This window comes from Mustela erminea, chromosome 11 (genome assembly GCF_009829155.1).
Source record: "Mustela erminea isolate mMusErm1 chromosome 11, mMusErm1.Pri, whole genome shotgun sequence".
NCBI classification, from domain to species: Eukaryota; Metazoa; Chordata; class Mammalia; order Carnivora; family Mustelidae; genus Mustela; species Mustela erminea.
The window spans coordinates 5436697-5560692 of NC_045624.1; the positions used below are offsets into that span (position 1 = coordinate 5436697).

Sequence of the window (123996 nt, forward strand, 5' to 3'; positions counted from 1 at the left end):
TTTGCAGCTCACATAAATAAAAATTACAAAATCCCATTACAAATTTAAATTACTCTGATGGAATTTTGCTCAAGCTAGATTGGCCAGCCCCTTACCCCTCTCTGGACCACCACGTCCCCACCACGTCCCCACCATGCCGCTGACAGCCCGGTGCCTTTGCCCCAACTGCTCATCACCTTGCCGCACACCCAGTGGGTTCTCCCGATTGGTTGCTTGGCATTTCAGCAGCATCGCACATGGCTGGTGATGGCACGCCGCCTCCCTGCTTCCACGAAACCATGTTCGCGGGGTCTCCCCCAGCGCGCTGTGGTGTGAGTCTCCTTTGCTGTTTCTTTCTCTGCCAGACCTCAGTGGGCCCTCGTCTGGCCTGCACCCTGGTCCCTGGTTTCCCGAGTCACAGTTTTTACTACCGCCTGGTTTCCCAAGTCACAGCTTTTACTACCACCTTTCCCAAAGGCTTCAAAGCTCACACCTCCCCCCCCCCCACAACCCTGACTTCTGTGGGCTTTTCTTCGATGTTTCTAAGACCTCTCAGATGTGTTACGTCAAAATTGCATACTTGATTTTTCTCAGCAACCTGGGCCTCCCCTAGACCCCAATTCAGGAAATGACACCATTGTCCACTAGGTACTGGAGCTAGGAAGGGGGGCCGTCCTCTCTCTCCCCGCCCCGCGGCGACCTCCGGTGCATCCCGGTGCGCTCCAAACCCATCAGGCCACGGACCGAGTCAACTTGCTTAAAACAAATTGTTTTATGTCCCTCCCCAAAATTATCTAATAATAATCGTGCGAAAATCCAAACTTCCAGCGCTTGCAACCTTGCATGATCGTCCTCATCTGCCTCCATGCTCTGGTCCCTCTGGCCTCAGTGGTTCCCAGACAGCTCCCCTCCCTTGAGACCTCTGTGCTCGTCTTCCCTCGGCCCAGAACGCCCTTCCCCAGCCCCCACCTCCACGTGGGGCTCTCCTGCACGAGTCTGTCCCAAGCCCTCTGGCTTTATCACACAGTACAGCACCTGTCGCCATCCAGCCCTGTGGCGTCCTGTGTGCACCGCACGTTGGCTGGCAGACTAGATCCACTCACAGGGGACACAGTGATCGATCTGTCCCCGGCACCTTGACTCCCCAGTGCCCCCGAGCACGGGATCCGCTGAAAACGATTGCCTGGTGCACTGGTTTACTTTGCCATGTCTGTCACAACATGTATTCTCTTTGTGGTTTTCTTAGTGGTTGTCCTAGGAATTATAATGAACATCCTTAATTCATAACTATCTAGTTTGGATCAGTGCCAGTTTCAGTAGTGGACAAAAACTTGGCTCCTACATAGCTCATGCCCACCTCCCCGTTTGGGCTATTGTCCTACGGATTCCACTTTTATATGTTGTATAACACGAACAGATTGGTTACTGCTTTATGATGTCATCTTTTAAATCAAATAGAAAGAAATTACAAGAAATACATTTATCCTGTCTTGTGTACTTGCCTGTGTGGAGAACTTTCCTGCTGCTCTGTAGTTATCCGCTGACCTTGGAACTCTGTACCCCTGACCTTGTTTCCAGCCGAGACTCCCTCCCATTTCTCACAAGCAGGTTTGTCAGCCCTGAGTTCTCTGGGGGTTTTGTTGCTCTTCATCTTTGCAGGAAGGCTTTGTTGGAAGGAGGGTTCTGGGTGGAGCGAGTTTCTCCTTTGGTCCTTTGCCGCCCTGTCTGGTTGAGATTTTTCGTGAGCAGGTGTAGCCGGGTGTGTGCCCTGTTTTAGGCTCCCAGGAACATGCTGCCTGCCAACATTTTTTTTTCTTTCTTTTTTCTTTTTTTTTTTTTTTTTTTTTAATTAGCTTGCTCTTTGCCCCAGTGTCCAGTAATGGCTGCAGCCTGTTTTTGACAGACATCCTGGGAAACAGTGGTCAGGTCAAACAAGGCTGAAACTTGCAGAGGGGGTTTTCCAGGGAACCTCTTTGGATGTGACAAATGAGCAGAGTTTTCTGAATGTGGCCTTTGAAAGAGCTCCAACCCTCCAACCCCCTCTTGACTCTTCGCGGCTGCCCTAGTGCTGGTTTTTCCCAATTGCGGAGGCTGCTTTGCAAGGCACCTCGGAGCTGGGGTTCGGGGGCTGGCAAGAGGGCAAGTGAGGATGCCCCAAGCCTCACGTGTGCTGAGAAGCGGTTGCTTTTCTTAAATAAACACCCCCTGGTTGCTGCAAGCCCTCAGGTCATGTTCCGAGTTCTGAAGAAGTCGATTTTGGGGGCAGGGGACAGTTTTTACCCGTGTTTTCTCTGGGTTCTCAGAGGTCCTTAGGGCAGTGTTCCCAAGGATCTCCCTGCAGGGCCTGTGCAGCGGAATGGTTGATTGGGTGAGCCCTTCTGGGGGGCTGCCTTCTAGACCGGTTCCTTTGAATTTGGCCCACGTCCATTGCGGTGTGATCGAAACTCCCCACCATTCACACAGGACACTGGGATAGCCTCCAGCACCTCCTGAGCCTCTGCCTTATGGGCTCCTAACAAGGAGGGCTGGCGCCATCCGCCAAGGTCAGTGCAAATGGTCTGGGGCTCTGATGGCGGCAATACCTGGTCCTCAGGAAGTCATTTGGGTGACCCAGAATATGCCAGTGGCCTTTTCACTTACCGAGGATGGGGAAGCACAGGGGCACGCGCGCAGGACAGGGTTCTTGGAGAGCCCTGGGCTCCAGGAAGGCCTCTCTGGCTCCGTGGGTCATGGTGGCCTGAGCAGAGCTCATCAGCCCTGCCTGTGGCATTTCCAGAGCTCGTGCCTGCCCGATGCCTCTGGCCCAAGAATCTGGCCACCCTGGTGACACCAGGGTCCCAAGACCTCGGTGCATATCAATAGGGGCTTCTGGGAGGGCTGGACAGCGGGAAAACAGGATGCCTTCCAACACATTCCTTTGGAGATTCCAGAACCATTTCCTATCTCCTCCCCCTTTCCCAAGAGGACAAGCTTCTGCATTACCCATCCTGATCTTTCTGGGCCATTGATGACGTCCAGCGTGGCGGGCCGTCTGCTGCGAAGTTAACTGGAAAGTCAAGTGGACTCACACCCTTATTTCCAGAGCAGGACCCGAGGCCCGGAGATCGCTCCCAACCCTTAGTCCATTCGTTTGCGCTACACCCCAAAACCCACCGGGAACCCCACATAAATGGAGCCTCAGACTCAGACTCAGAACAAAGCTGTTCTGGTCCCAGCTCTGCAGCTAATGCATGTCCAGGCAACTCCCCCACCCCTGGTCTTGATTCCTTTATCTAAAAAACTTCCCTTGGCCAGGGACTGTCGTCATGCCACAAATAGGAAAACCTTGGCTGTCCCCAAAGCCCTAATGGATGTGGTGTCACAGTCTTGAGGATCCCGCGCCTCCCCCATGCCAGCTTGAGACCTGTACCCACTGCCTGGGTCCCTCTGTTTCGAGAAGTTCTGCGAGCTTCCACCCCATGTGGCCAGCTGCACTGGGTATCGTGGGGGACTCCGGGATTCCCGTAGGCCTGTACACCCAGAAAGACACAGAGAATCACCAGCAACCTCGCAAGCATGTTTACCAAATCCGAAAAAAAGATTTCCACCCAGTCCAGCCCAAGGTGTCTAGAACACCTGGGTCTCCTGCCGTGCGCGTGAGGGAAGGGCAGGCCCGCCACTGAAGGCCCCTGTCCGGACCCACGGAGCTCAGCCTCCGTCAGACCCCGTCGCGGCGCCGTGGAGAGGGCCCTGGACTGCAGGCAGGCCGCTCCCGCCGGGCCGGGACCTCCGTTCACCCTCCAAGCAGAAGGCTGCGCGCGCAGGACACGGGCTCCAAAGGCCCCTCCAGCTCCCACATTCTGTTACAGCCCAGGAGGCGGCCTTGGCTTAGATCTCTAAGGCATGAAGTGTCTCAGGAAATAGCAAAAGATTCTGGAATTATTATGGCCTCAGCAATCAAGACCTTTCACCCAGTTCTTCCTGCTGCCCAAGACGGGCCCAGGCCTCTCCGCATAGAACAAGAACAAAACGGCCCGCTCGGCCCCTGCTCCCAGGCGAGCGTGTCCTGCCGGACTCGCTGGCTTCCTTGGGTTCAGGTCTACCCTGTATTCCCCCTTCCAGCCCCCATCCCTGTAGGGGAGCAGAGCAGCCGAGTAAATTCAACACCGTCATCCCTGGCGCTTCCACGTGGCCCAGCTGTGGGTTGTGCTGTCCTGAACTTTGCCCTAAAAGGCCGACGAAGAGGACAGGCCGGGGTGGACAGCTGGACGGCTGGAAAGGTTACATTCCTCAGCTCTGACCTGGGCAGCTTTAGGATCCCATAACCGAAATCATCCCGAGGCACAACCTTTTCTGTGCCTGGAACTGGGGCATTTACGTGAGGTTGTAAAGTGCTCAGAACAGTTTGAAGCTGGAGGCGGGGGGGGGGGGGGGGGGGGGGGTGTGTGCAGGGGCAGTTCTCCAACGCGGGCCCACCTCGGAGTCATCTGAAGGGCCGGCTGAATCGGGGGCCTCACCCCAGAGCTGCTCATTCTGGGGGGGTCCAAGCTGGAGCCCGAGACATCCTCATTTCTACCCAGTACCCAGGGCTCCTGCTGCTGCTGGTTCAGGAACTGACTTAGGCCATGATACCTACATAAAGGGTTGGGGGGGGCAGGAGTCCCGTGTCTGCAGGATCTCGGGGGGCGGGGGGTGACCAATGCCCAGTCCGCCGGGGACTGTGGAACTGTGTCCTCTGAAAAGCTATATTGGAGTCTGGCGCCCGGGTACCTGTGAACATGGCCTTACTCAGAAATAATGTCTTTGCAGATGTCATCAAGTTAAATGAGGTCTTATCAGACGAAGGTGGGTCCCAGAGCAGGGGCTGCTCTCCTTCTAAGGAGAAACTTGGACCCAGAGAGCCAGGTCACGCGGGGAAGAAGGCCGTGCGGTGACGGAGGCGGGGGGCGGGAGGGGGTGGCTGAGACACACCAGAAAGCAGAAGCATGGAACAGACTTGCCCTCAGAGCCCAAAAAGGAACCAAGGCTGTCCACACCTGGATTTTGGACTTCTGCCCTCCAGGACAGGAGAGGACAAATGTCTGTTATTTTAAGCACCGCCCGCCCTCCTCCCCCCACCGCCGCGACCGTGGCATTGTGCAGGGGCTGCCCGAGGAAACGCGTGCACGTCTGGCAATGAGCCAGTTGGCCATCCCAAACGACACAGGGCCAGAGCTCTCCCACTGACAAGGGAGGAAACTCAAGGCCAGAGCTGTGGTCTGCTGTCTAGTCTGTTGGGGCCACACGACAGAACGCCACAGCCGAGCGGGATTGGAGCAAGATGTTATTCCTCATGCCCGCAGGCCGGACATCCAAGATCAAGGCGCAGGCAGGTGTCCAGTCCTGGTCCGCCAACAGCCGTCTTCTTGCTGCATCCTCTCCCCGCGGGGAGAGCCTGGGAGCTCTTTCCTCAGGGCGCTCTGGTCCCATTCCTCGAAGCTCCGCCCTCATGAGCCTAGCACCTCCCAACACCGGCGCCTGGTAGATCAGCTCTCAGTACAGGATTGGAGGGGGATACGTCCGTTCAGTGCACCGCGCCTGATGGGTCACCTAGCAAATTCCTGAGACCCAAGCCTAGAACCCATTTTCTCAGCGCTGACCATGATCCCCAGGTGTTCCATACACACGAATGCATGACACATAGCCCCATGTGGGGACGTATGGACGGCCGTCCCACCAGGCCATCGGCGCTGGGGGCAGGCCTGCCCGCCCTCGTGGGCGCTACCGTCAGGGTAGAGCTCTAACAAGTGCAAAGTCATGCTGCCACCCTTGAGCCGGAGGCCGCACTGGCTCGGTTAGACTCCCCCTCAGGAGGGTGCAGCCCCTGGGATAAAGATCTCGCACTGCTGGCCTGGGGACGAGGACCCACGTTCTCCCCTTGCTCTGCCACCAGGGGGACAGTCCACATTCCGGGATCTACCTCTCTTTTCCCATCTGCAAAATGAAGAAGCATTTGAACCGAATTGGTTGTTCCCAATTATGCGCGGTTCTTGAGCTGGGTTAAGATGTTCTGCGGCAAGAATCTAAATTTCCCAACTTGAAGCCAAGAAAAATTTTGTTTTCAATGTTAAGGCATTCCCACCCCCCTACAATTTTTCTTTAACAGGTAGCAGGTGCAGCCACTTGCCAATGTGACCGAACCTCGGATTACCCGGATTGTACATGCTGTGTCCGTGGGTCCTGCAGTGGATGGGTCCTGAGGCCAGCCCCCCGCCCGCTGGGTGTGTCAGCAATGCAGGCCACTCGCGGGTGCTGGCTCTGACGGTGCTCGCAGGCCTGGTGCCAGTGACCGAAGACACTTTCCAGGTCTTCTCCCCTGAGTTTCCAAGGTCCCTTCTCAGGGTTTTCTGGGTTCAGTGTGGAGTGAGATCTGGAAGCAGGTCTGCCCAGGAAAGGGGGAGAGGCTGACACCACTGGGTGCCTCTCTGCCCTGGGCTCTGCGTGTCGGCCGTGTCAAGGGAGGAGGGAGGGACCGAGATGGCATAGTGTGCCCTGGTCACCCAGGTGTCCTGGCCCCCAAGCCCAGCATGCACGTCCCACGCTCTCAGAAGGGGGAGCTCCGTGGGATTTGAGTCCCCGATGTAGGGAGTCCCTTCCTCTGTTTCCACAGATGCAACCTTGAGTGGGGCTGCGGGGCTGTGTCCTTCAGGCTTCCCAGACCCTCTGGCCACCCCCGAGAGAGAGTCCGCAGCCCTCCTGGATTTGAACAGGAAGACCTAGCGCCCCTCATCAGCTTTCCCCCACCCTGGGGGGGGCTCCTGTGGCAGATAGTTTTGACCCAAAAGCAAAACCCCTTTCCCAGTGTGAACTCCACAGACTCCCCCTCCCCATCCTAACCGTGACGCTGCTGTGGCAATCGTGACCCTCACTGTGCCCTCATAACCCACCCCCCTCCCTCCTGTCCTGCTTCTGCCCCCAACTGACCAGCTCACCCTCCCCAGTTCTCAGCCGCCATCACGAATCACGCCATGTGGGGGCGCCTGGATGGCTCAGTCAGTAAGTGTCTGCCTTCGGCTCAGATCATGATCCTCATGATCCCCGGGCTCTCTGCTCTGTAGGGAGTCTGCTTCTCCCTCTCCCTGCAGCTCCCCCTGCTTGCACTCTGTCTGTCAAATAAATAAATAAAATCTGGGGGGGAAAAGAGAGAAAGAGAGACTCAGACCAGGTGAAAGGAGCACAGGCCTGAAGCCAGGACGCAGGCCTCTGCCCCTCGCTGCTCTTCGCACCACCCAGCACCCCTCCCCCAGCCCATAGCTGTGTTTGTGGTTTATGCTCTGTGACCTGCTGGAGGGGGCCGGGACCTCACTGCGCCCCACGCGAACCGGACTGGGTCCCTTTGTTCAGGAGTTGGGTTGGAAACACTGAAGAAGCCAGTCCGCTGGCCCTGGGAGGCCAGGGGGTGCACGGGCCCCACTACAGTTGCCGTGAAGGAGAGTGAGCGGGAATCCTCGGCCCGCGAGCGTGAGGAAGCTCCCGGGCTGAGGATTCAAACCATCACTGACCCGTGCCTGGGCCCCCCAAGCTTGGTGCCATGGCACTGATTTCAGGGGTCTCAGATTATATGTAGACGGGGGCCCTGAAAAAAATGTTTGCCTAAGACTGGGTGTGGGACTCCACTTGCTCAGCTGTGAAGTGGAGTAACTACAGAACTAGCGGGCATGCAGGTGCGTCAGGAGTGGCCCTGAATGAACAGTGAGCATGCACTGAATATCAAAGGAAAAAGGAAAGAAACAAATCACAGTCGTGGTCTCCCCGCCTCCCTCAATGCACTGCTCACTCTGACCTGCCTACTTCTCTGCAGGAGGGACTTGATTTGCCTCTTTCCCAGATTAGGCGACTGAGGCTCAGGCCCAGCGGCCAATCCAACGGCTACGTGGCTCGTGGCTCGGTGGGGCCGTCCGTTATGGGTCCCTGCAGGCTGGAGCTTGTGGAATCTCAGGACACCTGAGGTCCTGCCCTGGGGCACAGGGAGAGTGACACCAGTCTTCTCTCTTCAAAGATCTGCCCTTTGCTGTGCTATCTCAGAGCTCTGCCACAAGGTGTCCAGATGTGCTAGCTGGTTATTTCTACGTATCTGGCTCAGAACTCAGTATTCCCTGCGCGCTCTCAGAGCCCAGGACCGCCTTCAAGGTTTGAGAGTGCAGAGACCCACCACCTCCTCTTTTGTTTTCTAAAGATGTGTTTGTTTGAGAGAAAGGTGCAGGGGAAGAGTGGGCAGGGGCAGAGGGAGGGAGAGAATCCCAAGCAGATTCCAAGCCGAGCAGGGAGCCGGACTCTGAGATCTTCACCTGAGCCGAAACCAATTTCAAGATTTTATTTATTTACTTACTTATTTGATACAGAGAGCGCACAGCAGGGGGAGCAGGAGGGAGAGGGAGAACCGGACTCCCGTTGAGCAGGGAGCAGGATGCAGGACTGGATCCCAGGGCACTGAGATCATTACCTGAGCCGATGGCAGGCGCTGAACCAACTGCTGCTCTTGCTGGCTCTTTTCTGGAATGTGTTTTAGTATACGTTGGAATTCTCAGCTTTCCATTCATGTCACTGAAATGTGTTTTCATAATTCTTTATTTCCTCTCTATTGATTGCTTGGGTGGATTTCTCCAAGTGGGCACATTTTCAGCGTTTGAGTCAGGAGATGAGGAAATGCTGAAGACCTGGGTGAAGGAGGGAGCTGGAGGAGGACGCCTGACTCAAGGACGGGAGCAGACACACTAGACTGTAAAACGGCAACACGCGAGGAGAATGTACCAACTGTAATGTCTTTAGGGGTAAAAGCACGGATTTGGCCTTAAAATCGCAGCGCACGAGGTCTATGACCTCGGGCCAGTTACTTACCCTGTGCCTCACTTCCCGCATCTACAAAGTGGGGGTGATCACAACACCTGCCTCTGAAGACTGCCGAGGGAATTAAAGGGCGGGATGCAGGTTGTGTCAGCGGGTCCCCGGCTGCGTAAACGCGGAGCTTACGGTCCCTGCGGTTGGCGGTCCTGCAATCCCAAGCCCCGCCCCCACACACCGCTGCCCCGCCCCCACGCACCGCTGCCCCGCCCCCAGCAACTGCGCTGTAGTTATTGTCAGCACCACTAGAGGTCAGGCTTCCGCGCCTCTCACTTAGGCGAGCGCGCTTGTGCTCGGGGAGGGAGATGGGGCCAAGGCGATGCCTCCCAGACCCCAAACGCTCAGCTTTGGCACTCCCACCCTCTCCTTCCCTACCCTAATCCGATTCGCGCCTCCTGCACTGGAGACCTCCGGCCCCGTCTTCCAGGAGAGAGTCGTGTTCTCTCTCCTAGAAGTACACCTGAAACAGGGCAGAGCCGGGACCCCAGGGGCTGGGGCTTGGCACCCAGGAAACCCCAGGAAGTTTTCACCCCTCCTCCCAAGGAGGTTCAGGGCCCCCCGCCCCCGCTGGTTCACAGACAGCAACGCTACCCCCCTTAGAAGGGCGCAGATTCTGGCTAAGAGAGCTCCCTCCCGCCGTGTCCAAGAGAGGCCAGTGTGTCCAGAGGACCGAGTTCCCAAGGTGCCCAGTGCACTTTCTGGGCACACACTGACCCAGGCCGAGCCAAACCTCCTGAAGGCTTACACTGCGCCCTTCGTGTGCTTGCCCTCATTCGCTCATGGATTCGTGCAGCCTTGCCTCCATCCAGGGGCGGTGAGATCACGTTTCACTGCGCAATTTCACACACAGGTATGGCCCCCAAAGGTGGTGGGCTTGGCCCCTGAGGACATTTGGACATCTGAGGGGGTTTCCATTTGTCAGAATGATAGAGGAGGGACAGGCCTTTGGGCTCCCAGTATCTTGCAGCAAGATATCTTGCAACAAGATACTGATACCTTGCAACAAGCCATGAGAAACGGGTCGCACAATTTCACCCAAATACATTGTACTCTTTGCTTGCTTTTAATAGACACTGAATTTTCCCGGCATGCAATGTACTAGATCAATAGATGGAAGATTTTACTTAGTTTTCTGAGGAAATCACTAAGAGTTATCCATTCACTATTTCAGAAACTGGGATCCCAAACAAGAAGGTAACAGTTGCAGAAGGGGGCTCCTGGGTGGCTCAGATAGTTAAGCATCTGCCTTTGGCTCCAGTCTGCCTTCCGCTCAGGTCATGATCACAAGGTCCTGGGATTGAGCCCCACATTGGGCTCCCAGCTCCTCGGGGAGCCTGCTTCTCCCTCTCCTTCTGTCGCCCCCCACCCTCTGCTGTGCTCTCTTGCTCTGTTGAATAAATAAAATCTTTTTTTTTTTAATTGCAGAAGGATACCTGTACAATGTTAGTCCACTGTAAAATGTATGTTATTTCCACGTACACAAATAGTAAAGGTGTGAAAACATTCAAAGAAATAATAAAAATCAGTATAGTGGTCATTTCTGGAGAAGGAAGGCTTTTGATGACTTCTTTTTTTTTTCCCCTTAAGATTTATTTATTTATTTTAGGGAGACAGAGAATGAGGAGGGGCAGAGAGAGAGGGAGAGGGAAACTTCGTCAGACTCCTCACTGAGCCCGGAGTCTGCCGTGATCCGCCCCACCCCACCCTCAAGATCAAGACCAAAGCTTAAACCAAGACTCAAAACTCTGGCTTACCCGACTGCACCACCCAGGGGCCCCGATGACTTTCTTCTTTAAAGACAAAAAACTCAACCTGACATAAAAATGCCAAAATGTTAAGATTTAACAAAGCTGGGTAATGGGTGTGTTCTTAGTCCTTCCACTACCTTCTAGACTCCTCTATGCTTTAACTTACCCAAAAAAGGAAGAGTCTCGACAAAAACCCAAGCGGGCAGATGGGTGCTAGACAGGCCGTGCTTTAGCCACTTTCCACGCTGAGCAGCTGCTCACAGCTTTTAAGATCACACGTTGTTGGGATTTTCTTAAAATCGAGACAGCATCCTGAGCCCTGCTCCCTCCACTGTCATCGTTTTACTCTGAGCCATTCCCCTAGCATTTTGTCGCCAGCTAGCAGTCATAGTTCTTTTAACAGTGCGCTATTGAAGATCGCTCACGGACCAGGCTCTGCAGGAGAGAAGTTTTGCCAGCCTGGGGTTTGCGCCGGGAGATGGCTGCTCAGGGCAGGGATTCTTCTTGGGCACAAATACATCACTCCAGGGCGCCTGGGTGGCTCAGTGGGTTAAGCTGCTGCCTTCGGCTCCGGTCATGATCTCAGGGTCCTGGGATCGAGCCCCGCATCGCATCGGGCTTTCTGCTCAGCAGGGAGCCTGCTTCCTACTCTCTCTTTCTCTGCCTGCCTCTCTGCCTACTTGTGATCGCTCTCTGTCAAATAAATAAATAAAATCTTTAAAAAAAAAAAAAAATACATCACTCGAACAACGGCAGACCTGACCTCCTTATAATGAAGATCCTGGGTGAGAACTGCGACATGGCCCTGGGACAGGGGAATAGAGGTGAAGGTTGAAGAAACCCCATCCACGTGTTCATTTTTACCAGTTCTTTCCGTGAGGCTGTAGCTTATTGTTGTTTTCATGTAGACTCTGCCGAAAACACCTGAAATCTCTGCTTGTGTTTTCAATCTCCCCACATCACCTGGGCGCTTTGTCTCTGGGCTCTGGCCCTGGTGCTAAAAGGGCAAATACAAGTTAAACTGTGGACTTCAGGTGATCATGATGTGCCAGTGTTTATTCGTAGTTGTAACAAATACGCCACGGGGGCCTGGGTGGGGGGTTGCTGATGGTGGGGGGCTGAGGTGGGCAGGGTTATATGGGAATTTTCTGTACTTGGAGCTCAATCTTGCTATGAACCTAAAATTGCTCTAGAAAATAAAGCTTATATTTAAAAAAAAAAAAAAAAAGAGGCTGAATTTTCCTAGTTGAAAATAAGGGAAGACGGGGCACCTGGGTGGCTCAATGGGTTAAGCCTCTGCCTTTGGCTCAGGTCATGATCCCAGGGTCCTGGGATCCAGCCCAGCATCAGGCTCTCTGCTTGGCAGGGAGCCTGCTTCCCCCTCTATCTCTGCCTGTTTCTCTGCCTACTTGTGATCTCTCTGTGTGTCAAATAAAAAATAAATAAATAAAAATAAAAAATATCTTAAAAGAAATAAATAAGGGAAGAGACATCCTGTCCCTCCTTTTTCTTCTAGAATTTCTTTCTTGGTTTTCCTTTTTTTTTTTTTTTTTAAGATTTTATTTATTTATTTGACACTGAGAGAGACCACAAGCAGGGGGAGCAGGAGAGGGGAAAAGCAGATTTTTCACTGAGCAGGGAGCCTGCTGTGGGGCTCGACCTGGAATTCCAGGCTCATGACCTGAGCCAAAGGCAGATGCTTAACCCACTGGGCCACCCAGTCCCCACTTTCTTGGTTCTTCCTACATGAGTGCTCATCTTTTAACAGCTAAACAAGCTGCTTGCCAGTCTGAATACTCAGCAGCATTTCCTCCAGGAGCTGGGAGCCACCTTTTTGAAAGGGAATCATCAAGGAACACATCTCCTCACCCCCTCATCCCTACACCCCCCCCCCAGTTTCCTGGGAGGAACGGCCTGGCTTAGCCCCAGCTATCACTTACTTTGAATTGCAAAATCTATCTCCACCACAAAGAGACAAAAAAATCGGCAATTTCTCCCTCTCCCTCTCTCTCTCTCTCTCTTTCATATTTTTTCTCTCTACTACTACCTTTCATTGAAGACACCTTTTTTTTTTTTTTTTTCAGAGTTTCCCCCTGGGCCCCTTTTAAGCAAGTGCTGCAGGATTTTTGCATCGTGAATGCCCGCGGTTCTCGGTCACCTGCTCCAAAGACTGAAGAGGTAGACCTGATAAAGAGGTGGGCCGCTAAGTGGTTCAGTAAGCGATAGTAGGAAACTCCCAAAGAGGGAGGGAGTCACACCTGCCTATCTAGATAAAAAGGCTAGATTTCCTTGTCTTTGAAATCCCTTTGGAGGATGGCCTGCGATGCACATCACTTTCAGGCTTAATGCTTTTTTATTCGATAATACAACGGTTTTCTTCCTCTTCTACCTTTAGGGACAGGCTTTTGGGGAGATTTTGTCTTTAATTCTATTTCCCAGGCAAGGCCTGAGTCAGGAGGCAAATGTTGGAATGAGTGGCTTGGCCCGTGTGGATGCCTGTGGGGGCAACAGCTCGGCCAGGCCCACTGAAGGGCTAACCTTGGACAGTCTCTGAGAACAGAGGCAAGGTCAGCCCTGTGCCCCAGGAACTGCATGACCTCCCCTTCTGAGTCTGCAGCGTCTCATCTGTGAAATGGCACTCAAAATTCTTTCCTGAAAGTGGAGAAACAATTCAGACTGTTTCCCACAGCATCCCCCCTCTGCCCTCATGAAGCCCCCTGGGGTCACCCTGGGCAGATGAGCTCTCTCTCGTGAACTCAGAGCTGGCCCCCAGCCCCAGTTAACCACCACAGTCATAGTTTTATGGATACACATCTCATCCCTCCAGCCTAATCTGGGGGTTGCACATCTTGTGCGCTTAGTGTTGACTCTGCTCACAATCTTGGAGCCTTTGTTGAGTGCCAAGAACTTCTGTGCCTCGAGAAAGCCTCACTCTGCAATGGGTCTGCCTGTTTCTGTAAACCCATCTTTGTCCAGCGGGTGGGGTGGGTGGGGGGGTCTGGCTATGGGGGCAGGGCAGGTCCCACGGAAAGGGACAGAGGTGGGGGACAGCACTCAGGGACCAAGAACGCAGGAGGGGAAAAGGAAGGGGAGGCCAACCTGGGATAAGAGATGCAGGGGCGGGTGGGCACCCACCGCTGTGTGCTTTGGCGAGCAGATTGTCAGGTGGGCCTGGGAGCTCAGAGCAGAGCAGCAGGCACGGTGGGTGGGAGGGGGCAGTCCAGGAGCTGGGCTCCACCCTTGGTCCAGAGAAAAACGTCAGTAACTTCTCTTACTGGGCGGGAGGTCCGGGATGGCTTGGTGCCCAAGGAGGGTAGGGGGAGGCACTGCTGGAGAACCCCCGAGGCAGAGGGGAGGCAGCAGGGCCCAGCGTGTGGGTGTGCGCGCGCACGTGTGTGCGTGTGTGTGCCCCTGACTCAGCAGGGACGGCGGGCGGGCGGGGGTCAGAGACAGATGGGGCGGTGGTGGGGCCGGCGAGGGGCTCGCGGGGCCGCCGTGACCCCGCAGGCACCCGGCTGACCCCGGACAGGGCTCGCGGCGCCGGGGGTTCGGTGCTGCGGCCGGGGCGGGGCGGCCCCTTGCGGGCTTAGGGCGCCGGACCAGCACTAACGCGCCCGCCAGCAAATCTTTTGTCCCGGGCGGCGCTGAGCCAGCAGGGCTGCCGCCGGCTATATAGGGGCTGGCCGCCGGCGGGGCGGGCACACCATGGCGCAGCGCTCGGGAAAGGTGAGTGGGGCCCTCCCGGCCGGACGGACGGTAACGGACGCCGCCCGCGCGCGGCCCGACACCCGCCGCCTGGCGCTGCCCGGGGGCCTCAGGAGGCAGGGGCCGGACTGTTACTGGAGGCCCCTGTGCCTCTGACAGACCCCAGCAGAACTGGCAAAACTGCCTGCCCACCCCGGGCGGCCTGGCCTCTGTGGCGTGGGGGTGGCACGGTCCCCGTCTCCACCGCCTCCAGCACTGGCTCAGGGCGGCCTGAGGGATCTTGGAATCCCGGGGCGACCCGTTCCCCCTGAATTTCTCTGGGTCATCACCCAGGAGTGGTGCGGGAAGGTGGCAAATTCAGACCTCCGCCCCCCATTCTCTGCTCCCTCTCCTAGCAGATTTGTTGCAACCTTTGGTGGCCAGGGGCCAAGTTCAGGGTCGGTGGGGAAAGCATTACTCAGTCTGCACTGGCTTGGTCGGGCTTCAGTAACCAACAACCCCAAGAGCCCATCATGCCCCTGTGCACCCTCCCCGCGGGACCCAGAGGGACCCTGGGAGCTGGGAAGTCATGTCCTGGCTCTCAGAGCTTCTGGGGGGCGGGAGGGTGAGGATGTAGAAGGGTAGTCATCCAAGACCGTGACCGTGACCTGGACTGTGAGGGTGACCTGGCCAGCGATGGCAGCAGTTACCAGCCACCAGGCACCGTTATTTGTACTTTGCCAGGGCCCTTCTAGGAGGAATTCTAGAAACCCCAAGAGTTATTGTGTGGTTGAATTTCACACTCCGTGGCAGAAAGTGAACTTCGGGGCCCGGGAGGTCGTGTTGTGTAGTTTAGGGACAAGGGGAACCTGTCAGCGCCATACTGCCGTAGGACACTGGACCGAACACTGAGCTGGCGATGCTCCAGCTGTGACGCAAGCCCGACACTGGGGGAGGAGCCCAGCCAACAACAGGATGAGTTACCTTGAAAATGCCCCCATGTAGCCATGAAGCCCTGCACCTCGCCCTGACTTGTCTCTGTTGCACTTGCTCAGACTTTCCCACTAAGGGGCCCCGTCCCTGGAACCTTTCTGAAAATTCAGTGTTTGGTTATGATGGTGGAGTTGTGGGTGAAATGCTTTCTTCTAAAAACACTTCCTTGGATGTTATGATTTAACAACAAACAAAGACTAAGTTGAAAAAATGCAGTGGGGGAGGTGCCTGGGGGCCTCAGTCGGTGAAGTGTCTGCCTCCGGCTCAGCCTGGGCTCAAGCCCTCCACATCAGACTCCCTGCTCAGGTGGGAACCTGCTTCTCCCTCTGCCCCTCCCCCTGCTCCTGCATTCTCTCTCTCTCTCTCTTTCAAATAAATAAATCTTTTTTAAAAAAATACAGTTGGGGGGGGCACCTGGGTGGCTCAGTGGATGGAGCCTCTGCCTTCAACTCAGGTCATGATCTCAGGGTCCTGCAATTGAGCCCCGGCATCATCGGGCTTTCTGCTCAGCAGGGAGCCTGCTTCCCCTCTCTCTCTCTGCCCTCTCTCTGCCTACTTGTGATCTCTGTCTCTCTGTCAAATAAATAAATAAAAATCTTTTTTAAAAAAATGCAGTGGGCGTTTGAAAAGAGCCTGTTTTCACATGGGCCCAGGGACGAAGGGGAGTCCCTACCCCCAGATAGCCACTGAAATTTCTCTGCTCAACCATGACCCCCCCTCCCGGAGTGGGGAGGGCCAGGTCCTGGGTCTGACCTCGACCCGCCTTCCCTTCATTCCTTCACCCTGCTTACGGGGTTGAGCACCTGCCGTCCGTGGCGAGCCTGGGAATCAGGGTTTAGTTGAGGGTGTTGGACGCCAGGTGTTTGCTCCCAAGCCTGAAAGGACAGAACGCTCTGACCTCGAGCCCTCTAACCTGGCCTTTCTAGATCATCCTCTATGAGGGCAAGCACTTCACCGGGAGGAAGCTGGAGGTCTACGGGGACTGTGACAACTTCCAGGACCGAGGCTTTATGAACCGGGTGAACTCCATCCGGGTGGAGAGCGGTGCCTGGGTCTGCTTCGATCACCCCGACTTCCGGGGCCAGCAGTTCATCCTGGAGCACGGGGACTACCCCGACTTCCTCCGCTGGAACGGCCACAACGACCACATGGGCTCCTGCCGCCCCATTGGGATGGTGAGTCGGTCTCCGGCCAGGGGCTTCCTGCCAGAGGGACTGAGGGTCTGTGCTGCTCAGACGTGGGACAAAAAAAATCTGGGAGCACGGCCTTCCCAACTGTAAGATCTGACGAGGCCATTGGATGTTTAAGATGGAGAGATGCCCCCATGCAGACCTGCCTCCCCCCCACACACACACCCGAGTGTGGGAAGGCATGAAACAGAACCATATTAGAAGTTTGGATTTGCAACCAGATGGGGAGAATTTAGCTAAAGCCAGGCTGATCTGGGCCCGTTATCTACTCGTGCGGGTCATCCTGGAGCACTTTCCAAGAGACTTTGGACGTGAGGGGTGTCCCTACCCGTGGTGAAGGAATGTTCGTGTCTAGCTGCCCTTACGGGGTCGGGGGGTAAGGTTCGAGGACCCAGCATTCCCATTCTTTTGGATTCTCCCAAGTTACAAGTGCCTGCTGAGCCGCTGGGAGGCCCACATGATCAGGGAGATGGCTGCTTCCCGAACCAGACTCTCAGCGTCTCAGCCGTGTGTCTGGGGAAAGATCTTTCCCTGGACATAGGGGCCAGGCGGTGCCAGTGAACATCCAAGGAAGCCCGGGAAGGGTGCCTCATGGGCGTGGGGGGAGGGGTTGCTCTTCTACCGAGTTATAAAACCAGCTGGGCTTTGGCATCTCAAATTGTTAAGAATGCTTTCTTAGTATTTCCACCAGGCTGTAGACATTTGGAAACAGGAATTAACAGGGCTGGCTCTGGGTCTTGCAGAATGCGATTTCTGTGAAAACTATCCTGCGTATTTTTCGAATGCTCTTCTAAGAGCTATCCTTGGGGCCGGCTGTGATGTGGCTCCATCCCCGGCCACACCCAGAGCTGGTTGAGAGCTGGCCCTCCTCTGACTTTTGGAAATGCAAAGAATCTTCGAGGGCCCTATATACCGTCATCACAGTGAGCCCGCAGGGATTTCAGCAAATGAGATTTCTGTTATTTGTTTTAGATTTTTGGCTTCATGTTTTAATAAAAGGTTCTATTACAGTTTGTAAAATATTATCATTTAAAGGCTTGCCCCTGGGGGCGCTTGGGTGGCTCACTGGGTTCAAGCATCTGCCTTCGGCTCAGGTTGTGATCCCAGGGTCCTGGGATTGAGCCCCGCATCGGGCTCTCTGCTCAGCGGGGAACCTGCTTCCTTTCCTCTCTCTCTGCCTACTTGTGATCTCTCTCTGTCAAATAAATAAATAAAATCTTTAAAAATAAAAAAATAAAAAAATAAAGGCTTGCCCCTGGCCTGAAGCCCCAGGGTGGAAATGAAGGGCAGAGGAATGCGTTGGGGTAGCTGGGGCAGGGGTTGCCCAGTGCCAGCACCAGAAGGAAACCCAGTGGTCTGGGTCCTGGTCAGAGCACGGCCACTATCTCCCAGGCATCCATCTGGCCCTCTCTAACCCTTGGATTCTTGAGTTGACTTAAGAGGAGCTTGGACTGGTTCAGGGGCTTGGAAAACTTTGTAAAGTAGTAGACCCTTTTCATCCACGCACCAGAAAAAGCGCTGGTGCCGGGGTGGCGGGCTCTCACTGCCCGCCCCCGCCCAGGGCTTCTTGGGTCCCTGGCTGCGTGGGTGTCCGTGTAGGGAGGGAGACTCAGTGCCTTTTGCCTTCTTTCCTCCCTCCGCTCCCGCGGGGCTCACAGCATGGGGAGAACTTCCGCCTGGAAATCTTCGAAGGCTGCAACTTCACCGGCCAGTGCCTGGAGTTCCAGGAAGACTGCCCCTTCCTGCAGAGCCAGGGCTGGTCCAAGAACTGCGTCAACGCCATCAAGGTGTACGGGGACGGAGCGTGAGTACCGGCTGGCGGGGCCCTGCACAAGCCGAGTGTGGGCAGCGCCCCCCCCTCCCCAGGCCCATTCCCTCCCTCAGCTGCCTCCTCTACCCCAGGCGAGCACAGAGGGCAGAGCCCCACCCCGCAGGCCTCCTAGGGAGATGGACATCATGGTGGCACTCACTCCTGGTAGACAGACTGTGGCCAGGAGGTGGGGGAGGCTTGGCCCAGGCATAGAGGAAGGTCATCTTGTCTGCCCTCCTGCAGGAAGGTCATCAAAACCCAGGGCTAGCCTGGCTTCTGTTGGCCCCTGCTCGCATGCTTCCTTCCATCAGCTGGGCGTGGGCGGCCTGTGTACCCACCGTGCTCAGCCATGCCGGGCCCCGAGCTGAGGCTAGAGGGTGACCTTGCCCCGCTTGTGAGTGGCGCGGCTGGGACTGCAGCCAGGCGTTTGGCTTCAGGTTGGTGCCCCTGGTCTAGAGCAGAGAGGCCCCGAGACCTCAGCCCCATCCTGTCTGCGGAAGAGCCCCGCTCGGCCCCCAGGATCACGGCTCCCGTCTTGGCAGCTTAGGGATCCAGCTGCTGCCTGTGTGTCTGAGGTTAGGGTCAGGGAAGGCCACAACAGGTTCAAGAGGGTGGTCACGGGAGGGGCTGAATGAAGAGAGTGGCTGAGCCCGAGGAAGAACCGGACCCCCTGTCCCTGGGGCAGCCTGACCCAGAGCCCCGGGCGGCCCTGCTCCTCTCCTACCATTCTGGTTCCATCAGGATTCATTCGGTCACGTCTGCCTTTCTCCGCCTCTCGGAAACCCCGTTTGCCCTAAGTTGACAGTAGTTGGGGATCTGTGGGGTCGAATTCCAGAACCACCATTTGCCTGGAAAACTGCCGGCCAGCTTGTGTCTCAGGAGGCCAAAATCCACCTTTGCATCCTGAGACCGTCGCTGTCACCCCGCACCCACCGGGGAACCCCCGGGGCCTCTTGAGAAAAAACAGTGGGAAGGCAGGAGCTAAGAGTTACAACCACAGGGGCACGGGGTCTCCTACAGGCCTCGATTTGCCCAAGAGGAGATGGAGCCTCAGCGGCTGCATGTGCCCAGCCCCTCGTTCGGACCCAGGCTCTGCTCTTCTCCGCCTCTGCCTCCTGTGACTTTAATTAGTTAAAGAGAGAGAGAGAGAGAGAAAAAAGAGTAAGCCTTTGGCAAGGAGGAACTGCCAGAAGGTCTGGATGTGACCTCCTCCAGGGCCTTCCTAGGGTGTGCTGGGGCCCTCTGGGCGGTGTCCCTACTGCCTCCCAGACTCAGGAGTTCACTCTGCTCGGTCAGCCCAGGATTGACCTGTCCCCACACACAGAGGGTCCCAGAGGGTCCCAGAGGGTACTTCCTGCCGCCTAAGGGCACAGTCTCTGCGCTGTGGGTGGGCTTTGCCCCCACCTCCCCCCACCCCCACCCCACGGCTCCCTTCCTCCTCCTGCCCATTCCTGCCCCAAAGTCACAGAAGGAAGGCCAGGAGGAGAAGCTTACTGAGGAGGCCCAGCCCGTGGGTGTGGGGAGATTGGGGGCACGGGAGGGGGGCAGTTGGGGTCCAGCGGAGGTCAGGGCGCAGGGAGGCCAGGGGGTGTGGGAAGGCCAGGATAAACCAGGTCGGCCCTGCAGGACCCTGGAGCTCACACACCCGGGCCTCTCCTGCCCTTCCTGACTCCTGACCTCCTGTAGAGGCACCAGGCACGGGAGGTGGAGTCCGGATGGAGAAGACAGACGGCCCCACGGTGACAGGAGAGGGGGTGACAGGAGAGGCGATTGCTGGGCAAGCTGTCCCAAGCAGACCACTCACTCACTCACTCTCTCAGGGGGCTGTGTGGCCTCGGGCCGGATGCGCTGTAATTTCTGAGCGTGTCTCAGTGGAGAGAACGTTCCTTCAACCGCAGAGAGCTTTGGGGTGGGAGGGGAAGAACTCTCAGGGCCACGGTAGGGGTTAGCTGCTAAGTCAGAGCAGCCCACGGCCTGGGCCCCGAGGGACCCCAGCAGCCAGATCCGAGGCCTGTAGCCCCGCTTTGCTTCCCACGGTGGAGAAGCAGAAAGGGAGCCTCAGAAGTGAGGAGGAGAGGCCTGGCTGAGGAAAGGCGGGTGTGACAAGTGGGCTGGGAGTCCCTGTGGGGGGGGGGGCAGCTGTGATTTCTCCCTGCCCCCCTCTGCACCTCTCTGGCGCCAGACCCTGGGGGCGGGCAGGTCTCCTCTCCGGGCCAGGAAGGGAGGGATCCTGCGCTCAGCCGGCCCGCGGTCACCGGCCTCCCTCTGACACCAGGTGGGTCCTGTACGAGGAGCCCAACTACCGGGGCCGCATGTACCTAGTGGAGCGGGGGGACTTCCGCAGCTGCTCCGACTGGGAGGCCCACAACGCCCGCATCCAGTCCCTCCGCAGAGTGGTCAACTACTTCTAACTACTTCCAGCCCGAGGGCCCCGGGCGTGCCTGGGCGCAGCCCCTTCCAGCCCCCCTGGGGCTCAGACCCTAGGGAATAAAAATCAGAGAAACCAGAGCTGAGCTGGCCTGAGTGATTTCCCGCCCCTCCCTGCCACCGGGCAGCCGATGGGGCCCCCCCTCCCCCGAGGCCCTGGGCAAGAGGCAGACACAACACAGCGTGGGGGGCCTGGGGGGCCCAGAAGGACAGCAGCTGGGTTGGGGGCGCTGTGAGGCACCCCCTGGGGAACGTGGGAGCTGGAAGGCATCTAAACGTTATGGAGTCGAACACTTTCCTTTCACTGTGAAAAGCCCATGCTCTGAATGGGGAAGGGGGAGCCTGTGGTCCCCAAGCAAGCTTCAGGGGGTCCTCTGGCCCGGAGCCTGGACCAGCCAGGGTGAAGGGGAGAGAAATGGGGGGGGGTGGGGGAAGGGCCCGCCGCTCCCTCCTGGCTCTGCCTCACCCTGACTCAGCAACTCGGGGCTGCCAGGCCATGTGGTCTACTCCGCAGCCAAGAGCCTGACCCAGGGTTCACGAGTCTGCCTCTCTGGCTGATCTTGGCTTAGGGGTTTCCTGGGAAGGCCCCTCTGGAAGGATGGGCCGGACCTGAGAGACACATTGCCCTTTGCGTCCTGTACCGGGGGCTTGGAAGAAGCTCGAACACGTGGACTCGGATCGGAATGGAGGAGGAGACGTGGAAGGAGCCAGAATGTGGAGCATCACTCCAGTCCCCAGCCTGCTCCCGGGGCTGGGCAGACCCAGGGGCTGGGCTCCTTTCTCCCCTCTGGGTGAATGCATGGAAACACTATGTGGCCTGGGCCCTCTCCAGGACATCGGGTCCATCCTGTTGGGGGGTGAGTTCAATGGAAGGAAGCACTGCCCCGGAGGGGGGGTCAGGGAGGAGCCTGTCCTGGAAGGTAGGGGGGTTTCCGGGAACAAGAGGGTCCTTACTCAAGACACTTCCCCACCCACACTTCAGTGTCCGGCCTCCCCTCCCCCGTGGGAGGATGGGAACCTGCTGGACACTAGAAGTGGGACAGGTAACTCCTTCCCCCTTCCTGCAGCCCCCACCCCCGCCGCCCCACCTGCACACCAGAATGGTGTGCAGCCTGGACTGACTCTGGCTGTTCAAACGGAGATGGAGATGCTCCTTCCACATGAGTCCTCTCCTGTGGCCTGGGCTTCCGGGGACTCAGGGCCACTGGGCTCTTGGACACTTTTATGGAGATGGGTGCCAAAGACGCCTGTCTATTCCCCACGGCACCTGGACCGAGGCCCCTGGAGGAGGGATCGGGGACCGCAGCAGTATGAATTGTTCCCAAGAATTCTGACCATTGGCTCAAGCCCCCGGTCCTGCTTTCCAAACCCCCCACACTCTGTGATCCTGGGGTCCCCTGCCCACCCCCAGTTTGCCTCTTGACCGGCCATGCAGGCTCCCATCCCCTCCTTACCACACATCTTGCGTGTCCTTTTCCCCGTAGAGGAAAGGGGTCCCCACCAGGAAGGGCCCCTTCAGGCTGGCCACTTCCTCAGGATTCCTGTGGAAGAGAACTTGAACCCCACAGTCCAAGTGGACTGTGAGGGTGGAGTTGCTCCGTTTGCCATGCCCCGCCCCGAGCCCCAGGTCCCCCGCTGAGACCAGTGGAGAAGGTGAGTCATCGAGAGCTCCCGCTGTTCACCCTGGGTAACACCTGCCAAGATCTGGGTGGCAAAGGCGTAGGGACCCCACGAGTCTGCTGTGGGGTCTGAGCAGAGTTTATACTGTGGGCAATCGCGCACCTGCCCAGGATGGGGCGGAGGGTGGGGCGGAGGCTGTCATCCTGCCATTTGTACTGGGGTCTACGGAGAGTGCGCTCTGCACCCCGCATGCCCCAGTCCACCTCCTGCAGCCCGGAGAGTGGAACCCCAGAGTCCCAGGCACTGTGGGACCGAGGTACACCACGTGCAGACCCTCCATGCACACCCTCCCTCCTGAAAAGGCTCAGATCATGAACTTGAAGAAACCACCGCAAACCGACAGCAAACCATTTCCCCTGTTCAAGCCCCAAACAAATGAACATTTAAACACACAGTCACCAGGTCTGAGCCGGCAGGAGCCTTTGTAGGAAATGATGCTCTTGTTGTTTTCATTTCTCTGCCAGTTTGTTCTGGGAGGTAGAACTTTCCTGTGTGAAGTCCTCCACACTGGTCTCTGCTCTTATGGGCCCTGCCTACGGCTAGGACCCCGTCCCTGCTCAGCCAGTCCCTCAAACCTGCCCCCAGGTCTGGGACAGGAGGGTCTAGGGTTCCAGCTGGCCCCAGGCTTCTAGGGTCCCACACCCCTCTACCTGCTGATGGTGATGATGGCCAGTGAGCGTTCGTCGTGCTCTGCAAGGTGCAAGGTTCCTCATTACGAACACTGATCCCAGGATGATAATAGTCCTGTCATCACCGCTGCGAGCAGGGGGACAGTCTAAGCAACCTTCCCGAGGTCACAGACCGGATTCAAATCCAGAGCTGGCTGACCTCCCTGTCCCCAGCCAGCCTGCTACCCCGCTCCACAGGTTTGCGGGTTGAGGCCGGGTTTACCATCCTTAAAGTAAGCGTCACCGGACCCAGTGGCAATCACATGCTCCAAGCACAGTCCTCTGCCCTCATCCACACTCCCTGTGACGGGGAGGAGGGGAAGCGGGCATCCTCACCCTGGAGCGGGGCATGTCGGGTGAAGCAGGACCGGCCTTCTGCCCCCGCGGCGTGAACGGGGAGTGAAGCGGCCCAGCGGCTCAGGCTGCCCTCACGAACACCACCGCTGCGGGCTCCTCACCGTCCAGAGGCTGGAAGTCCACGGTCAAGGGGCCATGGGGAGGATTTCTCCGGAGGCCTGTCTCCTTGGCCATCTTCCCCGCGTATCTTCACAGGGCCCTCCCTCTGCGTGCTGCTGTGCATGGGGACACTAGACATTTTGGATTCGGTGCACCTGAACTACCTCATTTTAACTTAATTACACCAAATAGTCACCTTCTGAGGTTCTGACAGTCAGGACCTAGGAATCTGGGGGGCACACATTTGAGCCCATAACGCAAACCAAGCAGCCTCAGGCCTTGGTGTCCTGCCCTGTGAAGTGAGTGCAAACCTATCGGTTGTTCCAACTGTATACAGTTGTAAAAACCAAGCAAGTAAGCCATGAGAAGGCGCTGTATGAATACGGGTCCTTGGAAGTAAGCCTCGTGTGCAAGGTCACCCAGTACACTGGGACGCAGGGAGAAGGAGCTCCATCGCCGGGGAACCCTAAGAGCCGGTACTCCCTATGATGTGACCCCAGACAGGTCACTGCCCCATGCCTCAGTTTCCCCTGCTGTGCGATGGGGAGGGCCACAGCACCCCTTTCCCAGGGATTACGTGAGAACTGATTGAGGAAGCCCTCCCACGGGTCCAGTCCTCCAGAAGCCTGGGGTGGGGGAGGGGCAGGCCTAGCAGCCCTTCCAGGCCTTCCAGAGGTTTCCTGAGCTTGTCCCCTCTCCCCAACACTGAGGAATATCGGCACCTCATTAACGGGTGATTTAACGCTTCACCCCAAGGGCTTGTGCTCCTGGGTGACCTCCCCTCACCCCAGCCCCCTGCTCCCTAATCTGTCAGCAAATCTGCTTTCTGTAGGAAAGAGGAAAAACAAGATTCCCACCAAAGTGCTTGTGGGCAGGCCTGTAATTTGTCTGAAGTCGGTCCAGGGGGCTGGTAGATGGAGGCCCGCTGCCTTCTGAGGAGAGTCACACATGCCTCACATACCTCTGTCCCCACGCTGCGGTTTGGGGGGCAGGGACTTTCTCCGAGCCAGCCCTCCGCCCCGCAGCCCGGGCCCGCCCCCGCCCCCCACGGGACCGCGGTTCAACAGGCCCAGTCAGACCACAGGAGAAAAGCTTTCCCTTTGAAGATGCAGATGTTCCCGGCCTGCAGGGACCTGCCCAGGGGTGTTCTCTGGGCCCCCTTCCCCCACCCCCTGCAGGTGGCCCGGCTGTCCCCTGCATCCTTGGGGACTCACCGGAGGGACACGGTCTCTGCTGAAGGCCTCCCGTCTCTGTCCTTTCTCCAACAATATACATACGTTGGTTCCCCCCCAGAAACCCTATGGGGTTTCCATGAAAACCTGCGGAATGAGAGACTTTTCCAAACTCCGTCTGGAGCTCCAGTTTGGGAAGATGGGAGTGTTCCGGGGAGGATGGCCCCGTGAACGCACTCCGAGCCTCGGAACCGAACACGGAGAAGTGGTTTGGGCGGGAAGTCTTGGGTTCTCTATGTTTTGCCACAACAAACACAAAGGTCTAGCTCCTCGTCCCTGGGGTGGTGGTTTGGATAGGAAGGACCCTCCCCGGATTCTAGAGCACCCTGGGGTGCTCCCTGCCCCCACCGCCCCCACCTGGAGAGCTGTCCCCTTGTTTTCCATCACCTGTGGCTCCCGAATGCTGAGGGACTGGAAAGTGCACGAGGCGACATTCCTTCCGACACAGGAGGGAGGGACTTGCACTGCAGTCTGTGAACCCTGGACATGGAAAGTAAGCATTTCTGTAAACAGGCTCTTGGCTCCCCTGCTGCCTGAGGCTAAGCCCCTCTTTGGAATCAGTGATTGAAAACGCCCCAAGAGTCCTTGGCAGCGGCTCCATGGGGGGCCGGGGTCCCTAGAAACTGAGACCAGCCCCTTGCTCAGGGTGGGAGGGGGGAGCAGGCTGAGCTGTCAGGGCTGAGCACCCTGGCCTCCGTCCATGTGAGCCCCAGCATCCCCCAGGACCACCTGGCCACTCTGGGTGGAGCGGAGGGCAGGGACCCGGAACAGTGAGCCATCAACTGGGAAAGAGGGTCCCAGTTCAACCAGATTGGGTTTGGCCTTGTGTAGGACTGCTCTCTTTGGGGATCAGAGTTCACTGGGCAGGAAAACACACCCACACCCGCTCTTCACCCATCCAGTCGGGCCCCCAACATTCAGAGCAGGGAGCCCAACCACTTGGGGCTGAGAAAGTTGTCTCCAGTGTCCATTTCCCATAGAAGATTTGGGAGGCTGCCCTGGGTTCCAGACATGGGGAGCATGGGGGTCACAGCTGGGCCCAGTCCGCCCAGGACCCTGGAGATTCCTGAACCTCATGGACAGAAAGGGCAGCAGGAAGAGGCACCCCTGCCCCCACCACCACCAGCAAATGGGGCTGCTGGGCGGAAATCCTTTCCCAAGGCTGGTCACCATGAAGGGCACCTCCAGAGAGAGCAGCCCCCCTCCCCAAACCAAGCGAGCATGCAAATGCCTCTTTACACATGAGGGGGCTGCACACCAAAGCCAGGGGGTATTCGACCTATTCAAAAAATAAGACAGAAAAAGTCTGTGAAGACATCTTTGGGATTTTGAAAAAGGTAGAAGAAAAACATGTGAGGCCAGGATAACGTTAGCATCCACAATGTGACGTGGGGTACATGGTCCTGATTCTTTGCTAGGGCAGGCCTCCCAACTGGGCCCCAAGCAAGCAGGGAACAGTGTCGGTGCCATGATGCAGGGTCCAAAAGATAAAAAGAAACCACTTTCCCAGGAGGAGCCCAGCCGTTCCTGGGACTCGGGCCAAGGGGAAATTTCTTCCATGGGTCCTCAGGACCTTTGCTGCAACCCACAGGCAGCATCCTCCACACATCCCCCTTGCAAAGAAAACAAGTTCCCTAGGACTTCGACTAATAATGCCCCATAGGGCTGGGCTGATGGGATCAAGCCAAAGTAAACTTTCTGTGGGGGCGAATGTTTTCGCATCACTTGTTTACAGAGGGACGTTTGGCTCATTCTCAGTGAATCTAGTTGGGCCCTTAAATCTAGTTGGGCCCTTCATTGTCAGTATCCACGAATCGCAACAACGCAGCTAATATTTATTGAGCAATTACTATTTATTTATTTGTTGAGCAACTACTAAATATTATTGAGCGATTACTATGCCCCAAACACTGTGCTAAACCATGTGTACATGTGATGAGCTGGGTATGTTATTCTCGCTCTTTTATCGTTGAAGAAATAGATTTTAAAAATTATCATAACTTCCGAAAGTTGCACCATGGTTGCAAAGGAAGTGCCCCCAACCGTGTGATCCCAGAGCACGCTCCTGACTCCTGCCTCTGGCCCCACCACAGTGACCTTCCGTCTTTCCAATGAAACCTGTATGTGGGTCATTATATACAACTGAAATGGCTGTGTGGAGCTGAATGTCAATATTTTCCTTTAAAACAGTGCTGGTCAGAGACCCATATGACCCCAATGGGTCATATTTCTCTAGTTTGAAAAACACGAGTCAGGAAAGACCTAAGGAGATGTGACAGACAATGGAGACTAGCTAACAGTCCCTGTCCGCTTGCCTGGCCTGTTCTCACTAACGCATCTGGGAAAGCCAGCTACTCTTTCCCCTGACTCCGTTCCACAGACACAGCCCCAGGACACAGCCATGGGAAAAAGCTCTGGGCAAAGAGATGAAAGTCAAAGACTGTTAAAATGACTTCCAAAAAGCTTTTTGCTGCCTTGATAAAATGTCTCTTTTCCCTGGCTTCCTGTCTGGAATGAAGATGTGATGCCAGGAGCATAGGCAGCCTTCTTGTAATTATGAGAGCAAAGTAGAGAGACTCTGGTTCCAACCTCATTAAGCTGCTAAGCAAGCTGCTAAGCAAGGTTAGAGAAATTAAGCCCTATTTATTTTGCCAGGATTAATTTTACCTTTCTTTCTTTCTTTTTTTTTTTTAAGATTTTATTTATTTATTTGACAGACAGAGATTACAAATAAGCAGAGAGGCAGTCAGAGAGAGGAGGAAGCAGGATCCCTGCTGAGCAGAGAGCCCGATGTGGGGCTCGATCCCAGGACCCTGGGATCATGACCTGAGCTGAAGGCAGAGGCTTTAACTCACTGAGCCACCCGGGCGCCCCTTGCCTTTCTTTCTTTCTTTCTTCCTTCCTTCAAGATTTTTTAAAAGATTTTATTTATTTATTTATTTATTTAGAGAAAGCACAAGCAGAGGGAGGGGCAAAGGGAGAGGGAGAGAGAGAATCTCCCTGCTGAGCAGGGAGCCCCGACACAGGACTCCATCCCAGGACCCTGGGATCCTGACCTGAGCCATAGGCAGATGCTTAACCGACTGAACCACCCAGGCGCCCCAGGGTTCTATAACTCTTGAGAATATCTTCTCTGCCCTGCAGCCAGTGGGCTAATAGTGTGATATCTGTATTCAGAGGAGGGAAAATACGTGACTTAGATGTATCTGTGGCCTCCTCGCCTTGTTGGTTGCTCTCCAATCTGCTAACCTTCTTGTCGTCTAAGCCACTGAGTTTGGGGTACTTCCTGACGGCAGCCACAGGCAACAGATCCAGGAGGAAAAAGCCGCCCATGGTAGAGAGTGGGAAACGGTCAAGTTCCAGCCGTGGCCAACGGGAATGAGGTGTCCACTGAGGCGGAGTCTTGAAGGACTGTACCGTCGCTGTCATAAACAATTTTAAAGTGATGCAGAATGCAAATGTCACTGGAGAGAGTTGTTTCTAGAGCATTGGGCATTTGGATACACACGAAGATTAAATCTCAAAGTGCTTGGTGGAACCCAGGACTTTCTGTGAACAGACTAAAGATCTCACTGGAAACAAAGTTTAGAGACCGATTTTGTCGATTGCTACATGAAAACATCAGTTGAATCCACAAATGGTCCAGGTCTTTCATGTGAAATTTCAAGTATATTTCAAGTACTAATGAGAAAAGAATGAGAGCATGAGACCCCAAACTCTTGGGATGCATAAGGTTGGGGGATTTGGAGGACTTGGAAAACCCCCAAATCCATCGAATCTTTAGAAACCCTCCCTACTCACCTGAGAAAAATTTTCCCTTGGAGCGCCTGGGTGGCTCAGTCAGTTAAGCGTCTGCCTTCAGCTCAGGTCATGATCCCAGCGTTCTGGAATCAAGCCTCACATCAGGCTCCCTGCTCAGCAGGGAGTCTGCTTCTCCCTCTGCCCCTCCCTCATGACCCTTCATGCTCTTTCTCTGTCTCTGAAATAAAGAAAATCTTAAAAAAAAAAAAAAAAGAAGAAGAAGAAGAAGAAGAAGAAGAAGGTGCTTTTCCCTTGAAGGAGAAGTGAACGGTGTTCTTGCTGAACCCCTCACGGCTGCCTGCCCAGTGATGGGGTTTCAGCTCGTATGCCTCGGACTAGAGGCAGAGATGCAGAAACAAAGCAAGGAGAGAGACACCAGAGAAATTGCAGGATTTCACAAATTTCCATCATCAGATGTCTGGAGAAGGTGGGAATGGATTTTGAGGATGCTTGACCAAGAAGGAGGAACACAGTTCTAGATCCAATTGAGGGTACAGAGAAGACAATCCCGTGTTTCACACACTGACTTGGGGACTGTGTCTGTGCTCTAACAGCTTAGTGGACTGGTTGATGCCAACTGACGGCAATGACATGACCCAGAAAGACTGGCTAGGAGCCCTTGCATTAACACAGAGAACAGGGTTCTAAGACTGTGGGAGACAGGAATGCTGAGTTGCACCCACCCCCCCACCCACCCCTCACAGGCACCCTGAGGGCACCCATTTGACTCCAACCACCCCATCTTGCCACAAGGAATAAACTGGTGACGGATGTTCCAGAATTGAAAAGGCTGTCTCTATGGGCTGCTGGGGAATGCTAATAGGAGGCGCTGTGATGGAATGGTCTGGTTTCTGGAGGGGTGGAGGAGCATCTGCTGGGAGCTACGGTGGGTAGGTCGGTGGGTAGGTCATTTCTCAGAGTGTAAGGCAGGCGCGGAGGAGCTTGGTTCTCTGGGAGCCCGGTCACCTTCCAAGATCTCAGGCTCAGGGTCATTAACAGGGATCTCCTGGCGTTACATCCGTAAGCAATCCTCTGAAGTCGCCCTTAATCTGCAGGGTCAGGAAGGTGAAGAGATGCCTGTTTGGGGCCAGCATGTGAGAGAATCGCACAATTCCCAGACCTGGTACTTTGTGGAGTGGGAGGACCACTCACCTGGAGGAAGACGCCTGCCACAACTTCTTGCTAGTTTTTTAAAAGTTGGACCTTCGGTCATTTCCTCAAATAAAGATGCAGGGGGAAGGTAAATAAATAAACTTCTTTTTTTTTTTTTTAAAGATTTTATTTATTTATTTGACAGGCAGAGATCACAAGTAGGCAGAGAGGCAGGCAGAGAGAGGAGGAAGCAGGCTCCCTGCTGAGCCAAGAGCCCGATGCGGGACTCGATCCCAGGACCCTGAGATCGTGACCTGAGCCGAAGGCAGAGGCTTCAACCCACTGAGCCACCCAGGCACCCCTAAACTTCTTTTAAAAAAATATTTTATTTATTTGAGAGAGACAGACAGCAGGAGCTGGGGGAGGGGCAGAGGGCGAAGCAGACTCTCTGCTGAGCAGGGGACCTGAGCCCAAAGAAGACACTTAACCAACAGAGGCCTGGGCTCCAGTCCAGCCTCTGCTCTGCTAGCTGGGGGAGCCTGGGAGAGTTTCCTACTCCACTTGTCTGTGATAAGAGGGGATGTAAGTAGGACGTCTTCAAGAGGTTATTAGGAAGGGGCGCCTGACTGGCTTGTTGGTAGAACCTGCAACTCTTGAGCTCAGAGTTGTGAGTTCAAACCCTACTTTAAAAAAAAAAAAAAAAAATGCGGGCGCCTGGGTGGCTCAGTGGGTTAAGCCGCTGCCTTCGGCTCAGGTCATGATCTCAGGGTCCTGGGATCGAGTCCCACATCGGGCTCTCTGCTCAGCAGGGAGCCTGCTTCCTCCTCTCTCTCTGCCTGCCTCTCTGCCTACTTGTGATCTCTCTCTGTCAAATAAATAAAATCTTTAAAAAAAAAAATTTAAAAAAATTAAAAAAAAAAGTTATTCTGAGGATAATGAAATAAGACCTATAAAGCACTTGTAACATGTTCCAGCATATTCTAAGTGCTCAGTATATATTACTTAATGGGAATAAAGTTTAGGGTGTCCACAATCTCACCTGGCAGAGATAGGACCCAGAAACTAGGGGACCAGCAATGAGTCATGGGGACAGATGACACATATGTCAGTTCTAGAAACAAGAATGGCAGCCTCTGTCCTTTCTTTTTGCTTGCTGGGTCACATACATCTTTAAAACGTTCTTCTGTTTATAGGTGATATAGGCTTTGGTGTTTGATTTTATTTCGTCCACAGGTTGGAGGATATTAAGACAGTATGTGGTTGAGACGTGAATGTACTCAGAGTTCTTGGACTCAGAGACCGGCCACCCTATCATGTCACTTCAGAGCCGGGTGCATTGTCCCGCGTCGGAAAATGGGGCAGTGCGTGCGTGGTTCACATGGGGCGGTCACTGGAAAGCAGGGCGTCTGGGGACCGTGACCGTGGAAAGAAGGGTGTTTGTGTGTGAGCGCTGGGCAGCCAAAAGGAAGACTGCGGTGACCTGAGGAGCCATGGCTAGTGCGGCTGAGGCAGAGGTCAAGGGGCGCTGCTCACAGCGGAATTAAGCTCAGTGTAGGCAGTTAACTTTTCTCTCCTTGAAAGTGAAATCTGGTGCCAAATCACACCAGGAAAAAAGCTGGAGCCAAGGTCAACTCGTAACAGCATCCCACGGACCCATTCCATGAGTTCCAGCTGCTGAGAGCCCCGCATGTCCCTGGTTCTTTCCTCTAATCTGGATACTCATCTCTTCCTTCGCTTGAGACCCTTCTGATAAATCCCCTTCTCCTGCAAGTTTGCTGACTTCAGTTTCTTGTGCCATGAAGAATCCCGACTGACACCGGCTTGCTCCCCGTCTCCGCTCCCAGCAAAAGAAAGGCGCGCAGTCAGTGGCACAGCCGGCCCTGGCTTTCACTCCGAAACACACAAAATTCATGTACAATACCCATAGTAGGATTAACAACTCCAGTACGAATTAAACTTGGCTTCAGAACCCTTGCAGAGGACAAGCAAATGCATCATTTTGTGGGCAGCTAGAAATCTTCTGGAATGAGTGAAAGCAGATGCTGCTAAACCAGCCTCCCTGGTTGTCCCTCCTAGTCGCTCTCTCTCTCTCTCTCTCTCTCTCTCTCTCACACACACACACACACACACACTCTTGCACACACTCCAACCAGGATGCCTTGCTGGGTCCGATGAGAATAAAAGTCACTGGCGAGAGGGTGCCCACAAGCCAGCATGTCTGAGACCTCTGTAGGGAGCAAGAGACGGGGTGCCGGCTCGCTTGCCTCCATCCACAGAGAAATGCACTTAGCAAGGTCCCACAGATCATCATGACATTCAGGGAAAAGCCCTCTTGTGAGACCTTTGCCTGAGATTCCTTTCCAGGAAAATTTAGTGAGATTAGAGGGAAAGAACTGCCACAAGCCTTCTGTGTCTTAGGTGCAGAGGGATGGCCCCTGCTCCTCTCAAGCTACTGATTTGCTTGCATTTGTGCAGACGGATCATTTAGACCTGAATGTCCCACACACTGAGCGACTGTCCACTTACCCTCCCTAGGCCTCATTGTCCTCCTCAGCAAGATCAAAAAGAGAGTATTTAATATGAGAAGTTGCCGTGGAAGTTAAATGTTATTACACAATGTGTAATTGTGCCTGTCTTATCGCTGTCCCTGGATTATAATGAAATAACATAAAGATTCCGATAGCGTAGGATTTCTTGTTTAGTATTTGGGGAGGAGAAAATATGTAGGAAAGATTTCTGCCAGCCCTATAAGTCGTTGCTTTCTGTTAGGACAGGGCTGGCGGAAACAGAGACCAGGTTTTACCTCTTCATTATCGGATGCAGGCAAGAAGCTGGGGAGCAGTGGGCATGGGTGGGTTAGTTTCAGGGAGTGATTTGCTGAGAGCTGTTAGCAGAGCTGGCCTGAAACCACAAGCCGGACAGGGTTGTTGCCTTCACGATCAAAGGGCCGGAGGCTTGGGAAGGTCTCTTGGTTCCAAACAGTCCTCTGTATGCCTTGTAAAGGCTGAAACCTGGAATGGAGGGGAAAACATGTTTCCCTTTCTTTTTTTCAACAGCAAATGGTAGCTCAGAAATTCCCCTTCATGAATTGCGTGGACTTCCTGTGTCAGGTCTGGATGGACCCCGTCCTGGGGGCGGAGAGGGTAAAAGGGATCAGACCAGGACCCCCAGGGAAGGAGCCACCAGACACCCCTGGAGCAAGGGTCTTTTGTCTCCTTTGGATTTTCTTCTGAGCACCTGTATGGCCCAACTGCCCATGGGTCTCATACCTAGATGTTGCCATGGCACCTTCAAGTTCGCAGGTCCTAAAAAGAACTCGGGATCAGCCTGTAGGTGCATCTCTGGACACATGTCACCAGCCTCCCTCTACTCTGTCTTAGCATAGTGCAGACTCCCAGAGTCCATTCCTGCCCGCACGCTCCCAGTTTCCGAAGAGAACACCTCTAGAATACTTCACCAGTTTCCGACTTCCTCTCTCCGGCATGATCACACCCGCCTCCTGCCTCCTTTCAGGCCACCTCCACAATCCAAATCCCACTGCATCAGGGCCCCCTTCCTTCCACCCTTCACCGGGTGCCTTCTTCAACTTAACTGCAAGCTGATTCCCAGGATTAGGGAAAGAGTGCATTTCTCTGGTTTAGACTCTGGGAGAATAAATTGTCCCATGTACTTTGGGACCCCATCATGGGGTTTTCTTTGCGAGTCTGGACATAGCCACTGGGAGAGGGTCTGTTGTGGCGATGAGGGCTGGCTTTCCAAAGCGACCTTGTTCCCTGGCCTCCCCTCCACCCCGCCCCTCGGGAAACCCTGCTCCCTTTAGGACCTGGAGGAACCAGTGTGGGGGGTGTTACCCCTCCCCGCCCCCCGCGAAGCAGGCACCGGAACAGCTCTAATGGGAACCAGCAGACATTCCGGGAGGGCTCACGACCCGGGGTGTGGGATTCCTGTAGAGACCTCAGTGGACCTTGAGAGGCGCTGGGATGCGATGGGGGTGGGAGAGGTTGTCGAAAGACGGATCAGTGGGTGGGGGCCCCAAACCCCCAGCACGAGGAAGCGGGAGCGGGTCGCCTAGGACCCCGCGGCCGCTCACAACCCTGAACCTGACCTCTCCGGGAAGCCCCATCGCGCCGCTCTTCCCTCGCTCGCCCGCCGCCACCCGACTTGCGAATCGGGGCGTATGTGTAATTTCCCAGCGAGAGCGGACTAGGAGCGCTCTGCAACAAGGGGGCCGCCCCAAAGTCCCCCGAGAACCTCTCTGGCAGCGTCCTTAGGGCTGGGAGCCTGGAGCGGCACAGACTCGCCGGGTCTAGGAGCGCAGCCGCCAGCCCGAGTCAGCTCCGGGGCGTGCGCGTCTCGCCCCACCGGACCCTGCGTCCACCTCCCCCGCCTCGTCCCGGCCTTCGGTCGCCGCACGGGGCAGCGGGGACAGCCGCACGTGCGCGGGTTCCCGGCGTCCCCGGGGAGGGCGCTGTGCCCGCGCGCCGAGGAGGGTCCGGAGCGCCCGGTGCCGGGGTGGGGCAGCGGGGTGGGGGCTGGGGCGCCGGCCGGAGAAGTGGGAGGGGACAGGTTGGGGGGTGGTCTCTGAGGAGGAGCCAGGCTGGCCTGTATTGTTCCACACTCGCCGCCCCCAGCGCGCGGCGCCCGGCCGCAGGGCGCTCTGCTTGCCGGGGTCCCCCCGCCGCCGGACCCCGCGACGAGGCCTGAGCCTTCCAGCGCGCGGGGAGACGCCTCTGCCCGGGGGTCCCGGCTCCGAGCACGGGCCCGCTCAGGTGGGGCGTGGGGAAGGGAGGAAGCCGGCGGCGACGGGGCCGGGTCTCTTCCACTGCGGGAGCGGGAGGTCCCCGCGGGCCGCCCCCCGCAGCGCCTCCCCCTACCCCCCGCTCGGTCCGCGGGTGCGGAGGCGGTGCGGGCGGCGCGGGAGCGAGGGCCCCCGCCTCACCTCCGCCGCACCCCGTGCCCCGCAGGGTCATGGCCGCGGGACGCCGCTGCCGAGAGCTGCCGCGCGGATGCCGGGGCGCCCCTCCGTAGCGGGGCGCAGCCTCCTCGTCTCCCGCCCGGCCGGCCGCATGGGGGGCGGAGGGTCGGCCCTGAGGGTCTGCGCCGACCACCGCGGGGGCATCAACTGGCTCAGCCTGAGCCCGGACGGGCAGCGCCTGCTGACGGGCAGCGAGGACGGCACGGCCCGGCTCTGGAGCACCGCGGACGGCCAGTGCTGCGCGCTCCTGCAAGGTACACCCTCCCGCCGTCCCCGCCGTCCGCTCGGCCGCCGCACACCTCAGCCTTGCGGCCCGCCGGCCCCTGCCCTAGAGCCCAACCCCGCCCACGGCGGGGCCCTCGTGGGGGAGCGCTCGTGGGGGCCCAGCGTGCGAGCGGCCGAGCGCGCGCGGGGTGGGGTGCGGAGCCCGCGGGGTCGGGGTGCCCCGGCTGCAGGGGTCTCCCCTCACCTGTCCGCCCGGTGCAGAAAATCACTGCAGTCACAGCGGCCTTAAGAGTCCCCCGGAACCGCATCTCCGCGCACTCCCCGCGCTAGGCAGCGCCTTCCCCCGTCTCTCGCTGCCCGAGTGGCCTTTGGCCAGACATTTCCTCCAGGAGCCATTGTCACCACCGGCGCTTGCGAGGTGCGGGCGGCACCGAGAACGGCCGGCCGTGCCCGGTCCTCACACTGCTGTTAGCCCAGTCGTGCAGACAGGGAAACTGAGGCAGGAAGTAAGTTGTCACACTGTGGGGGGTTGAGTTGAAATCTGAACGCCCCCTTCCCCATTGAAAAGCAGAGCCTTTCTGCTCTGCTCTCTCGTGCCTGCCTGTTTCTTCTGCTGGAAAATGAAGAGGCTTGGGGTGGGGGTGGATCAAAGTTTCTCAAAAAGGGGTTGTTAAACCGATTTAGCATATCTGGAAACGATGCATGGCAGGAGGCACACACAGTAGGAGTACATACTGTCTGGGGTTTGTTTGTTTGTTTGTTTTAGATTTTATTTATTTATTTGATAGACAGCCAGAGAGGGAACACAAGCAGGGGGAGCGGGAGAGGGAGAAGCAGGCTTCCCAGCCGAGCAGGGAGCCGGATGTGGGGCTCCATCCCAGGACTCTGGGATCATGACCTGAGCCAAAGGCAGGCTGAACCACCCAGGCCATCCGACATACATACCGTTTTATGAAAGTTTCACAAGTGCCTACATACGGGTTTATATTTGTGTATCGTCACTGGAGGTGGACGGCTTTCATACCCTGGGCCCCTGTCACATGTCTGCAGGCCAGGGCTGTGAGTCCCTGCTCCAGCTCAACCCCTGGTGTCCCCTGAGCAGCGGGTACAGCCCCTTGGAGCACAAGGTTCTGCACATGGTTATTTATCACCGCCTGGTTTTTTTCCACCACAATCAGCAAATCCTGGGTGGCCTCCCCAGGCCTTCCAAGTCCTGTAGGCAGGCACAGGGAGTACAAATCAGCTTCACTATTGGCTGATACGGACTCGATTGGTTTTATTTTTTATTTTTTAAAAATATTTTATTTACTTGTTTGACAGAAAGAGAGCACAAGCAAGGGGAGGAGAAGAGAAGCAGGCTCCCCACTGAGCAGGGAGTCTGGGATTATGACCTGGGCCAAGGCAGACACTGGAGCCACCAGGCACCCCGACCCTATTGCTTTTAAATAAAAGCAGTTATGGTGGATATCTCACAGCCCAGAGATGAATTTGGATTGGCCGTTACTTGCGGCCGGGGGTGATAAAGGAGAGTCAGTTACAAACTAACACATATTCCTCTGGCCACCCCCAGAGTCACCCCCAATGTCACACAGATTGACAGGCACTGAAGTGAGGCTGGGAGATCTAAGATCTGTCCAAAATTTATAATCCAGTTGTAGTGCTTTTCCAAACATAAGACTCATCTGGCGGGCTTTCAGAAACATAAATTCCCAGGTCCCAGTTCCAGTGAGGGCCCTGGTGTACGACTCCAGAATTTGCGTTTCTAACAAGCTTTTGGCTGGATCTGATGCACCCTGACCCCGGGGAGCTCCCGGGCCTGGTGTCCAGTGTGGAGCCTAGTTCGAAGGTGGGTGACCCCCCCAGTCAAGCTCCCCGCTCTTCCAGGGTGGTTCCAGGTGGGCATGGGACTCTGTACCCAGGGTCTCTCCAGAGCCCACCCTCCTGTCCAGCCCTGCTCCACCATCACCTCCCAGCTCATGCCTGGCAACTCCCCCTCCCACCCATTTTGGTGGCCCTCACAGTGGCTTGTCCCCTCAGGACACCAACCCCCATGTCCTGGTGAGGCGGTGCCTGCCCCTCTGGTGGCCTGCTTGAGAGCCATCCCACTCCAAGGAAAACTATCAGATGAATCCCTGCCGCTCGTGTCTGTCAGAATTGATTCTGCGGCTGTAAGGGTTGACAGGAGTTATCTTTCCTTATCCGGAAATCGCACTATTACACTCAACTTGAAAAAGAGTCTTTTGGGGCACGAGATACTCCTTGCGTGGCCCCCAAGGAAAGCAAGGTCTTGCCAGCTCTGCCCCCAATAAGATTTGTTTGTATTAGTGAAATAATAACCAGTGTCTTAGCATTTGTTTAATATCCTGTATTTTATTAATATCCCTCAATACACTTACTTCTTTATCCATTATAATTAATGCTCAAAACTGTGATGTGGGTAGAGCCGACACGGGTCTATAGACGGGACTAGGCAGGCACAGATCTCTTTACTGGCACACGGAGTGTTCGAAGTGTTTTCTAGATAACCTGGCCTGTGAGGTAGGTTCTATTGTCTGCATGCCCTGAGACGGGAGCTGTTATGGGACTTGGCTGAGGTCACACTGAGGGATTGCATGGACAGCTTTGCCCCCTCTGTGTGGCTCCGGCTTGCATCAGGACAACCTACAGATCTGTGGGGCTCTCCTGACCCCCCACTCCAGGCTCTTTCTACTCCTGTTGTGGAAACTGCCAGATTGGGGTGAGTGCCAGCGCCTGCTGCAGCTTTGGGCCCCTAAGAAGGTTCTGGAGAAGAGCCTGTTGGCAGGGGGCCAAGCCTGGATTTCTGGGGCAGCGTGGCCGGTGTGCGCAGCTCCTGCTGGGCATTCTCCTTCTGCCCTGGAGCTTCTTGCTCTGCTCAGCTCCCCCAGGGGGCCAGAGGCAGTTGAGGGAACCCAAGGCTTTTCTGTGAATCTTGCAGCATTTTTGAAAATTTACGCCAAGGGATGTGCAGGAAAGGAAGAATAGGACAGTCCCTTGTGGGTGGGGTCTTGGTGGGCAAGTTGTCACCCTTGGTCCTGGGGAGCAGGCTGAGTCACCAGGGCCCCCCAGCTTCCCTCCTTCGGGGGCTTTCTTTTTTCAGTCCGTGGGACTGGCTTTCACGTGTAGGCTTACGGCCCAATTACTCTGTAAAGGGAAGAGTCGCATTTAATGTAGTTACCCCTCCCCCTTTTTTCCTTATTCCTTGGGTACCAGTCATTCAGGGCACTCCGTTGGCTCAGTGAGATAAGCAGCATGTCCCAAGATGACCGTCCCCAACCTGAGCTGTTCCCATGTCGTAAGGCACCGGCCTGAAGGTTCCAGCCCACCGCGGCTGTGCCACAAGCGTCCTTGTCTTCTAGCAGCGTCTCCCGGCATGGTGGGGAGCTGTTTGTTTTCAGTTCCGTGTGAACAACCGGCACCTCCTGTTTGCTGGAAGCCTGCTGGTGCCTGCCCGTCCCGATGACCCCTGACCCCTACCCGCCACGGGGAGGGGGCAGGGAGGCAGGACAGGCCGTTACTAGTCGTGAGCCCAGGCTCTGGAGCTGGGTGGCTTGGGCTCAAATCTCATTACTTAACTTCTCATGCCTTAGTTTCTTTATCTGTGAATTGGGATGATAAAATAGTCATCCAGTCTTACGAGGTTATGAGGGGGTGGGAAAACCGGTCAGTAAAGAGCTCCTGGCTCCTGTTAGTGACCTTGTCCTCCAGGCTCACATCCACAAGCCCAGCCTGAGCCAGAGCATCTCCTTGACGCGGCGCCCGGCCAGCCCCAAACTCTTCATCCTTTGCTCCTGAGGCCCGATTCCACCATTCAAGGCTGGGAAGGGCTAACGAGTCCTCCCGTGTTCCCGCAGGCAGAGAGGCTCTGGAGGCTCTGAGCTCCTCCCTCTTGCTCCAGGACGATATTAACTCTCATAGACAACATGTAGCATCCAATTGGCCATCTTAACCAGTTTTAAGTGTACTGTTTGAAGACAGTAAATATTGATGACCTTCTGCCATTACCAGGACCCATCTCTAGAACTTGTCCATCCTGGAAAACTGAGACGGTGTCCACTTCGAACAATAACCCCCTTTCTCCCACCCCAGGCTTTGGCGCCCACCATCCCGCGTTCTGCCTCTGAATCTGACCGCTCTGGGGACCTCGTACAGGCTCACGTCACTTAGCAGGATGTCCTCAAGGTTCATCCCAGCTGTCGTGGCTGTCAGGATTTCCTTCCTTGGGAAGGCCGCCTACTGGTCTGCTGTCTGCCTCTTTTTGCCCATTCATCTGTCCGCAGATACTTGGGTTTCTTCCACATGATGTGGTGAGAAGTGCCGCCTTGAGCTTGGGTGTGCAAATACCTCTTCCAGGCCTGTTTTCCGTTTCGTTTGTAGAGACACAGAAGTGGGCTTGCTGAGTCATCTCCTACGTTTTTTGTTTTTTTTTTCCAAAGATTTTATTTATTTATTTGAGAGAGAGAGAGAGAATGCACATAAGCCAGGGAAGAGACAGAGGGAAAGAAAGGGGCAAGCAGATTTCCTGGTTAACAGGGAGCCTGACATGGGACTCGATCCCAGGATCCTGGAATCATGACCTGAGCCAAAGGCAATCGCTTAACCGACTGAGCCCCCTAGGCACTCCAAAATGCAGTTTGTTGTAAGCATGGATGTGGCTGACGGAAGCACAGGTCAGAAATTTATTCTTCAGCTCTCCAGCGGCCAGCATCCGCAGGTAGTGAGCTCCCCGTGGGTGCCCACTGAGGAGGTCACAGAAGGAGGCCGGAGAGCTGCCTGGTGGAGGGTGTGGGCTGAGAGGAGCGGGACTGGAAAGACAGGCCCTGCGGTTGCACCAGCCACAGGAGCACCCGCCTGTCCTGGCTGGGAGCTCGGGGCAGGAGGCTGAGTCTCCCATGGCTTTGTCAGACACAATTTCAGCCACACCTTCCACGCCAGGGACATGTAGCCTTCGCTGCTGTGGCTTGCTGACGTCACACACCCAGATGCACGTCCATCAGGCAGGAAACAAAAATGGCACCTCAACACAGTAGCTAAAGGCCAGTTCGATAAAAAAAAAAAAAAAAAGACCCTTTCCAAAGGTGGGCACGGTGTAGGGGATCCCCCGGATCCGTGGCTGGTACCCACAGGGCTCTCAGGGCTCCCAGACCTGGAGGAGCCGGGCCCGGAGCCTTCCCGGCAGCCCGGAAATGGCTGTGGAGACGCCTCCCTCCAGGGAAGTGTGACCGAGGTTTGAGGTTTTAATGGCTGTGGGCCAGCAGATCCTGACCCAGGTCTCCTGCGGGGCTCCCAGCTGTCTGAACCCTGCAGGCGGGGTGGGGGGGTGTCAGGGAGCCCCAGGGAGTGGGGGCGCCGCAGGGAGCAGGCCGGAGGAGAGGAGAGAGGCGGCAGAGGGAGGGGAGGCCCCGCTCTTCATGCCAAGGTAGTGGAACGAGTGTTCCAGCGTGGCCGGTGCCCACGGCAGCCCCCCTCTGCGGCCGCAGACCCCAGGAGGCCCGTGGCCCAGTGGCTCCTCCGGCACGTGGAGGGGCGCTTCGACCCCCAGCTTCTAGCGAGTCCCAGGCTGTGCGGCCGGGGAGGCGGGGAGGGCCGACTTGGCAGAAAACCTTGAGCCTCAGCATGTCCTTTTGAACATAGTAACTGCATCTTATCTGCATTCTTTCTCCCTTCAAAAATGTTTATTTTTAGTTGGGCTTTTTTGCTTATTCTACCCAATTCCAACAGCTCATGGTGGTGGTGCTGTGGTCCCTGGAGACGGGGTGGGCCCCCCCTTGTCCCCAGCCTCCCTCATCCGTCCCTCCCCGGGGGACCCTGTCGGCTGTGTGCAGTGGACCCTGTCGCACGGTCTGCGGACTGCGGTCAGGGACACGCTCTGCAGCCTCTGCGGGCTGGGCTCTGAGCTGGGGCTCGTTCAGCGTGGGTTTTCAGACGCGGAGTCGCTGCCCGGCATGCAGAGGAAGGGGCCTGTCCCTGGGAGGCCCTTGACCGCTGCACAGAATCTCAACCAGCTCTGAGCTGGCCCCCGAGGGGCAGAGGGTCAGCCTGGCCCAGCTTCAGAGATGGGATTTTTTTTTTTACATTTTAAAAATTCTTTTCATTATTGACTCTTCAAGTCTTTGTTTATAGGTATTTATAGACATGTCTCTGTGTATGTATATATATTTAAAGTTTTGTTTATTTTAGAGAGGGGTGGGGGAGGGGCGGGGGAGAGAGAATCCCAAGCAGACTCCATGCTCAGCACCGAGCCCGACGTGAGGCTCGATCTCTCGACCCTGAAATCACAGCGTGAGCTGAAACCGAGTCACCCCTTAACCCACTGCGCCCCCCAGGTGCCCCTGCAGGTATTTATATTTGTATCGTATACATCGTTCCCCCTACTTGCATGGGTCATGCAGTTGGTCCACATCCCTGGGCTAGTGGCTGTGGCTTCGCTGAGGACGGGTGCCACGGCTTACTGGCCACGCGGCTTTCCAGCACTTTTCTTGGCCTTATATACGCACACAGCAGGGCGCCTTCCTGCTGTCGGACTGTTGAGACGGGACAGAATCAGCCAGGAGGCGGCCCATGCCCCTGCGGATGCCTCTCCTGGCTTGGCTGATCCCTGACGGTGCAGCCCCGCCCCCGGAGGATGACTGCAGGGTGGTTGGGGGGGCTGTGGGCAGGGCCGGCTCTGCTGCACCCCACTGCCCTCGGGGTGCCGGGCCACCTTCCAACCCTGGAAGCCAGGGGCGTCCTCAGACACCGCTGGGCACCCCCATGGCAGCTCTGGTTTCAGGGTAGTTTGTTGACAATCTTAAAATATTTCATAAACATTTGGGGATTGGCAAAAAGCTGGGCTGTGTTTTGCCAAACATTTTGCCCTCGACTTTTCAACTGACGTGTATTTTAAGGAAACCTGATCTGCATCATCTCCCAGTGTTTACTTACTTCGCACAAACGTTGTTTTCTTAGAGGCCTGGTACATGCTCTCCAAGAAGACTGGAAAACATGTCTTCCTTCCTTCCTTTTTTATTTATTTTTTTTATTTTTATTTTTTCCTTCCTTCCTTTTTAAAAAAAATTCTCTTTCTTAGAACACAGGGAGTTGGGTTCTTCCAAGAGTAACTGAGCTAAAACCCCAGGGCCAAAAAGTGCCCATCAGCCGGAAAATCCCTGTCTGGGGGTGCCTGGGTGGCTCAGCCAGTTAAGCGTCTGCTTTCAGCTCTTCGTGATCCTGGGGTCCTTGGATCGAGCCCCACATCGGGCTCCCTGCTTGGTGGGGACCCTGCTTCCCCCTCTCCCTCTGCTGCCCACTCTGCTTATGCAATCTTTCCCTCTGTTAAATAAATAAATAAAAGCTTTCAAAAAAAAAAAAAAAATCCTTGTCTGATACCAGACATCTAGACAGAATTTTAAAATTCAGTCGCAATCTTTAACGTAATTAATATATCCCACACATGTAGATATTTGAATTAATCAATTTCTTCATCTGTGAAATGGATCTTACGTATAACATTCCTTTGATTCTATTGATTTTCTGGTTGCTGGATCCTTTTTTTTTTTTTTTTTAAAGATTTTATTTATTTATTTGAGAGAGAGAGCATGAGAGGAGAGAAGGTCAGAGGGAGAAGCAGACCTGCTGTGGAGCTGGGAGCCCGATGCGGGACTCCCTGGGATCCTGGGACTCCAGCACCATGACCAGAGCCGAAGGCAGTTGCTTAACCGACTGAGCCTCCCAGGCACTTCTGGTTTCTGGATTCTTTTCAAATATACTCAGCTTCAGTTTGCTATCAGGACTCGTTATCAGGGGGAATAAAAGGTTGTTATCGGGGTGTCTGGGTGGCTCAGTCAGTTAACCATCCGCCTTCAGCTCAGGTCATTATCCTAAGGTCCCGGGATCGAGTCCTGCATTAGGCTCCCTGCTCAGTGGAAGCTTACTTCCCCTGTCTCTCTGCCTGCCTCTCTGCTTGTGCTCTCTCTCTCTCTGTCAAATGAATAAATAAAATTAAAAAAAAAAAAGAGTTGGGGCGCCTGGGTGGCTCAGTGGGTTAAAGCCTCTGCCTTCGGCTCAGGTCATGATCCCAGGGTTCTGGGATCGAGCCCCACATCGGGCTCTCTGCTCAGCAGGGAGCCTGCTTCCTCCTCTCTGCCTGCCTCTCTGCCTACCTGTGATCTCTGTCTGTCAAATAAATAAATAAAATCTTAAAAAAAAAAGTTATCTGAGGTGGAAACATGTTTTTTTAACATACATAGGCGTTCGTGCAGGTATAGAACTAGTCCAGGCATAGAGAATCTTTGCATATATGGGCCTGTCTGACCCATAAATGCTGATTTTATATTCTAAACAGATTGAGATTTTATCATGCAGGACTTTAAGGGATTTTGTTGTTGTTTTTTAAGTAAACTCTATAGCCAACATGGGGCTCCAGCTCACAACCCCAAGATCAAAGTCACAGGCTCCGCTGAGCGGGCCAGCCGGCCGGCCCTGAGACGGAGCCGGGCGCACGAGGACAGGCCCTGCTCTGACTGGGAGCTGAGTCCTTCCGGGGCTGCTTTATAAGCCAGGCCGGAAGTCAAACCACCGATCATCGCCCCGACAAGGTGGGCGAGCAGGTGCCTTTGGCCGAGCCGCGGCTCCGTGTGGCCCTCAGTCTGTCCCTAGACCTCCACCCTCCCTCTGCCTGAGCCTTCTCCACCGTTTCTGCCAAACACCTGAATTCCGGCCTGCGGGGCCCTCTCCTGCTTTGGCGTGGGCCGTCTCCTCCCCTGGCTCTTCTCCCCTCCCCTCCCCTCACAGGCCCCGCTTGGACCCTGCATCACCGGGCCGCAAACAGCCACCGTCCGGCATTCACCCAATCTGCGCGCCGGCCCCACGAGGCGGGGACCAGGAGATGGGGGTGTGCAGAGGTGACTCAGTGGCAGCACCAAGACCTAGGCCAGGCCTCTGGCCCCGAAGGCCAAGGCCCTGGGCCTCTATACTTCTTGCCTCGGTGACAGTGACAGTGGCTTTGTTCAACCACTGAGTGAACACAAACAGCGGAGTCTGGAGACAGACTGCTGAAGAAGGGCAAAGGAGGAAGAGGAAGGAGAGAGAGTGGGAAAAGAGAGAACAAAAGGATCTGGGGGGCAGAGAGAGGGGCCCCCTGAATTTCTCCCGGCAGCCCGCAGCTCCTGAGCCTCCCAGACCAAGTCGCCCCCCAAAGGGCTGATGACCCTGAGCTCGTCTCAAACACGCCCCAGCCCTGCTTTCTTCGCAGAAGGGAGACAAAAGCTGCCATGCCCTGCGCTCACGTGTCCCCCCCACCCCGTCCACAGGGCACGAGAGCTACGTGACCTTCTGCCAGCTGGAGGACGAGGCTGCCTTCACATGCAGCGCTGACCGCACCATCAGAAAGTGGGACGTGCGCACCGGGCAGTGTCTGCAGGTCTTCCGAGGACACACGTCCATCGTGAACAGGTCAGTGTGGTGGGGGGAGGTGCTCCGGGGACAGAGAGGGAGGCCGTGCGGCCCCTGCCGCTGGAGGAACTTAGGTTCTCTGGGGAAGCCTACATGCAGACGCGTCCGAGGTCATCAGGAGCACAGAGGATGGGGGTCCCCGGACGCTTGTGTTTCAGGCATGACATGGGCTGCATGTGGGGGGTCTGCAGGCAGAGGTTGGGGAAGGGAGGCCCCACCAACACATTGATTGTGCTTGGACGCCCCCCTTGGGGACCCGGGCAGCGCACTGCCCACTGCGAGGCCCAGGGAAAAGCGACCGAGGCCACAGCTCCTACTGATGGGAACAGATTCCAGAGGAAGTGGCCTAATTAGTACCTGATGGTCAACCAGAGGGGGTTGTTGTGAAGACGGAGTGCAGGGTATTTTTAAACCTCCCCTTTCCATGTTGTCATTGAAATTTCCCACCCCCTCCTTCTCAAAAACATTTGAATTTTTCCTTTCCTTATTGAATTTGGGTTTGAGCTGAGCCATGAAAATTCCTTTGCTAATCAGATCAATTTGACACCATTTATGTAACTTGCGGTGGCCGTTTTAGACTCCCGAGGGAGTGTCCGGTATGACCAGGGGTCTGGGCGCCTGCCCACCTGCAGTCAGAGCTGTGCACCCACAGGGCAGGAGCGAGGTACCGACCCTCCGCAGAGACGCAAGTGTTGTGCTGGCTCGGGACGCCTGTGAGGGGACAAGTCACCTTCCCACAGCCGAGCTTTTCCCCGGCCTCTTTAGCTGGAGCCCGCAGGGTCCCACCCGCCACCAGGGGCGAGCCCACGAGGTGGTGCAGGACGTCCCACCTCCTGCTGGTCGCTTCCCGACACCCTTCCTTGAGAAAGCGTGGGACTGGGGGAAGGTGTGGGTATGTGGGAGTCTCGTGCCATGAGACAGGGCGGCGGGGAGAGGCCACATCTCAGGGGACAGGCGTGTGCCCAGCTTGTAACCGGAAACTCTCAGCTGCTCCTCAAAAGCAAACCTGGGTAATTGAGGCCAGAAATTATGCTCCGCGGGGTTGCGACTCTCCTGGGCACACACGCCCCATACACACACGTCCACGCGCCCCATGTCTGAGGGGTCGGGGTCCCAAATGGACCATGCTGGGTAGACACTAAGTCTTGCTTAGCCGCTGGATTGCGTTACTGAGTAGCCTGTGCCCAGGGAATCAACTGCTCTGTCCCCACACTTGTGACACATGCCCCGTGCAGCTGCCCCCCCACTTTGTGGGCTCCAGGGGGTGCGGAGGGCGGGGGCCTCAGGGCTTCTTAACACGGGTGTGTGAACAGAGTCTTTGATGTTAAGCAAAGTTCTATAGTGAAGACAAACATGTATTTCCTGGGAAGAAGTTCTTAGTGTTCACCGAAGTGAGACTGAAAGTCCTGAGTATTTGCTGCCCGGGAGCCTCTCCTCTCCCCATGGGTGCGAACAGAGCTCCGCTCCACCCACACGAGGTTCTCCCAGCTCACTGAACACAGAGGACACCAGACAAAGGGCCCTCCTGACGGCCTGTTAGGCACCCCTGTGTGGTCTGACCCCTGCCCTACCCCTACGAAGTTTGACCCCTGCCCCTTAGCCCTGCATGCTCTGACCCCTGCCCCTTAGCCCTGCATGCTCTGACCCCTGCCCCTTAGCCCTGCATGCTCTGACCCCTGCCCCTTAGCCCTGCATGCTCTGACCTCTGCCCTCTCCCTCTTCCCACCAGGATCCTGGTCGCCAACAACCAGCTCTTCAGCAGCTCCTACGACCGCACAGCTCGAGCCTGGAGCGTGGACAAGGGACAGGTGGCTCAGGAGTTCCGAGGCCACCGCAACTGCGTGCTGACCCTAGCCTACTCCGCGCCCTGGGACCTGCCCGGGGCTCCCTGCGCCGAGGAGGTTGGGGGGCTCCTGGTGACGGGCAGCACGGATGGCACGGCCAAGGTGTGGCAGGTGGCCAGTGGCTGCTGCCACCAGACGCTGCGGGGCCACACGGGAGCCGTGCTCTGCCTTGTGCTGGACACGCCCAGTCACACCGCCTTCACCGGCAGCACCGACGCCACAATCCGCGCCTGGGACATCCTGAGCGGGGAGCAGCTGAGGGTGTTCAGGGAGCACCAGGGCTCTGTCATCTGTCTGGAGGTGAGATCCGCCTGGCCCTCGCCTGTCTTATGAGGGAGGCCCCCGGGTGGCCTTCTGAGCCACCACCCTCCCCCGAGTCCTAGTTAGCTTGGGCCGAGGAACAGAGTACTGCAGTCAGGGACAGTGGACATGACAGAGACAGATGGTCTCACCGCTCTGGGGCTGCAAGCCTGAGATCCGGGGGTCGGCGTGTAGCTGGGCGGCGTCTGCTCATGGCGTCGTCCCTGTCGACCCTCTGCATCCAGGTGTCCTCTTCCTATAAGGACTCCAGTCCTATGGATTAGGTCCCACCCCTGTGACCTCATTTTAACTTAACTACGTCCTTAAAGACCCTGTCTCCAAACACACCCGCCCTCACGGATACGAGGGTCACAGCTGTTGTCAACATAGGAATTCTGGTTTCTTTACATGTTAGGGAAGGTTATGTCTACCCAGAAACGCTGGTCCCTCATTCCTCCATCCAAAAGTTCTACAACATGAAATTGGGTTTTTTTTAAAGGCTTGGCACAAAAACGTCCTTGGCGGCGAAGCCTGGCCCGCACAGATAGGAAGCTCACTGGAGCTCACTTGATCCCATTTCCTGGGACTAGGCATTCCTTTGCTGTAGAAACACGAGGGTGTTGCTCAAATCCCAAAACTCCTGAAATACATCTGGCTCCAGGGTTTTGGATCAGGGATTCTGAGCGTGAAATCGGGCCCACCCCTGGTGGTTGTGAGGGCTCCACGGACTAGCAGTGGGTATGACCCAGACGGGAGCCCCTCGGGTGCCTGGTAGCTTGCGCTGTGGTTGGCCATCCAGCCAATGCTGCCTGTGCTTATAGGTGCTCATTGTACACGCGAGAGGCTCAGAGGGGGTGAGCAACTTGTCCACGGCCTCACAGCTGCTGAGGGGCAGCATAGAAAGGTGTGATGGGGCCTGCACCCTGCTGGGCTGGGGGAACCCCCTCCCGCAGTCTCTCCCCTGAGGCGGGATGTCTGGAGCCCACCTGTGCTCGGCAGCCTGGCCCGGCAGCTTCATCCCCTGCCCCGAGAGCATCCGCGGCCGGGAGCTGAGCAGGGAGAGGCCTGCGCCCCAGGGGCCTCCACAGCAGAGGCCCAGGCCTGCTTGGATGGATTGCACAGCAGGGAGATGGCCCCTGAGCCCCGGCCCCCCAGAGCTGTCTTGGCTGAGGGAAGTCTTGCAGGTCCTGCCCTCTGTGACATGCCCCCGTCAGGGTCTGTGTGCTTCCTCATGTGCCTCGGGCCTCCTCTGGCCTCCCCAAGCTGCCCGGCTGTTCCCCATGGACGTCCTCACAGGAAAGCAGCCAAAGTGAACAGTGAGGTCTGAGGCAGCCAAGGACAACATGCTTGGAGCTTATCCTGGGCCTCTGGACTCGTGATTTGTACTTTGAAATGGAGCTTCTTGGTCACTTGTAAACACAGTGCGACAGGCCCCGCGTTCTTGGGACGCACTGTGTGGTGAGCAGGAGGCATCTTCCCGTTGCCACAGCCGCCATGGAAGCTTAGGGCCCCCCTTGCGGGGACTCAGTGGCACAGAGAGGCCCAGGGGCCCATATGGGGACCTCCAGCCCACAGGCCACACTCACCAGCTCCCTTAATTTCAGGTCTGTGAGTCTCAGTGGGAAGTTGGGGAAGCGTGGTCCCTGGAGGCTTTGAGGCTGCCTCTGAAGTGATGGTTATTGGGGACGGTCAGGACACACAGGGGGCAGGAGGCCATACGTGTTACCGAAGATCCCACCGCCTCTGCCCTAGTGAATGGCCTAAAGCCAAGTCTGACCTGGGCTGTGGCTGGGGTGGAAATATAATCTGGACTGGTCAGAGCCCTGTCCTCCAGGAACTCATAGGGGGAAACTGGGGCAGCCGCGGGCCCTGGAGTGGAAAGGGGCCCAGAGTGTGGCTGTCATTGGGCTGGTGTGTGCTCAAGGTAGGAAGGCAGGGGCCATGGTAAGGATGCCGGGGGCCAGTCTGTGCTGCCTCCAGGCCTGCCGCCTGGTGCCCCAGCTGAAGGGCCTCCTCTTTCCTAAGCCTGGGCCCCAGCACCGGCACAAATGGCTGGGCCCCAGCACCGGCACAAATGGCTCTCCAGGGCTCCCAGCCGCCCTCCTTGCCCGGCTTCCAGTTCTCCTCTGCTTCGCTGCTAACCAGAGGGGCTGGGTGGGGACTGTCTTGGCTGCCGGGATTTGGTCTAGATGAACCTGCAGAATTATTTTAGTAGTCTTAGCCCTTCCCTTGGGCTCCGACCGGTCTGCCTCGGCCAGGGCAGCTCCTGCAAAGGGCCTCCGACACCGCATCCCTTCTCTCCCAGACCCTTGCCCTGTCTGCTGTGACACCCAGCAGGGGTGTGAAAGCCACCCTGGTCAGCTGGGGCAGGCGGGACGTGGGGGAGCCTGTCTCCAGGGCTCCTTCCTCCCCACCAGGGCAGCCCCCGGAGCCCTTTCCTCCGCCGGGATGATGGAGGGAACCGCTGGTGCAGCCGGGCCATAGCTACAGGCGGATTCCCAGGAAACTTTCAGGCACGGATGGTTCTGCCCCAGCAGCTGCGGACAAGAGACGCTGCCGACAGTAACGACACGCAGGAACATTCTGTGGCGCTTGCTCCTAGCGCGCCGAGCGCCCCCAGGCCTTCTCCCGCCGGCCACGGGAAGCCTCTGACGCGATGCTTCTCTCTCGGTGCCGGGGAGCCGTCGGGCCGTGGCCAAGGGAAAAGCGGCAGGATTGTCGGGTGCTAGAATGGGCCGTTGGGTGGGTCCCCCCGGCAGGGTCTTCCCCGCTCGTCCACGGTTCCCAGTGAGACGGGCACGCGCCCCTCCCCCCACCACACGGAGCGGTCTGGGGGATCCGAGTCACCTGCTGCGGCAGCAGCCCGGGCCAGCGCCGCCCTCCTCCTCCTCCCCCAGCTGGTGAACCGGCACGTGTACTCGGGCAGCGCCGACAGGACGGTCAAGTGCTGGCTGGCAGACACCGGGGAGTGCGTGCGCACGTTTGCGGCGCACCGGCACAGCGTGAGCGCCCTCAGATACCACGCGGGCACCTGTAAGTGACTCCGGCCCGGCCGGCCCCACGCTGCTCCCACCCGCCTGCGCTGCCTCCGCCCTTCACGCCTCGCCCCCACCAGATCCTCCCACCCTCGGGGCTTCTGCGCCCTACTTCTTACTTCTTCCCTCCTGAGCCTCAGCGGCCCTTTGGGGTGGTCAGCAGCGAGAGAGCACAAGCAGGGGGAGCAGCAGGGGGAGAGGGAGAAGCAGGCGCCCCTGAGCAGAGAGGACCCTGGGATCCTGACCTGAGCCAAGGACAGACCAACCCAGTCATCCAGGCGGCCCCCGCCCCAGGGTTATTTACAAATTACAGCCCAAATGCTTAGGAGCCCCAGGGATAAGCCCATCTCAGGGACACATTCTCCTTATTCAAATGAGACCCTGACACCACTTAACTCTGGCCAGACTGAAGGGCCACGTGGGTTTGGCTTCACCTGGCATTACATTTGGCTACAGATAGCAGAGAGCCCAGATAACAGTGCCTTGAATGAAACAGTGGTTTATTTTTCTCAGATAGAATTTCTGAGGCTGGCGGTACAGGCAGGAATGGATGGTTCCACAAAGTTACCAGGCACCGAGTTTCCTTTGATCACTTTGCTTTATAGCTCTTAGTATACGTCTTCTTTTAGGGGGCCTCATAGTTTAATGTAGCTGCTGAAGCTCCAGCCATCATATCACGTTTTAGGCAGACAAGAAGAAGGAAAGGTAAAACGATGTGTCTCTTAGTTGAGTGGGTCTCTTTAAAGATCTTTCTTGGAAGCTCTACCCAAAGACTTGGCATACATCTCTTTGCTGCCTGAAAGAGAGACTGAATAATAAAATCTCTTATCTAGGGATATTGCTGCCAACTTTAATCAGGTTATTTTGGAAAGAAAGAAGGGCAGAATGGCATATTGGATAGGCAACAAGCTCTTTGTCCCACAGTTCTCAAACTGACACACCTGAGCTTTGCCGGCTCTTCCCTGAGGCCTGGCTCATGTGCACACCCCAGACACACCCAGAAGACAGACACTGCTCCAGGAAGCACTCCCCCCACCCCCACACACCTCACCATACCTACATGAGAGTGGGGCTTCCAGGTTCCTGAACATCTCTTTCCCAAAACAATGCCCAGCATTACGTTTTGCTATTGCCCCCCCCCCCCGTTCCCTGCTCTGTTCTCTCTCTCTCTCTCTCTCACACACACACACACACACTCACACTGAAGGAGCAGATGGGTGTGGGGGAGATGAAGCACAAAATTCAAGTTGACTTCACAGCACGGGTGTTAAATGAAGATAGAATGTGGATCTCTGAAAATAGAGCTTGAGATACCCTCGGGATTTAGGTGTCTGACACGGGAAAATTATTTTTTCCTTCTTCCTGGGTCCAAGCCTGTTAAGTGTGATTCTGGCTCTGCTCCCAAGTCAGGACCTCTGGTTTAAAAAGATTAAAGTCGCCCAGAGCGCCACCCCTTGGCAGCAGCTGGGAGGGACCCCACCTGCTGCCCACTATAAAGGAAACTGGTCCCTGGCCATTGCCAACAGGCTGTGGGGGTGATAGGACTTAATTCCTGACCCTCTTCCCCTCCACTGGACACCCAGAAGCCACACTGGGTTGGGGTAGGGGAAGCAGGAAAGGAACAGAAGAGACCCAGGAAGGAAACTCCCCCTCTAGAGACACATTCACCAGTAGCTTCAGCAGCAAGGCTGGGAATAGGCAGGTGAAGCAGTAATCCGGGTAAAGAAGACATCCCTGAGGCTAGGGATCCCCCATAGCTTGCTCAGGCTGCTGGGTGGGTGCGGCAGATGCTGTGGGGACCACACCAGGGGCGCTTCTCTCTGCCGCCCCTCAGGTTCTCTGCCCTAGAGTGTTTTCCTGTGAGGAGCAGGTTGGAGGAGCTGACACCCCAAAGAGAGGCCCTCAACCGATGACCTGCCCCCCTCTCCCAGGGCTCCGGCTCTGAGACGTGGTCTGCACTTTCTCCGAGGGGTCCCCCTGCAGTCACCTGCTCACTAATTCGCCTGTATGGACTTCCTTCCTGTTTCTCTCCCCACTTGGTGGAATGCTAGGCCAGATGAAGTACTTGAACTCCAATCCTAGCGTCAGGGTCATTTCTGGGAGAGCGCAGGCTGGGACCATGAGTAGACAACGGAGTTCTTGTGGTCAGCACTCAGTGTGCTCCCTGACCCGCAGAATCAGCGGCAGCTGGAACTGGTTAGGCAAGCGGGCTCGCAGGCCCCGCCCCAGACCTCCTAAGACCGAAACTCAGGTGGGCTCAGCAATCTGCCGTAACCGCCATCCAGGTGACTCAGGTGCTCATGGAGTCTGAGAACTCTTGAACTAAGCTCTAACGTAGGAAAAGGCGCAAGGAAGGCCAAATCCTGGCCCTTGCCGGGGAGAGGTTGGGCAGGGGCGCTCTAGCGAACGCCAGAGGGTCTAGGCTCTGTTTGGAGGGCCAAGTTCATTACTGAGGAGGGGAAGGAACAAATTTCTAGTTGGTCCTTGTCCCAGTAGGCAGCTCAGATGTTGGGGGGGGGGGTAGATGACTCCCCCCCCCCCGACCCCACCCCAAGGCAGTGGCTTTAGAGCAGGGAAGCAGGCCTCACCAAAGGCTTCCACCAAACAGTCTGAGCGAGGGCACCTGGGCGGAGGTGGTACTCAGGAGGGACAGGAGCCCGGGCGGGAGAGGGCAGCCGCGGTCCTGCAGAGCACGGGGAGGCGGGTGGTCCCCTGAGTTCCCAGGCCGGTAGCAGCAGAATGAAGGTGCCGCCTCCTTCCTTGCAAGGGGCTCCCGCTAGTTCCCGTTTGAACCTTATGACCTCCCGGTGAGGCGGGCGGAGGGGCCCGGGCCCGCCCCGCCGCACCCCTGCCCAGGCCCAGCGGCGCCCTGTGTTCACAGTGTTCACGGGCAGCGGGGACGCCCGCGCGCGCGCCTTCGACGCCCAGTCCGGAGCGCTGCAGAGGGTGTTCCGCGGCCACGCCTTCGTCATCAACTGCATCCAGGTAGGCGCTCGCGCCGCCCCCGGGCTCTGCCTCGGCGGGGAGGGAAGGCCGCCCGCCGCACCCCGAGGCCCCCGGCGGAGAGGCCGCCGGCCCTCGGCTTAGGTAGGTGCCGTTCGCGCCCGCGAGCGAAGCTGCGGGCCCTGCGGAGGGGAGGGCGGCCCGGGCGCCCCCGCAGCGCCGCCCCACGCGCCGCCCCGCGCCCGCAGGTGCACGAACAGGTGCTGTACACGGCGTCGCACGACGGCGCGCTGCGCCTCTGGGATGTGCGCGGCCTCCCGTGCGCGCCGCCGCCGCGCCCCGCCGCCCCCGCGCGCAGCCGCTCCCGCCTCTTCAGCAACAAGGTGGGCTGCGCCGCCGCGCCCCTGCAGCCCGCCTGAGCGCCCCGACTCTGCCCCGCCTCGGTGTCCGTGGATTCTGAAGCCCCGTCCCGTCCCGTGGACGGCGACCGTGCTCGCCCTCGGCGACCACGTCTCCGTCCCCGCCGCCCCCAGACCGGGCCCCACCCCCAGCAGAGCGGCCCCGCACTCGGGTCTGCACCTGGCCCAGCGGGACCCTCCCGACCCAGGGTCTGCGGCCCCACAACCCCCAGGGCCTGAGGTCCCCAGAAGCTAAACCCGTCCTGGGGGGAAACGGGACTTCAAAGAGCCCAGCAGCAGCTGTCATTAAGTTTGGCAGATTGTCCTGAGGACGCTGGTGAAGAACCGAAATACACGTCCTTCCACGCGCTCTGGAATATGTCTTTTGTTCTGCAAACTCAGCGGCCCGTCGGAGGGAGGAGGGGTTCCCGGAACCGGGGCTTCGCACACCCGCCCGGGCCTGCCTCTCCTCGAGGGGGCAATGAGGGGCTGCGGCCCGATGACCCTTGGTGTCACTCGTATGGGGAGTGGCCACGGGAGAGGCGCTTCGTCCTGTGACAGTGACTCGGGGAGCCGTCACCCCTGCTCTGAAGCCCCCAAGTCGGCCGGAGCCGAGGAGGGCTTCCCGCCGCCCCGTCTGGGTCTGGAGTTCAAAGGCCCCGGCAGTCTCCGGTCGCGTGCGCAGCGCGGGCGGCCGACGCGGGACGCGGGGAAGGGGTGGGCCATCCCTCAGCGGAGAAGCTGGAGGGGCTTCCTGGGGGAGGTGGGGCCGGGGCTCCGGAGAGGCCCCGAGGGGAGCCGCCCCCAACTGCCCCCTCGTCACCTGAAGGGGGCGCGCTGCCAGCCCTCGGCTGGGGCGGGAGGAGAAGCCGCGGGGCGGTGTCTGCGGTCGAGGGCTCGGCATCTGGCCGAGGCCGGGAGCCTCTGGTGCGGAGGAGCGGACCGTGCACTGCGCTCACCGAGAGCTAGTGCGTCCGCGTGGCGCGCTGGGGGTGGGGGGTGCAGGTCCAGGCCTGACGGGTGGGGCCCTCCCCCTCAGGCCCGAATAGGTACGGGATGGGCACCTGGGCGGGTAGGAAGTGACGCCTACCTTCGTGACTGCGGGCTAGGCCACACCCCGGGAACGCGGGGGCCTCGCCAGGAAGGGAGGCTGGCGGGGGAGAAGCAGGCGCGGCAGCGTCCTGGGGCTGGGCCTCGCGCGGGTCTGCGGCGCCCACAGCTGCGGCTGCAGGGCCATGGCCACCGGCGGGGCTGCCCGGGAGCCGAGTGCAGCCCAGGGAGCGCCGGCACCGGGACCACCTCGAGTACTGGTGCCCGGATTTGCGCTGAGCCCGCAGAGGGGCGGCTGGAGTAACCCGGACGCACGCAGGCGCTGAGCTTTCCTGCCTCTCCTGTCACCCTCCGCCACCTCTGATACCCCGTCAGAGACAGACACAGGGGCTAGGACACACCCGGGAAAGAGCCCCGGGGCGGATCGGGACACAGGAGCTGCTAGACATCTGTTCTCCCGCCTGCCTCCCCTGGACAGAGTAGGAAATGGAAACCTGGTGGGTTTTTTGTTTTTGTTTTTGTTTTTTAAAGATTTTATTTATTTGACAGAGATCACAAGTAGGCAGAGAGGCAGGCAGAGAGAGAGGGAAGCAGGCTCCCAGCTGAGCAGAGAGCCTGATGGGGGACTGGATCCCAGAACCCTGAGATCATGACCTGAGCCAAAGGCAGAGGCTTTAACCCACTGAGCCACCCAGGTGCCCCTGGGGGTTGGGGTTGGGTTTTTTATTTGTCTTTTGGGTAGTTAGCAGAGTGCATTTGGGTAATTTTTATTTCTCCAGCACACAAGGCTCTGTTAGATGTTGATGATGTTAAGACCAGATGACCAGGTATTCTTTGCCTTTGATAAATAGGGCCGAATTGAGGTGGGGTGGGGAGGGAGGACATATGGGCAGGGACAGGCAGGAGAGGGTCACCAAAGCCCAGAGCTCCCGGAATTTCATGAGAGGGATCGACATCGGATGTGAAGAGACGCCAGCGTCTCACTCGTGCTCGGAGTCCTGTGAGGGCCTGCGTGTCCGGCCACTGCAGTCCAGACCCCTGCCTGCCTTTCAGGGCGCTCTGCAGTTGGACTGGCGGTCCTTCCTGCCTCATCCTCTGCCCCACCCCACCGTCTGGTGGGCCTAGAACAGCCCTGACCTCATGCATACAGCACACTTGGCCTGTCCTATACCAACTATTACATCCTCATTGGTCCCAGGTCTGGAATGTTTTCCTTTCTTCTTGGACTCTCCAAGGAGAGGCCCTCCAAGGCCCATGTCCTCTGGGACTCTTCCAGCCTCAGCACAGTCCCATTTACATGGGGACATTTTCATCACGAATGCCCTTTGCTGCTGCTTCTGCCCTCCGGAGCCGGGAATGGCACTCCGTCACTGCCCACTTTCACACAGCAGCTGGAGGCAAAGCCAGGACCAGAACCTGCCTCCCGACGTGGGACGGGCAGCCCTCCTTACGTGAGAGCTGGCCTCTCGGTGTTTCTTCGGGCGCCCACGAAGCGAGGTCAGAGCCCTGCTGGGGAGCTTCTGCATTCTAGCCTTTCCAGGATCACTAAGAACGCATCTGGGAGCTCGAAGCCATGCCTGGCCCAAGGCCAGGACAGTAACTGCTTAGCCAGAAGCTGCGATTCAGGCCTGAAATCCGAGGATGACACAGTCCGGGAGAGACCCCGTCATCACCTCAATCGTCAGCCACTTCAACACCAAGGGCGCAAAACCCCGTCCCCTCCTGCGCGGGCTCCTTCCCCACCACCAGCTCCAGCTCTGCTTTCCACGTTCGTCTTTCTTGAGAGCCAGCTGTGATTTCTTCACGGAACTCCGTGCAGCAAACACCTTGGATCTCAACAAGGCTCGAGACGGCCCCGGCGCGCTCCCTACTTAGAACACTTGAGGAGTGTGAGCAACTTACTGCAAAGTCAGGCTGATGATTTTTGAGTATGTTTTCCACCTTTCATTTCCATGTGGATCCTTCATTGTAAACGTCAACAGAAAAGATTCTCACCCACTGAAACTGGGCTGCCTGTTAAGGCTTTATGAAAAGCATCAGTGGAAAAGTCACAGCATTTCAGCCGGCCCTGGGCACCGGCAACAGGGCCACCTACCCTCCATCGCAGGAGCTTCCGGCGACCTCTGGAGGACAGGAGGAGGATCAGGGACATATCTGGCACCTGATCCAGCACACTGCTGCTGCCAGCTGTGTCCTGGGGCTGGACCCGGCTCTCATGTCACTCCCATCTCCAGAGTGACGTTTGGCACAGTTGGAGTGCTTACTTGGGCCATTAAGAGGCTAACTACGTCTTCAGAAATTAGTAATGTGACACAGGTATACCCAAAACCCCCCACAAACCTGGAGAAAATAGATCTTAATCTCAGATAGCTATCTCAGTGAGCAGTGAGCTTCATATGACAGTACAGCGTCTGGAAATGCTGATTAAAAATTAATTGCTTTGGTTAGCATTTAAGATTTCCCCATTTAATGAAAGATTTTATTTTTGTAAAGAATTTTGAAAAGATATAAATTCTTCACTTCAACCTTGAATTTCAAATACACGTTACTAAACTAAGCGTGTAGAACATGGACATCCAGCCTGCCACTGTCTGGTACAGCTACTGTAGCTGATCCCTCACCCTCAGCTCCCAGAGAGCTTGGAATGGTTGAAGATTTAAAGGACATGTCAGGGAGGGGCCGGCGAGGCCAAAGCAGGCAGGCAGAGCGGCAGCGCAGGAGGCAGGGAAGCCAGCAGTGAGCTCGGTGGGGCAGGAGGGCCGGCAAAGTGAGGAGACGGATGGGTGCCCCCCCCATTAGCGCCTCCCGGAGACCCTCCCCAGGGGCCACCTACACTCCAGAAGTAACTGCCCTTCCCATTCCTTGGTCAAAAGAAACCCGGTTAGGGCTGCAGCATCTGCAGCATCTGAAGGCCAGAAGGCTGCCGGGAGGAGGAGGACCAGGCCAGAGGCAGCGACTTCCCCAGGCTCAGCATTAGGAACCCGCACCTGTCCCTCCCCGGCCCGCCTCACCCCCACAGCAGCCCCTGCTCCCCGCTGCCCCTCCTACACCCAGGGAGGAAGCATCCCTGCAGCAAAATCAGATACAAGAAGGAAAAAAGGACCTGTGTTCGACTTTTCACAATGATAGACTTTATAAGCAGAAACAGTACGTATTTCTGCTCATTATTCAGTTTTTCCTTGTTGCCGACTTTATGTTTTCTACATAGGATAAGTACTCTGCAATAATTATTTCTTCGTCTTCCAGAGTTGAGTCAAGGTAATCTTCTTCGTGTTCCGGAATATCTTCCAATATTTCATTGACGGCTTCTGTCTCCATATCTTCATCTGTTGAGGCACTAGAGGTACCTGCAACGCAGTAGTGTGGTCACAGCTGACGGGGGAGAACAGAGGGAGGACATGCCACAGAACAACGGAGCTGACCCCCGTCCCCAGGGCCCTGGCCACACCTGTGGCCGCCCCCCCGCTTAGCATGCGGCCTGCCAATCTCCCAGCTCTGAGAGCCAGACCTACCTGCAGAGTCGGAAGGGGACGTGGACGGCGTGGAGGAAGCGTCTTCGGCCGCGAGCTGCAGGTCCGGAGGAAGACTCCCCCCGTTGTGGGCCAGGGTCTGGGCCGCCAGCTGCACGTTCCCCCTGAACACTCTCAGGGCGGCGTCAGCCGCCACCGCATCAAAGCCCATGTACACCAGCTAGGGGAGAACACGGGCTGGGCTACACCGCGCCGACCCCCGTCCAGCGCTCCTGCCCAACCCCGGGCCACGGAGAACAGCCTTCCAGGGAATATGCGTCTAACCCCCGGCGTGCGCACGGCACCGGCCTCCTGCCCCACCGCCCTGCAGCACAGTGTGTGCCCACGCCGCCCGGGAGGTATCGAGGAAGCCTGTGCCCAAAACGCCCCAGCCTGGTCCTCGCAGAAAGGCAGCGGGCTTGTGGGCCGGCGGGACGTGCTCCTTCCGGTGACCGGGGCCTTCAGAGAGGTGGTCCCTACACACTTGGTGCGCTGGTCAGGGAGGGAAGTGGGGACAGAGCGCCACGGTGACATCCTTTGAGGTCACTGGCAGGGACGCGCGCTGAAAGCAGCAGCAGTCGTGTCACGTCCCGGGACACACGAGAGGAGGCAAGTCTACAGAGAACTTCCAGCGGCTCTATCTCCTGCTCTCGAAGGGGAGCCCGCCCACTCTCCTCCCGTCCATCACCACGGCTGCGAGCCTGGCTGGCCTGTAGGAGGGCCCGAGTCGCTCCTGGAGCCCCGTCCTGCCGCCAGCCTTGTCACCCTGGCCACCCCGCCGCAAGCTGCGGTGGAGGCCGCAGGTACATCCTCGCTTACCTGCTCGATGTTTTCCTGGGAAGGACTTTCTTGATGGCTGCTGGTTTCAGGATCTGAATCATTTAACCACCACATCTGAGGATTACTGAGAAGAATCTGGAAACACACAGGAATTTACTCATCGCTCCCACCTGCTCACCGACTCTGTGCTGGGCGGACACGGCCACAGACACACCAGCAAGTCGAGGGCAGGACACTGTGGGGCACCGGGCAAAGGACGCAAAGGAAGCAGAGGAAAGGGACCCCCGAGCCCAGGTGGCAGGGGCTGCTGGCGTTCGAAGAAGGCTCCCTGTGAAGAGAGCATGTGAGTTGAGGTCTGGGGAGGGACAAGACGACCAGGATAAAGGTCCCTTCTGAGGAGGCAGGAAGGGACCAGAGCCGGTGGGGGGCGATGGGGGAAGGCCACCAAGAAAACAGCCCTTGTGTCAGAGCTCAGCCCCTGGGCCGACAGGTCGCGCAGGGCGATGAAGGTTTCTCGGACCCTGCAGGGCTGACCCGTGTCGTTTCTCTTTGGAGAGGGTCACGAGCTAGATTTAAAATGTCGAGGACAGCAGAGCTTTTTGACCGCGGATTTTCATACCACACAACACCTACTCTCAACCTTACAAGCCCTCTGGAGAACGTCCCTTTAAATACTTCTAGACTGGTGGCATGTGTCACAGTGCGACTCGTGTAGTCAAGCCTAGGGCGCAGCCGCATCAGCCCCGCCCCCAGTCAGAACTTCCTGCCTTTATATTGTTCCAACACAGGAGGCCACACTAGATACTCAAATCTAATTATAAATTATACATTTAGATGTGATGTGTGTGCTTATATACACACAAATCCATAAACATAAACATTTACTTGTGGAAAGTTCTGAGGAATGGACCGGCGGTCTTGAGAATAAAAGGCCAAGGCAGGGCAGGCTCCTCGCTGCAGGCAGGGTCCAGAGCAAACTCCTCAGCAGGGCAGACAAGGGCACCCCTGCCCGCCTGGCCCCAGCCCTAGCAGGCACAGCCCCGGCGGCTCCCCCCAGCTCCCAGCTTCCTTGCGCCAACCGCCCCCCACACTGCCCTGTGTCTGCCCGGAGAGGCACCCCGTGTGCCCGGCCCACGCGTGTCCTCCTCCACAGCTCCGCGTCCCCTCTGCCCCCGACGTGCCGACCCCACGGTGGTCTGTCCTGCTCTGCATTCTGTCTCCCAGTACTGTGTGTGCTCCCTGAGGCCAGCATGTGCAGAATGAACCAATAAATAAAGCGATATTCAAACAGAACATTAATTAAAAGAAAACCATCCTACAACTTTCCGCACTATTCTCCACATCACTGCTAAACTCTCGGGGTTGCAAACGGAAACCTTACACACAGTTCTGCCCCCCGGCCTCCGCCACTCTGGCTCTGTCACTGGGTTCGAGAACGGGAGCCTGACCCTTAGATCCAAACTGGGACAGAGCAGAAAGGCCCGGGAAGCGGGACTGCACGCACCACGGAAGGACACTGGAGAGGAGTGTAAGCGGAGGAGGGGCCCCCCGACCCGCAAGCAGGGGCGCTGGGGGCAGGCCAGGGCTGGGGGGGCTACCTTCAGGGCTTCATCCAGGTTCCCGGCGGCCTGATACAGGGCCTGCTTGGCCGCGTGCGTGGAGTAGCCCATTCCTTTCAAAGAGTTGATACTCTCCAGCCGGCGTCTTTTCTTCTCTTTTTCCTCTTTCCTTATTTGGGCCAATTCCTTTAGGAAAACAGCAAAGTCACGGAACTGGAAACTGAGACTTTGTAAGAAGCCTGCTCGATCCACACTCAGTAGGATTCTGGGGGTTGCCAGGCAAAGTGGAAAACAAAAGAAGGGGCTGAACTTCCCTCCGCACGGCTCCCCGAATCACCAGCAAGAGGGCTGCGAGGGCAGGGGGCCCGGCACTGCTCTCGGGGCAGGCCAGTGCGAGCCAGAGACCACCATCCCGGCTGGAGGGGAGCGCCTCCTGGTTGCCACCACCCAGCACCACAGCAGGCCACTGAGAAGGGAGCTTATCGCTGCCGGGCCCTCTTCTGGGGGGCGCAGAAGAGCTTCCTGCATGGGTGGGAGGGCTTCTTGGCCCCTGGTTAATTCCCAGGGATCTTGTTAACATGTGGAGTCCGGATGGGGGTTGAGGGATGGGGGGGCAGCGTCCTGGGTGATACCAAACCCGGAGATCTACCCACGCCACTCCTCGTACTTCCGAGGCCCTGTGAGACCGTTTAAAACCTCCAGAATGCTCAGTGTCAGGAAACAAAGGTCATCGAAGTCCACAGTTCTTGACCCTGAGCTCAGAAGTGCCTTCTGTTGCTGCAAGAGCCTGAGAAGGGCTACAGAGACTTCCAGGAGCTTCTCTCCCATCCCAACCCCAATCAGGAGAGTGCAGAATTTAAGAACAAATCTCATTTAAAAAAACAGATTTTGGGGGTGCCTGGTGGCTCAGTCACTTAAGTGTCCAACTCTTGATTTCAGCTCGGGTCATAGTCTCAGGGTCCCAATGCCGCGGCCCCATGTCCCCACCCTGCCACTGCCGTGCACACTCCACAGCCACACAGGCCAGCGAGGTGACTCCACAGCGCCTGCATTTTGACTTGGGAGTTGCACCCACCGCCGCGTAAGCTGCCTTTCCCCTGCCCCACCCTCTGCTTCTGACTTCAGTTCTTCCACTTATAGTCTGGAAGAATCGTGCAGAACATTCACACACGCAGAAAGGTGCTGCCGGCCAGCAGCCATGGGACTCCGGCTTTATCTCACCCAGATCTGACATGAAGTCGGAGCCTCAGAGCCCTGTGCCTTCAAGTACAGATGCCTAGCTTGTCCTCCTTGTAATCACGTAGAGACAAGGGAGGAACATTTTTGTGATGTTTCCCTTTACGCTAGAAACTGGGCGAAAGAACCAGACGGGGCAGAGGCCGGGGGTGGCACACTGGGTATGCAGCCGCGGCAGCGGTGGCCACCTCCACGACTGGCATTTACAGCTAGAAGGGACCTGGGAGAAAATCCACCCCGACTCCTCAGAGAACAACAGTGGCCCCACTTCGCCGTACCCCATCATTCGCTCTGTCTGGAACTCAGCTCTTCTACTGTAGAATTAGCAATATTAGATATGGTACCATGCCCTCCCACTCCACAATCTCAAGTGTTTTTAATCTACTCATCTGTACTTGTTTCGTAGGATTGTGGTTTTGTACCTTTGCTTTCGTACTGTTCATCGTTCCTGTGACCTGACTCACGTTTCTGGCTAAGGATGCCATCCCACACTGTAACCGTGGCTCCACGGGCAAACGAAGCCCCCTCGAACATGACCTCCAGAAATCTACCATGGTGAGGGGAGAGAGAGGAGAGGCATAGACAGGCCGCCTGGATCATGACCATGGGAGCTACGGCCACCACCACAGCGAATAAAACTAAGGAAACTGCACTGCCTGGAAAGTAATGCAATTAAAAAGGACAAGTTTCTCCTGCTTCTTCCCAGTCTGAATAGAGAAGTATAAAGCGCTCCCTGTGATTAGAACTACCACAGAACAATCTCTTTCTCTTCCTTCATACCCAAGAGCTATAGCATTTTGCAAATAGGCTTACTATCACCTCAAGTTTCACACCTATGCCAAGGCTGGGACCCAGGGTCGCCGAGAACGCACTGAGATACCTCTCTGCGGCTGCTGATGTGGGCGGCCGCGTGGTCCACGTTCCCGTCACAGGCCCTGAGGCCAAGCCGGGCTTCCTGGGCAGTAAACCCCAACTGCAACAGATTGTGAACTTTCGATGGATCGATATATAGCTCTTTAAAGAGCTGGCGTGCCTACAGACGAGAGAAAAACACAAGAACCCTGTAACTTTAACAACATTAGAGCTTAACGCAAAGCTAAAACCCGGAAAGAATAAGCTTGTACCTGATATGAATTAAGGTATGTCAGATTTTATTTTATTTTTTAATTTGACACAGAGAGAGGGAGAGCAAGGAACACAAGTAGAGGGAGAGAGAGAAGCAGGCTCCCCACGGAGCAGGGAGCCGATCCCAGGGAGCCCTACGGAGCAGGGAGCCCGATCCCAGGGAGCCCCACGGAGCAGGGCTCGACCCCAGGACCCCAGGATCATGACCTGAATCCAAGGCAGACGCTTAAAAAACACCCAGGCGCCCCCGGTGTGTCAGATTTTAGGTAAACACTCTGAACTCTGCTTATTATCAACTAGCTAAAAAAGAATACAGACATCACTCTGCCCATGTGGTATATGGTAACGTAACAGAAGGAAACAGGCTAAGTAGCTGCGATCTTTTCTGTTTTTGTAACAAAATCCCCTGAATGGGAGCTGTTCACGGGGCATTTCTCGCTGTCTCCTGCAAGTGGGTGTAGCTGGGTGGTTAAGTCTAGGCCAGCCGCCTGTAGCAGGAGTGACAGCCCCAACTTCCGGTCCTTCCAGAGGGGGGCCGGCCCTCCCTCTCTTGCCCCCTCTGCTGGCTGGAAGGGGACTGACAGGAGGGGCGGGGGTGGCTGCACACAGGCTGGCGGAGCTGCTCCCCTGCTCCCCGTCTCACCGCCAGGTGAGGCACGGACACCGGCAGCCAGTTAAAGCCCCCTCTTTCTGAGGTTTCCTCATGACAGCATCTCACCCGCACCCTAACAGATGCAAGTATGGTGCCGGCGTGTGTGAGGCAGAGGGCACGGGGGCCGGATGTGTGTTCTCACTAGTCACGAACTACTGAGTTGATGAAATACTGGATATTTGGGGAAGGAAAAAAACGCAGGTGACAATGGCTACAACTCGGGAGTGTTCATTTTCTTACCTTGTTGAGATAGTCACGAGCCTCTTCGCCATTTCCACTGTGATAATTTCGGATACCTTGAAGCAAGTAAAGTCTTAAAAACAATACCTTCTCTTTCCCACAGTTCCCCTAAAATTATTGGGGGGAAAAAGGATAAAACTGTCTTATTTCTAAGTACAGATCTGTAACATTCACACTTGTAAATCCCTTCATCTTTACAGGGGCAAAAGTGCACGCCTAAAACGTTTCTATCTTCACGTACCACTAAGGGCAAAAGTAAAGATCCCAGAGGACGAGGACATCCCCCGTCCCATCAGGGAAGAAATGGTGCCAGGACTCCTGGGTGCCTGGTCCTTCCGGTCAGTAAGGAAGTAGACCAAAGCCCAAACCGGGGATGCTTTACGCTGCTCTGAGATTTCCAAGCCGAATTCTGATGACTTGTGGAAATCCCCTTAGAAAAATCCTTATTCGAATCACAGCTCGTGAGCTCTGACTCACTCGTGTCAACGGCTACCATTCAAAATGTCTTTTTCTGCATTTAAATCTTCCATGAAACTCTACTGAACACAGTCAGCAGCTCTCTCGGCCGGGGTGATCATGGACGGGGTTCTAGGGCCGGACAACTTGGGCTTCCGGCTCCACCCCGCCCAGACCGAAGTTACAGCCCAACTTGCAACACGTTCCGCAATCCCGTGAGAGGACAGCTGGACGAGCGCCGCGCACGCTACTATCGAATCACCACTGGCAGCAGTCAGCATTTGTTATCAGGAATAAACTCAAATGGTAGAAACGGGCTCAATAATACACAAAAGAAATCAGAGTAACATACTTTTATGTGGACCAGTCTCTGGTGGTTTTCTCCGTAACAATTCTTAAAGCATTTCTGAGCCAAGTTTAATTTCTTTTCCGCGTCGTCAAGGCATTCCAGCTGCTCCAGGCGGAAGTAGCACCACACGATGTCCAGCTGCAGCACGGCGTAGTTGTCCACGGTGTCCAGCAGCTCCCTGCAACACTCGCTGCGGGAGCGAAAGGAAAGGACGTCACAGAGGAGGAGCGTTAAAACCCTTTTTGCGGATCGCTGCAAGTCTTCCCCAGGTTCTGCTGTTATTCCCAAAGACCGACTGCTCCAGAGCACAGACCCCAGTGTCTACGAAGGGAGCCGTATTCATCATCGGAATTCTCCCAATGGGTAAAAGGCAGTTAGGGCTCAGGAATAATGGTCTAACACACCCACCCCCTTGCGACGCTGGGAGCGAGGTTCAGCAGGGAGTGGAAAACTGACGTCACCGCATCAGCAAACATGAGGTCAGCAAACTTGAGGCGGCCATGGCGTAAAGCAAAGGTTTCCAGCCCTGACTGTGAATCAGAATGAGCTGCGAGTGAGGAATTTTCTTCTTTCTTTGGTCCCCACTGGTGCTGGGACCCCATCTACATCAAACTGTAACAGAAGCCTCTGGAGACAGCGCCTGGATGTTTTGTTCTGGAAACCTCCCCAGGTGACTCTAAGGTACAGCCAAAGTGGGGAACCAGTGCTTTAAAGACCCCCCACCCCCCAAATCACCACTTGCTGTGAATGCCTCCCCTGATGAAAACAAGACATTCATGTGCAACCACAGTCAAGCGGGGAGGAAACATGACTGAGAAAATGCCAGGCTCTAAATGCTTAGCTGAGCTGGGGGCTGGGTACAAACTGGATGCTACTCCATGGCTGTCCCCAGCCCCAGAGAAAGGGGACGACAAGACAAAGGAATATTGGCAAAGATGAACAGCAAGCTTATTTATTCTGCTTTTAAAAGGTGCTTTTTAGAAATTCATAATGCATCCCTAGACCTCAAGTTGGAACTTTGTCAACAAAAAAGGAAAACCTTTGGTACAAACTTGAAAGGCCTCGCCTGTTTGTTTTCGTGGGTATTCTCTTAAAGGGAAGATGGCTCTTGTACAAACTGCAGAATCCACGTGCCCTCAAGCCTCCCACCTTATCTATCAAAATCCACATGGAAGAAACAAGGGAAAACCAAAGAAATGTGATGGAGTCGTGTACACTGTGAAGTGGGAGTCTCCTGAGTGCAGGAGAAATACACCAGAGCGGGCTTTTCGGTCATCTGTCGCATCCTTCAGTCATAGTGTCTGCTCTCTGCGAAGGTCATGTAAGGGGCCCACTGTGTTTTATACACGTGCGCACACAAGCCCCTGCCTGGGCAGGGGACACTGTCTCTGAAACACCTGCTCAGCCTGAGAACTTGCCTTTGAGGACGAGGAAAAACTCTGTGGACTGTGGTGTGATCTCACATTCTAGACTCATTTTCTAGGAGAGAAGACGATCCTGCCGTCCCTAAGAAAGCAGGGGACATTTTGTCACAGTTTTCAAGCCCTACCTGTGCATGTGGGCTCATTCACGTTTAATATGCATGCAGAGCAAGGCAGAAACTGCCTCATTTCAGGTAAAAATAGAACCACGTGTGCAAGCTCAGCTCAGAAGGGACTACCAGGCAGCATGAACAACACGCACGGGTCTCAGACTAGCGAAGGACATGTCGTTCTTTTCGTTTCAAAAACACTTTCTCTTCAGGTAGAGCCCTATATAAAAGGGATCATGAAATCAACACTTCAGAAATTATTAGGGCTGTATTTGAACCTGATCACATCACTCAGAAAAAAACGTTAAAGCCCTGTATAAAACTGTACCTTAGAGAATAATTCTATTACTACTACCTTGGCCTATGGTTTTAATAGCTTTCACACTCAAGGATCAGTAAGTTTTCATGTTAAAAACATTAACTAAGGGGCGCCTGGGTGGCTCAGTGGGTTAAAGCCTCCACCTTCGGCTTGGGTCATGATCCAGGGTCCTGAGATCAAGCCCCACAAGGGGCTCTCTGCTCAGCAGGGAGCCTGCTTCCTCCTCTCTCTCTTCCTGCCTCTCTGCCTGCTTGTCATCTCTCTCTGTCAAATAAATAAATAAAATCTTTTAAAAAAATTAATTAAAATAAGTAAGCAACATTAATTTAAGTAAAGCCTATTGAGTCTAGCTTTAGAAAAATTAAATCCCACTTGAGCTGAAGTCAATTAACAAAATGTATCCTATTTGCCGTATGATTTTAAAATTTTTATGTAAAATAAAGGTATCAGTTTCAGGAAAGGCAAACTAAGCTTATGTATCTCCATTCTTTTTTCAGGAAAGGTTGACTAAAGTCATTTTCAATCACTGGCTTGAAGAAGTTGGATCACAGTCCACCTCGGTGGTGCTTTTCCTATTTCTGGTCCTGGGGGCTCATTGCGGTTCTTTTATCTGGGGGTTTACAGTTTTTAACCAACTGGGGAAAATTCTGGCTATTATTTCTTAAGATTCTGCAGGGGAGCCCAGCTGCCTCCTTTTACAGGGACTATAATGATCCACGTATCGGGTCACACCTCGGGACGTTGTGTCCGTCTGTCTTTGCTCAGTTTCCTGCTGGAGCACTTCTACTGCCCTGTCTTCGCACGGACCCATCTTTTCTTCAGTGCCGTCCAGTCCGCACCAAAGCCCACCCAGTGGGCTGCGCTTCGCGTGTCCACAGTGCCCGTGCAGTTCTCTGGTGGGCGTTGCACGTCTATCTAACATGCCCCGTCCTTCCTCTACCTTCCAGAACGTACGGAATTCGGTTACAGCAACCGCTTCAATGCCCCAGCGGACGGATTCTATCTTCCATCGTCCGTGTCACTTCTGGTCTGTTTCCATTCTTTACTACGGGTTGTATTCCCTGCACCTTTGCATGACCGTTAACTTCTCACCGGAGCCTGCTTCTGTGTCGTGATAAATACTACTTTGTCTGGGATGCAGATGATCCTTTTAAGGCTTGTTTTTAAGCTTTGTCAGGTGGGACCACAGCAGCCTTCAGAGATAATCCTGCCCTACTGTGGAGGCAAGACCCTTCTGAAATCTCCCTGTGATGTCCCTGGATCAATCAAAGAGTTTGTCACTGTGGTTCTGGCTCTGATCGTCGCCACTATTCTTGGCCTTCTGAGCGCTAAAGATTGCTCTCTGCACCTCTCGGGTGCTGACCTCCCCTGCCTGGGGTGGTTTCCTCACACGCAAGTGTGGATCGTTACTCAACAGAATACTCCAAGGAGACCTGTTGAAGCTCTGGGACCTGCTGCCCCAGGCTGCTCTCCCCTCTCCCGCTGCGGCCTCCCTGGATCCCCAGCTCCATTTCTGCCACTCCGGGGAGAGCAGGAGGCCCCACCTGGCTTTCCTGTCCCTGCACTGCAGTCGACCGGCTCCCGAGGCAGCCCCGGAAACAGTCCCAGGGCTCCCTCGCTTATTCCCCCGCCTTAGGGATCGCTGTCCTTTACTGCCCGAAAACTGAGGTCTTTGCACACTTTGCCCAAATTTTCAGTTGTCTGAGGCGAGAGGATATGTGGTCCCTCTTGATCCCTCGTGGCCAAAGCAGAACTCCCACTTTACACTGTAAACAGGGGAAGAAAGGACGCTAGCTCATACACTACACACCATTCCCACGATGCAGAACGGAGTCCTGTGAGACCTGCCAGCTTAGCTGGAGGTGGGAAAGGAAACAGAACTGAGTCTCCTCCCCCTCGTCCCTGACCTGCGCCTGCGCCGATCGTCCCCACGGAGAGGACGCGCTCTCACTAAAATGATGCTAATAAGTCAGCCTGACTAACGAGAGCTGCAGGGGAAAAGTGTCATTCTCTACGGAGGCACTGACAACCGTGACTGGGTTATAGTATCTACGACTTACTGAACACGGTAACGTACTGTGAACGGAAGATATAGTTATTTTTATTCAGGGCTTCCTGGAGACCTGAAAATTATTTTGAGGATTTGTCTGGAATAAGAAGTTTGACACAGGCTCACAGAGACAAATCAAAACCAACCATGTCTCAGTAACTGCTGAAGGAGGGACACCTCAACGGCTCAGTCAGGTCAGTGCTCAGGGCATGATCTCAGGGTCCCAGGATCGAGCCCAGCATCGGGCTCCCTGCTCTCTGCTGCACCCCTGCTTGTGTGCTCACTCTCTGTGTCAAATAAATAAAATCTTTAAAAAATGCATAGGCATTCACTATACCTGTCTTTATTTTTATATATGTTTGAAATTTGCCATAATAAAAAATTACAATTATGGAAGGAAATGAAAAATGCATCTGCATTTGACGGACCTAACTTTGAGCCTGCATCGTGTTCAGCCGAACAGAATGAAGGCAGCACAGAGGCAGGGACAAAGAAGTCGAGTAAGAAAACCCGAGAGGAACCAAGCCCTTGTTCTAATTTCAGATTTGCCACCTCCTTGCCAAATATCCTTTTTTTTTTTTTTTTTTTGCTTAAGTTAGTTTAAATTGGGGTTTGTTCACTTAAAACCCAAGGGTGCTTGCTGCTAATATGCTTGGCAAACTATAAACATTTATATTTATCCGCTTCAGGTGTACAGTAGATCTTGGGGTTTCATCAAAATGGAAAAGAAAATAATCCTAAAGTTGTTAACTTTTGACCATTTTTAAATACAAGGCTACTTTTCAAGTTCCTCTGCCAGATTATAGTCTCTCGGCACCATTTCTCTCAAGAGGAATCAGGAGCCTCTGGGAACTGCTGACTCCTGGTCTGGGGCAAGAAATGTGCAGGATGAGTCTGGAACACCTTTGGACACCAGCCACCACTGGGATCGGGTCCAAAAGATGCAGCACAGGACCCACATGTTGGGCACAAATGGTCAATTTAAGTACGGAGGTCTGAAAAATGTCAAGTGTGTTAAAATCTGAGTTCATATTGATAATTTTAAAAAAGAAAAGAAAAAAAAAGAAGGAAAGAAAAACCTCACTGGTGATATCCTCTTCAGGGAATTCAAGGGAAGCACCTCATTTATTCTGAAAACGGGAAAATAAGAAGAAAGAACCAAGCATTTTATTCTTCCTTTACAAACTGTACCTCATTGTAACCAAAGACCAGTGAGGAAAAATACTTCCTTTCAGAAGAATCCCAGCAATAAATGCAGAAGGAAAAATAATGTGTCACTGTTTGCAGCCCCTAATGAAGCAATGGACTTGGGAATGATCATGAACACCCACATCGAAGCCGCCCGGGGAACCAGCTGGTGGAGACCGCAGGACGGACCGCGCAAACTGCCAACTCGGCACAGACAGAGCTGCTACGGGCAGGCTATCCAAACAGAACAAGTGTGTGTTTATGAAATTCCTTACAGGGAAGAGATGAGCAATCTGAAGGGATGAAATAATTCACAAACTGGTCTACACTGCGACTACTCTCTTTACATACACGACTGTCTTGGGCGGAAAGCTGAAGCCTGACGCGCGCAGGCAGAGAGACAGCGCTATAACCTGGACTATCTTCCTTAAGGCGGGTACCACCAAGTACAAAAATGCCTACCAGAAATATTTGTCAGCATCCAACAGACACGGCAAGGCTATTCCATATTCTTTTCTTTTCAGGAAAGCTCTGCCCTTCTCATGATATCCCATAGCTAACATAAGGGCCTAGAAAAAAATAAATTAAAAAAAAAAAACATTACTTCAAACTGTAATAAAACAAATTATATGAAAAGCATATCAAGTCTAGAGAAGTCAAATAAAGATTTTTTAAAAACCCAAGATCACAACTCAATCCAAAATTAAGAAAAACATAATCAAAGCTTCATTTCATTTCAATCCTGAGATCAAGCACTCAATTTAACGTGGCTGACAGGGTCATAACCCGCACCTGTCTGTCTGTTTCCATCAGTTTATTCCAGTATCTGCTGATTTAGATCTATTTCTAGTATTCAGTAAGACTGAACAAATAAACAAGCAGCCAGTAATGCTTGTATCCTTGAAAAAAAGCATTCATGAGGTACCTGGGGGGCTCAGTCAGTTAAGCACCTAACTCTTGGTTTCAGCTCACGTCTTAATCTCAGGATCATAAAACCGAGCACTGAACTCCACAACGGAGCCTTCTTGGGATTCTCTCTCTCTCTCTCTGTCTCGCTCGCTCTGCCCTTTCCCCTGCTCATGCGCTCTTTATTTTTTTTTTATTTTTTAAAAAGATTATTTATTTATTTATTTGACAGGCAGAGATCACAAGTAGGCAGAGAAGCAGGCAGAGAGAGAGGAGGAAGCAGGCTCCCTGCCGAGCAGAGAGCCCGAGACGGGGCTCGATCCCAGGACTCCGGGATCATGACCTGAGCTGAAGGCAGAGGCCTTAACCCACTGAGCCACCCAGGCGCCCCTCATGCACTCTTTTCAAAAAAAAAAAAAGCATTCATTTCACTTTCTAGTTTTTGGGTTTTAAATAAAGATTTGAGAGAGAGGGCGAGAGAAAGAGCGCGCATGCGCACACCAGCAGGGGAAGGTCAGAGGGAGAGGGAGAAGCAGGCTCCTCACTGAGGCGGGGGACACGAACGAACACACACACACACACACACACACACACACACACACAAAAACATGGCTCAATCCTAGGACCCTGGGATCATGACCTGAACCAAAGGGAGATGTTTAACTGACAGAGGCACCCAGCCGCCCCTCGCTTCCTAATTTTAATCAAGTTTTTTCTGTCAACTCCAGTATTCCTAAAACAATTTTTAAAAGGCAATCCACGGGTGCCTGGCTGGCTCAGTCAGTAGCGGGTGCTGTTCTCCATTTTGTGGCTCTGAGTTCAAGCCCCACATTGGGTACAGAGCTTACTTGAAAAAAGGAAAGGGCAATCCAAAAATGTTTTTAAGTTCATTAATATTTAAATTTGAATTTTCATATAATTCAGTTTTGTAAAGGTTTTCCAAAAAGTCTGGATATCTTTTTTTTTTTTTAAAGATTTTTAAAACTTAAATCACACCCAACATGGGGCTCAAACTTACAACCGCGAGATCGAGTCACACACTCCACAGCCCAGTGCCCCTCGATATCATCACTTAATATAAGAGAGTTGTGGGCAAATAACTACCAACATTTTAAAAATAAAATAGCATCAGTCCACTGATAGCTACCAAGTTCTTATTAAAACTTAACTTTAATCCTTCATTTTCAACCATATAAGTCATGGAGTGAAGCCTACTCTAACTTGTCCTTTAAAGACAGAACAATTAAAATGGACTTGACCTACAGTCATTATAGCTCTTTATTATTGGAAGCTACTGGACCAGCTCAGAGACTGATCTTTGGGTCCCAGCTGTAGAATGCTCCTGCAAAGACCCCCTGCGATGTGTTCAAAGATAAAACCACCTCCTGCCTATTCCAAATTACTGGAAAGGCAGGGGAGAGATGGCAGAATCACCTGTCCGGCTTTTCCCCAAATTACACGCCCCTCCTCCTGCCCCCAGCTCCCTATTCTAATCTATCCCTTAGAGGACATGCCCTCTGGTAAAAAACAAAAACAAAAACAAAAAAACACCCAAACCAGCACTGCCACGGGGAGCTGCCTATGCGGAAGGCAGTGGATCACGTCATCTGGGAAGGTCACCCCTGCTGGGGGACATGCCACCAAGCCATTCTGTTCTACGGCACTGAACATCGCAGGCTGAGTTGGGGGACGCAGGTACATGTCACAGGCTTCCATCCTGATTAGAAGCTCCCGTAGAAAACGGTTTCTAGTCCTTTATGACAGTCCAAGACAAAACAGCTAGAAAACCACTTCTGTTCTGACAGCAAATCAAAGCTTCAGCCGTAAACTTCTGAAGTACTTACCTTTCTTTCTGACGGAGGAATTCTGATCGATCTGCCAGTCTGGTTGGCTATGTCTAAGTACGGTGTGGTTTCGGGATCCACCACCGTCTCAGCTGCAACCGAACCGAAAGGGAGTCCGTTAACCCCACACCAGAACGCAGTGACGGGACATGACGGGTATGAGACTGCGGGGAAGGAAAGTCCCTGCGACCTGTGACCACGGCGCCCCCCGCCTCCCCGCCCCCCAGCCCAGAGGGAAAGAGGGCAGCCAGCGCTCTGCGCACCTCTCTCCGCCAGTATCTCCAGGCCTCTCTTGGTCCTCTGGATCCTTTTTTCCTTGAGCTCGGCTTCATTTTGCTCTTCCTCCTCAACCTGGAAGTGTTTCCTCACATCCTCTTCAGACTGTTTGAGTTCAAGCACCATGGCTTTCACGTTGTGCGTCACGCCTTGTTCCTCAAGGGTTTTCCCTGTAAAAGTCAGAAATGCCTCTCAGGAAAAGAGCCAGAAATACACCATGTACTGGTGACGGTCCGTTCTGTTCAATGGAACTCTTAAAGCCGCGCGAGTACTCGCGAGCCACCACGCCCCAGGCTCGGTGAGCACACGCCGATGTCTGGCTGCAGAATTCTGTCACTGGTAAGCGGAGGGTAATATCCATACCCTCCAACTGGAGAAATAATACCCCCCGTTCCCAGCAACAGGGGAGAAGGCACAGCTCAGCGGGGAACTGTGAGGGGGAGCGCACCGTGGCAGCTAAAAGCAAACCTCTTTGGTTCTTCTGAACGTTGTGGTCCTGGGTAAAGCACTTAACACCCAGGGCCTTACACATAAAATGGGAATAAAGACTGTGTCAGACAGTGATGAAACAGAATGAAAGTATATTCACCAAATCAAAAGTTGGTTCTGTGAAAACTTAATAGAATACACAAACCCAACAAAAATTAAGTCAAAGATGCAAATAAACCACTAAAATGAAGAATAAACACAGATGCATATAGATTTTAAAATAATGAAATAGGGGTTCCTGGGGGGCTCAGTGGGTTAAGCCTCTGCCTTCGGCTCAGGTCATGGCCTCAGGGTCCTGGGATCGAGTCCCACATCGGGCTCTCTGCTCAGTGGGGAGCCTGCTTCTCTCTCTCTCTCTGCCTGCCTCTCTGCCTACTTGTGATCTCTGTCTGTCAAATAAATAAATAAAAATCTTTTTAAAAAATGAGATACTATAAACTATAAGTATATAAATTGGAATATTTTTCTGGAAAACTCCATTAAATTTTTTTTCCTTGAGAAACTTGACAAACATTCTAACATTTATGAAGAAAAATAAAGATACACCAATGGTCAAGTCACCTCAATAAAGAAGGGCCAAGAACAGGACTCATCTTACTAGATTTTAAAACTACAACAAAACCACAATCATAAAAAAAAAAACTATAGGTGAAGGTGGTCAAAAAACAGAAACTTCCAGTTACAAAATAAGTCCGTCCTGGAATGTAACACACAGCACATAACTGCAGTTAATAATACTGTATTGTATATTTTAACATAGCTAGGAAGTAAAATCTTAAAAGTTCTCATCACAAGAAAAAAAAAGTTTCACTATATGAGCTGACATTATTGTGCGCCCTCCACAATATATACAAACACTGAATCATTATGTTGTGCATCTCAAATTAATATAATGTTATCTGTCCATGATACCCCAATAAAAAACCCTTTAGGGTTCCGGTCTAGGAATAAACCTACAGGTAAATGGAAAAGATGGAAAGTGCAGAAAAAGACTTCTAACAAAGGAGGCACCACAGGTCAGTGTGGCAAAGGCAAGTCTAGCAGGGGATATTAGAGAAGCTGCATCCTTCGCATTTACTCCTATATAAAGGGGGCTGTGGACAGACTGCAGACCTCAGGAAGGTTAGGCTAATTAATACACGAAAACGTAGAAGACCGTGAGGCCCTGGGCTTGGGGAAAGCCCTTACTTAAACACAAACGATATAAGGTGGAAATTGACAGCTCTGATAACAATGAAATCAAGGGTTTCCACCCAGTGAAGAAATACCAGGAACAGAAGTGTCACAGAGATGAGTGGACAGTGAAAAGCTATCCATGACATTGGAAACAGACAATGGGGAATGGCTGGCAGAGAAGGCAGGCTAGGGCCGTGTGCAGGCTGCATTCCACCAAGCTAGGATGTGAGCCTGACTCTCTAAGCCCTACGAGCCTCCTGGAAACCGGCCGTAGTGCCTACCTGAGTGGCTGCAACAGCTAGCTGGTCTCCCAAGTCCGTTCATGCCTCCTGCAAGTCTATTCCCCTCCTGCACCCACAGGAATGTTTAGAACCAAAATGTTTCAGGTCACCCCCCAACATCTGTGGCTTCCAGCCTCTCTTGGCAGGAATCTTTTAATACTGCACGAGTTCACAGAGCCCAGGTTTTCTACACAACAGCACTACAGCTATCGTGGGCCAAGTAAGTCTCTGTCGTGGGAGCTGTCCTGTGCTGTGTGATGGTCCAGCAGCATCCCTGGTCTTGCCTCCCTGAGTGACAAGAGCATAAGCCTCCATCCCCACCCCACAACCCAGTCATGATAACGGAAAAGGTCTCCACATCTTGCCAAAGGTCCCCGGTGGCAAAACTGCCCCTGGTTGAGAACCACTGCCGTAACTTTTTCACTGTGGCCTGTGTGTGGCCCTCCATCCTGAAAGAGCACTGCCCTCCCCCCAACTTCCTACACTCAGCCTTACCAAACCTTTTTCAACTGCTCAAATTCACATCAGGGGGCCCCACATATGAGGCTCTCTCAATCGGAACACGCCCCACTGCCTTCACTCAGCTTCAGCCCTTCTGCCTTGGAGAGAACTTACTGGAACCCCCATTTCACTCCGAGCACACCTACACTCCCGTTCTGTAAATTTCCCCGGAAATGCAACAAGCATCTTTTCTCCACTAGCACAGAACGCACAGTAAATACCGATTAGAAGGGTTGTTTTCAGCTTTATGTTTCTATTTTAATCAGCTCTACAGTAACCTGTTTTAGAGTATACATGCAGTAAAGCCACCAGAAATTTGTAGATAAACAGTGAGAAAAAAGACGCAGTCATTGTACTAACGCGACAGAAAATCTGCACTTTGCCATGACATACCGAGTTGAAGCTGTTTCTTGTTTATGACAATTTTGATGTAATTTTCTTGAAATCCAAAGGTTTCAGCAATTCTGTAAAATAAACCAGTACAGGCTACAGATAATCAATTTATTATTATCTGAGAAATGGAGTTTAATCATGACCACTATTTTATACATTTCCCTTAGGAACACCCAGTATTTCGATGTACCGTCTCCCAAACACCACTTCACGATAAAGCCAGCTTTCTAGACCATTACTCGAAACTGTGTAAGAAACAATGTTCTTTCTTCAACTATCTGCTTTACTACTTGTTTCCTCATCAAGTGGAAACCACGCGTGGGGAATGTGCATCTCAAGAGGACAGCCCTCGCCGCGTGTCCAGAGAAAATCCATTCTCTAGGCTCCTGCAGCCTCCTAGGAGAAGCCCGTAACAGAGACTTGTTCCAATCTGCTCCTGTGTGCTGAATGAATGATGATTCCTGAATCCGTCCCTAACAGCCCTCAGGTAGACCAAAGAAAACAAGAAAATCAACTTCAGAACCAGAGCCGGCTGGCGCTGGAGGTACTCAAAACACTTGCCATTTAAAAATACAGACGTGGATGACATAACCAAACGGGTCTCAAGAGTAAGACTGTCACCAGTATGTGACAGGTATGTTTTCTTTTACAGATGGGCCAACAGCCTGAATGTGGCTAAAACGCTTTGCTGAATGTCACAGCAAGTGATGAACGCGCTAAGAAATGAAATCAAAACTAATGATCTGATGATTATCTCTATTTCTATCATTCACTCACTATTCAAGCACATTATCATGTACCTGTTAGGTGGGAGGCACAGAGCTCCTGCTGGTCTCAAGTTATGCAGGAAAGGAAGGCAAATGGTGCCAGTCTTGAGTTCCTGCTCTGCCCTTAACTGCCAGTGTGAGCCTGATCGCGTACTGCAATGGCCACGCCTCAATTTTCCTTTCCACTAAGTGAGGAGAATGGTCCCTGCCCAGCTGTCTAACAGGACTGTCAAAGGACCCCACGAGCCAGTGCGGGAGGGCCGAGAGCAGCTGCGGCTCCGGGCAGCCAGATACTTACTTCGACCTCAGTTCTCTGCCAGTGATGTGCAGCCGGGTCTCCAACAGGTTTTTCCTATCCTATTTTAAAAAAGGCAAATAAAAGAAACTGTACAGAAGGAACTCTATGGAAGAAACTATCTGCTATGCAAACTATGTCAGTCAAGGAAAGACAAATACAGTATGATTTCGCTCATATGTGGAATTTAAGAAACAAAACAGAAGATCTTAGGGGAAGGGAAGGGAAAATACAACATGATAAAAACAGAGAGGGGGGCGAACCCTAAGAGACTCTTAACTCCAGGAAAAAAACAGGGTTGCTGGAGGGGAGGTGGGTCGGGGGATGGGGTAACTACTGGGGGATGGGCACGAAGGGAGCACGTGATGTGATGAGCACGGGGTGTTATATGCAACTGATGAACCACGAAATTCTACCCCTGAAGCTAATAATACATTATATGTTAACTAGACTGAATTTAAATTAAAAATTTTTTAAAAAGAAAGAAAATGTACTTCGGCGTGACACTTTGTGGTGCTATTACTCCGTCTAGAAAATCAGGAAGGTTGGTGTCAATGTTAGGGACTGAAATGAGGCACGCCGGGCGGAGAAGCTACCGCAAACGACCTGGCACGTGCTCACCTTGTGACCTAGCAGCCCTCACGGGGGTAGAAGTGTGCACCCCAGGAAGGGCGTCAGCCTCTCGGGGGAAGCAAGACGCTCAGAGGGGTTTGTGATGTGCCTTCACTCACGGAAAGCTGGCCTACATGACACAAGGGCGCAGCCCACCACCTCGGCACCACAGCCACCCTCAGGGAACACAGCCGTGCCCACTGAGCAGGGAGTGGACAGAGACGCCACCTTGGAACCTCTTCATTCCCCGCTGGCTGGGCTCGGGAGGAAAAAGCGGCACCACTACGGAAGCCCAGGAGACCATGCAAACCTGCTCAGGTTCCACACTCGCCAGCCAGCTTTCTGACTGGTGGTCTGGCTTCCCAGGTGCTGCATACTAGCAAAGAGGCCTATATTCGTATATTACCCTTTGAATTCATGAATGGGCATCCTGAGGTAGACACATACGTAATTTTCTCTTTCTCATACAGGTCTATATTTTTCTTAGACATCGTTTCAAGTTCTAAGGAGATAAAATTTACATTTCATAAAGCTCACCTGTTTAAAATATGAGTCAGTGGTTTCCATTATTATAAAGTTACACAACCATGATCAAATTTCAGAACTTTTTCAAGTTCTGAACTTGAAACAACTCTCCAAGAAATACCATATTTTGTGCCCCCTAGTCTCTCCCTTTATCCCCCAAGCCCCAGGCAACCATTAATCTCATCTGGGTCTCCATGGATTTACTCATTCTAGACGTTTCATACGAATGGAACTATACAGCACGTGGCGCTGGTGTCTGGCTTCCTTCGTAACGTTTCTGCGGTTCCGCCACATCGACGCTGCGTCTGCACTCCACTCCTCTTCATGGCTGAAGGATGTTCCAGCGTGTGGCCACAGTGCATTTATCTGCTCAACCACTGACGGACACTTGGGCTGTGTCCACCTTCTGACTAGGAAGAGCTAGACAGAGCTCTTTTGTGAACAGAGCTGCTATAAGAATTCAGGAGCAAACCATCTGCACAGACACGGTTTTCATTTCTCTTAGAGTGAAAGTGCTGGGTCCTGTGGGAGCTCTGACACACATACTTATATATTTTCACATCTTCTGAAAATGATTAACACTGAATAGTGCTCAGAGGCCAGCAATCTTTGGGTACCCTGCCCCAATGCCACTTCTGGACTTGAACTACTGAGGACATGGCCCTGACAGGAGGTGGCCCTGCTTGAGCACTCAGCTGACTACCCTGTAGCCTCCACCAGCAGAGAAAAAAGGGAGACATCCTTGCTGATGTGTCCTACTGTGCACGGTCTGGGAAAACCAGAAGTACTCTTTTAAGTCCCCAATATTCTAAACGCTCATTCAAACTCTAGAAAAGGTAAGCATGTGATATGTAGCTTTGTGAAGTTTGGGAGGCCTAAGAGGGACAAAACTACCCTGTAAATGTTCCAGTTTAAAAATCCCAAAATTAACTCGGAAGCTGATAAACATTCAGCATGCGAAGTTACTTAAAAGAACTTTTCACTTTCGATTGTAGCTTTAAAAAAAAAATCATAATTTATCACTAAGTCAACAAAGCATTGCTACACGTACTCCTTTGGGAAAAACACTCACTTTTCTTAGCCGTGGAGGTAAAAAGACCTCAATTGTAGCAATTCCTGTTGTTTTATAATTTTCATTTCCTGTGCCACGATCGATTGCTTTGCAACGTATTTCTTCGATTATCTTTTCTACTTCATTTTCACAACATTCTAGCCTGTCAGAGTACTTCTTAGCAAGGTCCTGTGAAGCAAAATCAGAATTCTGAGATCAATGTAGTGCCAACTCAAAAAAGGGGCACAGTACAGAACAGCTTATGAAGGACTCTAAGGAAATGGGGTACCTGGGTGGCTCAGTGGGTTAAAGCCTCTGCCTTCGGCTCAGGTCATGATCTCGGGGTCCTGGGATCAAGCCCCACATCGGGCTCCCTGCTCAGCGGGGAGCCTGCTTCCCTCTCTCTGTCTGCCTCTCTGCCTACTTGTGATCTCTCTCTCTGTTAAATAAATAAATAAAATCTTCAAAAAGAAAAGAAAAGAAAAGAAACTGTTGACTGGTGGTCAGCCCATCGGAGGGAAATCCAGATGGGCTTGGCATCTAGAGAGATACAGAGGCTAGAAAGGATCCAGGGCAAAATAAAAACAAAGAATAGGAAAACAGACCAAACAGAAGATGTGAAAATAACTAGGATTGTTCTAGGGGTAAAGGAAAAGTGGGCCATGACTTATGTCACTGTAATGGATTATAAATTACTTTAAGGAACAATGGAGTGATCAACTCCATGGGAGGAAACCAAAAGGAAAAAAAAACAACACAAAGAAGACATTCTCATTTTTCTAACTTGTGAGAACACGTCAAATTAGACTTAAATAACTTTCTTTCTTTCTTTGACAGGGAAAGACACAGCAAAAGAGTGAACATAAGCAGGGCGAGTGGGAGAGGAAGAAGCAGGCTTCCTACTGAGCAGGCAGCCCGATGAGGGGTTTGATCCCAGGACCCTGGGATCATGACCTGAGCCGAAGGCAGACACCTAAAGACTGAGCCACCCAGGCGCCCCTTAAATAACTTTCTTAACAAAAAATTCTCAATCACTGGTACTGGTTGTAAAATCATTCGCTAGAACAACTCAACAGAACTCAGAAGAATGCTATACTTAAAATCATAGTTTGTGATGAAGGACACAGATGAAAATCTAGGTGAAGAGGCACACAGGTGGGTCTGGGAGGGTCCTGAGTGCAGGAGCTTCTATCCCTGAGGGTCAGGGCGTGCCACCCTCTCAGCACATGGGTTTGTCTGCCAGTCTGGAAGTTCCCTGAAACCCATAATTTAAGGGCTTTTAAGAGCTCCATTACAGTGGGCATGATTGATTACATCAATGGCCTCCGGTGATTAACTCAATTGCTAGCCTCTCCTCTCCCCAAGGTTGAAAAGTAGGCTGAGAATCTAATCTTTTTTCTCCTTTTTTTCCAAGATTCTATTTACTTATTTGAGAGAGAGTGAGCAGAGCATGAATGGGGGAGGGGCAGAGGGAGAGGCAGACTCTGCACTGAGCAGGGAGCTCAAGGCAAGGCTCCATCCTAGGACCCTAAGGTCATGACCTGAGCTGAAGGCGGACGCTTAACCAATTGAGCCACCCGGGCCCTCTAAAATTCTCATCTTCTAATTGAAGTTTGGTCTTTTTGGCCACCAACCCCATCCTGAAGGCACTACCAAGAGTTGCCTCATTAGAACAAAAGATGCTCCTATCCCCTTTACCACTGGGAATATTCCAAGGGTTTTAGGAGCTCCATGTCAGGTACTGGGGACGAAGACCAAATAGCTCTCTTATTGTGCCATAGGTAGCTTCGGAGCCAAGGGACTACTACAAGTAAATTCAGAAAAAAGGTCACAAGATGGGTTTGTCAAAAATGATTAACGTTTTTGCCTGAAAAAGCAGGCAAACTTCAATTTCTAGAAACCCCACTCCATGTAAAACAATGCCATATCTGATGTTGCCATAAAAAATTGAGATGGAAGGGCGCCTGGGTGGCTCAGTTGTTTAAGCAACTGTCTTCGGCTCAGGTCATGATCCTGGAGTCCGGGGACTGAGTCCCGCATCAGGCTCCCAGCTCCATGGGGTGTCTGCTTCTCTCGCTGACCTCTCTCCTCTCATGCTCTCTCTCTCTCATTCTCTCTCTCTCTCAAATAAATAAATAAAATCTTTAAAAAAAATTGAGATGGAAGTATTAGAAAAGTGTATTTTGGACAAATGAACAGACAGCCATAGTATAAAAAGAGCTGGGGGATGGGAGCCATTGTTTTAGAGCAAACCGCAATAGCAAGGAGAACAGAGAACCAGCCAGCTCTTCCCCACGAACACAAAATACACGCCCTTAGTCCATTAGTACTGCGCACCAGTAGGGTAAAATCAGTTCCTAAGTTACTAATTTCATGTAACACTGTGACGGTATTAAAAATAGTATGTGCCTAGGAAATTAGAGACCATTCTCATATGAATAGAATCTTACTAAACAAAAAATTAAGTCTGTCAATTCTAAAGTGGGTACCTGCTTATCACTCATACTTTTGGTTATGCCAAAAATTTACACAGTTAAACCTGGAAATTTCCGGGGACTTCAGAATCTTATTTACCAAGGAGATTTACAACACTGCTATTTATTTATGTCTTGAAAGAAAATACCTTCAATGCCAAACTGCCTTCTTTATTTTCATCTGTATATGGAGGTTTCCAAAGTTGAATTCTGTCTTCCCTTAAGAACTGGGTCAATTTTGCTTGGAGATATTTCTTTTGCGCCATTCTTGAAAGCAAAACAGTACATAAGCAAAACTCCACACTACATTTCAAAGCATTTCATAACTTACCAAACATGCTGATGCGTTCAGTGTGGTTAAGAAGAGCTCCCCTCCACACCTCCCTCTCCTGTTTAATCTAAATCACTTTTTCTTTTTAAATATTTTATTTATTTGACAGAGAGAGAGTGCACAAGCAAGGGAACAGCAGGCAGAGGGAGAGGGAGAAGCAGGCTCCCTGCTGAGCAGGGAGCTCAACGTGGGGCTTGACCCCAAGACCCTGGAATCATGACCTGAGTTGAAGGGAGACGCTTAACTGACTGAGCTACCCAGACACCCCTCTAAATTACTTTTAGATTAGGGTTTTAACTAGCTCTAAATGTCTCTAAAATATACACATTCTATACATATGCTAAAATACACTATATATAGTTACACATTACATGTTACATAAAATATGTCTTTCAAAGTTGCTAAAATGTAGCAAGGTTTATTATACTTTTCTGTTTCTTAAACTATTATTCTCTGCCCTAAGAGAAAAGATCAAATGAGAGAAAGATGAGTCCTTAAAGCTGTTACTTTCATAAACAATTCAACATACATACATAAACTCTCTTATATTTGTATTTTGGTGAGTTTAGCACAAAGATCAACCACTTTGGTAGAGTAAACATAAAAGCTGGCTGGAACCATGAATTATCAATATTCTCTACATCTGAATTTTTAAAATTAAAAGGTTTTGCTAGAAAAGTTTTATATATTTTGCAATAAGCACACAACAGCAGATCTATGTACTATTCAAATCTAACACTAGTTGGATCATCACTTTACAGCTGAAAACACCAAGGCCCCCGAGCTGTAAAATGACTCAGCCGAAGTCACAAAGTTAGGCAGTGCCATACCTAGCACGGGGATTCCCGCCTACAACACAGGACTTTGCATTTTGTCCCACAATCCTTTGCTGCTTGTCTGCCCTGTGTATGTAACTAGTCTCTCCCAAAGAATCCCCTGGCAGCAAAGGAGTTGTCTACTCATCTCTCACTAGCATTGCAATTCAAAGAGGTAGGGAAGGTTGCTGGAGATGTCAAACAGCCAAATCAGAGGAGTTAGAAAAGTAAAAGGGTAATTAGCTTCTAAATGATGAAGACAAGTTCTACAGAGTAAAAAATAGATCTAAGGGTTAACATAACCTTATAAGTAACTTTCTCTTTTTCTATATAGAGCCTGCAGTATTCCACACCCCCAAAACCCAGTTCACCTAATTTCAAAATCAAGTTTGTTAACTTCAGTGTATTCCATAAGTGAGTATTTTATTTTATTTAAGTGATTTTATTTATTTGACAGACAGAGATCACAAGTAGGCAGAGAGGCAAGCAGACAGAGAGAGAGAGAGAGGAGGAAGCAGGCTTCCTGCCGAGCAGAGAGCCGGATGCAGGACTCGATCCCAGAACCCTGAGATCATGGCCCGAGCCGAAGGCAGAGGCTTAACCCACTGAGCCACCCAGGCGCCCCCATAAATGACTATTTCAAAAGAAAGTTCAGGGTTCTGGGATGGAGTCCTGCATCGGGCTCTCTGCTGAGCGGGGAGCCTGCTTCCTCCTCTCTCTCTCTGCTTGCCTCTCTGCCTACTTGTGATCTGTCTGTCAAATAGATAAAATCTTTAAAAAAAAAAAAAAAGAAAGAAAGTTCGAATCTATTTCATATTGGTCTGGGGGGAGAGAGAGGGTTATTAGTGCAGGGAAGAGGAAAGGGTGTAAGGAACAAACACGTCAAGAGGAGGCTGCTGTGCACCCAGGTGAGCCATGAGAAAACACCCTAGATGTTCAACCACTAACAAACTGCTGCTCATGTAGAAAAGCAGAAAACACAAATAACTCACACAACCACTATACATAGTTCCCTACTCACAAATCTTCATGAATTCTGGATAAAATACCAATGGGGAGCGATGATCATTTCATGGGCTTCTTATGCATGGACTCAAGCTCTTTGTAAAGTCTAAAGGCCCAAAGGGTTTCACAAGCGCAGTGTGCACCCCACACTCCACCCACTGACCAAATCAACTGAACAGATGCAGGTCCAAAGGCATGAGACTTAATGTTTAAAAAAGATTAATCTGGGATGCCTGGGTGGTTCAGTGGGTTAAAGCCTCTGCCTTCAGCTCAGGTCATGATCTCAGGGTCCTGGGATGGAGCCCCACATCGGGCTCTCTGCTCAGCAGGGAGCCTGCTTCCTCCTCCCTCTCTCTCTCTCTCTGTCTCTGCCTGCCTCTCTGCCTACTTGTGATCTCTGTCTGTCAAATAAATTTAAAAAAGAATTAAAAAAAATAAAAAGATTAATCTGTTGTTTTGAAATTTACAAAAATGTCGGTTATAAGCAAAATAAAAAGAGGATACATACTTGAAATCAAATCAAAAGCAGAAAGTTTAATAAACCAGTTTCCAGTTTTAACTGGAGAACTGAAAGTTTCATTATGCATGTCATACAATGTTTCATATTACAGCCAAAAAAGCAGAGATGTATGTCAATTATTTCTCAATAAAACGGGGGTGGGGTAGGGAACGGGAGGCGGGAGGAAGCCCAGAAATTCATTAATGTTACTGCTCCAAACTGAAAGTGAAACGTTATCAACTACTCCTTTAAAATTTTCGCTTTCACTTCTGTAATGAATCGATCTATAGGGACCCTTACCCAGAGCTTTCCAAATATACATATATACACACGCATATTCAAAACACACTGTCTTTTCTCTTAAGCGGAGAAATAAAAGATTCTCGTATTAAAAAATAAGAGTAAGGGAAGGAGATGACAAATGCGGACCCAGAACATCAGAGAAACGCAGAATCAGCCACATTTTCTCATTAAATAGCAAAGAAAATCTAGCTCTGACTGCAAATGTGAATCCCAAATGACATATCTGGAATAGCAGTGTCAGCATCCAAGCTTTTTGTCTCGCTCACGAGGTTTACTTAGTGAGTGCGTCTGTTCCTCGGCCTCCCCCAGAACAACTCCACAGAAGCCCCCACTCCCCGGGCCCAGCCCAGCGCAGACCTAGGGCCGCGCGAACCGTCGGCGCGTCCCCAAGCCCCAGGCAGCCTCCGCGCTCGCCGCCCACCGCCCGCCGCTGTGGCCGCGCCCCGCCCCGGGAAGGGGAGGCGTCGGGGTCGTGCCGGGAACGGGGGCGCCAGACAGCGCCGGTGAGGCCCGGGCCGGGGACCGGACGCTCCGCCGCCGCCTCCTTACCTGCGCCACCACCGCGCCCGCCGCGACCCGCCGAGTGCCCGGATGCGGCAGCGGCCGCCGTTTATTTTCATTCCGGGTGAGGCTGGCCCCGCCCCCGCCGCTGCGGCCGCCGCACCTCCCTCGCGCGGCCAGTTAGTGGGCGGGGTTAGAGGGCGGGTCGGAGGAACATGTTATGGGCGGGGCTAACATGGGGCGGGGGGTGATGACGGGGTGGGCTGGGCTAAGACGGGACGGAGCGGGGCGGAGCCAAGTGGAGGGCGAGGGGGCAGGGCCTACGGGAAGCCTCCAGCCCGGGATGCAGCCGCGGCGGGGGAGATTCCCCGGCCGCCCCTGCGGGGCGGGACGGGGCGGGACGGGGCGGAACCTCAGACCCGGCCCAGCTTGCTCGACTTCCGAGGAAATTTCCCCCGACTTCATTTCTCCAAAAACTTTGAGAAAAGCCCGCGGGCGTTCTAGGAAGAACCCTTTCCCCCGCAGGGCGGGTCGTCCCCTGAATGCCCGGGTCTTCCTCCCGCTCTCCATCGGGGCCCCCCTCACGGTGAAATTAGGTTCCTTCCCCTGAACTGCCCGGCTGCCCCCACCCCCCGGGCCCCGCTAGCCGGGCCGGCCGCACAGTCTGTGCAGAGCCTGCTGCTCCCGAGCGCTCCGCCCGGGCTGTGTGCGTGCCGGTGCGGCCGTGCCCGGGCTCTGGCGTGTGTCTGCGTGAGAAAGTGACGCGCGTGCGCGCAAAAATTCCGGGCGACTTGTGCAACGCTCTGGGAGCCTGGGCAGAGCCCAGAGAGCTCTGAGAGGTGATAGATGAGGCGGACGGGCAGATGGGAGCTGGAAGACGTCCATGCCAGACCTCAGCAAGTCGGCTCGGATGAGGCTGTTGGCCCTTCCTTCCCGAATCCCGCAACTTGCTCCTGGGACCTGCTCTAGCACTGGGGTGGGCGAGGCTTCTAAGCTTACTTAGGTCCCGCGAGCACACAGCCCCCTCCAACAAGCGCCTGGGGGTGCCTGGGCAAGCTACAAAGCTCTGTATCAGCGCAGGATAATGACAACACTGTCCACCTGGCCACCGTGGCTAAAATAAATCTTGTGCGAGGATCTGTCTGCCCCTCTCACCAGGATGTGGGAAACAAAGGCAGAGGGAATGTGAACAGAATTAATCTCCATATAACCTGCAGCCCATCGCAGCCCATGGACATAGTGCACCTAAGACATCTCAAGAATTCTTTCTTGACCCAACCCTCAGGACTCGGTTAGCCCCAGCTGTGCATTTCCAAAAATGATGTACCGGAGCTAGAATAACACCAGGGGGCCCTGGCACAGACCATGTGAAGGGGGCTCTGCACACCCTTGGACACCCCCTATCAGGAGAGGGGAGGCAGGACTCCTCCTCCTAGAGCCCTTCCATTCTCTGATGGGAAGCCTTAGGTGGAATGTGCGCCTAAATCCATCTTGAGGATGGATTTGTGAGGAGAAATGTGTTCCCAAGGGTGCTGTGTCTGCCCGTGTTCCTGCCCATCATGGAGAGGACACCGCACATACAGAGCAGTTTCAGTCCCTTTTTTCTCATCTCTCGGCTGGGAATCATTGACCATGGGCCCACCAGTGCACACCAAACTGGCAGATTTCTGTGTCTGTCCAAATAGGAGTCTTCTATCTCAATAGCCTCCTTGGGGCACATAAATACTTAGAAAATCTTTGGGATTAAAGTTCCCAAATGCAGAGGCCTAAGTCACCACCTTCAGCTCAGGTCATCATCTCAGGGTCTTGGGATCAAACCAGGCATTGGGCTCTCTGCTCAGCAGGGAGCCTGCTTCCACCCCCACCTCCGCCTGCTTCTGTCTACTTGTGATCTCTCTCTCTCTCTCTTTTTAAAGATTTTATTTATTTATTTGACAGAGAGAGATCACAAGTAGGCAGAGAAGCAGGCATAGAGAGAGGAGAAAGCAGGCTCCCCTCGGAGCAGAGAACCCGATGAGGGTCGCAATCCCAGGACTCTGGGAGCATGACCTGAGCCGAAGGCAGAGGCTTTAACCCTCTGAGCCACCCAGGTGCCCCTCTGTCAAATAAATAAATAAAACCTTAAAAACAATTTTTTAGGGGCACCTGAGTGGCTCAGCGGGTTAAAGCCTCTGCCTTCAGCTCCCCGCATCCGCATCCGCATCCGGCTGTCTGCTTGGCAGGGAGCCTGCTTCCTCCTCTCTCTCTGCCTACTTGTGATCTCTGTCAAACAGATAAATAAAATCTTTAAAAAAATTTTTTTAATCAAATTATAAAAATAAATAAAGAAATAAAGTTCTTTACGTTGAGCCAAAACAACTGCTTAGTCAAAAGACAAATGGCAACATGGCGGGGTGGGAAATACTGGCAAATCACATCAAAGACAAATCTCTTTGGTATATAAAGAGCTCTTACAATTCAATAGGAAAAGGACCAAAATAGAAAACTGGGCAAAGGCTCTGAAAATAATGGTTCCCTGAAGAGGAAATACAAATGGTTTATAAACATATGACAGATTACTTAACCTCACTCCAAATCAGATACATATAAATTAAAACTGTAGATGGGGCCCCTGGGTGGCTCAGACAGTTAAGCATCTCACTCGATTTTGGCTCAAGTCATGATCTCAGGGTTGTGAGATCGAGCCCCCCATCAGGTTCCGTGCTGGGCATGGAGCCTGCTTAAGAATCTTTCACTCTGTCTGTCTGTCCATCTGTCTCTCTCTCTCTCCCTGCCTAAAAACAAAAACAAACTACAAAGAGATACCACCTTGTGCCTATTGGAAAAAAGATTGGAAAAAAGTGTGACAGCCAGTGAAGGCAAGGCTGTATGGATATAGACGCCCTCCTTAGTTAATCCAGGAAGGTGAAATTGGCACGTCTCCTACAAGGGCAATATGGAAGTAACTATCAAAATCAAAATGCATATTGTCCTTGCCCCAGTAATGCAACTTTTATCATTCTTGCTGTATTTTATTAACCTGCCTCCTTTCTGTTATTCCTAACACTGACATTTAGTGGTTTGACTGCAATTTCTTAAGATGAAGAATTCTTCCTGATTTGTCTTTTTGTTTTTGTTGCTATGGGTTTCGTAGTAACAAGGAATCAAGCAACTTCTGCTGGAGTCGAATTAGAAAATCCTTAAACATCCTTTACGTGAAAGTGAAATTTCATGCTGAATGTTATCAGCTCTTGCTGGAAAAGTAACAGGAAGTTTCAGCAATTCAGCTTTATTTAGAATTGCTTCGATCAGAACAATAAACATGTGTTGGGTGAAGTTGTGCAGTAAGCTAATTTTTTAGAGACGAGGAAGTGGATTTAAAAAGAAAACCAGCTCATTCTTGATTTTTCTATTTATAAATGGAAATTTGGGGGAAGTGGTTACAAACTGGAGTTTTCAGAGAATTTGAATCATGACTCACACTTTCAGTCTGGTAGGCTTTCAATCACTGATAACCTTATTTGGAGACGTGGTCATTTTATTTAGCATCTTTGCTGGTTTAGAAAAACATGGAAGGACAGAGTAACCAAGCAGGTGATGAGGAAGATTTGTTGCCCCCGACTGGGAATACTTAATTTCATTCCCCCTGGAAAATGAAAGTTGAAAGAAAGTTTGAAAATATCAGATATGAGAGTTTCTCTGATTCCCAAGAAAAGTGGACTGGGAGATTGGGTTGTGGGGTTGAGCCCTGCATTCAAGTTGGGCTTTGAGCTCAGTCGGGAATAAGCTTCAGGATTTTCTCTCTCCTTCTGCCCCTAGGGCTCAGCTGCTCACCTGACTCAGGTAGAATCCCTGTGAAAGCACGCGGTCCTCAAGTTTTGCGTCCTGGTTTCGAATCTGCAGCATGTTCTGCTCCCAGATGTTTAACCCAAGTACCTCTGTTCATCTGTCTCCCAAGAGGTGTGTTGGTGATGTTCCTACGCTAAAAAGAAAAGAAATAAGGGTAGAGGTAGTAAAGTAAATCAAACCATGGTATCCATACTATGAAACTAAGTTCAGAATAATCTGTGTTTTATCATTTGACCTTTTTTTTTAAGATTTTATATATTTATTTGACAGACAGAGATCACAAGTAGTCAGAGAGGCAGGCAGAGAGAGAGGAAGGGAAGCAGGTTCTCCACTGAGCAGAGAGCCTGATGAGGGGATGGATCCCAGGACCCTGGGATCATGACCTGAGCTGAAGGCAAAGGCTTTAACCCACTGAGCCACCAGGCACCCCATTTCACCTATTTTTAATGTTAAAAAGAATTTGGGGGCACCTGCTGGCTCAGTTGTTAAACATCTGCCTTTAGCTCAGGTCATGAACCCAGGGTCCTGGGATCGAGTCCTGCATCAGGTTCCCTGCTCTGTGGGGAGCCTGCTTCTCCCTCTCCCACTCCCCCTGCTAGTGTTCCCTCTCTCACTGTGTCTCTCTCTGTCATATAAATAAATAAAATCTTTTAAAAAAAGAATTTGGTGTACAATATTAGTTTTGTGATTTTAAGTCCAAGAGTGAATGAAAACTAAGGTGGATACTGTGGCAAGAAAGTAGCTAGGCATTGCCATAGGCTTATGGTTCCAGAACCATCTGTGGAATGCTAAACTACTTTACCTTGTTTCTTTTCTTGATTCCAGAAAACAATGACAAGTCACATAGTATGCATGACAGTTAAAAGCATAAAATCGTCAGCTCAGGTCATGATCTCAGGGTGGGGAGATGGAGCCCTACGTTGGGCTCCGCACTCATTGGAGAGTCTTTTTGAGATTCTCTCTTTCCCTTTGCCCCTCCCCCTGCTTATGCACTCTGACCCTCTCTAAAATAAATCTTTTTTTTTTAATTACATTTTTTTAATTTTTTAAGATTTTTTTTTTATTATTTATTTAGTCAGAGAGAGAGAGAGAGCGCGAGAGTGAGCACAGGCAGACAGAGTGGCAGGCAGAGTCAGAGGGAGAAGCAGGCTCCCCGCGGAGCAAGGAGCCCGATGTGGGACTCGATCCCAGGACGCCGGGATCATGACCTGAGCCGAAGGCAGCTGCTTAACCAACTGAGCCACCCAGGCGTCCCTCTAAAATAAATCTTAAAAAACCAAAAAACCCGGGAAAATCTGAAATTTCCACCATCTCTGCTTTTTTTTTTTAAAGATTTTATTTATTTATTTGACAGAGATCACAAGTTGGCAGAGCTGCAGCCAGAGAGAGAGGGGGAAGTAGTCTCACGGCTGAGCAGAGAGCCCAGTGCTCGAGAGGGCTCGATCCCTGGACCCTGAGACCATGACCTTAGCCGAAGGCAGAGGCTTAACCCACTGAGCCACCCAGGTGCCCCCCATCTCTGCTTTCTAAAAAAAAAAAAACAACAACCTATTGCCTAAAACTTCACAGAATGTCTAATTCAACAGTTGTATTTTCTTTAAAAAAAAAAAACAAACAACACTTATTTATTTTGAGAGAGAGCAAGCACACAGAGGCAGGGAGGGCAGGGAAAGAGAAAGAATCCTGAAGCAAACTCTCCACTGAGCCCCGAGCCAGGCATGGATCCCGGCTCAATCCCATGACCCTGAGATCATGACCTAGGCCAAAATCAAGAGTTGGTCGCTTAACTGACTGAGCCACCCAGGCACCCCTTCTTTCCTCTTTCAGCTGGTTATCACAGATGCTTTGTTCCCTCATTAGTTCGAATAAAATTTTTAACACACATTCTTTTTTTTTTTAGATTTTATTTATTTATTTGACAGAGAGAGTGAGAGACAGCGAGAGAGGGAACACAAGCAGGGGAAGCGGGAGAAGCAGGCTCCCCACTGAGCAGAGAGCCTGACTCAGGGCTAGAACCCAGGACCCTGAGATCATGACCTGAGCCAGCAGAGCCACCCAGGTGCCCCTACACATGTCCATTTTTATATCTGAATAGGAGTCATGATTTTACTTTTGTTCTAAGACTTTGAAGAAGAGGGTAGGGCAAAGAATGAAAAGCACAGGTCAGCTAAGTCTGTCCATTTCTATTAGGAAAACAAGAGCTTAGGGCGCCTGGGGGGCTCAGTTGGTTAAGCAACTGCTTTCAGCTCAGGTTAGGATCCTGGAGTCCTGGGATCGAGTCCCACTCTGGGCTCCCTGCTCAGTGGGGAGTCTGCTTCTCCCTCTGACCCTCCCTCTTCTCATGCTCTCTCTCTCTCTCTCTCTCAAATAAATAAATAAAATCTTAAAGAAAAGAAAAGAAAAAGAAAACAAGAGCTTACCCAGAAGCCCTATCCCTTAAACTTCCAACCTGAGGAGAAAAAAATGTCACTAGAAAGTCAACAAATTGGAAAAAAAAAAAAAAAAAAAAAACCAGCCAGTACTATTTGTGTGTCACCTTGGAGAATCATTGCTTACCCGGTAAAAAAGAACTGGTAATCTATTAGGAAGGAAGAAGGGAGCGCACGCTGAGCGGCCAGCAGCAGCAGCTGGCTCCACAGAAGTTGTTTAGGCGAAGCTTCGCGTGGATGATACCTCCTTCTCGGTCCCAACTTCGCTTGTCTTCACCCTCCAGCCCCCACACCCCCACCCGCGCCCACTTCTCACAAGTACTAATGACCTAACTGTGCCAGCCTACTGAGGGAGTCATCCTAGCGCTACTTAGTGTGTTACCCCAAATGGGGATTAAGTAGCAGCTACAGAACTTAATAAAGAAAAGCAGGTTGGTAATGGAATTGCTGTAATCCGGGATAGTCTTGCAAGGGAGCCTGTGCGGGGAGCCAGGCCAGGAGAGGGGAGCGCTCCCCCTTCATCCCTACTCTGCTGGTTGATGCCTTCATCACCCGCACAAGAGGCAACCAATCCTGAGAGAAGATTTGCTGAATAATTAGGAATACTACTTTTTAAAAAGATTTTATTTATTTATTTGACAGAAAGAGACACAGAGAGAGAGGGAGCACAAGCAGGGGGAGTGGGAGAGGGAGAGGGAGAAGTAGGCTCCCTACAGAGCAGGGAGCCTGATGCAGGACTCGATCCCAGAACCCTGGGTTCATGACCTGAGCCGAAGGCTGAGGCTTTAACCCACTGAGCCACCCAAGCACCCCAAGACCTTACATTCTTAATGACTAATGCTTACTCATTGTTTTTATTGCTTCATTGTTCCTATGTTTGTTTTTATCGTTTGCAGAATACACGGATGAGTTTGCACCATTTTGGGTAGAGCGTAACTCTAATAAGGAAAAATTAAAACTAAACCAAAAGTTCATCAGTAGAGGGCAAGGTGCAATAAATGAGACGATGTTCTTACTTTGGAACACGATAGCAGCTGTCGGAAAGGACAGAGTAGATTTTCATGCATGTGGGACAGGGGAAGGTACAAAATCGTAAGAAGCAAGTTGTAGAACGGTGTGCCTATGATAGTTCTATTAAAAATACTGTATAAGGGGCGCCTGGGTGGCTCAGTGGATTAAGGTACTCAGGTCATGATCCCAGGGTCCTGGGATCGAGTCCCGCATGGGGCTCTCTGCTCAGCAGGGAGCCTGCTTCCCTCTATCTCTCTCTCTCTGCCTGCCTCTCCATCTACTTGTGATTTCTCTCTGTCAAATAAGTAAATAAAATATTTAAAAAAAAATACTGTGTAAGCGTGTATGTGTGCTTACAAACACACGTATGTTTATCTCGAAGACCATTGACTCTGGAAGGGTGTTCACCAAGAAGGATTGAGAAGGGGGAGAACAGGGACTTTCATTTTTACTCCGTGTACTCCAAAACTTTTCATTTTGACAAGTATGTACTACTTCTAGTTTTAAAAATGAAAAAGGGAAAACATAGCAAAATAATTTATAACATGATAAGAGGTTCATTTTGCATTTGATTCTATATGATCGTTTTAAGGATTTTATTTATTTGGGAGAGAGAGATGGAGCATGAGAGGTGAGGAGGGACAAATGGAGGGGGAGAGAGAATCTCTCCCTGCTGAGCACAGAGCCCTGCTCGATCCCACAGTCCTGAGATCACCACCGGAACCGAAATCAAGAGTTGGATGCTTGGGGTGCCTTGGTGGCTCAGTGGGTTAAGCCTCTGCCTTCAGCTCAGGTCATGATCCCAGGGTCCTGGGATCGAGCCCCGCATCGGGCTCTCTGCTCAGTGGGGAGCCTGCTTCCTCCTCTCTCTCTCTGCCTGCCTCTCTGCCTACTTGTGATCTCTCGCTGTCAAATAAATAAATAAAAGAGTTGGATGCTCAACCAACTGAGCCACCCACGCGTCCCTTGATTCTATATAATTTTATTTGCTCTCTTAATGTGTAGAATTCTTGTCTCCCCAAGTAAATTATCAGCTCTCTGAGGGAAGATAGTGTCTTAAATTTCTATTTCTTCTGCCACTGCCTCGCTCAGTGATGAACACAGCAAATGCTTCGTTAACAGTATTAATACAGAACAATTCCCTGGGAACGCTTACTTGGAATTTCTATCCTCTGATTGCTCCATAAACTTCAAGATGAATCTATTTCTGGCTATCACGTGAGTGCAGAAGTATGTACTGTCTCTGCTAGAAACCGCATGTGCCCTTCCCATGATATGAAGACAGTGGCAGACCAGAAGGGACCATCTCTCCTGGAGAGGACCTCACCAAAAGGGACGGCCCGTTGGTTCAAAGAAACTGCAACACAGGAGGTAAGCAAGGCGGGGGAGGCCCACCGGACTGCCAGAGGATGCTGGGTGAGAATAGGTCCAGCGCTGTTCAAGAGGACAGGGAGGGACATCCCAGGGAACACTGAGTAGTGGCCACAGAATACTCAACTTCAGATTCTAGGAGATTAGAAAGTTTGTTTTGTTTGCAAAAGAATAGCAGGGTAGAGAACCTGATAACCACGTGCAGGAAGAACTGTAGCGGGGTCTGGACATCACTGCGATGGTTCAGGTAGAAAGAGATACAGACCCGGCTGAAGGTGGTTAACGGAGGGGCCCCTGGGTCGCTCAGTCGGTTACATGGCCCGCTCTTGATTTTTCGGCTCAGGTCATGATCTCAGGGTGGAGAGATGGAGCCCGGCATGGCGCTCCCCGCTCAACAGGGAGTCTGCTTGAAGATTCTCTCTGCCCCTCCTCCCTAACCTCCTACCCCCATCCTCGGCTTGTGCATGCGTGCTCTCTCTTAAAAAAACAAAAAACAAAAAAAGGTAGCTAATGAAGAGAAAGAAATGGATGCAAATGTTTTTAAGGGAAAGTAATTTACAGTGGCTGATGACTACCTAGATGCGGGAGGAAGGAGCAGGGCCAGTTTCACCTGCCTGGAAATTTTGGTGTCATGTGCTTTTAGGCATAGACAATAATCAAATTCATGCCTTCCGGGGACATAGCTCAGAGGCTTTTATCTGGGCTTTTTTCTTTCTTTTCTTTTTTTAAGATTTTATTTATTTATTTGACAGACAGAGATCACAAGCAGGCAGAGAGGCAGGCAGAGGTGGAGGGGGGAAGCAGGCTCCCTGCTGAGCAGAGAGCCCGATGCGGGGCTCGATCCCAGGACCCCGGGATCATGACCCGAGCTGAAGGCAGAGGCTTTAACCCACTGAGCCACCCAGGAGCTCCTGGGCTTTAATCAGCATCTCTACGTTGATCACTCTCATGCAGGTGTTCTTAGCGGTAGAGCCCAAAATCCATTCTGAGCAGTGGACACAGAAGTGTGTTTGGTCAGAAATGTGTCTTACTCCAGAAGATTGGGAAAATAAAAAAAACCTCATTCACCTCATTAAGGGAGGCATTTTCAATGAAAATTGCCTTTTTATGTTTAATAGTTACCAAAATTTGCAACATATTTCTGTTGATTTAATGAGATATACGTTTACTAATCATGGCAATGATAACCCTAACCAGAAGAAACTTTTCGGTACTTGGAGACTCATGATCAGAGGATACAACATTTCCTCAAATTTTAATTCATATTTTTTTGCTGAGAAGTGTGATAGGGACAATCCCTAAAAGACTCCCAAAAATAATATGTATTCAACTAGGATACAATTAGATGAAGTGAATGGAAAGATAAGTTTATGAGGAAAAAGGACGTTAAAAGAGAAAGAACTTCATGTATCTTTAAATGGTGGGTATCGCATTGTATGGTATTTAGATATGACTGAATGTAGAGCCGAGAGTCACATAATAGCTTTGTTTTAAAAAATATAATGACACCAGATGGGGAGTTGCATCTCTTGTAGCCATTTAAGCCTGCGAGGAAAGATTTTAGGTGGCAAACTATAAATTTGTAGGGGAAATGGTGAAGATGTCACATGACTGAACTTCAGAATCATTTTTAGCTTAGGGCTCCCTCTCGTGAGGAGATTCAGAATTTGTATTGGCTCAGAGCTCAAGAGAAGTATCTCTTTTTTGCTTTCCTTAAGACAAGTTATCTAGAAGGATCTAAGAGTGCAGGGTTCTACAAGCAACCCCCTTCTGGTGTATTTTCTAGAACCATCTCTACAAAACCTGAGCTGAATAGGATTAGGACCCCTGTTCATATTGACCCATAGTGTCCTATTTCCCCCTGGACTCCCTTCCCCACAAAAGAGGACAGAATTGTCCCTGCACTCCTCACCACACACGATCCCTGATGATCGTTCATTGATCTGACACGTTTATGGAGTACCTACTATGTGCAAGCATGATATTCCATGATCTAGTGGTAGGCTGCCATCCACTAGTAAAATCTGCCCTCTACTTCTCTCTTTGGAAAAGTTTAAAAGAGGGGCGCCTGGGTCGCTCAGTCTGTTGGGCAGCCGACTCTTGACTCGGCTCAGGTCAGGATCTCAGAGTTGTGAGATGGAGCCCTGAGATGGGCTCTGCCCTCAGTGCAGAGTCAGCTTAAGACCCTTTCTCCCTCTCTTTTTGCGCCTCCCCCCACCTTCTAAAATAAAAATAAAGAAATCTTTAAAAAAAGAAGAAGAAATTCCTTTTTTTATTTTTTAAGAAGAAACTCTTAAACCTCTTAAACAAAAAAAGAATCCTGTGTTAAAAAGATAAGAAGGGGCACCTGGGTGGCTCAGTCGGTTAATTGTCTGCCTTCAGTTCAGGTCATGATCCCAGGGTCCTGGGATCAAGTCCCACATCAGGCTCCCAGGGAGCCTGCTTCTCCCTCTCCCCCTGCTTGTGCTCTCTCTCTCTCTCTGTCAAATAAATAAATGAAATCTTCTAAAAATAAATAAATTAAAAAGGAAAAAGAAGAAGAGAACCATAGGCCCAAAATGAGGTCACGTAGGTTAAGGCCCCAAGGTGGTAAACCAGGACTTAAAACCTAACCCAGCTGTACTTTCAACCTCCAGAAATGTGACCTTTAACCAGTCAACATGGGAATTTCCTGGTCAGCACTAGGATAGACCCCCCTCTCGCCTCCACCTTGCCTAAAACAATGGATCCTTTGCCAACAATTTTCTTTTCTCCACTCCCTCTCTGCCTTTGAAGACCTGCCTTTTTCTGTAGTCCTTTGGTACTCTTGTTTACTTGCTGGACAGGGTGCTGCCCAGTTGGTGAATTGCTTAATAAAACCAACTAGGTCTTTAAAATTTACTCCATTGAATTTTTGTTTTGTTTTTTTTTTTTTTTTTTTTAAAGATTTTATTTATTTGTTAGAGAGAGAGATACAGAGCGCAAGCACAGGCAGACAGAGTGGCAGGCTAGAGGCAGAGGGAGAAGCAGGCTCCCTGCCGAGCAAGGAGCCCGATGTGGGACTCGATCCCAGAACGCTGGGATCATGACCTGAGCCGAAGGCAGCTGCTTAACCAACTGAGCCACCCAGGCGTCCCGAATTTTTGTTATTAAACATCAGCAATGGGGCGCCTGGGTGGCTCAGTCGGTTAAGCATCTGCCTTTGGCTCAGGTCATGGTCTCAGGGTCCTAGGATCCAGCCCCGCATCCGGTTCCCTGCTCAGTGGGAAGCCTGCTTCTCCCTCCCCCAGTCCCCCTGCTTGTGTTCCCTCTCTGTGTGTCTCTCTCTGTCAAATAAATAAATAAAATCTTTAAAAAAACCAACCAACAAACAAACAAAAACATCAGCAATAACAAACAACCATAGGATTTTACCCCCCAAATTAAAATAACCCACATTTATTTATTTTTAAAATTTAATTCAATTTTATTTAAATTTGATTAATTAGCATATTATTAGTTTCAGAGGTAGAGTTCAGTGATTCATCAGTCTTTTTTATTTTTAAGATTTATTTATTTATTTCTATATTTGACAGAGAAAGAGCACAAGTAGGCAGAGAGGCAGGCAGAGAGAGAGGGGGAAGCAGGCTCCCTGCTGAGCAGAGAGCCCGATGCTGGGCTTGATCCCAGGACCCTGAGATCATGACCTGAGCCGAAGGCAGAGGCTTAACCCATGAGCCCCCCAGGCACCCCTCATCAGTCTTATATAACACCCAGTGCTCATTCCATCATGTGCCCTCTTTAATGCCCACCACCCAGTTACCCCATGCCCCCATCCACCTCCCCTCCAACAGCCCTGGGTTTGTCCCCTAGAGTTAAGAGTCTTCTTTTGGGTGCCTGCCGCTCCCCTTGCTTGTGCTCTTTCTCTGGCAAATAAATAAATAAATAAATAATTTTTAAAGAGTCTCCTTTTATTTTTTAAAGAGTTTCTTTATTTGAAAGAGAGCATGAGAGAGAGAGAGCCCGTGCACAAACATCGGGGAGGGGCAGAGGAAGAGGGCGAAGCAGACCCGCTGCTGAGCAGGCAGCCTGATGTGGGATTCGAACCCAGGACCCTGGGATCATGACCTTGGCTGAAGGCTGACGCTTAACAGACTGAGGCACTGGGGCACCCTAGTTAAGAGTCTTTTACTGTTTGTTTCTCTCTCTGAGTTCGCCTTATTCTATTTTTCCCTCCTTCCCCATAATCCTCTGTTTTGTTTCTTAAATTCCACATATGAGTGAAATCATATGATAACTGGCTTTCTCTGACTTAGTTCACTTAGAGTAATACCTTCTAGTTCCACCACGTCATTGGCAAGATTTCATTCATTTTGACGGCTGCGTACTATTCCGTCACACACGTACTATATCTTCTTTATCCATTCATCTGCCAATGGACATCTAGGTTCCTTCCATAGTTTGGCTATTGTGGACATCGCTGCTACAAATATTGGGGTGCAGGTGCCCCTTCAGATCACTACATTTATATCTTTGGGATAAATACCCAGTAGTACAATTGCTGGGTCGTGGGGTAGCTCTATTTTCAACTTTTTGAGGAACCTCCACACTGTTTTCCAGAGTGGCTGCACCAGCTTGCATTCCCACCAACAGTGTAGGAGGGTTCCCTTCTCTTCACATCCTCGCCAACATCTGTCATTTCCTGACTTGTTAATTTTAGCCATTCTGACTGGTGTGAGGTGGTATCTCATTGTAGTGGTTTTTTTTAAAAGATTTTATTTATTTATTTGACAGACAGAGATCACAAGTAGGCAGAGAGGCAGGCAGAGAGACAGAGAGAAGAAGGGAAGCAGATTTTCCTGCTGAGCAGAGAGCCCGACGTGGGGCTTGATCCCAGGACCCTGGGATCATGACCTGAGCGGAAGGCAGAGGCTTTAACCCACTGAGCCACCCAGGTGCCCCTCATTGTAGTTTTTTCAATTTGTATTTCCTTGGTGCCAAGTGATGTTCAGCAATTTTCCATGTGTCTGTTGACCATATGTATGTCTTCTTGATCCATAAACATTTAAGATGTTCAACCCCTCCAGTAGTTAAAGAAACACAAATTAACCACAGGGAGAAATAATTTGGTCGCTATTATACTGGCATAGGTTTGAAAATGTCCAAGGTTGGGGCGCCTGGGTGGCTCAGTGGGTTAAGCCTCTGCCTTCGGCTCAGGTCATGATCTCAGGGTCCTGGCCCCGCATTGGGCTCTCTGCTCAGCAGGGAACCTGCTCCCCACTGCCCCATCACCTGCCTCTCTGCCTACTTGTGATCTCTCTCTCTGTCAAATAAATAAATAAAATCTTAAAAAAAAAAAAAAAAGGAAAGAAAGAAAATATCCAAGGTTGACAATGTAGGGGCATCAGAGAAATACACATTGGGGCGCCTGGGTGGCTCAGTGGGTTAAAGCCTCTGCCTTCAGCTCAGGTCATGATCTCAGGGTCCTGGGATCGAGCCCCGCATCGGGCTCTCTGCTCAGCGGGGAGCCTGCTTCCCCCTGTCTCTCTCTGCCTGCCTCTCTGACTACTTGTTCTCTCTCTCTATCAAATAAATAAATAAATAAAATCTTTAAAAAAAAAAAAGAAAGAAATACACATTGTCCTACTTTGTTAATGAGACTATACGCTGGTACAACAGTTTGAGGGAAAATGAAGACTCTGAAGTTTTTTTTAAGTTTATACTTCTTGACCCATTAATTCCCCCTTTTAGACTATCACTAGGACCTAGGCCTCAGCCTGCTGCTGAGATTGTCAGGAATTGTGGAAGACTTTGATCACATGGCCCCAACACTCTCATCTTTATTTTTCATTTTCATTTTGGAAAAAATTCTATTTTTTTAAAGTAATATCTATACCCAACATGAGGCTCAAACTCCCAACCCTGAGATGAAGTGTCCCATGCACCATCAACGGAGCCCGCCAAAGTCCCCCACTCCCATTTTTAAAGAACAGGCTCTTGGGGTTCTGTTCCCGCCACGCTGACCTGTGCCAAGAACGGGAGAAGGTCAGATGCCTGTCTCAGCCGCCGGTGCCCAGGGCTCAGGCTCTGCTGCTCACTCCATTTCTGTCCTCCTACGCCTTCACACACACAGACACATGAAAGGGAGAAAGAGCACTGAACTTGAAGGTGACACCTGTGTGGCCCCTTAGGCTCTTGAGGACATGCCCCATTACAGGCCTCATATCCCCTCTGTTCCCAGGGGTCAGATTAGATGACTTCCCTGAGCTCCCTCAACTTTAACCCTAGCTCCGCCCTCAAGGATCTTATAATCTAGTAGAGGAGACAGGAGATCTATCTTAATTCATGCAATTGGCATTTATTGAATGCTGCTAGGTGTTCAAGTGCAACTACATAAGTAACACGACCTTTTTCCTCCAGAAGTTTACAATCCAAACAATGGTCCAAAGTAGGAGGTGACCATTGCTGTGAAGGAGGTAGAGAATTCTCTGCAAATTCCAGGAAAAGAAGACACATTTGTGTGAAGCTAGGAAGAAATTTTAGTTAAACAAAAATAGACAGTGGCGTAGGCTAGGTGCCCAATGAACACAGAGATTAAAAAAAAAATGCCTTTGACATAATGAGCAATATATATTTGGTCTCTGTCCCACTTCCTGGTATGTGACTTCCAAAACCTTGGAATCTCTGCAGTGACAAGGGTCTTTGTAGATGTGAAGGAGATGGCTGGGAGCTCCAGGATAAACCTCCCGATGGAGGCTGGTTGTCAGGGGAACCAACTTCCCAATGCCACCCTCCAAGATGGAGGAGAGAAGGGTTGGAAGTTGGGTTAATCATTAGTGGCCAATAATTTCATTCATTGAGCCTAGGACAGGAGGCTTCCATTAAAAAAAAAAGTCAGCAGGGTGCCTGGGTGGCTCAGTCCATTAAGTGTCGGCTCAGGTCATGATCTCAAGGTCCTGGGATCAAGTCCCACGTCGGGCTCCTCGCTCAGCGGGGAGTCAGCTTCTCCCTCTCCCTCTGCCTGCTGCTCTGCCTACTTGTGCTCTCTATCTCTCTAATAAATAAATAAAATCTTAAGAAAAAATAAGGAAGCCCTAATTGAAGGGGTTCAGAGAGCCTCTGGGTTGCTGACCCTGTGGGGATGTCAGGGTGGGGGTGGGTGGGGGTGGGGAGGGTGTGGAAGCTCAGCACCCTTTCCCTGAGGCTGGCCCCACCCATCTTGTTAATCTGGCTGTTCTGACTTGTATCCCTTTTGAGCCAACTGTTAATTTTTTAAAAGATTTTATTTATTTATTTATTTGAGAGAGAGAGAGAGCGAGGGGGCGGGTAGCCCGATGTGAGGCTCGATCCTAGGACTCTGGGACCATGATCTGAGCCAAAGGCAGGTGCCCAAGTGACCAAGCCACTCAGGCATCCCATAAACTGGTAATCTAGTAAATATTCTCTTTCCCCAAGTTCTCTGACTCGTTCCACCAAATTAGGCAACCCGAGGAAGGGATGATGGGAGCCTCTGATGGAAAGCGAGTGGGTCAGGAGCACAGATGACAGCGTGCACTTGTGATCGGCGCCTGCAACGTGATGGGAGCCGTGGTGCGGGACCCAGCCCTTCACCGGTGGGTCGTGATGCTCTGTCCAGGACTGGATTGAATTGCAGGACGGCCAGCGGGGATCACAGAGAACTGGAGAATTGCTTGGTGAGGAAAACCCACACACCTGGCTTCAGAAGGGCCACGTGTGGAGTAGTCTCCCCTTTTGGCCCACAGCCAGCCTACGAAGAGGCCATGTATCTACATGGCCTGAAGTATTCAAAGAAGTTTCACACAGAAGCTGATACCTGAGGGCTTCTGGAGGGCCAGCATTTATAAGAAGCTTGAAGGGGGGGGCGCCTGGGTGGCTCAGTGGGTTAAAGCCTCTGCCTTCAGCTCAGGTCATGATCTCAGGGTCCTGGGATCGGGCCCCACATCGGGCTCTCTGCTCAGCGGGGAGCCTGCTTCCCTTCCTCTCTCTCTGCCTGCCTCTCTGCCTACTTGTGATCTCTGTCTGTCAAATAAATAAGTAAAATTTTAAAAAGAAGAAGAAGCTTGAAGGGAAGCTCTCCCATGGGCAAGGGCAGACCCATTTTGGGGGGCCCTGAAACTAATAGAATCTGGGAAGTCCCTTTATGAAAAAGAATACAATGATTACAAATACGATATTAGGGCTGAAAGTAAATATCGGCTTAGAACGAGAAAAATAATGTTACCGACTTTTCAGAGTTGAAACATACCGCAAAACATAAAATCCCGAAAAATCAAAAATCAAATATCCTCATTAAGTCTCTGCTTTGAGATTTTTTCTTACAGTTTTTGGCTGTAAGTCGTTTGACTAGCTCTTCCCTGACAAAACCTGATCAGAGAAATTGGGAAGATAGTCTTTCCTCTAGCACGGTCGATACAAATTTAGCGATTTATTAATTTAGAACAGTTTCCAGCAGCTTCCGTGCCACTTACCAAGGGATTGCGTCCCAGCTCATTTCCCCCTGGCTGCCCGCTGTCTGGGTCGTGCGGACCTGGAAATATCGACTGCCGGCCGGCCGGCCGCTGTGCGCAGCGCTGTCAGCAGAGGGCGCTGGAGGGCTGCCGGAGGAGGAGGCTTGCGTGTCCCGGTTTGGGGGCGCGTTGCTCCTGGCAAGATCCTCCAGCACCTGGTCCAGCGAGAGAGCGTTAGGGCAAGTTCTGAGGCATGAGGCCTCCCTATGGATGGTCCTCTGGCACCCCAGGGCGCAGGTTTCCAGCAAGTGCGGCCGACCTGGCACCTCGGGGTCTTCTCTGCCATGCACTGAGCCACGCTCTCTCCGATCAGGTCTAGATCTCAGCCCTGTAGAGGGACCTCTTCATGGATGCTCCGTCCCCCCAACGATGGCCGCTGGCAGGGTCTTCTGAGCCCGTGTTCTTGAAGAATCCTCTTTACTTCTTCCTAGCCCATCCCTTATTACTCCTATGCCCTGTTCAAATTAATTCCTTATGTGAAACCTTCCTTGTTCAAATGGCTAGGTGGTTTCCATCTCCTGACTGGACCCGGAGCAAGATGTCTTTACAAAGCATTGCTGGTGATTATTATCATAAATGTTAAGGATTTTTTTTTTCACATTTGAGGAAATCTCTATCAGGTTTCACGTAAGAGTTCGAAGGTTTCTGTGCATTTCAAGTTATTTTTTGCTCTGGGCTAATCTTGAAGCCCTTTAAATTAATGACTCACTAATCAAGGTGTTACGGACAGCCTCCTTGAAGGAGTGCGTAGGAGTTTTATCTTTCTTTGTCAATGTCTCCGTTTCTTGTCAAAATTAGCAAGGAAGTTACATCCTCTGGCAGTGTGTTCATACGACTCATTAACTGGATTATCAAACAATCCCCCGACCTATTCCTAGCTTCTATGCAAACTTTATCCCTCCCCCTAAGTTAATTAGTGCTTTTTATGCAATCTGAAAGTTTTTTGCCACAATTTGCTTCTCAGTGTCAGAATCATTTATATTGATTTTAATCTCCTTTTTATCCCTTTGGTTTCAGGTCTCACTAATTTTAAGCTAGATTTAAAGATGATAAGAGAAGGTATCCTTCATATACATACAAAATCTAGAGTCTGTAAGTTCTCACTCTTTGTATTAAAATGTTCCACAACAATTTTTTGAAATTACAGTTAAAGGGCCATGTTCCTGTGTCACCAAAGACACCATTCCCAGCAAGAAAGGGGAGACATGTTCATTGCATGTCGTTGTATACTCTGCTCCAGGAGTGTAGGGAGGACGCATCCTAACATCGTTTGCTACAGACAAGTCAGAACTTAAAGTTCTCTCTGGGCTGAGGGACCGAAGCTCTCGTGGACACAGTAATTCCCCCCGCATCAAAAGTTCTTCATCTGTCTTAATATGTCTCTCTTCACAGATCAAGGGAAATCCTTTTTTTTTTTTTAATATTTATTTATTTATTTGACAGACAGAGATCACAAGTAGGCAGAGAGGCAGGCAGAGAGAGAGGGGGAAGCAGCCTCCCTGCTGAGCAGAGAGCCCGATGCAGGGCTCGATCCCAGGACCCTGGGATCATGACCTGAGCCGAAGGCAGAGGCTTTAACCCACTGAGCCACCCAGATGCCCCTCAAGGGAAATCCTTTTATCGGGCAAAAATCCCTCCTACTCTAGAAACAGAAAATGCCAGACACTCACTGTGGCAGCCACAAGGCAGGCTCAGAGAAAAATCTTCCTTGGGTTAGCCACACCCTCTTGGGCCTCCGTGGGAAGCAGGTGGCTGAAGGCGGTAAAGGCTGTGTGCCCCTGACATTCAGCCACCTCCCCTTTCCAGAGGCAGCTGTAGGAGTGGTTCTGCCGGCCCCAAATGACAGAATATGGTGGAGGGAACCTTATGTGACATGCAAGGCAAGATCATACAAGTTTCGTGGACTTCTGTGCTCTCCCGGGACGCCAGCCCAAGCCAGCCTGTGCAGAGCGACCAGATGAAGAGGCCATGTGTAGGAGTTCTGGCTGGCGGCCAGTCTCAGCTGTTAGACCTTATGTGATCGAGGAAGCCTCCAGATGATTCCAGCCCTGGCTGCCAAGTCCCCCAGCCTTCCAGTCTTCCTGGCTGAGAAGCAAAGACTACTTGCCGGTCTTTGCCTTGTCTGAGTTCCCGGCCCCCCAGAACCCAGGACAATCTGTCTATCTATCCATCTAGCTAGCTGTCTATCAGGGTAGGCTCCATGCCCAAAGTGGGTCTTCAGCTCACAACCTTGAAACTGAGAGTCTCATACTCTACTGACTGAGCCAGCCAAGAGCCCCAAGAGGAAAATCTTGTGAGGGAGCCCAGGGAGCTAGAGGTGGAGGAGGGGACTTCCTGAAGGGACAATGATCCTGAGTACCCAGGCGAGTCCCCCTTGAGCTCCTGTTGGGGGGACAGCCTTCAGAGCCAGCCCCTGAGTCACAGAGCAGGACCAGAAAGGACAGAGGATGAATTCAGGGGTGCGGCAGGGACGCTAAGGGAGAAACCCACCCCACGGGGTGTGGAGTTGAGACCGTGACCCATGTGACATCCCCCACGGAGGGCCGAGAGCAGGGATAGCAGGTGCCTCCCTAGCAGGCTTTACTGGTGCACGCCGCGCGGCACCATTGTGGGCAATCCTGGGGAAAGGCCCACGGAGCGCAGAGCTTTGTCCCCCTCTCTTCTCTCAGAGCCTGGGCACAGCACTCACGGCAGATCTGTCAAGCTGCAGCCTCCAGACAGGAGGTTCGAGGGCTTTCCGGCTGCTCTGATGGCGGCTGCACCCACACATCTCAGAAGGAGGCGCGTGGAATACTAAAAAATTTAAGTACTGCAATCAGGACTCCGAAAGTAATGGAGCTGGAATTATTGAGGGAAATTTACAAGTTAAATAACCTAAAAGGCTGCAAATGCAAATGACACTAAATTAGCAGGAACTTGGGGGGCACAAGAATGACTCGTCCTTTCTCAAAAAAGAAAGTGGTCAGAGATGCAGTCACAAACCAGGAAGGACGGGGGCCAAGCCCCGTTGTTCCCCACGTGGCATCTGTGCGTAACAGGGTGCCTAGCACTCTGTGCTCCTTGGTTCTCATAACAACCAAAGATACCCCCTGCACACGGGCGTGCCCTCAGCACACGCGGCCGGGAAGCATGAGGACCGCGTTTCCCGGCGGAAGCGTGAGCAGCGACAGCTCTTCCCATCGCGGCCCCCTGACGACTAGATGGACGGCCAAGCCTTCCAGACTTTGGGCCCGAGGCCTCTCCCACTCACTGCAGCCTCACCAGCCAGTGGTTGGTGTCGGGACTCAGTTGATCCAGTCCCTCTGTACGTCTCCCGATGCCCTTGTCCTGGGGGCCCGCTGGGGCGTGAGGCTGGACAAGGGCTTCCGTCCCACGTGCTCAGGCCCGAGACCCCAGTCTTGCTGCTGCTGCCCTCTGCTGGCTGGGCCGGGACACAGCCATGGCCGGCCCGCGGGCCGACAAGCCAGCCTGGCACGCGGAAAGCGGAAACCAGCTGATGCTTTGGGCCTTGCCACAGTTTCCTGGGGCCATGTTCATGAGAGCCCTGAACTTGAGCGGCCTAAACAGCAGAGAGATATTGTCTTCCACTTCTGGAGGCCCAAAGTCTGAGCTCCAGGGGCCCACGGAGCTTCCTTTCTCTAAAGCGGCCAGGGAGGGGCGGGTTCCAGGGCATTTGGTGGTCCCTGGGGCTCATGGCCCCAAAGCTCCTGTTTTCACGTGGTGGTCTTCCTGTGTGTCTGTCTTTCCCCCTTTCTCTAAGGTCACCTGTCGTTGGACTGGGACCCACCCTAATGACCTCATGCTAATTAATCATCTGCAAAACCCCTTTTCCAAATCAGGTCACATTCGCAAGGACTGGGGATGAGGACTTCAGGGTCTTTGGCGGACCCAATTCGACCCATAACAGACGGCAAGTCTGCACAAAGGTTCTAGGCAAGTGCTACCAGCCAGGGAAGGGAGGCAGCCACTGCCTTCCAGGAGCCAGCCCTAGCCTCAGGGGTAAGCGCCGCCAGGGCTTTAGGCAAACTGAGTGCCGGAGAGTCATTTCTCACGGGACTTAATATTTTATTTGGCTCCAGTTCTTCTGGGATCCAGCCGCCTGCCAGGGGCTGTGTCGGAGCTCTCCCGCAGGGAGGCATCCTGAGGACCCTGACCCGGGAAATGCGGGTAACCAACATGGAGAGCAGTGGGATATTGAATGGACACGCAGAGCGGACACGCAGAGCGGACAGAATTGCTTTTGGCACTTACGTTCTCAAAGTGAGCCTAAATGCCGATCCTAAATCAGCAAGCCGTCTGCTCCGGCCCCTCCTCCACCCAGCTAGACACCCCATGAGCCCCCCCAACCCCGGGGGTGCTGAAGAGCTGAGTGTAGGCAAACTTCAGAGGAAAGGCTGCCTCTCCTGCTGTGAGCACAGGCAAGCAAGCAGGAAAGAGTCCTGGGTGGGGGTCCAGAAATCTGGGTTCTAAACCCAGTTCTGTCACCAAAGAGCCGCTTGACCTTGGGCAGATCCTGAACCCCACCTGACCTGTGCTCAGTGGCCAGGTGGTTCTAAGGTCCCTGCTAGTGTCATGATTCCAACTCCACGAGGAGGGCAGGAAGGTGGTGGGGAATGCTCACAAGGTGACTTCAGTTCCCGAGAGGAACCTTTACCTGCTTATCGGGCCTCAGCTGCCCAGGGCCTCTTCGGTGTGATTGGGCTCAGGCTGAACACAGCGAACGCATTGTTTTCCCTGTGGGAAGTTTCAGATAACGAGCCGGGGCTCCACTACAGCCAGGTCAGGACTGGGCTCCACAATCGGGTCCCACCTCACCTTATCTTGATACTGCAGCCAGCCTGGCCTCCTGACCAGGGTACAGACCAGGGGACAGATGTGACATTTATATGCAGCTTCAGGGACGTCTGAGTGGCTCAGTTGGTTAAGGGTCTGCCTTCAACTCAAGTCATGATCCCAACTTCCTGGGATCCAGACCGGCATTGGGCTCCCTCTGCCTCTGCAGAGCACCCCCCCCCACTTCTCCCCCTGCTTGTGCACTCCTGCGCTCTCTCTCACTCTCCCTCTCCCTTCCCCTCTCTCTGACAAATAAATAAATTAAATATTTAAAAATAAACAAACAAATAAATAAATAAATAAATGCAGCTTCAAACATATACACCAGGAGATAGCAGCAGCTTGTGCCTGGCCCTGTGTCTCTAGTGACTCATCAGTTTGAGGACCCCCAGGACTTATTAATCTGTAGTCTTACCATATACAGTTCTAGGAAATTTGTGTATGTTTTTGCAAACTAACTTCCTTTGTATTATATTCTTTGTTCCTTATTTCCAAAACTTCAATTTGGACATCCTGGATTTATTTTCTAATTTTCTCTCTTAAATTCTAAGAATTTGAAGTCATGAAACACAAAGTGAAAGGGTATTTCAAATCCTTCTACAGTATAAAATTAGACCCACTCAAAAGCACATCATCATGAGTTTTCACCATACTAAGAACAAAGAGAAGACTCTAAACCCTTCCAAAGGTGGGGGGGATACATTTAATGGGATGAACCCTAGATCAGAATGGCCTCAGACGTCTGGTCAGTAACTAAATGGTAACTAGATGGTAGGTGTGCCTTCAGAACTCCGATGGAAAGCGATCCTTAAGCAACAGTTAGGTACCCAGCTAAGTCACTAAGCATTAGGGTAAAACAGACATGTTTAAACACTCAAGGTCTCCATTGTTCACCTCTCAAGCATCTTTGCTCAGGAAGCTGCTCGACAATATACTTAGTCAAAATGGGCGAACAAAGCAAGAAACGAGAAGAAAAGAGATCCAGGAAATGGGCTGCCACCCCAGAGAGAGGTGGAGGGGTCTCCAGGATGCCTACGCCCCCAGACCCTGGGGTGCCAGCAGCTTTCAGCCCCTTTACGTGGAAGCAGCCCAGAAGGCCCTGGGAAAGAGATCTGCAGATGCCCAGATTAATAGGATACCTAACATATTTGAGTAAACCAGGAAGATTTCGGTATAAGACAGTAATGCGAAGGAAATGCAAAACAATCATTAAATCCAGAGTAAACGAAAAGTTATGGAAGAAGGAAAAAATAATTATGGCTCATCTGTGAATAGTAGTTAAGTACTCTGTTGCCATAAACTCTGAAAATTGATCTAACCACAAATAAGCTACAGCTGGGAGTAGATGGCGGCGGGAAGAGTAAGGCAAAAAGGGTGAAGGGGACCGGAAGTGCAGGGGTGAAAGGTGAAGGAGACCGGAAGTAAAAGCGGGTGGAAGGTGAAGGGTGAAGGAGACCGGAAGTAAAAGGGGGTGGAAGGTGAGGGGGTGAAGGAGGGCGGAAGTGTAGGGGTGTGAGGTGAAAAGTGAAGAGAAGCCGGCTTGTCTTCGTCCGTCCTCAGCCGGAAACACCTGAAATGGAAAAGCTAAAACCGTAAGTCTGTTCTTGAGCGATGTGGGGGTAAAGAGTGAAAGAATGGGCTGGAAGCTGAGGGCCTCCACTGTGGAGAACAGGCGGTGGGGAGGCGGGAAATGCTCTATGCCTTCAAACTGCGACATTCTGGTAAAATTACGGAAAGCGAGACCCTGACGGGATGACCGGATGTGCCGAGGGCGGGGGCCCGGCCCACCCGCCACCCTCAGGAGGCCCCGAGAGAGCGTGGAGCTCGGAACCCCACAGTCGCCGGCCCAGGCCGTCATCCGCACCCCACGACGCCTGGCGCCAAGCGGCCCTGTCGGGGGGTGCGGAGTCAGGGGCACAGGTGGGCCCCGGGAGGGCAAGGTTGGCCCGGGTTGCCGAAGGACCTTCCGGAGGCCAAGGCAGCCGCGGTGGGCCGGCGCGTTCCGTGTCGGGGGATCGCGCTCGGTTCCGAGAGCCGGGCTTGCGGGGCGGGCGCTCCGAGGGCCCGGGGAGCGTCCGAGGCGGTCGGGTCCGCGGCGGCCGCCGGGGGGCGCCAGAGCCCGCGCCAGCTCGCAGCCTCCTCGCCGCCGCTTCCCCCCACCCCCAATCCCCGGACGCCCAGGTCGAACCGCGCGGGAGGGTCGCGTCTCCAGGTGTGTGTCTCCGGCCCCCAGCTCGGCTCCTCCAGGGGAAATGGTCTCTCTGTGGCAGATTTCAAGATACAAAAGCAGGCCGGACAGTGTTCCGTGTGTCCTGCCCCGCCGCCCTGTTTGTTTCTAAAGCAGATCTCAGCCCAGCATTTCCTCTGCACGTCTCAGTTGGGAACTCTGTAAAATACGACTCAAAACAAGTCGCAGTCGCTGTGTCGTTCCCACAAAGGTTGAGCAGGTCCTGGATCAGGAATGCCAGGAATGGGGAGGGGGCCAGGCGCTCCAGACACCACTGGGGATGGTTTCCTTTGGGGGAGGAAGCGCCCCCCTCCCCTGTGCCCACAGTGGGGTCCTGCAGAGATGGGCCCAGTGGACAGTTGGAGGAGCCGCTGCCCAGTCCTGGTTCTTACTTGTGTCCACTCTGCTCCTTCCTTGCGTCCTTTTACATCTCCTCGTTGTGTGGCCAGTCACTCCAAGGACACAGGTGGGGGTGACAGTAAACACAGGCAGTTGTCAAGCATTGCATTTCTTCCCGGTCTCCCCCAGAACACGGCATGGAGCTGTCAGGCAGCGCCGGGGCTGGTGGACCTCAGGCTGATGCCTGGCTTTGCCCGACAAGCTGGCTGACCTTGAGCAGGCCACTTCACCTTTCCTGGGTGCAAGGCGGAGACAGTGGCACCAGGGGTAGCTTTCAAGCTTCAGGGGAAGTCCTAAATGCTGAACTCAATGCCTGGCCTCTCCCGGAACCCCCTCTCTGACTGGTCACTCACTCCGGGCATCTTTCGGCTCACTCCTCCATCCCTCTGCACAAACGTGTGTTGACCACCTGCTGCATGTTAGGTGCTGGGAACGCCGAAGTGAGCAAAACTGAGCTGATGCCCATGCTCGCCCAGCTGGGTTTGAGAAGACGCGCTCCAGTGAGGGCCGAGTGAGTTGCGAGCGGGCAGAGAAAGATGTCCCAGCCTTCAGGAGGAGCGGGGCTTTCCCGGGTGAGATGGGCTGGTGGGTGGCCCCGAGGCCAGCTCCCCAGACCCGTTCAAGGCCAGCCAGGGGCACCCATGGGATTTCTCCTAACCCCCCACGCCCCATCTCCGGGGACAGGGTATCCCCGCTTGTTCCCTGCCCCTCTGCCCCGCTCTCCCCTTGGTCTCATGCTGCGCTCTTCCTCCAGCTCCGGTGGTGGAAAACGGGGTCCTGGTCCTGGGAGTTTGAGGCGGCTCTTTGCAGGCCAGCGAGCTGGGGAGACACGGAGCCCATCAGAGCACCCACCCGCTGCCCCGGCCAGTCAGCTGTGGCCAACTGAGGTACGCTGTACTAGAGGCCACAGGGCCAGACCCCCAGCCGTGAGGATGCAGAGAGAAGGTGAGTGCAGCAGGCCCGGCTCTTCTCGAAACCTCCCAGCCCACCCGGGGGCCCATACAAAACACAGATGTGGAAACCAAGGCACAGGGAGGGTGGATCCTTGTCCCGCGGCTGCTGTAACATCACCGCAAACGTAGCACAACAGAAATGTTTTCTTTCTGGAGTCTGCCCTTGGGGAGGCAGAGCCATACTCCCTCCGGAGGCTGCGGTGGAGAAGCTGTTCCATGTGCCTCTCCCAGATTCTGGTGGCCGTCCTCAGTGGGTGGCCACATCACTTCAGTCTTTAAGGCTGGCACCTTCAAATCTCTCTGAGCTCTGCCTTCATGGTACCTTCTCCCCTGGGGCACATCAGGCTTCTCTGCCCCTCTCTTACAGGACATCTATGCTTACGTTTAGGGCCGGTCAGATACCCAGGATAGACTCTGGATTGTCAAAATCTCCAATTTAATCACATCAGCAAAGACTCTTTTTCAAATAAAATAACATTTACAGTTTACGCTCATTAGGACTTGGTATCTTTGGGAGCCATTATCAGTCCACCGTGGGGAGATAAGTAACTTGCTCAATGTCATGCAGCTGATTAGGTGGTAAAGCTGATATCTAAACCCTAGGCCGCCAGACTGAAAACACCCATGCTCTTAACACGTTCTTATTCCCTGGTGCTTTGGAAGTTTCTATATAGGCGCCACCATCAAAATGGCATGCTGGTCCTTAGCTCTGGTCACCAGCCGGTCACATGAGTTGAGGGATGCTGAGAAAGCTTCCCTGCCATAAGGCACTTTCTCTCCTGGCTTGTTGCAGCCCAAGTTAGTAATCCTTCTGAGAGCCCAGGGCACCTGGGGGACAATCTGCAGAGCAGCGGAGGCCATTAGCTCATTCAGTCACTTATTCCTTCACTCTATAGGGGTGTATCATTATAGATCTGGAAGGCCAGGGTCAGGAAACATCCCAAATGACTCATGGGGACTGGTCTGGGGAAACCACAGTGGAATTTTAGCAGAGAGGAGCGTGAAGACACGGAGGACCCTGTCTCCTCTTCTCTTGTATCTCGAACACCAGAACCAGAAGGGGGGAGCAATGTAGGATCAAGCTGAATAGTGAATCTATCATTGATCTTCCGCATCTGTTAATATCAGCAGAAGAGGTAACCAGACTGTGTGTGTCGTCTGATGGAAGAACACAGCCCTGCCTCACTGTGGTGCAACCAACAGGTTGTCTCCCTGGCTGGGAGACCTTTACGGGGCAAGTGACCCAGTTCCTTCATAAGCATGCACACAAACACAGCCTGTGGGGTAGAAAAGACTTAACAGACGAAGCAATTTTAACACGTGAACTTTATTTGAATCCTGATTCAAACAAGCAAAGTATTTTATTTTTTAAAAGATTTTATTTATTTGAGGGCACCTGGGTGGCTCAGTGGGTTAAAGCCTCTGCCTTTGGCTCGGGTCTCGATCCCAGGACCCTGAGACCATGACCTGAGCCCAAGGCAGAGGCTTAACCCACTGAACCACCCAGGTGCCCCAACCTGAGTATTTTTTAAGTGACATTTGTAAGACAGGCATTTAAGCACTGGGCGTTTGATAAAATTAAGGAAGTATTGTTAGTTTTTTGGGTGTGATGATGGTATTAAGGTTTCATATTTTAAAAACTTATATTTTTATATTTATATGTTATTTATATTTAGATAATAAATTTGTATTTTTATTTCTTTTTTTTTTTCCCTTTAAGAAGTAGACTCCCTGGGTGCCTGGGTGGCTCAGTTGGTTGGGCAACTGTCTTTGGCTCAGGTCATGATCCTGGAGTCCTGGGATCGAGTCCCGCATCGGGCTCCCAGCTCCACGGGGAGTCTGCTTCTTCCTCTGACCTTCTTCCCTCTCATGCTCGCTTTCACTGTCTCTCTCTCAAATAAATAAATGGAATCTTTAAAAAAAAAAAAAAAGTTTAAAAAAAGAAACAGACTCCCCACTGGGCAAGGAGCCCAATGTTGGACTTGATCCCAGGAACTCGGAACCATGACCTGAGCCGAAGGCAGATGCCCAACCGACTGAGCCACCCAGGTGCCCCATGTATTTATATTTCTTATGCATTAAGTACATATATACATGTCTGTATTTCATGTTTTGTATTTTTATATTACTCTATTTAAAATATTTTGTATTTTGGGGGCACCTGGGTGGTTCAGTGGGTTAAGCCTCTGCCTTCGGCTCAGGTCATGGTCCCAGGGTCCTGGGATCGAGCCCTGCATCGGGCTCTCTGCTCGGCAGGGAGCCTGCTTCCTCCCCTTTCTCTGCCTGCTTGTGATCTCTGTCTCTGTCAAATAAATTAATAATTTTTTAAAAAAATAAAAAATTATAAAATATTTTGTATTTTTATCATTTAAATTTTTAAATTTGTAATATTTTATAAATAGATGTTTAATGTTTACCATTAAAATGTCCTGTATTTAATTTTAAAATTTTTTTATAAAAACAAACTTTTATAGAGATACACACTGAAATATCTACAAGTGAAATAATATGAAGGCCAGGGGTTGTCTTTAAGTGAATACAAGAGGGGCCCCTGGCTGGGTCATTTGATAGAGTGTGCAACTCTGGATCTTGGGTTATGTTTTCGAGCCCCATGTAGGATAGAGTGTTTACTTGCAAGAAAATACAAGGAAGGGGCAGTGGGTAAGAGCTGTGAGTTGAAGCTGAGTGATGGCTACACAGGTTCATTAGAGGAGCCAATCTACTTGCATATGTGCTTGTTTTTGCTTTTTTTTTTTTTTTTTTTTGGATACAAAAAAGGTAAAGGTTTAAAAAAATCAAAAGCATCAGGGGCATTCCAGGGCCGCTTAAAGGAGATGTTTCTTTTTCAGTTCTTTTCTTCAAACATTCCCGCTCCTGCCCCTCCCCACAATGGAGGGCATGGTCCTGTTCCCCCTGGGGCCACTAGGAGGTGTGTGCCCCGCCCCCCCCCCCCCCCCCCCCCCCAGCAAGGTCTGCAGAGGCCCAGCCAGCTGGGTTGGGGTCTGGAGAGGCTTGCTCTAGACCAGGAAGGAAGGGAGGGCAATGAGGCAATGAAGTCCCTCGTCACTCTCCCGCCCCACCCCCCAGCACATTCCATCCTACCCCTTCCCAGCTTCTCCTTCCCAGGCACCTTCCTGGGAGGATTCTTTCTGTCGGAAGAGCAAGGAACACCCTGATAGAGGCAGGACTTGCATTTCACACCTCTTGTGGCCAGAGAGACCCCAGTGGGGTCCAGCCCCCCTCCACAGGTGCCTTAGAAGGTTAGAAGAGGGAGCTGCTTCCACACACCAGAAGTCTCCTAAAATTTTAGAGCATCTAGGTTCAGGAGGAAGGGTGGTGATGCGTTTGGAGCTAACAGGGGTCCTTGGCTTGTGGCCACACCCACAAGTCTCCTTAGGCTTCTGGAACAAGAGGGTGAGAAATTAAACAGAAAGTGTCTTCTGGAAGCTTGAAAGCCCTATTCATTCATTTCAGCAGTCAGCGTGTGGGGGATACACAGCAGAGGGTTCCATGCCTGTCCCGCAGAGAGCATGGAGAACGCCCCAGGCTTAGGGTGGAAGATGCAGAAGGCCTGGGCTGGCCTCTGCTGCAGGAGTTGCCACACACCAAACACAGGGCAGCCTGTTCGAAGCCAGGAGCCCATCCTTGGCTGCACCGGGGGGATATGCCTATATTCTATCTGGCTGCCAGCAGAAAACTGAAACAAAAAATCCACAGCCTCTTTTACAAATATAATGTCCAAAACTCAATAAAAATGTCCGGACACAGGCTCCAAAAAAAAAAAAAAAAAAAGAAGGCAAAAGATGGGAATAAACACCTGACCAAAGATCTACAGATGGCAAATAAGCACATGCAAAGGTGCTCACCCTCAGGAGTCACTAAGAAAAATAAATGTCAATTAAAATGCGGTATCACTACACACCCACTGAAATGACTACAGCAGAAACCCTGACAGTATTGAGTGTTGGCAAAGATGCAGAGCCACTGGAACTCATGCACTGCTGGTGACATAACCACTTTGGAATACAGCCTGGTAGCTTTCTTTTTTTTTTTTTTTTTTTAAGATTTTATTTATTTATTTGACAGAGATGACAAGTAGGCAGAGAGGCAGGCTCCATGCCGAGTGGAGAGCCCAATGCGGGGATCAGTCCCAGGACCCTGGGATTGTGACCCAAGCTGAAGGCAGAGGCTTTAAACCACTGAGCCACCCAGGTGCCCCTAGCCCCTGTTTATTTAAGAGGGAAATGTGTGGCCCAGCCACTCCTCATTTAGGTATTTACCCAAGAGAAATGAAAACATGTCCACAAAAAGACTTAAACGAGAATGTTCATAGCAGTTTTTGTTTTTGTTTTCCTATAGCCCCAAAGTGGATTAACTCAAATGTCCATCAACAAGTGTATCTCCTGGGATACTGCTGGGCAATACAAAGGAACAGGCTATTGATAAAAACTATTCCCAGGTGAATCTGGGAATAACTACGCTGAGTGAAAGATGCTGGACCAGAGGAGAGTGCATAGCATAGAATTTGATTTATGTAAAATTCTAGAAAATGAAAATTGATCTAAAGTGATCTGTAGTGATCACTATCTGTAGTGATAGTGGTTGCTTGGGGATGGGAGAAGGAATAGAGGGATGTATTACCAAGGGACACAAGGGAACTTTGGGGAGTGTATTCAAGTCCTCCAGAAAAACAACAAATAAATATAGAATATAATATAGAATATATATAATAATATATAAATATATATAATTATAATATATAATAATATATAAATATAGAATACTTGTGATCTCTGTCAAATAAATAAAATCTTAAAAAAAAAAAAAAAAGCTACCAGGCTGTATTCCAAAGTGGTTATGTCGCCAGCAGTGCGTGAGTTCCAGTAGCTCTGCATCTTTGCCAACACTCAATACCATCAGGGTTTCTGCTGTAGTCATTTCAGTGGGTGTGTAGTGATACCGCATTTTAATTGACATTTATTTTTCTTAGTGATATGTGTGTATATTCATGATATATGTATTATGCGAACATATGTTCATATATTTTATATGTTTACTATAAGAGGTGCTTACTTACTATAGTAAGTCTGACTCAGGAATGGTCCTGAAAGACGGTGGTGAAGGAAAAGCCTCTCAATAGATACATTTTGGCCAATCTGATTGTGTACTTTGGAGGTCTACATTACCTAATGAGTTACAGGTAATAGATTCACAGGCTAGTCAGAAAACCTGGATGGTCAAGACCAGAAGGCTTGGGACCAGAAAAGTCTGGGAAAGAGGTACATGGATGGAAGCCCCAGGATGAACATCATGTGAAGATCCCAAGGCATCATGGATGTTCCCATCTGGGGCACCACTGCAGAGCCCCCAAGCAGAGGTGCTTGATAATCAAGCTGTTGAACTGGTCAGTCTACCTGTGAATGTCACTCAACCCATTTCCTCTGTCACCCCTGTGCATCCTCAGTAAGGACCCTTCACTAGGGCTAACAGAGATACCATCTCCATTGAGTTCCCAAATGGCTAACTACTAGCAAAGACCATCACCAAATCATCTATATTGGCAACTTCCACTCGGGGGTCAGGCCTACCACTTGTATTACTCCTTCGCAGAGAGACCCAGCAGTCTGCTGTCTTAGGAAGGGAGTCCTGCTCCGATACAGACTTGCTTTCTCCACTTGGCAATACTTCTGCCAGCACCACCCCTTGAAGGTTTTCAGAAAGCCCTATTCATTGTCATGGTAACCCACACAACATCTCCAACCAGGGAGCACATTATATAGCAGAAGGCCTGGGGAGCTGAGTTCATGCCCGTGGAATTCACTGGTGTGTGCATAGTTACTGAGATACTCAGGCAACTGTTCGAATGGACTGGGGAGTGGCCTGCTGAGGGCTCAGTTATGGCACCAACTGGAGCTACCTTCTTCAGGAGATCACCACATCATTGTGGTGCTGTTTCCCCTGTAGCCAGATTACACAGGTTCTCTTCTTTGACAGGGTATCCCTAGAGACGCAAATCAGTCTGGAGTGTAGCCTGGGGCAGAAGTGTTCGAGATTTGAAGACAGAGAAGATGTGACATGATCACTTAGGTTTGTGGACTTATACAAGGACTGGGGTGGAGTTGGAAGTGATCTCTCACGATTTCATCAAACAACCCTCTTACAGAACATGTTTCCCCCATAACGTTGGACTCTAGGTTTGGAGATCCTAGTGCACATGAAGGAACATTCCCTGGAGGACACAGTCTTGAACCCATTAAACTGGAAGCTCAGGTTTATGACTGACCACTTTCGGGCTTCTCATGCTGCTGACCCAGCAAGCATTGAGTGGGGTTCGCTGTACTGGTCGGGTAGGACAAAATGGGGGCTAGGAAGCCCACATCTGAGCCAGAGGATTTTCCACAAAGTCTAACCTGTAATCAGTACCTGATGAGACTTGCTGTCTCCTCTGGGTAGAGGCCACAGATTTTTTTTCCTCTAAATAAAGGGCAAAAGCTCTCTGATTAATTTTCCATCCCTCCCTTGCCTGCTTTGTGCCCAGGAGGCTGACCACTACAGACTGCATCATCCCGGCTTTCTCATCTTCCGGCTTCCAGTTGTATTTGACCAAACGGCACCCAAGCAGGAGATTGTAGGTTTGGAGGAAATGTAGGCGAAGGGATTTATCACGATTCTGACTGGTTGCTCGCCCCTACTGCTCCTGCTGGGCTGACTCTTCCACATGGTTATGATAGCACCATTCGTCTGTCGCTTTGGTCTCCTTTTGGTGCTAGTGTCGGTGTCTTACTATTTTCCCTTAGCTGTTCCCATGTCTCATAAAGAGGCCCTTCATTAACTTTCTTCAATTAAACCTTCTTTCTGTGCTATATACTTCCTGATGGTGGCCTCACTGATCCTGGGACCTTTAGTTAATTCACCTTCACTGAAACATAAAATGGTAAGAAAGGAAGTTGTACAGGAAGGGTGATCAATTATGACAAGCATTGTATACTGGGGTAATGTAAGCTTCATGTGGCACTGAGCAAACGAACCTCTTTGTGCCTCTGTTTTATCACCTATAGAATAAGGATAATGACAGGACACATCTTTTGGATGACAGTAAAACATTTAAAACAGTGACACAGAAAGTGATTAACATAGTTAAGGACAGTGAATCCCTGCAAGGTTTTAAGCAAGCAAGTAACCAGGTCAGATTTGGTTATTCAGAAAGGTGTTCTGGAGGAAATATGGAGAAGACAGAGCCTTTGTCAGTCATCAAGCCGAATGGAATAAGACTAGAGGCAGGAATACCAGTAAGGAGACTACTGCAATAGTCTTAGCAAAATAAAGAAGTGTGTGTGTGTGTGTGTGTGTATACATATATATATATGTGTGTGTGTATATATATATATATATATGTGTGTGTGTGTGTGTGTGTATATATGTGTGTATATATATATATGAACACATACACACACATGGGAGCCTGGGTGGCTCATTTGGTTGGGCTTCCAACTCTTGGTTTTGGCTCGGGTCATGATCTCTAGGATCATGGGATTGGGCCCTACGTTGGGCTTCACACTCAGTGGGGAGTCTCCTTGTCCCTCTCCCTCTGCCCCTCCCTCCCCTCTCAATTAATTAGAGCTTTTATAAAAATAATATATACATACAGATTTTTAAAAAATAAATATGTACATACATAATAAAACTAGGATGTACCATCCAAACAAACTAAGGAGGAAAAATTACATAAGATGCAAGAAATAGGACTTACCACACAATACTAGCTAGGGACCTTTAGGTAATTCAGGTTTGCTGAAGCATAACGTTGCAAGGTGAGGGTCATGGTAGAGATGTTCCCACTCCAGCTGCGCACCTACACTGACTGAGGTCAAGAGAGAATCCTCCTAGCTTGCTGTCACTCTTCCACCACCACTCCCATCTTAATTCCTGATGACTTGAATATCCATATACAGGATACTTCCAAGTACGCTGACCTCGGTTGCTTCAACTCCTCTCCTAAAATGACTCCTCCACCCCACCCCGCCCCAGACCATTTTCATGGTCTCACCCCTAGACCTTATTACCTTCCCATGCCTGAGTCACCATATCTTCTCCTCGTCCCCCCCAGGATCTCCTCCTTCATGCTCAAGATTAGCTGATGAGCATGCCCCTCATTTCACTGAGGAAATAGCAGCAGTCAGCAGGGAGCTCCCATAAGTTCCTTCAACTGTCCACATGCTTTTCCCTGCGGTTCTCTGCCAGCTCACCCCAGAGACCCCAGCATAATCTGCTGGTTGCAGCCTAGGCATGGGGGTCTTGAAATGTTTCCTGGATGATGTTTACATACATCCAACATGGAGAGCTGCTACTGTGGATGGGTGGCCCGTGCTTTCCCCCTTTACCTATTCCAGGAGAGTGTTCCTGAAGTCCTTTCCCTCCCAGCATCATTGATTTTTTTCCCCTCTCCTGGCTACAAACATGCTGTTAACTTCCCCAATTTAAGGAAAACTTTTCAACCCCATTTCTTCCTCCAACTACTGCCCCACTTTTCTCTCTCTGTTAGAGCAAAAATTCTCTAAAGGGTTGTCCATACCTGTGTCTGTAATTCCTTTTCTCCCATTTGCTTTCCAGATTTTGCCCCACAGACCTGCCAAAGCTGTTGTCCTCAAGTTCACCAATGGCTTCTTCATTGCTATTGTCGATGGCCAATGACCAGTCTTCAACTTTAGTGGCTATCAGCAATATTTAACACAACTTACTCCTCTCTCCCCTAGAATCCTTTCTTGACTTGGCTTCTAGGATACCACATTCTTCCTGTCTTCCTCCTAATTCGAGATGGATACATCTCAGCATCTTTTCCTGGCTTCTCATTATACCCAAGCTCTTAACACTGAACCCACCCAAGGCTCAGGATTTGGACTTCCTCATCCTCTTAGGGCACTTGTCTCACGGCATTAATGCTCCCTAAATGGTGACTCCTAAATGTCTATTTCCAGCCTAAACTCCAGAATCCTACGTCCAAATGCTACCTTGACATCTCCCTTGAATGCGGAATCTGTCATGTCCAAAATGGGGTTCCCGATCTTTTCCTCCAACACTCCTCCCAGCCTTTCCCAGCCTTCCAGCCAGGCTCAGGCCTATCCTTGTACCCATCATGACTCCTTTCTTCCTTCCTACCCATGATCATTCTGAGAACAAATGCCCTGGACTCTGCTTTCAAAATATACTCAGAATGCAACCTTTCCTCACCATCTTGATTACTACTTTGTGTTCAAACCCGCCATGGCCCATCACCTGAATGACTCAGATAGCCTCCTAGCTGGTCCCCCTGCTTTTGGCTCTCCCCATACAGTGGTTGCTCAGCATAGCAGTCATATTGGTCCATTGTGTCCGTCTTTGCTCAGATCCTCCAGTGGTTTCCCATCTCATTCAGAGTAAGACACAAAGTCCCCAAAATAGCCTCCAAGGCTCTTTATGCCTCCCCACCCCCCGCCCATACACACAGATGCCATTACCTCTGTGACCTCAGAGCCTCCCGCTACAGTGCAGCTCCTCTAACTCACCAGGCCCATAAATCCAGGGACTAAGGGGGGCCTTGGTGGCCCCCCTGCTCCCCATGGCAAACTTCTCATCTCGCTTCTCGGCTGCTGGGTTTTTTGTTTTGTTTTGTTTTTTTAAGATTTTCTTTATTTTCTTATTTTTTTTTAAACATTTTATTTATTTATTTGACAGAGAGAAATCACAAGTAGATGGAGAGGCAGGCAGAGAGAGAGGGAAGCAGGCTTCCTACTGAGCAAAGAGCCCGATGCTGGACTCGATCCCAGGACCCGGAGATCATGACCTGAGCCGAAGGCAGGGGCTTAACCCACTGAGCCACCCAGGCGCCCCTATTTTCTTATTTTTAAAAGATTTTATTTATTTGACAGCACAAGAGAGGAAATACAAACAGGGCAAGTGGGAGAGGGAGAAGCAGGCTTCCCGCTGGGCAGGGAGCCCCATGAGGGGCTCAGTCTGGGACTCCAGGATCATGACCTGAGGCGAAGGCAGCACTTAACTGACTGAGCCACCCAGGCGCCCCAAGCTGTTGGTTGCTTCTTTCAATGAAAAAAAAAAATTTTTTTTTAAAGTAAGCTCTGTGCCCAGCATGAGCCACGAACTCACCACCCCAAGATCAAGAGTCTCCTGCTCTTCCAACTAGGCCAGTCAGAAACCCCTAAACATTTTATTTTGGGATAATTCTGCATTCACATGAAGTGGTAAGCCATTATACAGGGAAGCCCTGTGTATCCCTTATCCAGGTTTCCCCAGTGGTAACATTTCGCAAAACTATAGTACAATATTGCAACTAGGACATCGTTGTAGGGGTGTATTAGGTACCTGCAGGTACTATGACAATCATCACCAACTGGGTGGCTTTCAACAATAGTAACTTATTCTCCCACATGTCTGGAGGCCAGAATTTCTAAATCCAGGCATAGGCAGAGTCCTACTCTCTTCAGAGGCTCTAGGGGAGAATTCGTTCCTTGCTTTTTCCAGCTTGCCATGTCTGGTGGGCGCCATCTTTCTCTGCTCTGCCTTCACATCACCTTCTGTGTATGCATGTGCAACATCTGGCCTCTCTCTTACAAGGCCACTTGGGATGGCATTTAGAGCCCACAGGGATAATCCGGGATAATCTCCTCATCTCAAGATCCTTAATCTAATTGCCTCCGCAAAGATGTTTTTTCCAAATAAGGTAACACTTACAGGTTCCGGGCATTAGGATGTAGACATATCCTTGGGAACCACCAAGGTGTGGCACCTTTGCATCATCCTGGAACTCCTCAGATTGCCTTTTTGCTGCTGAATTTTCTGGGAGGCTTTTTCTGCATCAGTGATGTGATTGTGTGATTTTTCTTCTGTAAGAGCTTCTTGATATGGTAGATTACATTGATCGAATATTGGACCAGCCTTCGAGGGCTGGGATGAACATCCCACATATTTTTCTTACCTGTTGCTTGTCCTTCCCATTTGAAGGTAAGTTCCAAACCTTTGTTTTGTAGTGTTCTTTGCTGTATCCCAGTACCTAAAACAAGGGCGGGCAGTAAGCGCTCAGTACCTGTCTGATGAGGGGATTACAGAACAGTAGAGGGGGAGGGGAATTCCCAAGATTGTATTGAAAGGAAATTCCAGGATAAGACTGTGGGCGACTGGTCCAGACTGAAATAGGTCAGAAGGCTCCAGGAGAGCCTATAGAATCTGAATGCCTTGAGGGGACTTAGATAGTCCCTCGGCAGAGACTTGGGGTTGATTTTATAAGTATGTAGAAAACTAAGGAAACAATTTTTCAAAAAGAGATAATTGTTAGTGTTACAATGCCATATTCTATGATATATATTTTTTAAAGATTTTGTTTATGTATTTGACAGAGACACAGCGAGAGAAGGATCACAAGTACGGGGAGCAGCAGAGGGAGAGGGGAAAAGCAGGCTTCCCACTGAGCAGGGAGTCTGATGCTGGGCTGGATCCCAGGACCCTGGGATCATGACCTGAGCCGAAGGCAGAGCAGCCACTTAACGACCTAGCCACCCAGGTGCCCCATTGTCATATTATTCTAAAAAGAAAGGAGCTATCAAGCCACAAGAAGAATACAAATGGAGGAAACTTACATGCATATTACTTCCGGAAAGAAGCCACTCTGAAGGGTACATACTGTATGCTTCCAACTGTGTGGGAGTCTGGAAAAGACAAAACTGTGGAGATCAGGGGTTGTGGGGAGGGGGGGAGGAATAGACAGAGCATAGAAGCTTGTTAGGGCAGTGGAATTATTCTGTATGATACCATGGTAGTGGATACGTCATTATACATTTGTCCAAATCCGTAGAATGAACACGGAAAGTGAACTCCAATGTCAACTGTGAACATTGGGTGATAATGATGTGTCAGTGTGGGTTCCCTGGTTGGAACAAATGTCCCATTCTGGTGGTGTGCCATTTCTGTAATGGGGCGGGGAGGGGCAGGGGTATATGGGAATTCTCTGTACTCTCCACTCAGTTTTGCTATGAAACTAACATTGCTCTAAAAAATCATTTATTTTAAAAAGGCTAATCCTGAACTTTAGGGAAAACAAAAGTTGTCCGAGAAAGGAAGAGCACTCCCAGTTCAGGACCTGGCTCAGCCCGGACCAGACCGAGGTCTGGTGGAGCCCAAAGCTTAAACAGGATATCTTGAGGTGGGCAGGGCAGGAGGACTCTTGAAGAGAAGAAAAACACCAAATCAGAAATAAATCTGACTAAATCTCAGAGCAGTTTTTGGAATCTTTGCACTTTCCCTGTCCTCATGGGAGGAGGGTAGGGAGGGGTCTAGTTAATGATCACCTCCATTGTTACCAATTTCTTTTTTCTTGAAATGAGAGCCTTTAAGATCAACTCTCTTAACAACTTTCAAATATGAGATACAGTATTGTTAACTGTAGTCAATGTCTTAAACATGATAACCCCTATTTTTATGTGCTTTAATTGTAGTGAAAAACACACAACCTAAAATGTACCATCTTAGCCATGTGTTAAGTGTGCGGTTCAGTGGCATTAAATACATTCACACTGTTGTGCAACCGTCTCCACCACCCGTCTCCAGAACTCTCTTCTTGCCAAACAGAAACTCTGTCCCCATGAAGCACTAATCACTGCCCCCCCGCTGCCCCAGCTCCATTCCACGTTCTGTCCCCTCCAGCATTGGGACTGGCCTCTGTGATTGTCCTCCAGCCCTTCTCCCTGGCATGGTGAGTTGTTTCCATGCATCAATCCCCCACCCAGTCAAGAGGTGCCTAGTCCAGTGCTGGACACACCGTAAGACAAGCTGGGGGCAGAAATGCAAAACAAGTAAGAGAAGGTTGGCTTGCCTGGGAGGCTCAGATGGTTAAGCATCTGCCTTTGGCTCAGGCCATGACCTTGGGGTCCTGGGATTGAGCCCTGTGGAGGGGGTCCATGCTCATCGGGGAGTCTGCTTCTCCATCTCCTTCTGCCTCTCCCCACTGCTTGTGTGCATGCGCCATCTCTCCCTCTCTCAAACGAATGAATAAAATCTTAAAAAGAAAAAAAAAAATGAACTGATGAAGAGTCCCATATGGGTTCATGATCAAAGGCACATAGATCTGTGGCCTGATCTTACATAGTGGGTGCTCAGTGTAATTTGAAAGTATAAATGATGATATGGGTGATTTCTGTAAACTTTTACTTCTAAATTAAAAAGGTAAAAAGGAATACACAGTGGAAAGCAAGCCTCACTCTACCCATCCCACACTCCAGATCCTCACCAGAGGCCCTCCTTTCGTACCCTTCTAGAGGACTGTGTGTTCATATACATACGAACACACCAACACACACACACACGAGCCTGCTTTACACAGTTCCGCAGGTCTCACTTTTTTCCCCCCTCTTTCCTTATCTTGGCGATCCTGCTCTGTCAGTATGTAGAGAGCTTCCGCATTGTTTGATAGCATTCACTGAAGGATATATTTATCTTGTCACCTGTTTATCCTGTCTCTTATCACCTGTTTACACCTGTCACACAATTCATTTAATCTGTCACCAATTGGCAAACATTTAGGTATTTCCAAGTTCTTCCTCTATGAGCAGTGCTGCAGGGAACAGCGGCAGGTCTCACGAATGGCTGAATTTTGCCCCTCATTTCCGGCCCTGTCCCACCCCACCTCTGGCTCAGCCTCTCCCCTGGCCTCCTATGCCTCCACTGCCAGCCCTCCTGTGGCCAGAGCCGCCTCCAAACATTTACTAGACCTTCCTCTGCACCGGGCTTGTGCTAGCCCGACAACCCCCAGTCCCACTCCTGGAGATCCCAGTCCAGAAGGAAAGATGGACAAGGTATCAGTGACCTACAAACAAGGTATTAATACTGAGATAGAAACATGAAGCCCCACCTACCTGGGAAGTCGTAAAGAACAGCCAGGGGCTTAACCTTTGATAACTTTGTCCCTGATGGACAGACAGTGAGTAGGAGGGGGGAAAAGGGGGACACGCAGGGTGTGGGCACAGGTAAGAAGAGGCAGGACTGCCCAGCTGGCCACCTGCATTGTCCCCTCTGGCCAGGCCTAGGCCAGCACTCAGCCTGCGCACTTGAGGCTGCCTCTCCCTGTGTCCTGCCTGCCTGTTCTCCCTCTGGGGGCCTCCTCTGATGACCAGCCCCCCAACACACACACCCTCGTGTAGGAACCCGGTCACGTTGCCTCACTTTCAGAACGAACTACTTGTCCCATAGAAGGGCTTGTTGCGCCAAGTTAATAACTGGTGGTGGGAGGGGAGAGAGCTTTTGGGGCGCGGGGAGGTGTGGAGACAGGAGGGCGTGTACCACCTCTGAACAGACTCCTCTGCCCACAGGAGTGAAGGTTCCAGCACTAACCTCAACACCAAGGTCTGGGTCATGGGAGGTCTTTCAAGCCCCTTCAGACCCCATTATCCACATGGCTTTCCATGTTCCCTGCCTCCGAGGTCACTGAGCAAATCCTTCCCCGCCTCAAAATATCCACTGCTCCTGTCCTTTCCCTGCATCTCCAAGAGTCCCTTGTTAGGAGATAAATGTTCCTAGGAAAGACGCATGGAACTGTTAGC

At 52.1% G+C, this 123996-nt stretch overlaps 3 protein-coding genes and 1 long non-coding RNA gene across 10 annotated transcripts; 2 read left to right on the forward strand and 2 right to left on the reverse strand.

Moving 5' to 3' along the window:
- Positions 1-14093: 14093 nt before the first annotated feature.
- CRYGN (crystallin gamma N) lies at positions 14094-20774 on the forward strand. Its single transcript, XM_032305785.1, has 4 exons — positions 14094-14312; positions 16190-16438; positions 18112-18257; positions 20539-20774. Exons 1-4 carry the CDS (start codon positions 14292-14294, stop codon positions 20672-20674), a joined length of 552 nt encoding a protein of 183 aa, XP_032161676.1. The 5' UTR covers positions 14094-14291; the 3' UTR covers positions 20675-20774.
- A 12736-nt stretch (positions 20775-33510) lies between these two features.
- WDR86 (WD repeat domain 86) lies at positions 33511-75179 on the forward strand. Of its 5 annotated transcripts, none has more exons than XM_032304281.1 (7): positions 33511-34388; positions 34584-34848; positions 44128-44269; positions 45999-46413; positions 49311-49446; positions 52330-52433; positions 74867-75179. In XM_032304281.1, exons 2-7 carry the CDS (start codon positions 34626-34628, stop codon positions 75110-75112), a joined length of 1266 nt encoding a protein of 421 aa, XP_032160172.1. In that variant the 5' UTR covers positions 33511-34388; positions 34584-34625; the 3' UTR covers positions 75113-75179. The 5 variants fall into 5 exon arrangements, with proteins under 5 accessions (XP_032160172.1, XP_032160175.1, XP_032160174.1 ...); XM_032304284.1 differs by lacking the exon at positions 74867-75179 and adding an exon at positions 61330-61806; XM_032304283.1 differs by lacking the exon at positions 74867-75179 and adding an exon at positions 52640-52918.
- On the reverse strand, positions 56951-84048 carry NUB1 (negative regulator of ubiquitin like proteins 1). Of its 3 annotated transcripts, none has more exons than XM_032304278.1 (15): positions 83926-84048; positions 80573-80690; positions 77971-78159; positions 75765-75823; positions 74700-74770; positions 71847-72029; positions 71584-71675; positions 69296-69402; positions 63749-63935; positions 62941-63048; positions 61804-61956; positions 59727-59873; positions 58168-58263; positions 57352-57529; positions 56951-57186 (listed from the first exon to the last, which is right to left on the reverse strand). In XM_032304278.1, exons 1-15 carry the CDS (start codon positions 83994-83996, stop codon positions 57008-57010), a joined length of 1938 nt encoding a protein of 645 aa, XP_032160169.1. In that variant the 5' UTR covers positions 83997-84048; the 3' UTR covers positions 56951-57007. The 3 variants fall into 3 exon arrangements, with proteins under 3 accessions (XP_032160169.1, XP_032160170.1, XP_032160171.1); XM_032304279.1 differs by having other exon boundaries at positions 57008-57186; positions 77971-78138; positions 83926-84047; XM_032304280.1 differs by lacking the exon at positions 83926-84048 and adding an exon at positions 83734-83919 and having other exon boundaries at positions 57008-57186.
- Positions 84049-117225: 33177 nt separating this feature from the next.
- On the reverse strand, positions 117226-118847 carry LOC116569166. The gene is made up of 3 exons (XR_004276892.1): positions 118688-118847; positions 117987-118218; positions 117226-117275 (listed from the first exon to the last, which is right to left on the reverse strand). It is a non-coding gene; the product is annotated as an uncharacterized LOC116569166 (long non-coding RNA).
- Between the last annotated feature and the right edge of the window lie 5149 nt (positions 118848-123996).

Bases quoted from the DNA above. Each gene is read 5' to 3' on its own strand.
- CRYGN (XM_032305785.1), top strand. From the start codon at position 14,292: ATGGCGCAGCGCTCGGGAAAG. The intron at 14,313-16,189 runs GTGAGTGGGGCC...TGGCCTTTCTAG, and splicing joins TGGCGCAGCGCTCGGGAAAG to ATCATCCTCTATGAGGGCAA. The intron at 16,439-18,111 runs GTGAGTCGGTCT...CGGGGCTCACAG, and splicing joins CCTGCCGCCCCATTGGGATG to CATGGGGAGAACTTCCGCCT.
- WDR86 (XM_032304281.1), top strand. From the start codon at position 34,626: ATGCCGGGGCGCCCCTCCGTAGCGGGGCGCAGCCTCCTCGTCTCCCGC. The intron at 44,270-45,998 runs GTCAGTGTGGTG...TCTTCCCACCAG, and splicing joins CACACGTCCATCGTGAACAG to GATCCTGGTCGCCAACAACC. The intron at 46,414-49,310 runs GTGAGATCCGCC...CTCCTCCCCCAG, and splicing joins GCTCTGTCATCTGTCTGGAG to CTGGTGAACCGGCACGTGTA.
- NUB1 (XM_032304278.1), bottom strand. From the start codon at position 83,996: ATGAAAATAAACGGCGGCCGCTGCCGCATCCGGGCACTCGGCGGGTCG. The intron at 80,691-83,925 runs GTAAGGAGGCGG...TTTGCTTTCAAG, and splicing joins CGGGCGCGGTGGTGGCGCAG to AATGGCGCAAAAGAAATATC. The intron at 63,936-69,295 runs GTAGGCATTTTT...TCGCTCCCGCAG, and splicing joins GATGCTGACAAATATTTCTG to CGAGTGTTGCAGGGAGCTGC.